Source organism: Tachypleus tridentatus, chromosome 11 (genome assembly GCF_004210375.1).
Source record: "Tachypleus tridentatus isolate NWPU-2018 chromosome 11, ASM421037v1, whole genome shotgun sequence".
Taxonomy (NCBI): domain Eukaryota; kingdom Metazoa; phylum Arthropoda; class Merostomata; order Xiphosura; family Limulidae; genus Tachypleus; species Tachypleus tridentatus.
This window is the reverse complement of record NC_134835.1, coordinates 46,907,171-47,048,687: the sequence shown is the minus strand read 5'-3', so window position 1 is coordinate 47,048,687 and position 141,517 is coordinate 46,907,171. Positions and strand designations below refer to the sequence as shown.

General features: G+C 32.2%; 1 protein-coding gene across 3 annotated transcripts; it reads left to right on the top strand.

Annotated features, from left to right (window-relative positions):
- The first annotated feature begins 24,116 nt into the window (after nucleotides 1-24,116).
- On the top strand, nucleotides 24,117-80,402 carry LOC143232095 (neuronal acetylcholine receptor subunit alpha-10-like). 3 transcript variants are annotated; one of them, XM_076467165.1, is made up of 10 exons: nucleotides 24,117-24,359; nucleotides 26,602-26,656; nucleotides 49,714-49,844; nucleotides 54,868-55,013; nucleotides 59,903-59,947; nucleotides 69,698-69,807; nucleotides 70,939-71,122; nucleotides 74,868-75,219; nucleotides 75,898-76,085; nucleotides 77,390-80,402. In XM_076467165.1, exons 3-10 carry the CDS (start codon nucleotides 49,793-49,795, stop codon nucleotides 77,756-77,758), a joined length of 1,446 nt encoding a protein of 481 aa, XP_076323280.1. In that variant the 5' UTR covers nucleotides 24,117-24,359; nucleotides 26,602-26,656; nucleotides 49,714-49,792; the 3' UTR covers nucleotides 77,759-80,402. The 3 variants fall into 3 exon arrangements, with proteins under 3 accessions (XP_076323280.1, XP_076323279.1, XP_076323281.1); XM_076467164.1 differs by lacking the exon at nucleotides 26,602-26,656 and having other exon boundaries at nucleotides 77,390-80,401; XM_076467166.1 differs by lacking the exons at nucleotides 24,117-24,359; nucleotides 26,602-26,656 and adding an exon at nucleotides 45,029-45,139.
- Nucleotides 80,403-141,517: the final 61,115 nt, after the last annotated feature.

The following is a 141,517-nucleotide window of genomic DNA, read 5'->3' as shown; positions in this document are numbered from 1 at the left end:
TATTAGGTTATGTGCTGTATACATCACGGGGAATCTAACGCAGAATTTTAGGGTGGTAAGCTTGTGAACTTAGAGATTTCCCACCTGGGATAACTAATCACGGTAATGAGCACAATCCTCCCATTTTATCCAGTTGCGTCGACTACAGTTATGGTGAAGCTACGACCGCTTATAACATGATATAAGCCATCTGTCAAATTGTTATAATTCTGACATGGATTTTGATTACCCTTGACACGCTGGCAAGGTGTGTTGTCAGTGAGTATATTCAATGACGGGATTCGTACCTACAACCTGCAGATTACGAGTCGATTTCCATAACTACCATGGCGTAACAATTAAAGTATAATTCACATTATGTAGCTTTAAAACCCAGACTGTACCGATCACCTAATCAGACGTTAATATAAATTTACATGTTATTGACATCTGTATTTTCAACTAGACAATACGTTATAATATTGCCAAACATTTCATAAACAGCACAGCCAATAAGTACTCAAGCAATTTAGAAACAGTGTTAGCAACATGCTTATTAGTAGCTGCAGACGACGCTTTTGTACGACACTTGGACTACTGATAACTTCGTAAAGATTCATTAAAAACTGAGCAACATCTCTTCCTATCTATACTAAAACTGACTATTGCTTTCTTATGAAAGCTGAAAAAAATTAACATCGGTTCTTTAAACGAAATCCTTGCCATCTTTATATATGTTTCATTAAAACTTGAACATAAATTACAGAAAACTAGTCCTTTAAAAGGGCTATACCTTTAATGGGTGATAGTTCAGCAGAATTAACCTGAAAAGATGATGCTCTTCCACGTTTATTAATACTTTATCATGGTAATATCGGCACTATCATGCTTGTCTTTATGTCTTAACATTTCTTCTTATGAGTTGCGAAAAGAAATCGAATTATGTAAAATTCATGATTTATAAATTTATGTAGTAGCTAAGCCTGAACCTGAACATTTGTTTTTATTTTGTTCCATGAAAGTCTCGAAAAATACCTTAATTTATTTAGAGTATTGCAAAATTACTTCACGGGGTAATGTAAAACTCTTAAGAGAAAAAAAAACACATGAAAAAAACATTAGTTTTGGTAAAGGTTAGATAGCTAACAGTTTGTAAATCACGGATTTATTTCTGCATCGTTGGTGATGTTTAAGATCGCTTTTAATAATTAAGTTTAAATTTAAATAACAATACAATATTTTTATTGCTTTTGTAATTTTAATTAAGGAGTTAGATAATTTTTAAGGCACAGTAATTACTTACAACATTTCTTTATTTTTAACCACTAACATACACATATGTGCTCATACTGTTAGCGTTTTTTTGTGCTAAATATCACCAAAAAGAAGAACCTGTTGGCGTACATAAGGTAACACCTTGAACAGGGACACCATGTTAAAATACACAGGTTCGTTCACTCACTCCGTATTTTGAGCATCTTTGGGAGTCAACTGATGAATTCTGCCAGTATTCAAGAAATGAACGACAAGTGTTCCTGTCAAGGTATATCTATTGGTTTACAAGAGTTCAAGTCCATTTTTCTGACTTAACTAATGCTGGAGTAGAAACATACTGCAATTAATGTAACCATGTAGTGGTGTTATAATCATCAGGGTACTTACAGGTAAACAACTGTGGTCAATGTCCAACTTAACCCTGTTTCTTTCATAAACACCAACTTACATTACCAATTTTATCAACATGAAATTCTAGTTATTTCCTGAACTAGATGAAGTAGTTATTTAAGACAATCACCGAATTTATCAACATTTAATATGTGCACATAACCACATCTGCATCACCTAAATGGCATCGTACACTACAGAGTGTGTGCCATCACATGTATAGCACACACACAATCACGATGCGTGCAAAAAGGGAATGGATACCACGTAGACATACACATGTTCACATTCATAATTATTTGCACATATCGTAATATTACGGTACATACCTACACTGATCGTATAGATACAGGATATCAACATATGTGGACATCCCTTCTAATTTGTGGGTTCAGCTATTTCAGCCACGCCCATTGCTAACAGTTGCATAAATTCAAGCATACAGCCATGCAATCTCCATAGACAAATATTGGTAGTAGAATGGGTCATAATAAAGAGATAAGTGACTTTCAACATGGCACTGCCATAGGATGCCATCTTTCCAACAAGTCGTAAAATTTCTGCCCTGCCAGAGCTGTCATGTTCAACTGTAAGTGCTGCTATTGTGAAGTGGATACGTCTAGGAGCAACAGCTCAACCACGAAACAGTAGGCTGCACAAGCTCACAGAATGGGACCGCCGAGTGCTGAATCGCGTAGCGCGTAAAATTCGTCTGTTCACAGTTGCAACACTCACTACCAAGTTCCAAACTGCCTCTGGAAGCAACGTTAGCACAAGAACTGTTCGTCGGGAGCTTCATGAAATGGGTTTCCATGACCCATCAGCCACACACAAGCCTAAGATCACCATACACAATATCAGGTGTCGGCTGGAGTGGTGTAAAGCAAACCGACATTGGACTCTGTAGCAATGAAACACGTTATCTGGAGAGATGACTCACGCTTCACTATCTGGCAGTCTGACGGACGAATCAGGGCTTGGCAGATGTCAGGAGAACGTTACCTGCTTGAATGTGTAGTGCCAACTGTAAAGTTTTGTGGAAGAAGAAAAATAGTCTATGGCTGTTTTTCGTGGCTTGGGCTAGGCTCTTTAGTTCCAGTGAAGGAAAATCTTAATGCTACAGCATACAATGACATTATATAGAATTCTGTGCTTCCAACTTTGTGGCAACAGTTTAGGGAAGGTCCTTTTTGTTTCAGCATGACAATGTCCTCGTGCACAAAGCGAGGTCCATAAAGACATGGTTTGCCGAGGTTTGTGTGGATGAACTTTACTGGCTTGCAAAGAATCCTGACCTCAACTCCATCGAATACCTTTGGGATGAATTGGAACGCCGACTGCGAGCCAGATCTTCTCACCTGACATCGGTGTTCAACCTCGGTTATGCTCTTGTGGCTAAACAGGAGCGAATCCTCCCAGCCATGTTTCACAATATAGTGAAAAACCTTCCCAGAAGAGTGGAGGTTGTTATAACTGCAAAGAGAGAGCCAACTTCTTATTAATGCCCATGGTTTTGGAATGAGATGTTCAACAAGCACATATGAGTGTGGTGGTTATACCAATTCCTACCTTGTTTTCTCACTTTTTTAGGTGCACCAATTCCTAAACCTTAATTTTTTAAAAATATTTTTCCACTTGTTAATGTCATAAAAATTGCTCTGGTGGGATATGTTTAATCTTCTATCTATGATATCATACATACAAAAGTGTGTTTATAATTGTTTTCCTTTTGTTCAGGTAGTTAATTAATCCATGACTTCGATACACAAAAGCCTTTTAGGATTTTTTCTTTTTGTATTTTAATTCACCTATATAGCTAATGAACTAAATCCTGTTGCCTTCTCATGCAATTGTAAAATGAGGGACCAGTTGTGTAAAGAAAAAAAGCATACACGTTATGGGTCCATATGCATATCTGATTCCTCTGGTGTCATATAAGCAGACTTTACAATACCTATATTCCCTACAATAATTCAATTCACAAAAGTCTCTAGTTATTTACGATAAGCATAACTAAGTTCGATAAATTTGCTCTACCTGGCTTGTTGTATAAACTACAGAAAGAATAAACCAACTACACATGAATCGATGTTGGACACGCCCGTTGTTAAATTGTACAGAGGAAGTTTTATTGGAGCATCCTCATTTCTACCTTGTTTCCTCACTTTTTGGTGCACCCATTTCTACACTTTAAATGTTTAAGATATCTTTTCTTTTTTTCGATTCACATGAATCGATGTTGGACACGCCCGTTGTTAAATTGTGCAGAGGAAGTTTTATTGAGCATGCTCATTTCTACCTTGTTTCCTCACTACTACACTTTAAATGTTTAAGATATCTTTTCTTTTTTTCGATTCACATGAATCGATGTTGGACACGCCCGTTGTTAAATTGTGCAGAGGAAGTTTTATTGGAGCATGCTCATTTCTACCTTGTTTCCTCACTTTTTGGTGCACCCATTTCTACACTTTAAATGTTTAAGATATCTTTTCTACTTGTATACGATAGAGGTTTTAAGAATAATGTGAATATTAGTATCTCGCTTTTTTTTTACGTCAATATTATGAAAGTATCATGTTGACAGTAATACATGTTTATTTATTCAAGGTCAAAGTTATAAAATTGTCTAATCAGCTCTGTGCCCGTTGTTTGATAAACCTTCAAAATTACGATTGAGCCACAGGGTGACATAAAAACGTAAATGTTCATGTATGTAACAGACATAAACTTCGTTTAACAGATTAAAATCTGATATTATCACTGGACAAAGTTCTGCTTTTAATCAAGCAGTGAAATAATTACATATGAAAATGGGAATCTTTCAATTACAGGATTTTTCATAATAACTAATTTTGCTGATATTTACACTGAAGTATGTGTAAACCTAAAGGTATGGATAAAGATGTTTTTAAAATTATTATTAATGCACGTGATGACATAATAATAGTTTACATTTACTACCGTCATTTGGAAAGCTATGTTATTATCAACTCTTTGCCACGTTATTAATTTTATCATCCGATAATTGTTGGAAGAAGAACTTAGGTCATTAGCAAGTATTTTGAAACATAATGAGCAATATAAACTGTGGCCTGGATCTGTAATCAACCTACTAAAGAATGTTACACACTTTTAATGAGGCTACATGTTTGGGGAAGAAGCTATTAACAAGCAAATATTGCTTTTGTTGTATAATAATCAGGTCAATGTGATAAGAGGATTTTATTTTAGAAACTATGAGCAACTTGGATAAAAGTAAAACATTTTGTATATCCCAGAGAAACATTAGTTCTAGACTTATAGAATGCATCTACTGGGTTCTATTTAGCGCTTGGAGGCTCAGAATTTATAGCTTCGTAATTTTCATACGTAATTTTATGCTATATGCTATTCTACGAATGCTGAAGCATGGTGTTAATAATATAAATAGAAACGACTGTTGCAGCGAATTGTGATTAATAGTTTTATATTAGCTTCAAAAGTAAATGTATTGAATTTGTTTGACTAAAGTATAGAGACTTTACCATTCAGCTAATAATAAAAAGTAGCACTAATCTTGAATGTGTGTATGTGTTTTTTTTATAGCAAAGCCACATCGGGCTATCTGCTGAGCCCACCAAGGGGAATCCAACACATGATTTTATAGTTGTAAATCCATAGACTTAACGTTGTACTAGCGGGGAGCTAATCTTGAATTACATATTTTGTTATTTTAACAAGTGATGTGGTGCTTTGTAATAAAAAATGAGATACAAAGAGACCTGAAGTTTCCACATTAAAGGTGTGGAAAAAAACACCTTTTGTTAAATAATTCATTGTTTAGAATACAAATGACAATTATAACAAAACAATATCAAAATAGATATAGAATACTGTAATAATGAATGAAGCAAACTGTGGTAGGTTATTGCACCCAAGATAAGGATCACACTAATAGAACAGGTAATAAAGAACGATGCATGAAAATCTTTGGTGGGTTATTATCCATAAGAAAATCGTTTGATTATCGATATGAATGAATTATTCAAGTGAATGATGCAAACTGTGAAGAATATTCTTCCCCACAAGAGATTGACACTAGCAGAATAAAAAAAACATTTAGACCATCGAGTGAAGCAAGCTGCGGTGGAATATTAACCACAAGAATCTGATCGTGAGAAGTAATAATGTGATTACGAAATGAAGCAAACTGTGTTGAGACATTACCCGCAAAGCAAGAGTCTGACATTAACAAGATACTAACAGGATAAAACATTTAAACCATCGAGTGAAGCAAGCTGTGGTGGAATATTAATCACAAGAATCTGATCGTGAGAAGTAATAATGTGATTACGAAATGAAGCAAACTGTGTTGAGACATTACCCCAAAGCAAGAGTCTGACATTAACAAGATAAAAAATTTAGACCATCGAGTGAAGCAAGCTGCGGTGGAATATTAACCACAAGAATCTGATCGTGAGAAGTAATAATGTGATTACGAAATGAAGCAAACTGTGTTAAGACATTACCCGCAAGGCAAGAGTCTGACACCAACAGAATCAATATAAATTGAATAAATGGGGAGGTTTTGTCGATCGCGTTCATTCAGCATGTTTCTTAACAACTGTCAGAACGTCGAGCAACAAATATACACACATTGATTAACACACATAAGAAGCAGAGTCATTCTTCCAAATTATTAGGGCCTTTGGGAGGTTGATGTCAAATAAGTTCCCAGAACAGAAGTCATTTCTACAGATGTTGTGTTCAGAACAAGATGACGTCTCCTAGGGTTTCTACTACATTCACTTGATTACCAAGTGTATAAAGACTTCTTCACAACCCGTGGGATTTGGAATTAATTCGTTCCGTAAGTTAGTACCTGAGACTCAATTTACCAAAAAGAGAAGAAATCGAAGGTAAAGGAAAAGAAAATAAAAGAATTAAAAGTATTCTTGCATCAGCCACTGATGAAAAAAACACAACAGTAACGAATTTTGATTTACTTTGATTGGAGCTAATTACATTACAAACGTGTGTAGTGCCTCATAGAATACTCTCATCATCGGAAGCTCAAATTTACACTAAATTTATTTGAATATGGCAGTCAAAGATTTTACCTTAAAGTGCATTTTAACAAGATAATGCCAGGTATGACACTACCATAGAACGTTTCTGTGCAACTGACAGAATTATATTATTAAATTCAACCTCTATCTGATGTTAGAGTTTTTTTCAAACAAAAAAATCTACTCTTAATCTCAAACGTTAAATAGTAAATTCAGCTATTTTAACTCTAGCCTCAGTCGATATATGTATACATATACGTATGATTATTTGTATAAGCTGTAAAGAAAAATTGTTTGCCTAATCTTGGCAAAAGGAAGTTTTGTATGTTTTTTTTTTTATTATTTTTGCACAGCTAATATGAATGAAAGCATGTGGTATCTTTTCAGGGCTTGATCAATAAAGTTTAAGCTAATCTCAGATTTGTCATTGTCTACCAATCTAACTGCGTGAAAGACTGGTGTTAGGGTGGGAATAAGGAGAATGTTTTCTGTGCTGTAGTTAGACAGATTCATTATTCAACGTATCTCATTTTAACCCATGCCTTGGTAGCTACTCAACGAAGGAAAGTTCCAGATCAATGGGAAATGTCCACGCTTGCATCGTTCATCTTTTCTACTTAACCATATAATAATGGATGTTGCTTACACGCTCTAGCACAGAGTTTTCTTCAGTCTCCTGCCGCAACAGATTTTAACTTGAAGTGAACTCACAAAGAACGAGTTTTCTGTGCCTTGTAAAGTGCTTGTTAATGTTTATACTGTCCTCATTAAAACGGATGAATTATCGATATTTCTATTTTTCTCTATTACTGTAAGATTGAAAAGAAATATTTGGTAATCGTGGTAGGGGAGGGGTAACAAAGTTGATTATCTGTAACTATTCAATATTTCTTCAGGAATATAATTCAGTGTATTAAGTATGACATCAGACTTTAGAAGGAACATTTCACTGAACGTAGTGTTTTATCTAGGCACTGAGGCTTATTTTACCATGAAGAGATACATATCGTGTAATATTTTGTATGATCAACGAGTTTTATTGGATGCTTTGTCACTGACATCAACAAAAGACCATCATGGGCTAGAAATGTGTAAAATCTCTCTAAAAATCAGCAAAATAAAAAAACATAGAACTTTTAAAATGCAAAATGCCTGAAGAAACCGTTAAAATTTGTATGTGTGTGTGTGTATGCAAAATTTACGTCTTTATTTGTAAACACATTTCACTCTGTATAATTTCTGAAATATGTTTTAGTTTTGATAACTATACTAGTGTTTTGAATTTTAGAAATGACCAGTAGGATTTGAATACGAGCGATGTTACAAAATATTTCCCGCACTTTAAGCTGTGTGTGCGTTATAAGTGTGAGAGTCAATTTTCTAGCATGAATAGTAGAAGGTAGGATGCTGCTGACTGGCTACTTCCGTTCCGATCAGTATTTCAAAATTAGGAATAGTTCCAGATAGCTTTAATAACAACAGTCATAAAAACAAAAATACATAATACATTACACAGAAATATTAAATAAGTGTATTTATGCCCGTATGAATTCTACATTAGTGTTTTATTTTTATAAATTATGTTTCCTAAAATTCACAATTTGTATTTTGCATTGATCCGTATGAAGTCTCAGTGCTTTTCATTGTAACGCATCTTCATTCTGAACTTTAGCAAGGACAACCATTATTTTTTGGTTCATTTAAGCCTTTTTTAACACACGTCATGTTCTCTGTTATCATTAACAGTTTTGTACAAGGTAAGAAACAGGAATGGAACACTAATATAAGTACTGTTTCAAGTAAAGAACTGTTTTTGATCTTTATACTAAGTCTTTTCCATATTTTGCTATTGGTGTTCTCTCTCTCTCTCTCGGGATTTGAGTAATGTTATATACCCTGGAGGATCAGGTATACTTTGATCTCTTCCTCCTTCCTTCATGTTCATGATCATGCAATATGAGTAATTATAGTTACCACTTTAGTTAAAATACCACCAAGACTTTTTTATGTACAGTATCGCCATAGGCTACATAGCGCGTGAGATGAGACGCTTACAACACTACACAGAGATATAAACGATACCTGGAAAGTCCGATGACCTCTATGACGTTACTAAACTAAATCTTTATATATCACTCGTTCAATTATACTGGGCATTGCCCAGCTTGACCCTGAAGAAAAAAAGTCCACTTTTCGAAAGTGCCTGGATTATAAGGGTTTATATTTCAGTTTTATCAAGACTTTTTGGACCTACGTATTTTTAGCACATCATGAATTCTACTTTAGGGTCTGAGTTCACTCCAACCCTTTTCAGGGCAATGTCATGTACTATTTTCGTACATATATCAATATGAATTTGCCCTATCATTAGGAAGTCTAGTTTCATGATGGCCTTTTTCTCTCCCTTTTTAGTATTATTTTATTTAGTTTTTAAATTTATTTTTGTGTTTAAAATATATATTGATCGGGGAGAGGTGTTTAGGACTATCTTCATCATGTATGCGGTACCTATCTAGTTCGCATAATAAATCCTTTTTCATCCAATTTTTATCGAAATACGTTATTGTACTATGTAGAAGTGTATTTACTATCGTTGGTATGTTTGAATATTTGTCTATAAAGTTAGATGATGTGGTTCTGGGAACTCTGTATGCTGTTGTGAGTAATATGCTTTGTATTGTTTGTAGCTTGGTTTTGATTATTTTGTCACTTACATTAATCCAAGCTGGAGCTTCATAGCCAATTACTGGTCTAATGTATGTTCTGTAAATTTTTAGTATGTTGTCTGTTGATACTCCACTGTTTTTGCCAGTTAGCATAGTTGGTTCTTTGCGAAACTTTACTTTTACTTTCATTTACATGGTTAACACATGTTAATTTTGAGTCATAGGTTAGACCGAGAACTGTTCCCAAAGTGGCAGTCTGAAGTAATGTTCTATTCATATATATTTCCGTCTGTACTTTTGTGTGCTTTGTCAGTTTGGTAAATACAGCTAGTTGTGTTTTTGCTGTATTCATTTTAATTCTATAGTTTTGGCAGTATTAACTTATTCTATTTAACTGTGACTGTATGTTTGTGGCTACTACTGCTGGTATTGGGACACTTTTCCAGACTGCCATATCATCAGCGAACCGTAAAGAAAATTCATGATTAGGAGTCTTCAGTGGCATATCGTTTACATATATGATGAAGAGTATAGGGCTAACCACCCCTCCCTGAGGGACGCCAGCTTCTGAAGTAAAGTACTCAGAAAAGGTTCCCTCTACATCTACTCTACATTTTCTGTTTTCCAAAAAGTTAGATAACCAGCGAATAATTCCACTCCGTAGTCCCATTTCATGTATATGGAACAGTGCCATACATTGTCAAATGGTTTCTCAATGTCAAGAAAGCAGGCGACACTACACTGTTTTTTGTTGAAGGTATCTATTATTTCTTCAGTTAGTCTGATTAAGTGGTCAGTTGTTTCTCTAAACTTTCTGAAGCCATTTTGTTCTTTAGGCAATTTAGAGGTTATTTCCAAGTGTGTGGAGAGTCTACTACTAATTATTGGCTGGCTTTCCTTCCTTATGTAATATTAATATATTAGCATACTTCCAAGAAACTGGCATGTATGCAGAGGATAATGATAAGTTGAGAAGTGCTTTTAAGCGGTCAAATAATTTCGGAGTGCACTTTTTGAGGAGGATGGCGTGTATCTCATCTTCACCCGGGTATTTGTTTTTGTGTTTGTTATTGCTTCATGAAGTTCATGTATCCATATTTATTTTGTTAGCATCGTGTCTTCGTAGTTGGCTATGGGTCTTGTATTTGTTTCAGATATACTTGTTTGGAAAATTCGTTCAAATTGTTCTTCATTATTTATTATATAAGTTGTGGCTATGTTGTAAAAATAAGTATTCATATCTAAATCAGTATTGTTTTAAATGTATTCTGTAGTTGGTATTTGAAAGTTTCGGCTTTTTCTTTATTTTTATAAGCTATTGTATTATTATAATCAAGTGTACGATATTTTCTGTGGCTGAATTGTCATTGGTAAGTCGTGTAAGGTATGTCCAGAATTTTCTAAAGTCAGTTTTATCGTTTAATTTTGAAAAAGTTGTTTCATTTATCGTGTTTTACTAGTTTTATTTGTGCTTTTATGTGATTTCTTATATTGTTTGTGTTTTGGTTTCTCTGTCTCTTGTTATCATGAACTCTCTTCGATTTTTGATTAGGGTTATTATTTGGGTGTTTGGTTTTCGTGTGTTATTTGTTTTTTTATGGTTTTGTTTCGTTACTGTTTTATTTGCCGGTTTTTGAAGGCACTGCGTTATTGTTTGACAGTAGTTATCCAATTCCACATGGTATTTTACTCCTTCTAAAACGTTATTAGGTAACTGATTGTCTAATTCCTTTTGATAGTCTTGCCAATTTGTTTTATTGTAATCAATTTTTTCTTTTCTACAGGTTGCATTTTTATGGGGGGCGAGATTGAAGTCGCAACATATTGGTAGATGGTCGTTATCAATATCTTTTCCCACCTGAAATTTTATTAGTTTCTGGATCATATTGTATATGCTAAGACATAAATCTAGTATGCCACTAGTGTTAATGGCATACACTGTATGTGTGGGGGTATTATCATTCAGTAGGGCTATATTATTATTGTACATAAACCGTAATAGATTTCTTCTATCGTTGTTTGTATATTTACAGCCAAAATTAACATTTTTGCTGTTTAGGTCTCCAATGACTACAGAGTTTTGGTTGTGGGAAAAGGTGTTGTTGAGTAAAGTTAAGCTTAGTTGTTTATTTGGTGAGCAGTATATTTCTGCTATTGTCACTTTTGTTTTATTTATTAGCAGAATATCCACAGTAACATGTTCGTTGTTACTGCTCATACTGATTTCTGTGACTGAGAGGTCTGTTTTGTTTCGCATCATTATGACTCTATTTTCATCATTTTCATTTATTCTGTCTTTCCTTATTGTTGTGTAATTTGGTATGTTAAATCTTTTGTTGTTGTATATTAATGTTTCACTTGATAACATAACGTGGAGGTTAATTTCTTGTATAACGTCTTTGATCTCGTGTTTCTTGGAAGCTATTGCATCTTGGATGTTAATATATACCACTGTGAATTTTATATTGGCAGTAGGTATCCTGGAAGTCCTGTTATTGTGTGGTATTTGAGGTATAATATTTTTTTCAAGATGGTGATTAATATATCATTGCAGTTGTTTGGTTTGGTTTGGTTTTGTGTAATCTGTTATAAATTCTGTGATGATGTTTTATTTATTATAGTAGTAAATTGGCTTGTTTTGTCACGTGTGTTAGTGCTTATTTCTGGAAGTGTGGTATTGTTTAATTGTGATTTTTGTGTATGTATTGAGGTGTTATATTCCTGTCTAATATTACTTTGTTCTTGCTATTTTTGTGTCTTGTTTCCTTTCAGCATTTGTACATAACTTGTTTTAGACGTTTTACTAACTTCTGTTGTTGTGTCTTTTGTTTGTTGCGAGTTTGTGTTGGATTGTTCCTTTTCAGTCGTGTTGTTTTTATATCATATATGCGTTGCTTTATTTGCTTGTATTTGTTGCATCCTTTGTAGCTGCTTGTGTGTGTTTGTCCACAATTACAGCATTTAGGTGTTTCTTGTTCCTCTTTACATTGTGAAGTATAGTGTTCCCCGCCACAACCGCAGCACATCAGTGTTGCTAGGCGTGCCGTGAAAACGTGCCCATATCTTTGGCAACTGCAGCATTAAGTTACAAAACCTGCGCAAATTTTTTAATTGTTCAACTTGGTATCTTTGGCACCAGAGCATTATTACATTATTTATAAGATTTTTGTATGTTGTAGTTGTCATCTAAGTCAACTCGTATTACATTTGTTGGTGCTTGTAGTTTGTTTGTTTTTTGGAAATTATTCGTTGTATTTTTCTGTTTGGTGTATTTTGTTCATCTATTGCTATGGTGGTGTTATCGGAGTTTGCACCTCTCTTACGACTATAGATTTAGGCTACAAATTGCTTCCTGGTAGGTGAATTTCAATTTTACCAAGTTTAAACAAGTCTTCCAGCCTTCCTTCAATAGCTTGTTAAGGTCAGCTGGCTCTTGCCCTCAAAGAAGGACGTTACCCTGGGCAGACGTTTTGTACAAACAATAGATGCTAGCGGTTTTGGTGTGTAGTTTGTATTGTTTATTTTGAATATCGCACAAAGCTACGCGAGGGGTATCTACGTTATCCGTTCCTAATTCAGCAGTGTAACACTAGAGGGTTTGTTTGGTTTTTCATTATAACAAAACCACATTGGGCTATCTGCTGTGTTCACCGAGAGGAATCAAACCCATGATTTTAGCGTTATAAATGCGTATACTTATTTCTGTCCCAGCGGGATACAAGACTAAAGGGAATGCAAATAATCATCACCACCCGCCGCCAATTCGTGGGCTACTCTTTTACCGCCGACTAGTAGGATTGACGATTACATTATAACGGGTGAAAAGGGTAAGCTTGTTTGGTGTGACATGGATTCGAGTCCACGACCCTCATATTACGATTCGAGCGCTTTAACCACCTAGGTATGCCAGGTCACGCAAGTAATTATTAATTGAAAATATTTTTTTTTTTACAAATGAATATATTTCCAAAATTATTTCACTAAAGAAAAATAATCCATTTTTCGACCAGATTGAGTTTCTAGATTCATATGTAAGTTTTTTCCCAAAGTTTTAGTTACTTTCAGGTTAAATAAAAAATAATAATTTACACGAAATATTGTTTTTCATTGCTTAAAAATGATACAACACTTTTCCTTTTAAGTAGTTGTAAATTTTAAAAATAAGAAAACTATCTAAAATGAACATAGGAATAAATACTTCTTTCAAACACAAATATGTTTTACAACTCGCGTTTCGTTGGGTTAACAACAGTGAAACGTGGACCACATTTTTAGGCGTGGTAAAGCGGTTAATAGTGCAGCTCTCAGTTTTTCTTTTCGAGTTAAAAACATTTAGCTCATGGCATCGTTATCTCATGACCGATTTGAGATCTAATTACAGCTTTGTACTCAGGAAATATAACTTGTTTGATTTATGTATTTTAACACGCCCAAGGTCTCATAAATTAGTTTATTTTAATTCTGGCTGAAATAATTCCAATTTTAAGATGGGCTGGCAGAAGTCATCATAGAGTAATAAAATCAAATAGCATATACTTGTGTCACCCACTTGGTATTGCTGGTGCACTAAAGTGTAGCTAATAAAGAGGGAAATAAAGATATTATAGATTAATTTACTCTAATTCTGTGTGAAGGAATTTCAAGTGCCGCGGATATTGAGGCTTCTTTCCTGTTTTTTATCTGTGCGCGTTTAACAATGTGTCATTTGTACTTATTTTTCATGTTATGTTTGTTAGCGTATGATTTATTTACATACACAACCTTTTTGTCAAATGAAAAACGAGATTGTAGTTACATACCTTTTAAGTTTGATTTATTACTACGATTCCTGAATACTGGTTCTGACGTAGGTCAAAATCTACAATTTAAAACTACTTGCTAACACAGATTACTAAAGCTGGCTGGTATTTTTATCAGTCGAAAACCGCAATGTACACAAGTGATATAGAGCCCTGATCGACCTATCAGACATATAGATCTAAAGTGCTTTTTTCAGCTAATAATAATATAATGTGACTTTTCTTTTTAATATGAATAAATATAATTACTATTTCACTCTTACTAGGTTATTCTAATAGTTAAAGAAAAAAACACTGTAAACGTGTAGATGTAAATATATATTCACGGTTCGGTATAGCCAGGTCGTTAGAACTCTCGACTCGTAATCTGATGGTTGCAGGTTCGAATCCCCGTCATACCAACCACTATCGTCTTTTCAGCAGTTATAATGTGACCGTCAATCCCGTTTTTCGGGATAGTTATGACCTGCCTTTCATAACTCTTACACTGCTAAGTTAAGGATGACTATCACAGATAACCCTCGTGTAACTTTGAGCGAAAATTAAAACAAACAAACAATTGCGTGCGCGTCTGATCTTGTCACCAAATGACTACATATTTTGTAGCGCATTACACATTATCAGGTATTTAAGTATAGTCTGTGGTTTTATCAACCATTATCTATTATCCACATCTATATCTGTCGCAATAAACTTTTACAAAGGAAATGTCATTCTCTAAGCCACACGTAAAAGATGAGTGGTCATACACTGAATTCTAGCGCATAGTTGCTGAGTGGATAGCTCTATCGATGAGCGACAGGCCTTTATTAACGGACGGTTCCGGATTTTAAGCTAGACCCTTGAGAAGAGTGGTTATATAGGTTCCGAGGTGATCAGTCAAACGGGTCTGTATCCACTAGTTAGGACTACCTGATGAAAGAACATTTTTTTGTTTTTTTATGTTCACTCTTGCGCACAATTGAACGTCCGCACACAGAACGCAACGGAAATAGACCCTGTGGAGTAACGGTTTCCAATATGAACTTCTTTCTTGAAAGGTTTTCATGATGAATGGGTTTTGAACATAGACCTAGATATGGTGTTTGGTTTACTTCCGCCTAAATCATCCCACAGTTGGTAAATGTTTCGAAAAGAAACAAATAATTCTGCTATTTAGAAACAGACATACTGAAAGAGAGGCATAAGGCGATTTAGATCATAACCGATTCTAGAATTTCATTTTGTGCATGTAAAAAGAAAGTGTAGTTGCATTCTTACTAGTGTAACATTATGAAACTTTGTAAAAGAGCCACCAAATTAAATGTAAAGTAGACAGTCTTCTCAAGTGATAATATTGTGAAATAATATTCGTGTGTGCTTTCTTATAGCAAAGCCACATCGGGATATCCGCTAAGCCCACCAAGGGGAATCGAACCCCTGATTTTAGCGTTGTAAATCCGTAGACTTACCCCCGTACTAGTGAAGGGGGGCAATAATATTAGTAGAAAAAGAAAATATTTGTAACTGTGATAATCTTTTCTACAAAAAATTATTGAAAGGTGTATTAAATATATATAAATTATTGTACATATAAAAGCAAAATGACCATCACACCACGTTTCATTGGGGTGATATAGAAAATATCCTGCTCATCATTTGCATTACGAAACATTATTGGAACATGTTTCTATTCTTTCTGTTCTCCGTTTTCGTTTTAATTTTATTTCTGTGCTAAATAACCATAATTTTCAGATAAATTATTCCTTTTTTGGAAGTAGAAGAAACAGATTTCTTTTCATATAAAAGCGGATTGTAAATAGTACAAGTAATTCGTTCCAGTCCTAGGAATAGAAATGTTTCATTGTAAACGCATATTCTTAATTAAGCTTCTTAAAGACTTACAACTTGTTAACACATGGATCTAGTTTATCTGTAGTCATGTACAGGAATAACATTTAAAATCTGTCGTTTTCCTCTTGAGAGAAAAAAAAAAAAGGAGTGTATTACAATTACGCAATAACTTAATTACAATATTGAGACACGTTCTTAATAAGGTTAACTTCAGTAAAATGTTTTCATTTAATAATCTTATGTTTTTCTCAGTATGATGCCATTTATTACATAATTTTCGTTATTTTTAATTCTTTTGAAGTTACGATGAAATTAAACCTTTTAGTTAAACATTTTCAACAACAACAAAAACCATATTGCCTTACACTTAAGCGTAGTTATTACAGAGTACAAAAGTTTTGCCCACTTATCCCTAAGCTCTTTCCGTAACAATTCTAACACTGTAATATAACTAGCTTATTCCACATGTTTCAAGACACGTGGCAAACACTTGACAGTGTGATTGCTTTACGCAAGAGGAACAGAACGAAGTCTTCCTTGAAGTAAACTCATTTGGAGAAGCAAAATATAAAAGCTTAGGATATGAAAGCAAAGTACAAGATATTTGGAAATCAGACAAGCACACTTTCGATACTATTAATCTATCTTTTTAGAATATGTGAATATGAACCTTCATAATCTACATAAGTCAAGCAAATAACAAAATTACAAGATCTGAACAACATTGTTATAAAGTTGCTATTGGATCTTCCATCTTCGGTATGTATATATATATATATATATATATATTCATATATTGCACTGTTAAGTTGATAGAATTTAGGGATCTTTATTCTCGTAAACTGCATTCAGGTTGGACATTTCTCAGCTACTATATGTAAACTGCATTCAGGTTGGACATTTCTCAGCTACTATATGCAAACTGTAACACAAATGCAGAAAAAATTATTCATAAGTATTTTCTTTAAATGTTGAAAACGTCGTGGAAAAAAAAAGTGATCCAAATAGCAATCACTACTTGTCTACTACGCAATGTAATTTGAAGCAGGTGACTTGGAACTTCATTTCACTCCGTTGTAATATTGAATACGTAACAGGTGACTTGGATCTTCATTTTTCTTCGTTGTAAAATGAAACACGTTACAAGGCTTTCTGAACTTCATTTCTCACCGCTGTAATATCAAGAAGGGCCCTACGTTAAGCTTTAGCCCCTTGTCTTTTAAAAATCTCCTTGTGTTATCACGTTATGAAGATGTAATACGAAACTCTTCTACATAAATTATTTTTCCAACAGCGTTTTTTATTGAGGTTTCTTTCTACATTTTTCAGATAACCTAAGAGTTCCAGTAGTTTAGTTTCGAATCGTACAAATCGTTAGTACATTTAGGCATATTTTGTTCTTGTTTTTGTTTCGTTTTTCTCAGCTAACTAACAAGGAAGCTAGTGTACAAATAATGTAATTTCGTTTCCCATTAACAGTAAGTGAACGAGCAATCGTATGTGCCATTTGTATTTGATCGATAACATATCATCATAGAACCTCTCATAAAGGGTCTCATTCTCTGTTTATCTTGCTCATTTCGACTTTCGTTGTAAATGACATGTTCAACAACGTAACATTTGGTTTTCTTTAACTACTGGTAGTTTGAATTTTAAATGTGCCCATACAGATACGATTTTACTTTTATGTTCTTCATTTTGTATTAACTCGTTATCGTCTTTTTACTTTATTTCCAAGTTTTTTATGCTGTTTATTTCCAAGTTTCCTATGCTGTTGTAAGTGTATATATTTTAAACAACAGTTTCATTTTATTTCCTATTTCTCATCAACTGTTTGTTTCAAGTTGGGCCCGGCATGATCAGGTTTTTAAGGTGCTTGATCTGTAATTTGAGGGTCGTGGGTTCGAATCCCCATCACACCAAACATGCTCATTTTTTCAGCTGTGGAGGCGTTATAATGTGACAATCAATCCAACTATTCGTTGGTAAAATAGTAGCCTAAGAGTTGGCAGTGGGTGGTGATGACTAGCTGCCTTCTCTCTAGTCTTACACTGCTAAATTAGGGACGGCTAGCGCATATAACTCTCACGTAACTTTGCTCGAAATTCAAACCAAATATTTTTAGCAGACTTATCGCGGGGTCGTGCGAAGTGGTCCCCCGTCAGTACAGCTGTAAGTCTACGGATTTACAACGCTAAAATCAGGGGTTCAATTTCCCTCGGTGGGCTCAGCAGGTAGCCCAATGTGGCTTTGCTATAAGAAAAACACGAACACACACACTCGAGCAAAGTGAGATTTGTGAAATTTCGTACTGTTATGCAAGTAGGTGTTTTACATTGTATATATTTGTGTGTGTTATAGCAACTTGTGTATATCTTAAACTCACAAACTATTTTATAATGTTTTTACTTAAATTCTATACCGCATACAACTAAATTGTTTTATAATTATTTTACTTTCATTTTACTCCATATTCGACAGAACTAAATTGTTGCTCTATTATAGTTTTACTTAAATTTCTCACTGTATACAACAGAATTAAATTGTTGTTCTATTATGATTTTACTTAATTTTCTCAATGTATACAAAAGAACTAAATTGTTTTTCTATTATGGTTTTACTTAACTTTCTCACTGTATACGAAAGAACTAAATTGTTTTCTATTATGGTTTTACTTAATTTTCTCACTGTATACAAAAGAACTAAATTGTTTTTCTATTATGGTTTTACTTAACTTTCTCACTGTATACAAAAAAATTAAATTGAACAATATATTCCAATATTTCACCTTTCCACCAACCTCATTTATTCAGTACACTATCTCCTCTTAATGAAACTCTAACAGTTAAATTCGCAACAAAAACAACATTCAGTTATCAAATAAATGTTATGATGATTACGTCGCTATGGTAAACGTGGACATGTCAATGGGTGATGAGCCTTCTAAGTTATATTAAGATTTCAAATTTTAGAATTAAGTCTTGAATGTATTATCAGCATAACGTAGAAACGGGGAAAGTTTGCTACGCTACATTCATACTCACCGTTTCAGACTGACATGACTGCATTTCCGTATTCCTGTTTAGCTCTATGGTTCAGAGAAGACGGAATAATAATATCACGTTTTGCATGAACAGCTAGTTAATTATAATATCCATTAAGCCATAATGACGTAGTGGGTCTTCCTCTGTTACCCCCTGTATATAATAAAGGTTTTGCTGTTACTAATGTAGCAACAGTTGACGACGTCTAGCAACTTCCTAACGATAAGTGAATATTAAAGGATCCCAACAAGCTCTAACAATTACAAGTAACATATAGAGATATCCAAATCATGTATGCCTCTAAAATCGCCGTTGCCGACAACAAAGAAACATTATATGTGCATCGATCTTTTAGTATTGGTAACAACACCCTGTTTGCAGGTTACTCAGTAGAAATGGACGAAACGATATCTTCGCACTTTGGAAGTAGAGAACAAAGAATTACATTAAATACTGCTTAAGTTCAAGTAGGAGCTGATATTAAACGGTGCTTTACATGCACAGGGGCTAAATAGGCAGGTCATTACATCTATTGTTCTTATTTAAGATACTGTCCAGACGGAATGAAGTGATGATCAGTGATCAGGATCGATGGAACTGTTAATATTAACTCCTGGTTAAAACAAGCTACTTATGTGTATCGTAGTTAATGTTCAACACTGTAATACGTATAATTAATTTAGAATATTGCTCTAATGCTTGCTTATAAATATTAGAATTCATTGATTAAGGTTTGGTTATCCTCGCTGATAGTGATCTTTTCGGACGTAATCCAAATAATATATCACGAAATTCGGCCAGTTTAGGACATTTAAGTCAGTTTTAAATCCATCTACTGAGCTAGCATTGCAAAATATTTGTTATAATAAAATAATAAAATAGTACAAAAAGGCGTATTAAAGACTTTAACTAATACTGTTAATTTAATTAACATTAAAATAAGAATGGAGTTTATTATACTTACAGAATACATAAACACGACGACATTTCTAATCCTGTATGATCAGTATAGGACGTTAATATTTGAAATACAGAACATTTATTTATTTCTTCGTTAGGTAACTTTGACAAGAAGGGTACAGCAATTGATTTTACCGTTATTTATTTGCAACTATATTCTCAAAATTCCATGTGTTCGTGCATGATGAATTATGTTATTTTTCATATCGAGCTTTAACCCCTAGAAATTATTTTCAAACATAATATTTATTTGTTTCACATTAGACTATTTGCTGCGTCTGTCGCGGAGAATTGAACCTTTAATTTTAGGGTTGTAAGTCCGTAATAATACTGTAAGTGGATAGTTGTGTTGGCATTCCTTTCAGTTACATTTGTTAGCGTAAAATAATTACCTTAAAACTTAAAATAACATTCACAGAATGAAAGTTAATATATTTATTGTTCATGTATTTTAGAATTATTAAGCAAAACCCAATTAAAATAATCATTAAATCATAAGTCACTTGATATCCTAGCATACCAATTTCTGGAAAAATATAAAGTGAATACAGGCATTGTTTATTTATTTTATTTAATAAACATCATCATTTTTATTGTGTTTTGCATATTTAAGCACACTTGATGAGAAACGGATATCCTACTTGTCTTATTGATACATATTTTTCTTACGTTATCAAATCTACTGGTACTCACTGAAGCATTTCCCAAGTTGCTAGATCCACGTCTTCTCTCTAGACGTTCAAACTGTTCTCAATAAATAATCGAGTTTCTATAGTGTATGTTCTTTAGGTACGAGAGTTATAGAAGTGATGGGAAACAGGTGACCCCCAGAGAGTTCGCATGCCATTGAAGGCAGGTCAAGAAAATCCTTTCAAAATGTCATCTACTACAGAAAGCTGCTAGTTTCTGTCACTTATAAATGCTAAAATCTTTCTTTAGCCATAAAAATAACTGTATCGTTTCTCACAAAATGGGTTTATCCGTAAACCAATCACGATGGTTACAAGTATTCTTTTAACTCCCACGACACCTGAATAAGGTGTAGTTTTTCTAACATAAAGTTCCAAGATTTAAAATTATATTTTATGCAAAAGCATAGGAGGAGTTCTGTACGTTACAAAATGGCCATAAATTCAATTTAAATAGAGGAAAAGTAATTAGTGCAATAACTCCAAGGTTCTTTTATACACAGGGTATCAGTATTGCACAATTTCTATAGTACTAGTAGTTATATAAAAAGCAATAGAACACAGATAGATATTACTGTTTATGTATTTTAGAATTATTAAGTAAAACCCAATTAAAATAATCATTAAATCATAAGTCACTTGATTTTCTAGCATTCACAAGATAACAGTGGCAATTTATTGGACACCAGAACCAAAGAAAATGAAACACAAACAATGAGAGAAATATAAACCTGTTGCTATTTAGGAGAGAAGGGTTTCTGATGATAATATAGTGCTAGTTTTGGGTTTCGGATCTCCTGATGAATCAAGCTGGTAAAGTGGTTAACTGTTCATTTGTGTTTAAGTACAATGAGCTACCCACACCAATGTCGAACACCAAACGAGTCAACGAGAGGCAGGTAATGTGAGATAAAAGTGTTGAATATAAACAGAAAATAGTACCAACTAGAAACCGACATCAGAAGAGAAAGTAAGTCAACATTATTATTGGTTTGCACTATAAGCAGGTGTCAAACAGTATAATGTTCAGGAAGTAAGATAACACCATCGTTGATGGTAATAGGAACACGTTTCTTGAGGAGTACAGAAAGTAAGTCAACATTATTATTGGTTTGCACTATAAGCAGGTGTCAAACAGTATAATGTTCAGGAAGTAAGATAACACCATCGTTGATGGTAATAGGAACACGTTTCTTGAGGAGTACAGAAAGTAAGTCAACATTATTATTGGTTTGCACTATAAGCAGGTGTCTAACAGTATAATGTTCAGGAAGTAAGATAACACCATCGTTGATGGTAATAGGAACACGTTTCTTGAGGAGTACAGAAAGTAAGTCAACATTATTATTGGTTTGCACTATAAGCAGGTGTCTAACAGTATAATGTTCAGGAAGTAAGATAACACCATTGTTGATGGTAATAGGAACACGTTTCTTGAGGAGTACAGAAAGTAAGTCAACATTATTATTGGTTTGCACTATAAGCAGGTGTCTAACAGTATAATGTTCAGGAAGTAAGATAACACCATCGTTGATGGTAATAGGAACACGTTTCTTGAGGAGTACAGAAAGTAAGTCAACATTATTATTGGTTTGCACTATAAGCAGGTGTCGAACAATATAATGTTCAGGAAGTAAGATAACACAATTGTTGATGGTAATAGGAACACGTTTTTGGAGTAAGTCAGCACTGTTTTTGGTTGTCACCAGGAACAGCTGTCAGGCGGTATAGTTTAGTGAAATTATTTCGACATTTTGACTATTTCACTTCATTTAAGTTAATATAGCAAATAGATTACAAATATTAAAACTGTTTTTAAACAACACAACACCCTCAGCTATTCTATGCAACACAGAGAGTTATTCAAGATTTCATGTTGTTGGATTATAAAGGTCCGGAGTACTTTTTTCCAGATGACATTTGGCGCAAACACAAGTGACGCTCTCAGAATGGCATCTCGTTGTGTGTCATGAGATTTAGAGCATTTGCTGGCTTGACAGGCAAAAGAGAAGCCCGATTTTTGTAACCTTTGAATTTAACTTACATAAATTTCATGATGCGACAATGATTCAAAACATGTCATTATATATATATAACACTTTTAAGAACGTTCCTTGTTCGATAGAAGAGGAGAAATGTTATAAAGCAACGAAAGAGTTATGTAAAGCAACGGGTCTTTAAAGCTACAATAAAACACACGTTAAGTAACTGAAGCAACATTTGTTTGGTTGTTTAAAGCACAAAGCTATGCAGTAGATTATCTGTGCTGTACTCATCACGGGTATCGAAACCTGGGTTTTAGCAGCATGTTCAATTAGAGAACACTTTAACTGTATACTGGTATCAATGCTTTTGTACCCTTCTTGATGACGAGAAACCCCCTTGAAATAAAATGTATCTCAGAACAGCTGGTACGAATACTAACACTTTTACTTTTGTACCCTATATCATAATAATCGTGAAATTCTGAAGTCAGAATATAGACCGACAATATAGTAAGTGTACCGTAAAATAATGTCATGGATTGTTCTCTATTTTATGACACTTAATAAAATGATTTGCGTTAAAAGTAATTTCGATTTATTGTGAATGTTTACCAACATTTTGGCAGTAATACGGTAAAAAGTTGGTAAAAGCCGTGTAGGCGTATTGAGTTTCTTGTTATTGTTGTTTACGGCTTCCATTGACTTTCTGGTATTTACAGCTCACGTAAGATTGTTTTTAGAAATAAGATAGACATAACATTATTTTCTGTATATATATATATTATCTAATTGTGAGGAAAATGCAAAACTCAAATTTATCGCTGGTTAAAATTTCTGTGGATAAAAAGACCCCTAGAACTATTTTTTTGTCTCAGTCACTTGTCATTAAAGATGAGGTTAATATGTTGAAATACTTTTTATATGATAAAAGTATTGTTTCTTGAGGATATGAAATTTAAATTTTAGATTTACTAATTTTTTTTTTTTTTTAGTTTATTTCGTTCCCAATGTGTTATAATTCAATATATTTCAAATTACTTTAGAAAAACGAAACCTATATAATAATTATAAAAGGCTGTGATAGAGAGAACATTTATTAAACATACGTTTCATTTCTCGGTTTATAAATAATTTTTGAAAGCTAACGTGTGTACAAAGAATAAACAAATGATGATACAGAAGTACTTTGAATAAGCCTTGAACGAAAATCTGTAAACATTTGAAACTCGTGTAGATGGGTAAAACAATAATAAAACGAGAAATTAGAAACAAGGAGGCGAACAAGACCTCTTTATTTGTATACCAGCATATAAGAGAATAGGTCTTTCTAGCTGTGAGAGCCACAGGTTCGATTGGTGAAGAACGCATCTTATCAACAATGCATTATGGGTAGCTCAGCGCTCTTGCGCTATGACACTGCACGTGCAAGGTACTAGCTGTGAGCTAAAGTAGATACCTGGGCTGCTGTGTGCATACTTGAGCTCTGCTCTACAAAACTAACACTTGCCATGCGCATCTTCTTTGTACACAGCTTAGTTCAACGCCAACCAAGGTGAGGCAAGACTTAATGAAGTGTTTCCACGTAGCTCGTAGCTGGGCTTTAAGATGTAAACATAAATTTATCAACCCTGCAACTTCCTCAGTCGTATTCCAAACTAGCCAACGTTCATAGGCAGTCTCTCTATCACCTGGTAAGTTTACTACGCACATTTACTTTTTTATACATTTTACCATTGTATTTCTGTAATCTATTCAAAATTATTTTTTATGTTGAAACTTTAATAACGTGAACTTCCAAGCGTTTTATTTTACTTTAAAGTAGCAATCTAAATGTTGTTAAGTGTTGAAGAAAGATCTTTTACATATCCACCATCAACTCAGAGAAACAACATAAACATGCCATCTGGTGCCTGATGGGTAAAGTTACTGTTTGCATTAAGTTATGCTAGACGTTTCTCACTTAAGGAAAATGAAAAAGGTAAAAAAGAAAAGATAATTAAGATGAAAACTGTAATAATCCGTCTTATGTTAAACTTTACAGTCTACCAACAAAAACATTTGTACACGAATTTATTCTATTTACATATTTTTCAAAGGTTTGCATTTTTTAATAAATAATAAATTATTGTTAAACTTCAACTGAACTTTAAGATGCAAGTAAACAAAAACAGAATATTTATGCGTATAAATGTACTAATTATCTCGTTGAAGATTTTTAACAAAATCACAAAAATCTCATATGATACAGAAATGATAACTTTACTTGTTAACTAATTATATTAATAGCAGCATAATATGCTCCAAATAAATCTTAGATTGCAAAGCATCACTTCCTCCATGTCTGAAGCAACGTTTATAAATTATTCATTAATTTTCACTAGCCTTCAGTCACTCTGACTTTTCTTATTACACTACTTTCTTAACTCTATACTGCCTTTCTTTGGCACACAACCAAACCTAAAAACAACCCAATTTATTTTATTATATTTTGTAATTTTCTTAAATTTTTCTTGACAAGGAGTTCTACGATTAATTATCTCAGGTTTATATGTTGTCTTGCATTCTATAGTGTTAACATAATGTAGTTAAATAGTTCACAAAGTTATTACCAGCACACTAATTATTTAAAAGGAAAAGCATATTAGAATAACATTCCTGCATTCATAATTAACAGAGAGATTTCTGAACCTTCTTTATGCAGTATCACATTCGAGTGTTTACACTTGAAAAATGGGTAACCATCGTTCAGAAACATCTACACGTTTTACTATTGTTTTACCTGTTGGTTTGGAACAATTTCACCCTCTGTTGTACTGAATGTAATAAAACGTTCTTATAACAAAACTGACATCATCTTCTCATACTACATGTCATAAAAGTCACTACATAATTTTTAAAACATAAAATATAAAACGTAAAATGCAAGTTGGAGCTATTCATGATAATTAGGGTTAACAATTAGAGTAAACAGATCGAAATTCCCAGGTTCTGTTTCATGAAAACATGACGGGGTCGATTTAAAGCTATGTATTCTGTAATATATTTGTTTTAACATACAGATAATTATAATTTTTGTACTAGTTTAATTATAGCATTATTTGCTTTCTCATTGCTTGGGATGAGGGTATAAAAACTGAGAAAACGAAAAAAAACAGGATGTAGTAAAACACCGAAAACTCATGGAAATTTTCTAAAACGTAGTATTTAGAAATAAAGTGTGTGAAACTCTTTAAACAATATGTCTGGTTAGATATGGAAAACATTTTCCACCAGTTCATGGAATCAAAGTCTTACTTCAATTTTAACTTGTTTCGCGAAGATAACCTTTTATTAAAACATATAAGGTTAATATGTTCTTAGCGTTTTAATTCCTTTTTACCTCTAAGATTAATATGAAGTGACTTTATCCATTTGTCAACATTTAATTGATTAATTAAGTTATACACAGCTTAGTTGAATGTACGCAAGACTTAATATTTAATTATAAAAGTAATTGCAATCGAGAACAAAAATAAAACTTAGCCTTATTATAAACGCCAAAATTACTTTTTTTTTGCATTTTATCATTATCTGTAGATAAAATAGAGGTCGCAACAAGAAAAGAAAATTTCACGGAGTGATTAAACTTTATAGCATCTTATGAAATATAAAACACGGAAGAAAATATAAAAATATAATCCTATTGAGTTATAAGCATGATTTGCATTTATTCTTTCTCTTAAAATCAATGCATTTATATAACATTTCAAATACTTTAGCTGATTAATCTAAGAGCATGTTTACTTTCTGATGTAGCAGTTTTGTAAAGACGTAAAACTGCAATCTAAACATTTCCAGAAGCTTTATCAAATAGTCAGAATCTAATTCAAACGAACTTTTCTTCATTATAAGTTCAAAAATGTTGATCTGAAAGAAATAATCATTTATTCTTAGTTAACAAAAACAGAAGAAAAGCAGAAGAGCTTACTCTAGTTTTAAAACACTCCAGGTTAGTTATCTCTTATTTCTTTATCAGAGGTATACAGAATTTTAACTCAGAGTTTTAACACATAAAGTCATCACGTTCTCACAAAAAGCTGTAATAGGGTTTCATAAAAATATATTGTTTTTTTCTAAATTTTTAAGATAACTGGATTTATCACTGGTTACACGTACGTAAAGCTCAACAAACGTTACAATAAACTGAATCGAACTGTTTAGTTACAAACCAGAGTATTCTTTTATCATTGGCAGGTGATGATAAATAACTTTGTGTTTAATGCGTTCGATTTTCAACTCAGTCATCTGACTCATTTGATGTGAAAAAGTAAACTATTTATAAAGAAACTGCAATGAAAATTTAAAAGAAGGTTGTCATGGTTACTTGATGTTACTTCGTAGTTTCTTTGTTGTTTTTTATACAGTGTAGTCATAAATTTCTTTATGGTAGCTGGATAACCTTTCAAGGTTTTATATATACAAAGTGTAGACATAACCTTTTATATGGTAGCTTGATGTCGTTTCAGAATTTTTATACAGCATAACTTTTTAAATGGTAACTGGACAACTTTTCAAGGTTTTAGTGTAGACATAACATTCTCTATGGCAGCTTGATGTTTCAGGGTTTTTTTAATACAGTATAATGTTTTAAATGGTAGCTGGATAACCTTTCAAGGTTTTATATATAAAGTGTAGACGTAACCTTCTCTATGGTGGCTCAACGTTGTTTCAAGGTTTTTTTTTATACAATTTAAGCATAACTTTGAAAATACTGGCTTGCTATCCTTATATAATTTACACATAGCTTTCTCTGTTGAAGTTTCATTTTGTTTCAGGGTTTTGTTTTTTTTTAATACAGTAGATATACCTCCTCAATAAAGGCGAGATATTATTCCAAGGTGTTTTTTAAGCAGTGTTGACATAACTCTTCTATGATGTTTTGATATTGCTTCAAAGGTTGTCATTACAATGCATACAGAACTCTTCAATGATGGCTGGATACGATATGTAATCTTCTTTCTTAAGAAATTATTGGATTAAAGCTCAGCATTTAGACAATAAGGAACTGTATTGTTTAAAAAGAGATAGATGGTATACATATATGTCTGAGCAACGCCCTTTCCAAGGTTAACAATAATGAACTGTATTTTTGAAAAATTAATAGACGGTATACATATACATATATAATATGCAATACCATTTCGAAGATTAACAACAATGAGCTGTATTGTTTAAAAAGAGGTAAATGATATATGTGTGTGTGTGTGTAACACCACTTCATTGTAGCTTACAATAATTAAAAAACAACTTTTCAGACTTAGTAATTTATATTTAAATCGATTTCCTCTTGTTTATACTTAGTGAAACTACTAAATGTGTAAGTTAGTATATAAAGGTACGAATGGATTCAGGAATTTAAACTTTATAGTTACATCTCAAATTGTCTTTAACTAAATACTGACAGTTGTATTGCTTAAAATAGTTTTCGTTTGCTGTGGCAAACAACGAATATGGTTATTTGAGACTGTTGTTGAAAACGAAAATGATATTTTTACTTTAAGACTCATGTCTAGCAATTTCTAACGCATCGCAATTCCACGGACATACCAAAAAAGATGTCATCATTCGTTACGCCGTCTCTCAATTGATATCAATGAATTACAGATATACAATATGCAATTCAAATATATATTCTTATAAGTAAAACTGTTTATTGAAAACCGAAAACTATCATGAACCTGCCTTAAAATTATCTTCTCCTACAACACTGTACTACACTGTAAATATTTACAAAATTAATGTAATTCATTTAGATTAAATATACTGTCAAAACACTTGTATTTGTACTTTTACTGACAAGAGTGTGCGTTGTTATGTGCTATAATTTATCTCGGACGAGTCTCCGATTTAATATGTTACGATTTCAAATATCCGGAAATTTGAATTAAAAAGTTATTGAACAAGCAAATTATTGATACCTTTCGCTTAAGCTAGCAAGCTGTAATATTCTTGGCTGGCCTCACGCCTCTTATAAACTGCCTTTCTGCCGACGAAGATATTTAATATCCTCGAAAAAAACCCACTAACGTCCGAAGTTAATTCACAAAGTTAAACGGTTTGTAATGCTCGAAATTTACAAACATTTGTTTTCAAATATCTGTTGTTTTCCGATTAATAAGTGTTTACCACAATTATAGCTCACTAGGCTTATAATATACTGACTGAAACAACCTAACAATAATAGTAAACTGTCTACTGGCACGTCGAATTATAAATATTTAGGACAACCCTCTCGAAAGTTCGGTTGACAACAATATTCAAAGATAGGCTAGTGCTTTTGTTTCCGTTTTACCTAGGCTAAACAGAATTAATGTCTAAAATATGCTTATGAGTTATTTTTTAATTTCGAACAAAGCTACACGACTGCTATCTGCTCTAGCCGTCCCTAATTTAGCAGTGTAAGACTAGAGGGAAGGCAGGTAGTCATCACCGCCCACCGCCAACTCTTGCGCTACTCTTTTACCAACGAATAGCGGGATTGACCGTCACATTATAACGCCCCCACAGCTGAAAGGACAAGCATGTTTGGTGCTACGGGGATTCGAATCCGCGACCTTCAGGTTACGAGTCGAACGCCTTAACCCACCTGACCATGCTGGACTATGCTTGGTAAGTAATTCGGTATAGTATTTCGATTTTACATGTTCCAGTGAGGATTAGGATCTAGGTTATGCTTAGGATTATTAGATTGGTATACGTTTTTTACCTAAACTAGACAGGATTAAAGGCTAGGTTATGTTTATAATACACAGTTCAAAATAATGCTTCCGTTTTACTTGGTCGAGATAGGATTATTCTAGGTCATATTCTGTATTGTGTTTCCATTTTACATGGTCTAAACAGGATTAAGGGCTAGGTTGTATTTAGTTTGAGTAGATAAGTATATTATTTCAGTTCTACTTGGTCTAGACAGAATTAAATGTTAGGTTATGTTTAGGATGTGTAGATGGCTAGCTTGTTTTTAGGCTACGTAAATCGGTATATATGTCAGTGTTACTTGGTCCAGATAGAATTAAAGGCTAAGTTGTGTTTAGTGTAGGTATATCGGTATATCGTTTCCGTTTTAATTGGTCTAGATTATGCTTTTTGTGTGAGTAAGGCTGTAAAACGTTTACGGTTTTGTACATTTAAATAAGATTTACAGCAATCTTAAATTAGTTTTAAAAGGGGTGAAGGAATATGTTTGGGAAAGATATGGCTGGTGACGAAAAGTCCAAGGTTGAAAGGCCTGACTGAAATAACCCTGGTTCAAATATCTCATACATCACGTGAATGTTGTACAATATTTTCTTAAGAAAAGTGTAGTTAGAAAATGATATCACATATAATCATTAAATATGTAAGCAAAGTACAACGTTCAATACTACAGACACGACTTGCCCCATAACTCAATGGTTTGATATTCTGTTTCACTTAAGATTCGTGTCACCATTTCCTTTCTACAAAATACTGCGTCTCACGCATATTAAATAAGATCTAATCTCTCAAACTAATCTGATTACTTTAGACGCAATTTGTAGTATTTATTCCTTCAAGAACTCGAACTATCAGAATATTTATGAAATCACAATTTTAACGTATTAGTTAATCAATGTCCGTAGTGTTTTACTTTTTATCTTACTTTACTTTCATATACTGTTTTCTTTAAAAATATAATGCATCGACTAACTTCTTCATTATGACCTTAGAATAGGTTTGTGATTAAGGTACACCACATCTTTCCACAAACAAAATAAACATAGGATTGGGTGTGTTAAAATAATTGTGAATACGCAAGTCACCTTTCTGTCATTCATGTGTGTGTGTGTGTGTGTTTATATTCTCGTCTGGCTCAGCGATAAATTTGGAGACTTGTAACGTTAGAATCTAGGGTCTGCACTCTGGGAAAATAAGCAACGAAGTCGCTTACTTTTGCTTTACGCAAAACAAAAACATTTTTTCTGCGTTAACGAAGCAGGTAAAATAGGAGAAACCCTAAGTGCCATTTAATCTGTCCTGTGTTCTTCGCTGAAGGTGTTGTGAGTAACGTTGGGGGGTGGAAGCCGGATCTCTTGTTTTCCAAATGCTTCCAATGTACTTCTGAACGTTATTGTCGATCATACCCATCTCAAAGTCAGGGATTTCCATCCTCATAGACAAGGAGTCTTTCAAGACAATGACTCAACAATAGTCGTGTTTTTAATGTTCAAAATTTATTAGTAAAATATAACAGCAATGAATTATTTTATCTTTTCTTTGCATATCATAATCAGTCACCAATCTGGGTAAGCATTTTGTGGATGAGCTTAATATCACATTCGCTATTTCAATCCTCAGCTGTCGTCTGTAGACCACTTTCACACAATATGACTCAAAGCTACGATCAAACGAAACGCCTTTTGCCATTTTATGGAATCTATGCAGCAAAGATTAGGCTATAATCGCAAGGAGTGACGATTGAACTGACTACTAAGTTGGTGTTCTAATAAAGTGGTCAGTTAGTGTATTACCTTCTAATGGAGAATGAGGAAATTCAGAAATTTCTTAATAGAAAAAAAATGCCCTGACCTTAAACATACAGAATAGAGCTATTGATAAAAACCGTACAAACCCGGACGCTTTTGAAAGCTATATTTTTCTTCTTCAGGAGAAAACCCGGTTCCCTCTTTGTTCGAGTTATAGGGTTTTTATTAATTTCTATCAAGATTTCTTGCACCTACGTGTTTTTTATAACATCATAAAAATAAAGTGATTAACATTGTCTTCGAGGTCAAGCTCTAGTATAGTGTTTCAAATTGAATTGAAACTTTCAACTTTAATATTCATCTGCATTTTACATAAACACATTGTAGATTAGCATGTAGAAAATATATTGCTTATTCTATAAAAAAAAAAAAAACGGATTTTGTTATATAAGTTTGAAATAGTTGCAAATAATAAACATTCGAACTGGTAATTCAATATACAAATCAAAATCGTACTATGTAATGTAAACCCAACGTGGAAATGTCTCACATAAAACCCGACCTGGTAGTGTATAAAACATCTTTCTCCAGCTTTATGTGAATGTTTATATTCACGAACAGCTCACCAGTTTATAACGTGTGGGCTTATGTTGTTGTAATTTAGGATTTGATCCCTGTATGAGGGAAAAGAAATTAATGTAACGAAACTTTACGCTGAGAAAAATTATCTTTATTTATTTTTTACTAAAGGTAAAGTTAAAGTATGGAGAAACTATAAATAGCATGTGACCTTATCTGTGTTATTTGTTGGAGACCCTGCATGGCCAAGTGGTTAAGACACTCGACTCGTAATCTGAGGGTCGCAGATTCGAATCACACCAAACATGCTCGCCCTTTCAACCGTGGGGTCGTCATAATGTTTCGGTTAATCTCACTATTCATTGGTAATAGAGCAGCCCAAGAGTTTGGTGATGGTTAGTGATAAGTAACTGCTTTCCCTCTAACCTTACACTGCTAAATTAGAGATGGCTAGTGCAGATAGCCCTCGTGTCGCTTTGTGCGAAATTCCAAATAAACAATCTTTGTTAGGGGTGCGATACATATCGCTAGAGGAGCTGACAGAACTTCCTGGTAACTACTTGTTTATCACAATTTACATCTTCTTTTCAAATTTTACAACGCTTGTGTCTTGTCTCAAACACTGAATTTAGAATACACTTCGTTACTTCGTGCACATAAGACAAATTGTATTTTAACTGTGATCTTATACTTTAGGTATAAATTATAGTTTTCAGGTAGATTGCTTGCTCTAATTATGTATGATAAAAATTCTGACTAATAACTCATTACGAAAACCAAAATCGTAGTTTAAAGCAAAAGCGTCAATTTTCTAATAAAACTAATTTGATAACCTATAATCAATTTGGTAACATGTTTCTCTTTTTAATGAACCGTTGATATATTCTTTTGAAATAATAAATTATACGCTTTCATTTCTATGATACTGTAAATGATCTAAAATATTCTATTACTGTTCATTGCGACAACACACCTTGAATTAGAAAAAATCCCAAATCTGCCAGAATAAAATTCAATTGTTTTGTGTTCTAATTGCAAAAACATTCGTCTCAAATACTCTGAATATCGAAGACAAGAGAGATTCTAAAGTACGGTTATTAATTCGTACACATGAGACAGCTTGTAGCTTAACTGTGATCTCATACCCTAGGGAGAAATGATTATTTCTTTCCTCATCATGCTACGTTACTTTCTTTTTTTTAATATTCTTTTAACGCCCGGGAAGGAAACTTATAATCAATTTTGCAGAAGTCTGTATATATGACATGAAGGTGTGATGCATGTCGCTAGAGGAACTGACAAAAACTTCTGGTAACTGGTTGTTTATCACTATCTATAGTTTCTTCTCAAATACTTAAGTCTTTACTTCACTTGTAGATCACTAACTTAAGAAAACAACAACAAAAGCTTAATTCTGGTCTCCTAAAATATTCTATTATAGAAATAATATGTGATTTTGTCTCGGTGTTAAAAATGTGACTGTTTTAGTAGAGTTCATTTTTCTCTTAACATTTGGATAAAATATATGTTAATCGGTCTGTTTTGAATTTCGCGCAAAGCTACACGAGGGCTATTTATGCTAGCCGTCCCTAATTTACCAGTGTAAGACTAGATAGAAGGCAACTAGTCATCATCGCCAACCGCCAACTCTTGAGCTACTCTTTTGCCAACGAATAGTAGGATTGACTGTACATCATTACGCCCCCCCGGCTGATAGGGCGAGCCGAAATTGAAAACACTCCAAACGAAACTAACTAAAATCCCTCATGCTCCTCAAGACTTTTTTGAAAAAAGTTATATTTGATTATTTTCTTTACAATTTAAAAACCTACCTGTAAAATGTCAAGTCAATTTTTCAAGAAACCTAGAAGTAGTTCAACAAAATCGGAATACATATACATGCATATATATCTATATATACTATATATACATACATACCTTATAAACATGAGAATTTCTTTTTTCCCACTATTAAGATGAGCAATACATCTGTGTTTTTATCTACATTCCAGTACCATTTTGATTGACGCGTTTGTTCAACAAGATAATCATAGCTGAGACGTCAGTCAGAACCATATAAATGGAGACTAATGCCATTTCTAAACGCATTATTTACCTGCTGCGTTTATTTCCCGTAATCCAGTAGTATTTCGAATGTCAACCTTAAATAAAATCCAACTGAATATTTCGTTACATTTAGATCAAATGAAATGTTTTATTCTTTAAGCATTTTTTTTTCAGTTTTCTCAAAACTATCTGCATTTGCTTCAGGCAACTAAAATCCGATGAAATCCATCGAGTAGATGTCATCACGGAATTGGTTTACATCATTTCTGATTACATATACAATACACCTAACCTTACCTATATGTGTATTCAGGCTCGGCTGTGATGACCTTGTAAAAATGACTAAATGTTTATAATTTTCTTTAAATGCACCAAAAGCGTAAAACAGGTTTATGTAAGACAAAATGGATATTGGTTTTGTATATAAACGTTATTGGAAATAACTATGTCAGCACTAAATAAGATCGATATAAATTGTAAATAATGTATAAAAACGAATTGGATCTGAATATCATCGTACGTTGAAATTTACACTGGTATTGTCTGTCATCCAACCAATTAGATAATGCTATGTTAATCATTTTTACTAATTACTATTCTCAACTGTAGTTTGGTGAATGCATCCGTGATTTTCAGGGCGAACATCACACATCACAAAGGTGTAGAAGTCTACGTTCTCCCTGATAAAAGCTACTTACCACATGCTACAAATTTTAGCGAAATTTAATGTTCACTAAAACTTTACACAATGTGATGAGAAAAGGAAGAAAGAATGCTCTATACAGATGAAGTAATTCTGTTAATAATCAGTATGGTTGATGACAGAGAGAGGAACAGTATCACAAATATCCAAGTACATTGAAGCATGCTGATACACCAATACAACTGTGGATTGAATATCAACCACTGTTAACACTTTGATTGCCCACAAGCAAATTATCATTAATGATATTACTCCTTTTGGAACAAGTTCAACTAAGCAGAGGATTCGTATTCCAGTAAGACACTGAAGTAGAAGGAACACACTCACAATCATGACTCGAATTTCATTAATTCATTAATTATGGGGAGTAAAACAGAAATTTTGGAACAATATTTCGCAGTCATGCTTTGATAAACTCATGGAAGCATAAAACATGGTGTACTGATCTGTTTAAGACAAACTACAAAATACTAGTATGTTGTACAACACTTAGCCCTTCTTTTGTTTTTTATTGTAACAATCTATTGCACTAGTCATAAATTGTTTATGACTTCTATGTTTATATCAACTGTGCATATGCATAATTATTTCTAATATTATATATATATATATGTGTATAACACATGCAGTATTTAAAAAATTTAAAAAAATATTGAAATATAATGTGTAATTATGTCTTCTGAGACAATTTTAAGACCATGAAGCTGCGGTAATCGAAATAACACACAATGAATGATATATCTTTCTGAATCATGTCTTAAAAGATAAAAATTGCGAGTATATCACGTAAGCCACAACAACATAAATCTAATCCAAACTTTAAAGATGAACAACAGTGAGAAAACGAAAGACATAACTTTCAACAATATACATCTTAGACCTGCTTATAAGGCTTAAAATTAAAACAAAACCAATCATTACAAACCTGTGCCTTGTTGTTTTAAAAACTAAGACATGACGAAAACCTTTGTAACTCACATAATAATACTGAGAACAGTTCGAATATTATAAATCAAACATACTTACTTCTTTATTTATTTATGAGTACACCGAATAATCACGTAATCGTAATGGATACAAAAAGTGTATTTGGAGATACTGATTACAGGGTTGCTGCAACTTAAATAAAATGAATGGGAAATTTTAAGACTAAGCAACTATTGCGGATAACGTGTCATATGTCAGAGTTTTCGACAATGTTATAAAAATGGCGGTAGGCAGACACGCATTCTAATAGAGTTTACTAATGAAATTAGAAAGTTTACTGCATTGCTGTTCTGAGGTCTCCTAGAATAGTTTTGTACTTATAATATTTTAGTCTTATTTTAATGCATATTATACAGAAATATATCATTCAAAGATAATTATGTATATATATTCATGCGTATATCTATATATACATACACGCACATATATATATATATGTACACATACATAGAGAAGTACTGTCTGAGCATTCATTCTAAATCTGTAAAGATTCGTGATAGTTGAATCTAAATTTTAGGGTAGTTTAATGTTACCTTTACGTAGATGAAGCAATTAAAAGAGCAACTTGGAAATTAATTTTTATGCACATAGTAAACTTTACTGTATTTCCAAAAAATATTTGATTTGCAAGTCTATACGTATAAGCATAATGGCGAAATTAAGAACGCAATTATATCTACATAAAACTCATGCTAGAAATCCTCTAACTACTCCATTGTCTCAGTCATCATTAACAAAAAAAAGATGTTGAAGATAGATTTGTAGTTTAGTGGAATTTTTTTTAAAGTATATCGATTTTCTTCTTATAATAATACATTTTCAAGATCCCCCAAGAAAGGTTCTTAAAATAAAATTTTACACATCTAAAGATTGGTTTGGTTTGTTTTGAATTTCGCGCAAAGCTACACGAGAGCTATCTGTGCTAGCCGTCCCTAATTTAGCAGTGTAAGACTAGAGGGAAGGCAGCTAGTCATCACGACCTACTGCCAACTCTTGAGCTACTCTTTTACCAAAGAATAATGGGATTGACCGTCACATTATTACATCCCCACGGCTGAAAAGGTGAACATGTTTGGTGCGATAGGGATTCGAACTCGCGACCCTCAGACTACGAGTTGAACTCCCTAACTACCTGGCCCTGCTGGACCAAAAAGAAGCCTTGCGATTGCTAAGTGGTCAGGATTGACGACTTAAAGTACAGTTTATACGTTGTTTTCCTTTCCAGTTTTAAATTCATCTTTCTTGTTTGTATTTATATTAAATTATATATTATATATTTTTTTAGGATTTACTTTTTATTAATTTCTAAGACAAATATTAAGAAAGCATCTACATTCTTTTGCAATTTAGGCCCCGAGTACCATGGGACCAAAAGTTAATCCGCTAGCTTAACTTTCAGTTGTGCTAAAACTCTTTCTTCTTGGAGAATATTGACTTAATCTCTTCTCTAATTACTGCTCTATTGAAATGTACTAAAATGGTTTCTTCTGTGAGTGTTGGTAACCAGTCAAAAACAAAATGTAAAAGCCATCACTTATCATGAGAGTAACTATCGTTTCTTATAATACTTCAAACGTAATTGACGAAATCAGTCAACCACTAATTAGTCTTGTGATACTTTTATATCCGTTTCAAGTTATTCTTATAAAATGCAAATAGCTGTTGCTGGTTCGATCTTTAAAGAAAAATCATCCTTATTGTGGACGATGTAAAATTTCATAAGTTGACAAGTTGGGATCTCCTACTGGAAGTCAATTTAATTGATGTTGGTAGGAAATATAACGTTCAGGGGCAACAGGGGACCTATTGATCCACTTCGGCTGTTACATCAGCTAAACTAAACTAAAACTATTAAACAAGTTATTTTTTAATCTTAAAACCAGTCCTTATCATTGATACAGTTATCAAATTTTATTATAAACTCACTTAAACTTTCTTCCTCCATATCTCGTCGTTAAGTATAAAAAGACAAAATGAATCAGCATTATCAATTCCTCTACAATGTTCAATAGAAAAAAATATGAGATCGCAATATCTCCTTATACACTGCTGGCCAAAATCTTAAGGCCAATGAACATAAAGGCTAATTTCATAGTCTTCACGTTTTCCATATTAAATGCTAAAAACGTTTTTTATTTTTATTTTCCCTTTTCTTATTTTCATCTTTCGAAGCTCTACCAAATTAAGTGGTTGAGTCTAACAACGCAAAATGCATATTTTTTTCTTTAAACCTCTCCATTCCAGGCACCATTCTATTAGCCCTCCTCTAAACTCTTTCTAACGATTCATTGTCTTTCCTAAGGTAAGGAGCTCAAGTCTGAACACAATACTGCAGATAACCAGCGGCTTATGTAATGAAATTATAACCTCTTCAGACTCATATTTAATACGCCTGTAGGTACAACTTCAGATCTTATTTGTCCTACCAACAGAAACAGTACACTGCTTGAATAGCTCAAGAAATTGATCATTCATTACACAAAGATTCCATTTTTTCATAATACTGTTCACATCTAAATTGTACTTATAATTCAAATTATGAAAACCCACATGCATTATTTTGCATTTATTATAATTAAAACCCATTTTCCATTTATTAACCTAGCTCACTAAATTATATAAATCATTTTGTAAATCAGTAGCATCCTCCTTACAGCCAGCAACAACCAAGACCTTAATATTATCAACAAATTTATGTAATTTATTTACCATTTATTCTTCTTGCAAAGGTCCTAAAACTGAGCCCTGAGGTGTACTGCTTATGACATTAATTCAGTTTGACTGAACTATATTTACAACAATCCACTGCTTTAATACACTCAGCCACTCTTCTGTCCAATTAGCTATCTTATCCTCCACATCTAGAGATATTTTTACATGGTCTTTATGTGAAACCTTCTCAAATGTTTTCTAAAAATCAAGATACACCAAATCAAAATCCTTTTCCTCATCTACATGAGCAGTAGCCCTTTTAAAGAAGGGCACGATATTTGTAAGGCAAGAGGTTTCCTTAGTGAAACCATGTTAACTATACAGTAAAATTTTAAACTTTGTTGAATGACTTTTCAAAGGATCTTTTATCAGAATTTCCAAAACTTTTCCTACACTGATATATGACTAACAGGCTTATATAATAGTTACTGGGACAATTTTTATTACTTCTCATGAAGAGAGAAGTGACATTAGTTAACTTCCAATCCTTTGGCACCTGCCCACTATTCATGGATTTACAAAAACAGTAGGAAGTGGCACACATATCTAATTCTCAACCTTCTTCGAAACTCTTTGCGAAATATTATCTGTCTTATTGTTTTTTAAACTTCTCGTTTTTTAGTCAGCTTATAATTAATGCAATAATCTTGATTGTCCTTGTTTTCATGTGTCAAGTTTTTAATTTTATAAAGTGACAAATAATTAGTGTTTATTTGATATTTAATAAAACTATGTATTTAGCCTAATTTATCATCTTCCTATAAGATGAATTTAAACTAATGAGTATAAAGCCAAATAAACAAGATAATCCTTAAAACACAAAGAAATTATCTAATCTTTAGGTTATTTTTGTTTAATACAATACTTTAACCTGAAATTGAAGTACATCTAAGCTTAATGTACAGTTATACCTCTTAAGCCTAATTTAGCGTTGTAGTATAAGTTACATCAATAAGCTCAAATATAAAACTTTATTATATTTATCAATTTTATTAAATATAATTAGTATATTTAACCCAAATTACTATAGATATTATTTAATAATATTCAAAATCTATAACAGTACCTTCCAACGTCTTCTCTCTTACGTAGCGTCCTATACATAAAAAAATTGTAAATTTTGAGAGTGAAATGTGACATCTACCTTCTCCTAAATCATTTTATGAACAACTTTGTGCTATATTTGTTGAATCAACCGATATTAATGTAATTAACCTAAAAAAATAACTTAATAACTTTGACTACATTTTTTTTATCCAGCAGAAAAGCTCACAAGAAGAAAGAACGGTAGTAAAGTCGACAAGTGGAGTGCTCTTATAATATTTGTTAAGACTGTTTTACCTTCCCATGTTATATCTTAAGTTGAGCACTTTCCTGTAAGGTCTTACATTAGTAGTTCCAGTCAGTGTTATCAGTGATTTTATTTTGACCGTATACCTAGCTACCATTGAACAGATATCTGTTGTTTCAAATGTGGGAAGCCTCATAACATATTGTGTGTGTCAACTGTGGCTTTCTGCATCTTTTTATAAAAACAGTAACTTGAAAGATATCTCACATTACAACTTAGGTTAAAATGGTACAAAGAGCACTTCTTTTTGACTCTAGCGAATACGTGTAGTTAATTAAAAACAGCATTACGACCCCTTTACAAGGTTTCAGTTGCTCTTCAAACTGCTACAGTCGATGTTTTTGTTGAAACTAAATCTGACAATTCGTTTTATAGTTGAAGTAAGAAATTGTTTTAGTCATGGTCGTATACTTTTTTACACGAATTAAAAACTATTACTAAGGTTGTTGAGAAAGGCCTAACTACTATGTGTATTTGAATTCTTCAACTACATACCATCTAATATGATGATGTCTAACCACCGTAAACTTTTCCAATAGAATGCTTTGAGTTTTCATGCTTATAATGTGGCACTAAAGTGGTGGCCCGGAATGGCCAGGTGGGTTAAGGCACTCGACTCGTAATCTGAAGGTCGCGGGTTCGAATCCCCGTCGCAACAAACATACTCGCCCTTCCAGCCGTTGGGAGCGTTATAATGTGACGGTCAATTCCACTATTCGTTGGTAAAAGAGTAACCCAAGAGTCGGCAGTGGGTGGTGATTATAAACTGCCTTCCCTCTAGTCTTTCACTGCTAAATTAGGGACGGCTAGCGCAGATAGCCCTCATGTAGCCTTGCGCGAAATTCAAAAACAAACTAAAGTGGTAGGTAGATTCTTAAACTTCTTCCTTAACAATTACATTTTGTGTAACTTACATAAAACCTTATAGTATATATGGTTATACTTTTTATGATTTTTATCTTACTTCTAGTGAACGAGGTGAACTAATTTCATCTTCATAGGGATATTTGTTTGTTTTGCTTGTTAGTGTTATAAATATCATTGAGAGTTGACAGATTAATACTGCTGTTGAATCGTTAGACGTTCATCCTCGTTGTATGGCTCAATAATGATGTGCCTGCATGGGGACTTCAGTGCTCATCACTCACTGTGGAAATCTTTATCTGTAGACATGTGGCAGAATCTTACTTTTATGACTGTCACCTTGTTCTTCTAAATTGTTATTTTCCATGTTGGATATATTTTAGATATGAAAAATATAATTATTTAGGTTTGATAATTATCTCTAGTGATCAACCATTTCTGAACCAGCGTGGTTTCATCGCTATCTCTTGATCTTTCCTTCTCATTGTGGAAATAGTGAAGTAAATTGCAAAAAACATAGAACTAGCTTACTAAACAGTATCTAGTTTCGACTTTAACAAAATAATATAATTTGATTTATATTTCTGTTATATGTGAAACTTCACAAACTTATATGTGAAAATTGTTAGGTTTTTGCTAACAATATTGCTCACCACACCACAATAGCTTAGTGGTAGGCCTTTAGGCTTACGGTGCTAAAAATCGAGTTTCTATATCCGTGGTGTGTTGCTTTGTACTTAAGAACAAACCATCAAAGCTAACAATATTTTAGTCGACATTAATCGATATTTAAAATAAATGGTTTAGTATCAAAATATAATAAGCTCTTTTATTTCGTGAACATTGTTTGAATACAATAAATTTAATCATAATGTTCAAGAAATTTTTCTTATCTTTATGTTTTGTAAAAGTTATGGAGCACATGACCAGCTGTCAGCTCTGATGGTCTTTGAACATTATGAATGCTTACCTTCACAGAAAGCTGGTTTGTGCAAACGAAAACTACCATTCATAGTTTGGGTTCATCATCATTAGTCAGTTTTACTAGCCTTAGTCCCTCGTGATTATGTCGTAGCTGTGTTCTTAAACTTAAAAGGCTTAAAAGCGGCCTTTCATACTGTATGAATAGGAATGAGGATCTTTTCAGAAGGATTTATTGCTTTGAATATCTTAGATATATTTTGAGACGACTCCATAACCTTATATATCATTGTATATTTTCTGATAAAACTTACGACATACGCTTTTCTAAGATGACTCTAGAAGTCCTTGAAGATTCAAAATAAGTCCCTCTTTTATAAATATCATGCTACGTAATCAATAGAATATCTCTAACGCGATAATCTACGTGACATTTATATCAAGTTTCTATTTGTAAAGAAATTCAGAATCTTCAGTCCTTTTTATGCCATTTTATACAAAATATGTTTGATCTTATTTCCAGTCCTAAAAGACCAATACATATATATATATATATGGCATTTTGATGGATAGAAATGAATTCGGTTCTTCCTTTAGAGATTAGTCAAACTGATCGCTCCTAGATATCACAATACTGGAATTTAGGTTTGATATTGGTAGTATTTTATATAATGCTTCTCGACTACACAATACTCAGCTTGACGAAGTTATGTAGGTGCAATGCATTGAACCCTACACAGATATTTAGCTCATTGCCCCTGAGGTTCCTTTGGCCCTTTATCTATGGTATTTGATGGTTCAACATGATCTTAAAGCTTTAGAATGGACTAGTGTGAATGTATTAAAATGTTTATTAAGAAATCATACGACTTAGAACACTACAAGTGAAACTCTGGTTTCTAGTCCAATGGTTACTGTGCTTTACTATTGATCTTTGATTGCCCTTCAAATCCCATTACAGCTAAAAAAACTATTTCTATTTTGTAGCTAAGTATTCATTACATGTATTCATTACATGTGTGACAAACACGTTACATTATTCATTTAAGAAATAACCCAAGAGTTTTCGGTGGGTGCTATTGATTAGCGTCTCCCTCTAGTCTAAATGTTCCAAGTTAAGAATGATTATTGCAGATGATTTCTGAGTATATTTGTATAAAATTCTAAAAACGAACAAATTCCCTAGTTTCTAACTTTTATTTTTAGTGACTCTTCTTTATCAGCTTGAACTTCATGTCGTGTGTCCTACTTTTCGGCTCATTCAAGATATTTTTATGTCTTCCCACTTTCTGAAATTCCTCATAGCATGTTCTGTCTGCCCCATTGTTCGAGCTGCATAGATAACTTTAAAGATTCTTATAATAATGGGTCTTATAAATCCAAGTGTTAACAGAATGGATTGTGTTTTACGTGTGTTTTTTGATGATCTCTTGATTTGAAAACATTCTTATTACCTTGTTCAGTACTGTTAGTTTCGCTAATTGTTTAAGCGACGTTTTAGTTAAAAAAAACACACACACACAACACTTACTCTGGCATGCCATGGAAATATCGCTTGCAAAATAGTTTGAGGCTTTTGCCCTTTCTTTTTATTTATTGTTCTTTCTTTTCTCTCCATTTGGATCTTAGATCTCATATTTCTTTTCTAACTATAACAGAGCCCTTAGACGATCCTGTTACACCGGTATTTTTGTTCTCAGTCTAAATTACAACCTGCCAATAGGACACTTTTCGTAGTAAGTATTTAATGTTTTAGTTTATATTTGTATAATGACAAGTGTTTAATTAACAGTTGTTACCCAAGGCAAACATATGTTGGCATTGATTTCTGTTGTTAAACCTTGTAAAATAGCTTATCAGTTCCTGTCAAATCATCCTATTTCTATTGGTAAAAAAAATGTCTCAATGGTTAGTGTGCAACTGTGAATCTGTATGCGAGCTATTAACAGCAAAAAAACAAAACAATCAAGTTATGTTTTTTGGGGCTGTAAGTGCCTTGTCAGGGTGAAATTAAAATTTCATTATCCAATCAGAGATAAGTACCTTAAAAGTTGGTTGTGGGTGTTGTTAACTGTCTGCTTTCCTCTGGTCTATTAGTTCAAAATTAAGAATGGCCAGTGCAAACAGTTCTTGGATACCTTGGTACACATATCTTAAAATAAACAACTTAATAAACTTATTTTTATCACCTTGAATTATTAATGCTAAGGAACAAATAACTATAATTTATCTTTTATTTTTTCAATTTCATGTCCATATTTTTTCAAAACAAGCTTTATTTCATAATTTTAAAATTAAAATTAACTGTCTAAAACAGCCTAAAGAATCTTAAATAGGCTTTTCTTGCTCAACATGAAGCTAACTGTTTTTACAAACATTGGCGCCGCCTTTAACAATGTTTATATCGATGAACTACTTCATAAAAATTACCTTCTTGGTTCCTGAAAAATGGTGTTTTACTGCTTCAAACAAGGATCCATGGACATTCTTTCTTTTATCAATATTCACGTTCTTGCAAAAGTTCTCTATCTCAAGGATTTTACAGATATCTAAATTTACCTATACCTTTTTTTTAATTTTATAATAATACGATCTGAGAAACACTTGAAGAGAGGAGACACTTATTGTATTTTTGCTAATGATGTATCCTTTTGGCACTACGGTAAAAATTTTGGATTTTAATGTCACATATTTATGTGACTTTGAAAATTTTCAGTATTTGAATGCTTTTAGCGTGGTTGTCTCTTTTGTAGAAGATTTTCGTTAATTCTTTGGTTACTGAGATGAATGCTAGATTTCTTTTAAGGTAATTTCTAAAATTCTTCATGGGTAGATCATCACACCCTTGCATAATTTCTTTTCAACCCACTCATGATTCTCAGAACTTTGTTTATTCAGATTGCTCAAGTTGTTTAAGAAGTTTTCTGAATCCAGATTGAAATAGACAAATTACTCATCTAGTTTTTTCCTCGGATGTGGATTGATTCGTTACCACTTTGTTTGTAACATTCGACAATTAGTTTGTATTAGGATTCCTGAAACTATAAGAATCTCAGGTAATGAATTGGCTGACAGAACTGCCAAAATAACTTTACATTTCTCTTCTTACACTGTAATAAGCACTTTAGGTACTGTTCTTTGTTTTAATGTATTGATCAAAATCTTGGAGTTACGTAGGTGAAGTTGGTGAGTTAGTCGTTTTACCAGTTACCTTTTCCCTCTTTATTTATCCAGCCCGTATGGTACTTGAAGACTTGACGACATGATGATGATGCTATCAACTATCGATTACATATTGTTAATGTGTTAATTTTATCCTACACAAAAACTGGACATGCTCACTCCCTTGAAGAATTTTGAAAGGCCTTGCTAGAAATATTTGAACATATTTTTGTTTGTTGTTCAAATCAAAGTTACCTTTGATTATTTATTCTCTACCACATGAGGTCCAGAAAACTTCTTAGTTTATATTTAGGGCTACTTAGATGTGGTGTAGTTCCCATTCTCCTTCAACGCCTGTGATTGTTTTTTATAATAAGTACTTTCAGCTGTTTTTGCAACTGTCTCTCGGTATTCATAAATCCATTAGAATTTGGTATACATCATTATCCTCGAAAGAAAATTAGATTTGTTTTTTACTTATGTTGTTCTTATGTTTCATAGATTTGCTCTAAAGATTATTCGAAGGTTCAAAGCTGCTAAGAAATATTTACGTTTCAAGATGAGCTTTATTTACTGCTAATCTCCAAGAAATTCAAAAATATTACCAGGTAGTGACAAAGCAACGAAACCTCCCAGCTCAAAGTACGTACTACAAAATGTTTTCAGAGAAATTTATATTGCCGTTACACTCTGTTGAATAACTATTAAAAGTCTATCTCTTTGCTCATATTAACTCGCATAGCTATATAAGTTCTCACTGGTATTCATATAAATAAAATGTGTCTTCATTTCAAAGTTTTATTTTGTTTTTTTTTTGTAATTTACCTCCTCACTGACGGTTTATCTTGTTTCAATTAGTACTTCTCTAGATAATTAAGCTAAAGTTTCTATTACAATAACGAACACTAGTAAATTTCCTTAGAGTTAAAATAGAGACATTAGCTTTATCAGGTATAACTGAAATTAGCTAAAAAACCTGTTTCTTCTCTATATAAAAGCTTATATAATTTGTTACAAACAAAAACAAGCACAAATATAAACAAAAACACTGTACTAATCGAAAGGTTTCCCAGGGTACAGACTATGATGTGGGATACAAAATGTACCCTGGGGATTCAGTTTTTTTTCATTTCTATTTGGCCTTGTTTTTTTACAAATTATTGTTAGTCAGAGGTTTGCAGCTGCTGTTTTTAATGTAGTCCTTCCTTTTGCTCTTATTTTATTTTACTTAACTGTTCAGCATTAATATTCTCTCTCTATATATATATACATAAATAGAGTAGTTCATTGATTGTTTGGAATTAAGCACAAAGTTACAGAATGGACTAAATATGCTCTGCTCACCACGGATATCGAAATCCAGTTTCCAGCGGTGTAAATCCTCAGACATACAGCTGTACCACTTGTATGTAATGAGAGAGAGATGTTGTGTACTTATATTAAACATATTTAATATTAAATCAGCAAGTCTTATGACATTCGCAGCCGGTATAAAGTCGCCATGGAACGGCATGTATCACAGCTAATCTCGTCATGTGTTTAAGTCAGAAATTTAAAACTTCCAAGAAGGGGATATTACGTGTACTTTATGGCATTGCAAAAGAAGGGAATATGGATTCACTTGTAGCACATGGACCATCAAGAAGGAGACCTGCAACAAGTCGTATACAAATCGTGGAAAGAAAAATGGCATCTTACAACAGGTAAAAATCCACGAACATAAAAATCAGGGACAAAAGCGTCCAGTGCTCCAAGCAACAGTGAGCTACGTAATCAAGAAAGAAGTATATACGTCAACTGACAAGGTTTACAGTCATATCAAACGTCTCATACCTCAAGTAAATGGAGACTGAAATATGTAATGTGCTATTCCACACAAAGATATACAGGTTAAACCGTAGTGCCTACAAATTTCTATACAATCAAACTTTTAAAACGTGCATCTAAAAACCATAGAGAGGAATAATTTGCTTTTATCTTAACAGCCTAATGAGGAATCTTTCACAAATGACACTGGGATGCAGGATTCTTATCAAGATGCACCTTCGCATGATACGATATGACCGGACGTGACGCCATAAGCTGTAATAACGTGGCGAAGCTCTAAAATTATTTTAATGTAAAGCTCTCAATCTCTACACATACTTGCATGTATGCACAATTTGTTGTTTTATAAGCTGAGAAGACAGATGAAGCAAGTACATTTCTTGATATTTTCTGTGTTTAAGTAAATCTTATATTATACCTATGTTTGTTGTATATTACCATACTTTTCTCTTGACATTACAATAAGAACATTTTTTATTCTTTGTTTATGTCTCCAAAGCTATCAAACTCATATAATACTAATACGATTGTTTGAAATCTTTCAACATATCACTCTAAAAATTAATATTACGACTGCTTGATAAATAAGGATGGTAAGTAAAAGCTGAAACGTCAATACAAAAGCCCCTGTTTTAAATAAATAACTTTCAAGTATTAACTGAAACTTCATCAAAAGAACAGGAAACACAGAAAATTCTATTTGCCGTATTTCTTGAAAACTCAAAGAATTTTCAGCAGCTAAGAAATAATAATAAGTAAATTGTCTTTAAAATCTTCGGATATCAGACCTCGCGGAAGTTATTATTAATTATCAGAAACTACAACTTATATCAGTTCTTGGATATATATTTTACTATACACAACTCCGTTATAAGAGTTAGCATTTTAAAGACCCGCGAGTTGATTATGCGTGTTGTTAATCACAGGAAACAAAACAAAATTAAAAGACTGGTTTTACTCGTGCTTTGTCTATACAATTCACAATTTACCTTCATAAAATGTACCAAAACTTCCACTCTTAGTATTGTAAGTCGATAGTTTCACAGGAAGTTTCTAAATCCTAGTTTTCCACTGGAGCGAAGTTCATAAACACGAAATAAACTTCTTTTGAAGATGTACGAGTATGTGTCATGCAAGAATGTTAAAATTATATTTATAAGATTATCTACATAATTTAATATCTGTTCCAAGTATATTAATATGTAATTTCAATAGTTTTGATAGGCGAGCAATTGACGCAAATAAGTTTTTACATTATAGCAACAATTTTGGACGAATGCAAAACCTTGGAACAGCGCGTGACTAACTTTCCTGTGAACAACACATTAGAAATTCTGAAGTATACTGAATATGCGCATACTCCTGATTCTAGTCGCCTACACACACACACACAACATACTTTTTTATAAGCTTTTTTTTTCGCTTTAGACAACCTGTAGCCGCTTTACATAATATAACTAAACAGCCGACATTGCTGAAAATTACATGGAAAGCAAAATAAAGTGTTTAGTTCAACAAAAACTGTTCTGCGTTAGAGAAAGAAATAAAGATAAAAATATATAAAAGTAAACATCTTAAAAGTCTGGTTTACCCCCTTACTCACCTTGGATTGTTTGGAATTATGCGCAAACTTACACAATGGGCTGGCTACCTGTGCTATCCTCACCCCGGGTATGGAAAGCCGGTTCTAAATCCTGTGAGTCCGCAGACATGCCGCTGTGCCATTGGGTGGCTTACTCAGCTTGTAAAGGAACATATATGACCATCATTTCTTTTTCGTAGAGTTCTGGTTTAAACCATTATTAATCATTGCATCACTAAGGTGTCCAGAATACGATCTTTTTTTAAACGTGCTCTTGTAATTCTTATAATTCGCATACACGCGATGAAAAAATCATCCTAAACAACTTTTGTAACTAATAATTAATCGAAGTTTTCTGAATTGAATTATTTGTTAAATACAAAATGCTACGTGTTTCACCGGTAAGTACGATATATCTTCAGCACGAGTTATTTTCATCTGTGGTTCTTTAATCAACCCAACTCATCTGTTTATAAAGTAAATGTATCTCTAAGTGTATCAAGGCTCTCTGCAGCTAGATTATTAATGATAAACGCATGGGGTTTCTTCAGCACGAAAAGATAATATAAGTATGGCTGTAATGCGTTGCATTCGTTTAATCAAAATATGCTCAGTAAAGATTATTATGTTTGTGTTTTTCTCTAAAAAATGTGCAAATTCATTTTCATTATCCTTCATATTTTCAAGCTGTGTTTCAAGTAGTCTCTGGGTATGCAAGTATATGAGATTTAAAAAAAATCAAGATTATATTTAATAATAATGGTATAATATCTTCATATCTGGATTAAGTTTCATCTATAACTTTCCTCCTTTACTGATGTTTTCTTTGAGGGGAGATCCTAGTTAGCGTTTTAATAGAACTACACTCCATTATACCTGTTATTGTCTATGTTAGCGGAAACTACCGTGATATACACTAAATAGTATTCAGGTATTTTAGCATCTTTTACAGACTACTGTTAATATTATCCTATTGTAACTTTAACATGAAGATATAAGTTAATTATGATATACAATTTTAAACGTTACACTTCGATGGTTCCCTTCCACCGTTATAGCTAGCAGCAGACGCCTAAGGTTGGCTAATCGTTTTCTACTATCTTTTTTAATTAAATATATTGCTTCACTTAACTAATACATCGCTACAATACACAGCGATACAGAAATTAAAGATATGTAAAGAAAGTAACGCAGAAACCTTGTAACATTAATTAATTTCAGTAAAATTAGATGGTATTTCTGAAATCGCAAGTTGCTTCCTAGCTTGTAAAATCTTTTCAAACCTGTAAAGCAGAAATTACAACAAAAGTAATAGCAAATTGTTTTTACTTGTCAGCAGTAAAAGTCAAAACTGTTTATAAGTGTATTTACATAAATTATAAATTACTGGAAAATCAGAAATAATTCTCTGGTATTAAATTTGAATATAATTTTCAATTTGTTGCACTTAGTTGTCCTAGCGATGTTTCGGTATTTCAGAAGGAATATTTGTTTTCCTATCAAGTAATTTCATATAACATGTCAATATTACTTTTTTTACCTTATTTTATTCTAATACAAATATATGATCTTATATTATTTTAAAGCTGCCTGTAAACGGTCCTTGCGAGGCTGAAATATATGCACTACATCCTAGCTTCATTGAGACTATTTCCACTTTTACGTGTACTTAGATATTTGACTGATCTCCACGTCCTAGCGTCGTTCATAACTACTTTTAAGTGTAGTTATAGTTCCTATTTATTTATTCTAATTTCTGAGAATTGAATAATGTTGGAACATCTTTGTTTTGATGTCTTATTTGCAGATGAGGGAAATCGTTTAAGAAGAAATAATTTTCCCGTACATATCAGCGTTAGTAACCAACAAATAGATGCCCACTAGACATGTCAACATCAGTTTTACACGTGATAGCTGTCGCTCTTCTTTTTGAATACGGTAAGATATTATTTATAACTTCAAAGAAGTTTGTGTACTAATATTAATGGTGTAAAAACACAAAATTTTACTCCACTAAAATAATGAGCTATTAATACTATTAGAAATATTAACATACTTTGGAAGTTGTTGAAACTTTATTACAAACATTTTAGGTTAATATTACAATAGTTAAATATCTAAATGTTGATGCTCTAACTTCATCATACCTTCATTCTTAATTGAACTTGAACATTACAACAACTTTTAACAATGAAAAATAATTCACTTGGTTTTTTTGTCATATGTACCCTGTAACTGTTACGTGGCTTGTATATACACTGATAATCATATCGATAAATGTTAAATTCTGAAATGTGTAAGTGATATTAAACTATTCGATTAAACTGATGAGTTTATCTTAATGTGTCTTCTTTCTATGCCAATATTCCGAATTAAAGATTTGATTTAATTTGAAGCAGAATTCTGGAAAAAAAAAATAATCATGTCTTCTATTTATGTCTAATAACAACCAAGTTATTCTAATAATTTACTTGTCGGAGTAAATTACACTTTGAGTCGCGTTGAGTTTGACTGTTTGTTTGCTAATACGTGATGACTAATTCAATGGGAACCAATTAGAGCTGGTAGAGACTAAAATTACCAAATAACCTTGAAAAAATTGTTTGATTTCTTAAATTTAATGATAGTTTTTATGTACCTATGAATTAAAAATATATAAGCAAATAATTTTAGCAAGGACAAACATTTAAATACTTCTGTGTATTATGAACAATTTGTATATTAAAGGATGTGTCAAGGTAAGAATAATAACAGACAAATAAAGTGAAGTACTATAATATTATTTTTTTTGTTGAGTAAAAACTGTATTGCGCAAAGTTTAGTTTTTGCTAACTAATAAATCACACACAATGTTCGTGTATACCGTGTTCTTTTAAGAGTACTGCTTAAAACATAATTTATGATGTTCTAACAAAGCACATATGTGTCACTAAATATTTCTATCAACGTCCTGAATTTTCCAAAGTTGAAAGGAAGAAGGAATTAGAATTGTCAGATTAGATAAGTGTCTTTGAAAGATTTGGCATTATTGTAGCTCATGTCAAAAATTCTATAAGCTACTACTAACAGGAGCATGGCAAATTGATTCGCCTAACGTGTTCTGTCAAACATAACTTCAATATTTATAAATTTTATATTGTGTTATTTCTAATATAAAATATGACGAAAGCATATTTTATTTTCAGTATTCCCGATAGGTCATTAAAATTTCTCGCGGTTTCGGATCCTCTTCACACCAAACATGCTCGTCCTTTCAGCCGTTGGGGCGTTATATGTGATGGTCAATCCCACTGTTCATTGATAAAAGAGTAGCCCAAGAGTTGGCGATGGGTGGTAATGATTAGCTGCCTTCCTTCTAGTATTACCCTGCTAAATTAGGGACAGATAGTGCAGATAGTCCTTTGCGCGAAATTCGAAACAAACCAATCCAAACCGTTAAAATTTCCATCTGTCTTACTCATCATTTTTTTTTCTACATAATTTCACTGGACTTATGATGAGATTATACCAATGTTCCAGATATTCATTAACATCTTTTACAACAAGGAAGATATTGTAATGTCATCGTTCTTGAACCGAAAAAGTTTCGTTCGTTTACTTTAAGACCTACTAAACTCATATAAAAATAAACCAAAACCAAAAAGTATAAGGTGATCACTTTTATAAGTGATGAGGAAAAAAGTTCGTATTTTGGAGAATTTATTTATAAAAAGAATAAAACAGTTTTTCTCCACATGTATTTAGTTTTAGTTATGTCTTGTTTCGTTGCTGTAAGCCTAAATTTAAATATAATTTACTTAATTTATTCATGGTGTCAAGTTATGAGTGACGTTAAATTAATTTCTTCGTCGGGGTGGTAGTTTTGTCGTTGAACCCGAGCTCTGAATACTATGGATTAATATTAAAAACTGAAATCTAATTTCTAGAAATTACAGAACATTAAGTCAACTACAGATTCTTATGTAGGTATAAGAATATATTGTGCAAATGCATATATACATATATATATGCTATCATAGACTCGTAAAACACTTGCAGTCAACTTAGTACTTTTATTGTAATAGCACTTATCTTAAATACAGAATTACTAGTTGTTGTTGTTGTTTTGAATTAAGCACAAAGCTACTCAATGGGCTATATTTGTTATGCCCACCACGGGTATCGAAACCCGGTTTTTAGCGTTGTAAGTCCGCAGATATAACGCTGAGCCACTGGGGGGCCAGAATTTCTAGTATAATACAAAATAATTGTTATGGCAGACATCGAAATCTGGCCCGACATAGCCAGGTGGTTAAGGCACTCGACTCGTAATCGGAGGATCACGGGCTCGAATCCCCACCACACCAAATATTTGCCCTTTCAGCCGTGTGGACGTTATAATGTTTCAGTCAATCTCACTATTCGTTGGTCAAATAGTAGCCGAAGAAAGGCGGTGGTTGGTTATGACTAGCTGCCTTCCCTCCAGTCTTACACTGCAAAATTAGGGATGGATAGCGCAAATAGCCCTCGTGTAACTATGCGCGAAATTCAAAACAAACCAAACACCGAAATCTATTCAACTTGTCTTAAGCCTTTATCAAGTACGATCTATACTCGATAAATAGATAAATTAAAACTGTAACTTGTGTACGTTTTTGCTTTAGTTTAGTTAAGGCTAAATTTACCGTACTTAATACTATCAATAAATAAACTTGTAATATTATTCTACAACATAACGCTAGACATCTTTGAAATATTTTATGAGTCTTTAATATATTGTTGTACAAAGTGTCTCCTAAAGTGTATTTACAAACACCTGTCGTTTACATGCTTATTTCCATAGTAAGGTGGAAGTGCATTTTTAGTACAAACAAAAACTGCGTATTATTGTTATAAGAGATAAACTGTTGTACGAAGTATTATCATGTTTAAAATATAATACAAAGTGCTACTGAGTATAAACTATAAAACAAAATATCACTCACTCCATACAAATTGTTGTACAAACTACTGTCATGCGCATTTACATAGTAAGATGCACGCCGATTTTCAGGACAGAGAAAACTGTTAACTGAAAACTATTAAAATACCTATAATTTTTACAGCATAACCGTTTTCATACTTTGGAACGTATACATAGGCTGTCTTTAATGATCCTACGCTTTAAGAAACCGCCTTTAGGTTTCACATATTAATTCAGTAATCGATTGAAGAAAATATGCATTTCTATATATTATACACACAAACACGCACAATATTTTAATCATGTAAGTTTTAAAAAGTTTAACATGTGTCCTTATATATGCTTCGCAAATATTAGATTTGCACTGTGTATTTTGGCGTGCATGTTTGTAGTAGTTCTTGTGTAGTTTTTACGTACTTTAAAAGTGGTCCCGGTAAAGAAACCTTTTATGTATTCATAATTTGAAGATGAGAAGGACTTGATTTTATTATAACAACAGGAAAGGTGTTGAATACCAAACAGCAGTGATGTTAGTGAGAAAGGTACATTTTTATAAGATAACGTTTTTACATGCAGCTTAGCCTCCTCGTTGTAATGAAACATTTCGTAAAAATCACATAAGCAGTTCATGTTGACATTTGGGACATATTAATCTGCAAACAAGTACAGCGCGGCTTTAGTAACCATGTTTTTTTTTTCTTGCCAGTCTTTTGAATTGGAATTAAAAGTAAGGTGATAATTCAAAATAAAAGATAAAGTAATTTCTGTCGGTCCCTTATAATGGAAAACTTATTGCTGTATAATGGAAAACATACATAAATAACATTAAAACTCATTTTCCTACCTTTGTTCATGCCACAGAAATTTTTCAAGAATTTTGGTCAGTCTATTTAGATATGAATGGAAACATAAGATATAAGTAATCTTTTGATTACTTTTGTCGGAAGAACATTTAAAGAACTATCTTTAAAAAAAAAAAAAAAGGTACTTCATGCTTGTAGAGTAGAGTCACGCAACTTTGGTAAAACTGATTTGAAAATACATAAAACGCACTTTATGGCTACCGCTCTTTAAACAAAAACACTTTACTACATACCAAAGCTCCGGTTTATGTTGGTCCAGCAATAAATTAATACGTGGTTATTAGACACTAGCGTGAAGAAATATTGCAAACAAATAATTTAGTAAGTTTAAATCAAAATGTTTTCATTTTCCACTAACTCTTTTCGTTCTTCATTAATAATATTTTCATTTTTGTAACTCAAAAGTTGCCCACTGCTACAGTGATAAATCTACGGATTTACAACGTTAAAATCAGGGGTTCGATTCCCCTCGGTAGTCTCAGCAGATAGCCCAATGTGGCTTTGCAATAAGAAAACAGACAGTAACTCAAATAATACTTAAACCCATGTTACCTTCGTCCAGATCACTTGTTTCCTTTTTCAACTTCTGAGAAACTTATAAGTTCGTTTTTCAGACAGTTAATTTATGTGTACGCTTTTCTGTTGGATGTATTTATAATTTTTAATAAATCTGAAAATATGCTGTTATTTTATACAAATATATGACTTATCGAATATTACGTATAGATATATTTTTTAAAAAATCAAGTAAGTCATGTTTAACCTGAGAACAAAAAAATTGAATAACTTATGTTTTCTGAGAAGCCACCTCAAATGTTACCTAGTTAACTCTATTTCTTTCGAGAAGCCTCCTGAAATGTTACCTAATTAACTCTATTTGTTCTGAGAAGACACCTCAGATGTCACCTAATTGACTCTATTTGTTTGAAGAAGCCACTTCAAATATTATCTAATTAACTCTATTTGTTCTGAGAAAACACCTCAAATATTACTTAATTAACTCTATTTGTTCGGAGAAGCCACATCATATGTTACCTAATTAACTCTATTTGTTCTGAGAAGCCACATCAAATGTTACCTAATTTACTCTATTTCTTCTGAGAAGCCACCTCAAATATTACATAATTAACTCGATTTGTTTTGGCCTTTATAACAGTTAATCAGACCGTTGCAGATGAACAAGAATATCGACTCACGCGGTATCTGATGTCCAACTATGACTTGGCTGTCCGTCCTTCCCATAATTCCTCACTTCCACTTCGTTTGACCTTTGATCTTTCTTTGCATCAAGTAATTGATTTGGTAAGTTCGCTCTGTTGCGTTCAGCATTTCTTTATATTTTGGCTTTTACCTTTGCAGTGGTGCTTATCTTGAATGAAGAGAAATACTTTCATGCCTGATTTATATTTGAGTTCTCACTTACAGATGTAGATTTTGAAAGTCATATGAAAATATTTTAAATTTACGGTAATATTTTCGATTTTTCCTAGCTTATTCAATTTTCTCAGCAGCCGCAAATGTTTGCAAATAATGCTTGTTTATTACAACGCTTAGCTGGGCCTCTCTTAGCCTAATCTATAACAGATTTGAAATGAAGCTGTCCATTTCTGTGGCTCATACTCTGTATTCTAATAAATTTGTGTCTAGACTAGAATGTCTTTTGATTTAGTTTAACATTAATTAGTTGCATATGCAATGCTTCAGGATTTTGCTTTGAATACAGTTCATCTACACAAAATATATATCTACAAAGTAATTACTTACGCAATTTCTTAATTAATCAAGTTGCCCATTTTTATTATTACTTTTTTATGGGGGGGGGTGATGATCCTTAGAATAAGGCTAGGTGGTTTCGATCGTTATAGAAAAAGAATTTTAATTATACATAATATATTTTGGATTAAAAATATTATTTATGGTAGTTTTAATTATTTCGTAGAGAACTTTTTACTCAAAGAATTCTCAGTGGCTCTATCTTATTTGTAACCCTGCTTCTTTGTTTCATGTTTTTTTTCTAACACCTATGGTGTATTTAAGCCTATTTCCTCTTCTCGGTATTTTGGGCTCATACGTAAATTAAGATAACACATTACAAAAGCTGAAAGATCGTACATTTTTCAACATCATTAATTAGTTATGTATACGTACACCTGTTTCTAAATCTACATAGTTGAAAAGTGTCTCAAAATAATTATTTTTAACAACTGGAAAAATATTCAACTCTACGAAAGGCGACATTAACAACTAAAATAATTTTTAATTTACCTACATTAAGCTGTATTATGGAGGTTTTGATAAATTATGGATATTCCTAAATTGCATAAGAACGTGTACAATAATTTCAAAATATGTTTTTTCCTGTTAAAATAACAACTTGATAAAAACTGAAAGCCATAAGTTATTTTAAAAAGATATCTCTGAAAGTAACTGTGTAGAAGTTTTAATACATAAACTACCAGGGTCACGTATTTCCTGTTGAAGGTAACTCTGTCATTCTTCTACTAGTTTGAAAATAAAGATTTTTCTTTTTCTCGTTCCTACGGTTTTCAGTTGTTCTTTTTTTAGAATTTATTTAATCGTGAATTACCTTCAAACATCTTCTAGAAGAACACACATGCGAAACTTCTCTAGAAAGCAAACTTAGAAAATATAAGATAATCAAATAAGATGATATAGATACTGAATAAATAAAAAACGCTTTCTTGAAAATTGTAGTAGAAACCAGTAGTATAAAATTAGAAGTCCTAGCCTGACACTCTGTGTTTTTGTATAATTGCTAATAAAACGTGTCGAATTTCGACAAAATATATAATGTTGTGGTATTTCAAGCCACGGTTTAAACTAAGGACTATAGAATTCATATAGAAAATACTGCTTATAAAATTTCTTGTAAACAACATTTTCGATATTTACGCCTTCATAAAGGTAAATTTGTAATCGACCACACTCTAAGTAGAGAAAGCTACGTGAAAATAAATTGGCTCGGATAGGTGCAATTCCGACGGTCAAACATCCATTTTCCCAAATTATATTAGTGTAAGGCTTAATCTGAATTTACGAAAGAAAAACTTTGTTTTCATTATCATCACACTGTTGTTGTTTTTTTCCTTTTAATTTTTGCTGATCCCAAAACTTTAAGTTAAAGTATGATGGAAAACGTTTTTCTTAATATTCGCGATGACTGAAGAAATTAATGAACATAGCTTTCATGCTTTTTGTTCTTTTTTTTCCAATTAAGGTATAATGATGAAAATTAAGATTTGTTGTATTTTTATAATAATGAACATTAAGATTTGTTGTATTTTTATAATAATGAATATTAAGATTTGTTGCATTTTTATAATAATGAATATCAAAATTTGTTGTATTTTTATAATAATGAATATTAAGATTTGTTGTATTTTTATAATAATGAATATTAAGATTTGTTGTATTTTATAATAATGAATATTAAGATTTGTTGTATTTTTATAATAATGAATATCAAAATTTGTTGTATTTTTATAATAATGAATATTAAGATTTGTTGTATTTTTATAATAATGAATATTAAGATTTGTTGTATTTTTATAATAATGAATATTAAGATTTGTTGTATTTTTATAATAATGAATATCAAAATTTGTTGTATTTTTATAATAATGAATATTAAGATTTGTTGTATTTTTACCCGTGATCACAGAAAATAAGCTTATACTAAAGTATGCAGAAACGGAAGTTTGAATTATATCGATAAATAATTCTGGAAATATATCATAGTTTAATTAAAACATACACGACATTCTTTGCATTACACTTGAACTTATATCTGATGTACAAAAGAGTAACTCTCACACACTAAGTATAGTTCATTCCGTAGTTACTTGGCCAGGCATGGCGCGGTAGATAAGGCACTCGACTCGTAATTCGCGGGTTCGAATCCCCGTCACACTAAACGTGCTCGCCCTTTCAGCCGTGGGAGCGTTATAATGTAACGGTCAATTTCGCTATTCTTTGGTAAAAGAGTAGTCCAAGAGTATGCGGTGGGTGATGATGATTAGCTGCCTTTTTACACAGCTAAATTAGGGACAGCTCGTGCAGACAGTCCTCGTGTAGCTTTGTGTGAAATTCAAAACAAACCAAACCAAACCATAGTTACTAATACCATATAAAACATTTCTTCACCTACATGAGATGTTAGGAATCAACCTTCTATATCAATATTTACTTTGGTTGTTGTTGTTTTTTTATAATTAAAATTATGCCTGAAAATTTGACTTTTAAATCTATATACATTAGTTAATGGTATAGATGTATAAATAATCGGCAATTGCATATAGTCAAATAACTATCTTATATCTTTTATTTTCCTTTCTTCGTATTTTAAATCTAACCTTAGTCGAATCAGTTCTAGTTTTACAATTACAGACTTACTAGTTTAATCTCCCTAAATAAACAATAATATCTAATCTTGTATGTTTCTGGATCATACATTGAAAATACCAGTTACAATTGCTAAAATTGTAATACATATGTCATTAATGTTCTCGTGATTATTAAATGCCGTTATCACAAAATGAAACTCGTAATGCATATATCACTAATGTTTTCGTGATTATTAAATAATGTTGTCACGAAATCAAATTATGGTAATTGTTTTTCTTTTAGTGTTATACAAGTGAACTTAATATCTTAGTTAATTCTTGATCCGTGGTTTGTAGTCCGCAAACAGATTATTTCTTTACTTGATTATTCTTCCCTCTTCTTTACTGCAGTTTTATAGACTATGTTACTACTGTAAAGGATATTTTATTATTTATATTGTTACTTACCGCTAATGATTGTTCATCTCTTATTCCTAATACTTACTATCCACTTGAAAAATTACAAAGATACATGTAATAGAAATCAAATTCCAGAACACACCGATCGGTTTCAGCGTTTCCTATTTCTTCACCAGGGTCTGCCAGTAAACCCAAAATTCAAATATTCCGAGAACAAGTACTATTCTTTATCTTACCCGAATGAACAAACAACTGTGAAGAAGTAACAACCGTGAAATGACAACACAATTTTTATTTAGAATATATCTTCTGCATTTTACCGACAAATATTGAAAATATGTGATCATCTCTATCGTGAGCGAATAATAACCAGTTTGTTAGCATACGATTTTAAAATGTTTGAAAATTAGATTAAATACACAAATAACACCTTCTTCTACAGCACAATAACTGTATTTTATCCAACACGCTTTATTTATTTTGATGATCCACGCTTTCAGATATATATATAACACAATGAATGCACGTTATCCAACACGCTTTATTGATTTTAATGATTCACAGTTTTATATATATTCTATATAATAAACACACGATGAATGTTGTGTATCCAAAAGATAAAATCGATGCAAGGAAAAACCTGAACTAAATTTCTAATTTAAAAGTAATTGAAAATAATCGTACAAGTTATCTAAGATAAACTGAATTCAAACCAACTCCTGGAAACCATACAAAGTGGTAAAAACAATTATTCATTGTTTAAAAAAATATGGGTTGTATAAAAAGTATATATTTACCCTTAAATATGTTGTACGATATTAATGGAAATATGTTAAAACTTTCCATATTCATACTTGTAACTTTGTTTAATTTATTTTATTTTACTTTTTTAAAATTTTGGTACTTTCTGTATATTCTTATCGATACAAAATATTTCTTTGGAAGATTCTACAAACTTGTTTTACATATTTCCTTCATTTTTAGTACAGTGTTAAACCGTTACAAAACGTTCCGTTCTTAAAATAAATCTTTAAGATGTTCCATTTGGGTGGTTCCATAACAGTCTCTCAAAGTTGATGACAAATGTCTGTTCAAAACTTCAAGTAGTTATTAATTAAGACTAAATGCAAATATGTTACAAGATGATCTGTCTTAAACTGAAAATGAACATGTTTTCAAAGTTTTGCAAAAAGTAATTAATTACCTTAAACTACAACCACGAATAATTCTACGATACAAGGGAATTAGATGTAAGCTTTATTAATTTTTAATAATGGTTATTAGTAAGAAAATAATAGAAGTACAACGTTTCAGGTATTAAGTATGAGATTAGATGTTTGTATTGTACTGTAATTCAGGAACTGAGAATCAAGATAAAGTGTAGATATAACAATTAGAAGAAAAACAACCAATTTCGTCTTTTTTCAGGACGAGAAGAATCACGTATTGACTACAAGCTGTTGGATAACACAGGTATGTGTTAATAAATAATAGTATGATATATTGTATATTGTGGCACAGAAACTCAACTTTATCTTTGTTAGTGCTTACTTCATAAACTACGTATTAGCACTTACGTCATAAACTATGTGTTAGTACTTACTTTATAAACTACTTATCAGTACTTATTTTATAAACTATATGTTAGTACTTACTTTGTAAAATACGTATTAGCATTTATTGTATAAACTACTTACTTTATAAATATGTGTTAGTACTTATTGTATAAACCACGTATTTGTATTTACTTTACAAATTATGTGTTAGTACTTACTTCATAAACTGTTAGTACTTACTTTATTAACTATGTGTTAAATACTTACTTCATAAACTACGTATTAGTACTTTATTAACTATGTGCTAGTACTTATTTTATAAACTATGTGTCAACATACAACTTCTCCAATCTTGTAAAACATTATACTACACTAAAAATAGAAGGCTGAACAAGCAAAAATTTAGATACTGTTCATTATTAAATGATTAACAAATATGTTTATATAGCAAAATCCTAAAATGAAACCACAAACAGAAAAACAGCATAGTGACTTTTAGAATGGTTTTTAGTTTTTCACGTACAAAGTTTTAGGTCACAGCTCCGTCGTCCGTTAACCAATTTGAGATCTAATTACAGTTTTGGACTCAAAAGGTCAAATCTTTTCAGCTGATGAATTTGGCCGCGACAAAGGTTTCATACATTAATTTACTTTAATCCTGCCTCAAAGAATTTCAAGTTCTGCGGCTGTTGAGAATTCCGTCTTGTTATTCCACGATAATTGTAAGTAAAATATTAAAATGAAATATACATTTAAATGAACATCAGTTCGAACCTTGCATGAAACGTGAAATTCATGTGAAAGAAACTCTAATAGGTATTTCAGTAGAGATGTTGCTAATTATATGTAATGAAAAACATCATAAGTGTGAAAAAGTGCTGCTAAACTGATAACCACACTTATAACACTGATACAAAATTTACAGCCAATAATCTTCAGTTTTTGTTCAACTAACTAATGAATGAATATTTGCCTTAAACGTCTTCTCAATGTTCTTTGAGTCACACGCTCTGTCCTATTTTTAGCTGCAACTTCCTTCAAACCTAAGATATTTTTTATTATATATCATAATTTTTTGTTAATAGACACTAACAAACCATAGCAAGTAAGAAAGTAACACCAGATAGTAACTAACATTAGTTTTGGGACCTTAACCATATTATTCGAAACAGAACTATACTTTACAGAACCAACCAGATTTGTTTAAAATATACGATGGTAGTTTTCCCTGAAAATTAGAAAACCAGAAACGCTTCATCTTTACTCACTCTGTGAAGCTGTAGTAATAATTTTAGATGGATAACTCACGTAACTTTTGGGTAGGCATGCACAAAATGTTTAGTCAAATGTCAGTGGTATTTGTTAAATAACTTTGCACATGTAGTTTATATTTAGACCGTAATTTAACCTAATTGCAGATCTTAAAGACCTATCAGTATACAAAGCTTGAAAAATCTCTATAAAAATTAAATACGTTTTTCTATCAAATAAAATTTTCGTAATTTTGGGACGAAGAAAAAAAGGAGAAAAATTCAGTCAAAGTTTAAGATTTTATATCTCAAGTATTTCTTAATAGATCGCCTTGAACTTTGGCGTGTGAAGTAAGAGTCCAGTGGAGCACATCTACTGAAAATATATGATAGTTTGGATTAACATAGTCCGAGCTACAGAAAAGGGAAAATTAATAAATTATTACTCCTGTTAATAATACACAGAGCGTAAAAGCAGCCATCAGGAACTAGAAACGCTACTGATTAATTCAATACGTATTAACCAACATATTAAAACGCACTCCATTTGTTTCGAATTGAGCTTCTGAGCATATTACAAAAGTATAAAAAAAACCTTTCAGATACCTCTAGAAATTCTTAGAAAAAGTGCATACTTTACATGATATTTTGTGCTTCAAATAAAACATAATGACATTAATGAACATTTTAACACTTACGCCAGCCAATAATAGTTTATTTAAAAAAATCCTATAAAAGTCCTAAATGTAAAAATGTAATAATTAATATAACACTGTGGATGTTACTTAATATCTTAGTTGTTATTTAATATACATTTTAACACCTATTGCAAATACAATAGACTTACTTAATTTTTAGTTAAGATCAAATTTTATTTTCTCACTATTTTTATGTTATCCATAAATATAAAGTCTTATTTTCAACCCTTGACTCAAAAGAAGGTACTTAATTTTGTACGTTTGTTAGTAGCGTTAATTTATAATTGTTATATGCATCAAAACTACTCATTTTTTGTTTGTATTTAATATCTACGTTAGGCGTTCATAATTTAGTAGTAAACTTTTGAACTCATTTTTTATTACCTTTTAAGACCCCCACGACTGAAAGGGCGAGTATGTCTGGTGGGAAACAATTCGAACCTTTGACCTTCAGATTGTGAGTCAAGCATCCTAATCAATTGGTTGTCTTTATATACCTTATACTATAAGCCACTTCTTATGCCTTGGTCTACTTGCCCTGATTATCTGAAAAACATGAATCTTTGATATGTATATGCACCTGAAAGTGTTTAGCTACAACCGTATTTTTTAAAAGTATGATTTCTTAAATTACGATTTTTTTAATGTTTATTACTTTGTTTATGATACTTAACCTAAAACATTTCTTTCTTATACATTCTCAACCTTTGGTTAGATTCTTATAAGATTTGCCATATTGTTTTTCTCAAATCTCACCAAAACCATCTTCACAAAAACAATCATTTATTTTACTTCATTTTCCCTAACTCCTCATATTAAAATCAATTATTTCTCTACGTAGCACTGCTTTAAACACTTATTACCCGTAACACCAAATATGCTAGTTCTCTCAGCCGTGGGGGCATTATAATGTGACGGTCAATCCCACTATTCGTTGGTAAAAAGAGTAGCCCAACAATTGGCGGTGGGTGATGATGACTATCTGCCTTCCCTCTAGTCTTACACTGCTAAATTAAGGACGGCCAGTGCAGATAGCCTTCAAGTAGCCTTGCGCGAAATTCAAAAACAAAACAAATACACACTTATAGTTACCACAATTTGATAATTATTGCTTTATTCACTTACATTCCCTAAAGTTTAATAATTGTCGCTTTATCCATTTATATTCATCACAGTTTGATAATTACTTCTTTACACACTTATATTTACTACTATTTAATAATTATTGCTTTACCCACTTATAATTATTACAATTTAATAATTATTACTCTTTCCAATTATACTTACTGCAGTTTAGTAATTACTTCTTTACCCACTTATATTCACAGCAATTCAATAATTTATAAACTACTCAACTAAACTAAGATTTTTGTTGTTTCTAAGCTTAATTTTAAGATGCTCGCCCTTTCAGTCGAGAAGCCCTTACAATGTGACGTTCAATCCCACTGTTCATTGGTAAAAGAGTAGCCCAAGAGTTGGCGGTGAGTGGTGATGACTAGCTGCCTTCCATGTAGTCTTGCACTGCTAAATTAAGGACGGCTAGCGCAGATAGATTTCGTGTTGCTTTGAGTGAAATTCAAAACAAACCAAACCAAACCTTCTCTCACAGCAATATTTAAAAAGAAAGTGCACTGACCTAAAGTATAAATTTTAAAATTCACTTTTGATCCACTCAAATTGTTTTTGTTAAATATACGTAATACCCATATGTGGAAACTTTAGTATTAATAAAGATATTTCTATAAGCAAACATTCAATACAAGCAATACTTCTTATCTTTATATATATACTTATTATAACCATAAATCTTTAAACCATAAACAAAATACATTAAAATACGCTGCATATTTTAAAAAATTATGGTAATAATATAATTAATCAGAGGTTGGGATTTGCTGTTTTTAACGTAGTCCTTCCTCATGATTTTGGCCCGGCATGGCCAGGGGAGTAAGGCACTCGACCATAAACCATAAACAAAATACATTAAAATACGCTGCATATTTTAAAAAAATTATGGTAATAATATAATTAATCAGAGGTTAGGATTTGCTGTTTTTAACGCAGTCCTTCCTCATGATTTTGGCCCGGCATGGCCAGGGGAGTAAGGCACTCGACTCGTAATTGGAGAGTCGCGGGTTCAAATCTCTGTTACACAAAACATGCTCACCCTTTCAGCCATGAGGATGTTATAATGGGACGGTTAATCCCACTATTCATTGGTAAAAATGTAGCCCAAGAGTTGGCGGGGGATGGTGATGCAGATAGTCCTCGTATAGCTTTGCGCGAAACTCACAAAAACAAAACAAATCCTCAGGATTTTGTTTACTTGTTTGGCTACGTATGTAATTATTTAACTTTACTAATATATATATATATTACAATATGCGATGCTCAATAGTCTTTTCAATATAATTTAGAACAGTTAAGAAATTCTTCACATTTACTTAGTTTTTATCTACTCTTCCTTTAATCAGACACTTATATCCATTTTCTACTTGTTTTTCGTCAAGCAAGTCCCTTAGATTTTTAAAGCTTAATTGAATTTCCTCTACAATAACTTGTGTTTTTGATTAACTCATCTGATTTGTATTTCTTTTTCTCTAGTAAATATTTTATTTTAATCAACTTTACTTTCATAGCAAGCACAAACTAGAGGGAATCCTGAATAGCCGCGGTACTTGAAATTATTCTAGGCAAAATTAAAGTAAATTAATCTATGAAACCTTTATTCTGCTTTTATTAGCTATATTTCATGCACCAGCAGTACCAAGTGTGGGGTACACATATACCAAATTCAATTTTATTTCTCATCAGTATCTCTATCAGCTAATCCTCAAATGGAAATTATTTTAGATAGGATTAGAATAAATTAATGTATGAGATCTCAGGCGTAGTAAAAATGTCAATCCAAACGGTTTAACATCACGAGTCCAAAACTATAATTAGATCTTAAAACGGTCAAGAGATGACGGAGCTATGAGCTAAAAGTTTGTACTTGAAAAACTTAGAGCCATTCTGTGATCGACTATGCTGCGGTTAAATATGTTCTATTTGAATCAACTTATTTAACTTTCATCTCAAATAATTCACGATATAAAACTCTGAGAAACAAGATAAGGAATCGAATAAATGAGCTAAAACAAAACTTGGGACAGTTTCATTTCAAAACTAAACGATTACACAGAACGAAGATATTTTGGACACAAAAAACGAATAAGAAATGCTCAAAACACTATTAAACCATATCAAACCTTAAATCACAAAAACAAAACATCGTACACAAACGAACGAAGAGCCAACACTTTAAAGAACAATTGAGAAAAACATTTAAAACACGTAATAAACCGGGCATGGATATACCCTATTTTAATACAGTAAATGGGTATATTGGACAACATGACACTTATTCACAATCAAGTTCCCAGTAATAACAAAAAAAATCAACGTAATTCAAATAACAATGATTTTGTAAGTAAAATAACACAGACTATAACAACAAAAACTAATCACATTTGTAAGACAAACCAAAAACAAAGCTCCAGGTGAACATGGAATACAAACCATTCTCCAATAAAATGGAATTCAGAGAATGTTTCACCATTTACTAGTTTTGTTTAATCTACCATTTAACTATGGTTACATCCCAACCTCTTGGAAGTTAGCGTATGTTCTTATGTTTCTAAAGGAAAGAAAACCAACGAATAGACCATGAAACTATCAACCAATTAATCTAACTAACTGTGTAGGCAATTTTTTCAGGAAGAAGTATTAGTAATACGATCTCAACATGTTTTGATATCTCATCAAAATTGCCCGACGTTCAAGATGGCTTCTGAATATTTTATCAAACGACAGATCATTTGGTTAGGTTAACTGAAACCGTAACAAATAGTTTTCATCACCAGAAATGTATGTCGCTTGCTTTCTCGTTATAGAGAAAGAATTTGACACTGTATAATATAATGGTTTAAGATATAAATTAAAACAAATTAAAATTATCTGCAGGTGTTATTCACTGGTTGTCTGACTTCTTAGAAAATAAAAAATGAAAATTAAATTTAGAAAACACCTACTCGATATAGTTAACCCTATCTTTTTTATCATAGATGTAAGCGGCCCCCGCTAGTACGGGGTAAATCTACGGATTTACAACGCTAAAATCAAGGGTTCGATTCCCCTCGGTGGGCTCCACAGAAAGCCTGATGTGGCTTTGCTATAAGAAAAACACACGCATGTAAGCGCTATGCCATTAAGTAACCCTAATTTTAGTTTAACATTATAGTTTGCAGACGACTTGAAAGAGTACACCATCTCCTTCGATAACAGCCACAAATTTACAAGCCCAGCATGGCCAGGTGGTTAAGACCTCGTAATCTGAGGGTCACAGGCTCGAATCCTTGCCACACCAAACATGCTCACCCTTTCAACCGTGAGGGTATTATAATGTGACGGTCAATCCCACTATTCGTGTGGTGTTGATGACTAGTTGCCTTCCCTCTGGTCTTAAACTGCTAAATTAGGGACAACCAGCGCAGATACGCTTTGTGGGAAATTCAAAACAAACCAAATCACAAATTTACAGCCGTTTTAAATCAAATTGTTGAGCACTGTCTAAAACACAGAATAAAAACACGTTCTCAAAACAAATCTTGTTATATTTTCAGAATCGACTAAAATGTTAAGAAGTCCTTTTGAATTATATCCAAATGAAACTCTATTTAATGTTGTTACATAGAGTGAACTTTTAAGTATAACTTATGATTCAAAATTAACGTTGAATAGGCATATCAGGAATTAGACAAACAACAAACTACGCCATGTCCCACCAGAAAACATCACCAAATTTTACAAAAAATACATTAGACCAGTTATGGAATATACCTGGCCTGCTTGGACTAATACAGATAAATAAACTACAGACAATACAGAACGGCATAATACAGAGTACTGAGATCAACAAATAATACTTTCATCCATAAATACTCAAACACCAAACCAAACAAAGACAGGCTCGTAGATTGTCCTTGACAACAAGTTTGTTCACAAACAACTCATTAACTGCGGTGAATCGCTGTACCACAAATTATGATAACAGTCCTAAATGTTTTTGCCACTTAATATTTAGTATAAGAAAAATACCACGTGTATTTGATATCGATATAAATGGTTGCATTTGTGAAATACGACATTGATATTTATTTTGAGAAAAAAAAAGTGACTTTTTCCGAAAATAAAATTTAGTGGTTTTTTTCTGTTATATACGTGTACTGATCTTCTATGAACTTATTAATTTGTTGATATTTGATTGTTTGAATGTGTTATAGAATGTGTTTCATATCTCAATCACTATTATTGTTCGAACTAAACCTTACTACGTTTTTGTATTTCTTCATTTTCATCTTAACCGTAACTCTCACTTTCATTATCAGTTTCTCGTACCTGAAAGTTGTATCTTATATTTCATCCTTAGGCTTGTATGAAACACGTTTATATAATACACTTGTATGATAAGGTAGCAGATATTTTAATTTATAATCAACTCTCTATATATTATACAGTCGTTAACCTGTTTCTTTCTTCCTTCGTTTTTGTTCTTTCATCATTAGTTTCCTATGTAATATTAAAAGTTTTCTATAATATCACGTTTCCTTTCGTTTTCTTTCTCCATCTCATTACTGATACATATTAAACTTGAAAATATTAAATATGATGCTGTATTTGTTCTTCTGAACCATCTACTGTATTTTCCAGTCCTTCATCAGCTCAACTAGATCTTCTGCAGTTCTGTTTTTAATTTTCGTCAATTAGTAATAATATCTTCTTTTTCAGCCTTTCTGTCTAATATTTCCCCTGCTTTACGAAATCTTTGGATCAACCCCCGTCCAGCTTTCAACCTAATATGTTATTCTTTACTTTATGTGAAATTTCCATTTATACTTTTTCTGTTACACAAATCCCTTTTAGCGCTTCACTAGCTTTTTCTATTAACTATTATCTCATCTGGGATTTCTTTCATTTTTTTCTTCTACAAACAACAAGAACCATAATTTTACCGCATTTTTTCTTCTATAAACAACAAAAACCATAATTTTACCGCTACTTAATTATTTTACTGACTGCTCACATTTTTACACGACATTGAAATAGCCAAATAAGAAACTACATACTTCTCTCTACACATTCATCTCTCACAATATTAATAATACTGCTTTACCCGTATGATCATGAAGTATTATTACTTCAAACCTAATAACTTTAAATCAATTTTAAATCTACAAAATAGCAAATTAATTTTAATATTTTAGTGATTCTCAAGTTAAAGTTATTTAGTACAGATTTAGATTTCTTTATAAACCAAAAAGCTTTACTAAATAACCCATGCCTGCAATGTTTTTTTGTCTTGAAATTTCTGTACGTTGAATCCGAAAATGATATCCGTTTTTCTCTATCGTGTACAGGTTTCTCAAAAAATTAATACGTACTTTTTACATAAGTGAATCATTTTCATTGAAATCGAGTTACATCCTGTTTTGCGTAAAATGTTGACAACCATTGGTTATTGATTTCTCTACACCAATTGCGACGTGATTTTGAAGGTTTTGTTAAATTTTCGAATGTATAGATCATTGAAATGAATGTTTGTTTTAATAAAAGGAGCCGTAAATATGTCAAGTTATATTCTGTTCTTATTGAAACAGAAACAAAAGTTCTAAAATATTTTATCTTCGAACGTTACTGAATCTAGAAAGTTCATCATCAGCTCTGTGTGATTTATAGTGAATAATATTTACAAGTATGTGTGAACGGATGTTGATAGAAATAAAAGTATAAATGAATTTAAAAGATTTTTTAGAAAAATAAAAGGGAGTAAACTGAACAACACACCATTGTTCATCTCAATAAAACTAGTTAAAGGAAAGCTTGTTACTGTGTTTACATTTTAGCATTTATTTCCAAATGACTGAAATGTCTTTAATCAGTAGTTTATCGTATCAACCTGAACTTAAAACTAGAAGAAAATATCGTGTGGGCTTTTATCAATAGAACAGGCACCATGACTTAAAAGCTTATGGTTGGTTATAATCAAAACTTTCATTAAGCTTTAAACAAATATTTTAAATGGTGTATTATTTACCCACTGCAGATGACTGCACAGAAGCAGAAGATATGGACGATAAATTGTTGCATAGCATATAAGTTGAAACAACATTCGTAGCTATGGATCTATTTAGCTTAATTTTTGTAACTGTGTTAGAAGCAGCAGTTACGGTACAAAAATTCAATAAACCATATAACCGATACAAAATACTTTTTCGTCAAATACCAGTAACACTTCATGTTATTCACAACGTACATTTTGCTAAGCTAGTTGTACTTAGAAATGTCTGTCTTAAACGTTTTGTAACTGAAACGATTACAAGGGTGGCGTAAAATATAATAAATAATCGTTTTGCTTTTGAATGGCACTTTCTTTCTAAATTTTTTCATGATGGCGAGAAACCCACTTGAAGTAAAAATGTATTCTAAAGCCGGCTAGTATGAGTATTAAAACTTTAATTAAAATAAAGTACAGAACAACGTTTCGACCTTCTTAGGTCATATTCAGTTTAACCATTTTTAATACCCATAGCAGCCGTCTTTAGAATACATTATTTCTAAAGTGTTTTTCTTTAGATTTTTATTCAATTTATTGTTACCATGATTCTATCGCACTTCCAGAGATGGACGGATTACCACTTAAGATGGAACATTACTGACTTCAACGGTATTCCAGTGATACGGGTGCCAGCAAGTCAAGTGTGGAGACCGGACATCTTACTGTTTAACAAGTAAAGCGAAAAATTTGTTAGCAGTTCGTATGTTCATTAATAATCCCAAATACTATGCTCCCAATTCAGACGTATCACGGCTTCTTATAAAAATAGTGTATTGAACCCCAGCCGTGTAGCTAAAGATTTTATTGTTGTTAATGATGTTATGGTTCTAAGGTGGGTTGGTCAACCAGATTTGTTACGTTTAAAGTTAAAGACACTTGTTAAATTCTACACTAATCACTCTCACACGAGTACTAGTCAGTTATTTTAGTTTTAAATCTGTAGACACGTTGGATCAACCATGCAAAAGAGAGGATGTATCAGTTCAGCACAACGACGTAATAAATGATAATATTTATGTAATTAAAACTGAATATTCAAATATAGAATTAAATTTGTTATCGAAACAAGTACACAGATGTTCTTTTAATTTCCAAAATGCATATTCAATCAGTTATGTGGAATGGACGATGAAAATGTGTTCCACAATCTTTCATACATAAACAAATATTTTTACATTACTGGGAGTTACAGGGCAACATGGTCTGTGTTTTTATTTCAATTACACTTTGTGGGTATTGGTTTACTTTTAATAAGACTTTATGCCTAGGACAAGAGATTAGTCTAAGTTCCCAGAGTAATTATATTATTAGTTGAACTCCTGTTAAAACTCTTATGTTACGCATGTTGGAGTAGCCCAGCATACCCAGGTGGTTAAGGCGCTTGACTCGTAATCCGAGGATCGCGGGTTCTAATCTCCGTCCCACCAAACATGCTCGCCCTTTCAGCTGTGGTGGCGTTATAATATTACGATGAATCCTACTACTCGTTGGTAAAATGGTAGCTCAAGAGTTGGCGGTGGGTGGTGATGACTAGCTGCCTTTCCTCTAGTTTTACACTGCTAAATTAGGGACGGCTGGCGCAGATAGTTCTCGTGTAGCTTTGCGCGAAATTTAAAACAAACCAAACTTATGTTAGTAAATAAGTTTACTTAACTGCAAATAACCTTACCGTAACCTTTCATCACATTTTCCTTATTATCATAAGTTAGGTTTTGTGCTCTTTTTGTTACTCTTTATTTAAGGATTTTACCTTTAATTTCTATATTGTAAATGTAGTATTTAATCTGTTTATGCTTATATGCAGCGCTGACACAGAGAAGCCGCCTGACAATCTTAACACCAACGTTATAGTTAAATACACGGGGGAAGTGATTTGGTTCTCAAGAGCTCTGCTAAGAAGTTCTTGTCCAATTGATATCAAATACTTTCCGTTTGACGTCCAGTTCTGTACAATGAGATTTGCCTCTGGAACTTACGATGGCTTACAAGTAAGTTAATGCTTTCCTAGAAAACAAACATTTCCTTCATTAAGGGTATTCAAAAATAATGTTTAGCTCCAACTATTAATGGTACATGACTAAAGCATTTTGAGTTTGAATAACCATTAACTAATGCGTTAAAAGTATTTTTGTATAAGTTTCACACCCATTGTTTAATAATAAGCTAGAAAGCTTATTATGGGAAAGCACTCAATCTACAAATGATATTTCAGTGGTTCAGTCAGTAAACAGTGATATAATTTATTTTCGTAACTGTCAGTGGGATGAAATGAATAAAACGGTTTATCGATTGAATGTTTTAAGTATATATCGGTTACTAACGTACATGGGCGGCTCATTGCAATACTGTCGCCTAGTTTGTCATAATAGACAACAGGCAATAATAAACACACATTAAACAAGAATCGTTTTCGGTTGACTTACCCTATGTACCTATTTATACCATTCTGTTATATAAGCTCACTATGTGGTATCAAGAATGGAGATGCTGGCGATCATTGTAAAATTGTCTACAAGTACGAGAATCTGACTATCAGTCATTTAATACAATAAACGTGTAGAATCAAACTGTGATAATGAATAACACTCGTAGACAATGTATTCTGGTGTTCCATATTGTAAATGCATTCAAGTCATTAACATATTCAGACAGACAAATCATTGTAACAGTCCATATTGTAAGTGTATTCAAGTCACTAACATTTTCAGTCAAATTATCATAATAGTCCATATTGTAAGTGTATTCAAGTAACTAACATATTCAGTCAAATTATCATAACAGTCCATATTGTAAGTGTATTCAAATCACCAACATATTCAGACAGCCAGATTACCATAATAGTCTATAATGTAAGTGTATTCAAGTCATTAATATGTTCAGACAAAGTATTCTGACAGTTGATATTGCTTATTTGTTTTATAAATGTATTCAGTTCACCAGTGACCTGATAACTAAAATATAAGCGCAACCCAACATTCATCTTCATATTTATCTACTTTTAAATTAGTTTTCACCAAAAACAAGCTTTAAAGTGTAAAATCAAGAAAAGTTATTGAATTTAATAAATCTACGTCTCTCTACCTTCGTACTAAAGACACCAGATTTTAGCAGTACGTGTTGGTGCACTGCAATGTTCTCGCTTCAGTTCTCATGAAAGTAACGGCCTAACTTATGTGCATCTAATTACAAGGCCGTAGTATGAATTCATCGTCGAGTTATGGTGGAATATCACGTTACTCTGACTAAAGATAAACATGCTAATCATTACATGTTTTTCTAGACAGAAGTTATTCAATCATGTACCTCATTATCATCTGTCCTCCTCCCAGTGGAACAGATGTATGTCTTCAGACTCACACTGCTAGAAACCGGGTGTCAATACCAGTGATAGGCAGAGCATAGTCCATTGGGTAACTTTGTGCTTTATTTCAGATAATTGATAGTCAACCATAATTACTTTCATCATTATTCAGCGAAGCAAAGTGGCAAGTTACACCTTAAGGTTACTTCAATGTAGTGAAACTTTACCACTAGTCCAGAACGCTTAAAATAAGTAATATTATACTTTTATTACATAAAATCTCCATTCTTAGTATTTAACTGCGCATGAATAATATTTAACTATATAGTTAAAAATAGCAAATTATATAAATAATGAGAGAATTATTATTAAGTTGTCGTGAAATTATGATGTTTAAACGTCAATGTCAGACTATCAAGCGACCAGTCGTCATTAGCAATGTTTTGATGCTGTAACATCAGAACCAGTCATTTAAGTGACCGGTTTTTATTTAAAATACATCTGTTATGAATGCTGTAACATTAGAACCAGGCAATTAAACAACCAATCAACATTAGAAATACACTGTATTTGGATGCTGTAATATTAGAAACAGACTCTGAAGCAACCAATCAACATTAGAAATACACTGTATATATACCAATATATAGCAACGAATCCTTAGTCATATTGTACAATAAGTTCCATACTTTATAGTGACTAAATGTCACGGGGAATGACGGGTTACAACCTGACTTTTCAATTATCGATATTTGTTGAAAATATAATAATAAACACGGCATTATAATTTTATTGTCAAACGGCCACTCGCCATACTATAGCATTAAATGTTTATTGTCAAAGGGTAAGAAATTCATTTGCATAATGAGAATACTAATGTTAAATTATGACTGAAGGCTCCTTAGTCTTTAGGAGAATGATAGGTGTTATAATATCAGAGTCCAATTAAAATTCATGTTAGTGCTAACAATCCACCTGAGGTTTTACTGTGAAACAAACTCACCTGGTGCGTAGCAACAGTTTGAACTTGAATATCACGTTGCTCACATTTTATCAAAGTGTAAGAATAAAAGTAAACAAGTCGCTCCTTTTACTCACATAATATTTGTATTGCAAATGTTCACAAGGCTTATGAATTAACATAAACAGCTCTTGCTTTGTTCAGTAATTTCTGCACTGTACAACTAAAACAGAAATAGAATTCAGTTATTACCACTTGTCAAGTTAATTCGTTGATGAACAATAACTGACAAAAGATAATAAAGTGATTGTCTAATACACGTTAGTGGATTCTGAAATATATAAATACCGTTAGTTTAATCAATTACACAAAATAACTGTTTCCAAATTTGTTGCATCACATTGTGTAGATAAGTAAAGCTGTTGCCTTTAGCAAATGTTAAATGTTAGCAAATATATTTGGATAAAAAATATTAATAAGAAATATTTTCATTCATTCATTCGTATTGCGATAAAGAAACGTTCGCGGTGACCGAAAATTAAGTCAACGAATTTACCCAAACAAGCAACTAGTAGTTTTGAAGTAATTTTCGGATGTCCCTGACATGTAGTCAAATACAGAGATTTAAATTTGTATAGGAAACAGATATCCATTCACTCAATGAAAACAAATGTAAAAATGCTACCTTCAAATATTATTGCCTTTGATTAACAAATAGTTTACTAATTTTTTGTACTATTCGAGTGTTTGTTTCTTCTATTTGAAATACAATGACATAAAATAAATTACTATATAAAAAGTACATTAAATATAATTTCTCGAAAACATTTAACTTGATAAAGCTTTAAAGCTCATTCTTCCCTTGCGTTTCTCAGCAAATAATTTTTAGCAAGGCATTAGATAAAGTGGCTAATGAATATATCATTGCTTATTCCAGATTAAATAGCTTCGTTTTTTCTCTTATTCCAAACGTTTTATTGATTCACTAAAACCGACCAAGCCAGTAACTTTACTGTAGAAATTTTTAATTGTAAAAAAAAAAAAAAAGTTAAGATTTATGTTAGAGTTCTATTGTAAAGTTGTATTTTACCTAATAATAATAATAAGAAAATATTTTCAACACGTTTCCTACGATGCGCTTACTTTGGTGGGATGAACTGGAACTAAGTTTGAGTAGCGTCGAGTCTTTGTTGTTTTAACATCCTGTACAAATATTCTCTGTTGAAGTCAGCATCCAACTGCTAGCGACAGCTGTTTTGTTTTTTACTTTGAATATCAATGTCCTAGCTTGTTAAACTCGTGAAGACTCGAACAAACAATAGACTTTTTGTTCAGAGATTTAAAGAAGACGAACTGTACTTGTTTGAAGACGTGAATAATTTTATACACTGCTGATTTCACAATGTTTTATACAGCTGATTTTATTTTCAGAACTATAGATACCAATGGCGTATATTTCTATTGTTTGTAGGTAGAACTAATGAAAGAAAAAGACCACATAGAACTAAGAGACTATCAAGAAAACGGGGAATTTGATTTGAACGGGTTTTCAGCCACTTCAACTGCTCTTCAGCATTCTTGTTGTGAGGAGCCTTACCCTCAACTTGTGTACACTTTAGAGCTTCGCCGTAGACCATTGTACTATGTGTTTAACCTCATCTTGCCATGCCTCCTCATGAACTGCGTGGCACTACTTACCTTCTGTATGCCTTGCGAGTCAGGAGAAAAAGTTACCTTGAGTATATGCACACTTTTAACAATTGTTATATTTTTCGTCTTTGTGAAAGATACCTTACCGCCCTCTCAGGAAACGCCTTTAATTAGTAAGTACATTCTAACATTATCCTTGAAAATAACAATATAAACCTCAACTCATTCCATTTTAAACATGTTTTCAACGAGTATTTGAACTTTCTGGTGAAATATGTTGTACCTGCAGCTTAATAAAAATGTTCAAAAACATAATTCTTGTGCTTTAAGGAAACTTTATTAAATGTAAAACATGCGTTACATAAAAATATTTATAAATATATTATAAAAAAAATGTGAGTGTTAAGTGGTTATCAATAGTTTACCTTAACAATAAAAAGTGACTAACTTAAGAATAAGATATTTAATTCCTGTTACACAACACTCCAACAGTAAACACGACGTAGGATTTTTTTTATATTAGTGCTTGTTTTGATTAAAGCTTACATGACAACAATTACTCAATTACTTCTTATATAAGATGTGAACGTAAAAATGTTTATTTCGAAAGAACTAAAAATTTCTCTAAAATAAAATAAAAACAGTTGTAGTCCTTAATGTTTTCTAATGTTAAAATATCCATGTTATCCAATGCAAAAATAAGATAAACCTGATCAGTGAAACTTGATTTCACCACAAGAAACCTCTCTTTTGTTAGGCCTCTACTACGTTGTAACTATCTGCTTGAAACCTCTATTTTGTTAGGCCTCTACTACGTTGTAACTATCTGCTTGAAACCTCTCTTTTGTTAGGCCTCTACTACGTTGTAACTATCTGCTTAGTTGCCCTAGTGACCATTTTTTCTGTGTTTACATTACACGTGCATCATCGAGGGAATTTTGAAAACGAAATTCCACGATGCATTCGTAAGGTAATGTTGGGATTTCTTGCTAAGATAATGTTCTCCAAGTGTTCCTCTCACACTGAACAAGAGCCAGAGGTAGGCTGTTTGCTTTTCTTGTCTTTTATATTTCACTAGGAAAATTTAAAACCGATCACGACTTTTGTTCATATTTATCGTATCTTATTTTATTAGTAACTAATTTGTACGAAAATAAAGTACTGAAAACAACATACTTTAACGGTATAAACAACACAAAGATTAAGACACAATATATATGTATGTGTGAGTGTGTTAACTGATGGATAGTTAATTGCGTTGAATGTTTTGCATTATACATGCATATGGTATCAGGCATTTCATGACGTAAATTAAGTCAAACATAATAAAACAATATTTGAAAAATTACCTCAGAAAAAGAACAATTATATTCACTAAGTATAGTCTGTCATGGCCTAATGGTTAATGTTCTCAATTCTCATGGATGATACTAAAATGTGAAAGACAATCACAATATTGTGAAACATAGCTACCTTAAAGTTGGTAGTAAATAAAGCCAAGGTACTTGAAGGCTATCTGCGCTAGCCGTCCCTAATTTAGCAGTGTAAGACTAGAGGGAAGGCAGCTAAGTCATCACCACCCACCGCCAACTTTTAGGCTACTCTTTCATTACAAACGAATAGTGGGATTGACCGTAACTTTATAACTCCCCCACGGCTGAAAAGGCGAACATGTTTAGTGAGATGGGGATGCGACCCTCAGATTACGAGTCGCACGCCTTAACCCACCTGGTCATGCCGCTTAACCCACCTGCCCATGCCGCTTAACCCACCTGGTCATGCCGAACCTGGTACTCGTCATATAAAACATGACTTCGCAACAATATATATTTAAATACATATAATTTTGAGCTAAAAGCTGCACATCGTTAGCAACCATAAGTCGTGTGTTTAAATCATTACAATAATAGTGTTATAACTCATATGTGTTGGGGTTAGATAATCTATATCGTTTTGATAAATACAATATTTGTACCAATTACCATCTAACATTTTTGCACTGTATCTAAACTGTGTTTTACCTGTTGACTTGTCTAAAAGAAATATAAAGCATATTAAACTCATTTTAATTTTGTTCTGCTTATCTACTTATCTTTTCTAACTAAGATGTCTAGGCCAAAATTATATCACATAACAGATTCCATTACTTTAACTAATTTATTAAAAACAAAAAAATTGCAAAATATCATAAATCATTTGTTACATGAAATCATTCTTAAACTTAAGATTTATATCCATTCTAATGCAATATCATTATAGTCTTAACAACTGAAATTCAAATAAATACTGTTAGTGGAAATAAAGGAGATTTTAGAGTTAAAAAAAATCAATTTCTTTTTTAAGTTAAAACTCGAGGACGATGAGAAAAAGTCAAACCTCGAACGACAGTCATCAAATGAGGATAAATTTGATTTTGGACATATCGAACAATACAATTTCTCACCTCGTCTTCGGAAGCGCAAAGAAATGGGTGAAGCCAGTGATTATTCCAATGACGAATACAAAAGGCAGGTGTTGAGAATCCTTGGTAAAATTTACGAAACAGTTGAGAGAAATGAAATGAGAGTTGCTGAAAAGGCACGAAAAGAAAACATCAAGACAGAATGGCACCAGACGTCGCTAGTGTGTGATAGATTATGGTTGGCATTATTCCTTATCGTCTCTACTGTTATGACGTTACTTGTGTTATTGTCCTCTCCACACGGACCCTAGCGGTAATATAGTAAATATGATAGTATTGTTTCACTCCTTTTGCAATTTTCCTTTGAGCTTTTGGCAGTTCAGTACTATATCGTAGAGTTCAAACGTGAATTTTTTCCAAGCTATTTAGTGTAAACAAAAACACGTTACTATTTTTGCATGAATTTTTATTAACAAAGAAATAAAGAATAACACATTGATATGTTTTGTTCTTAACTTGAATTTTTGTAGTTTAAATTTGTATGTTTTGTCCCATAACTCGTATGGATTGTTTGATTCAAATCATGGACGTCTTAGAGCTGGCATTAATGTCAACTAGTAATGAAGTAATACCATGAAAAAATTTTATTCGTGAAGTTTATGCAGCCGATTTAGAGTCTATATAAATTTTTGAAATTATAATATCTTTCAGTGAAATTTACTTTTTACAGATTATAGAAAGTTTGTTTAAGACATACCTTATTACACACTTCGAATTTGTAAAATGAACAATAACTTATATGATTGAAAAATTCTACCTTTTTTTCTGTAAAAACTTTAGGCAAATCTTGTTTTACGTGTATTTCGTTTCACAGATGTCTCTAACAATGAAATCCGTTTTTTTTTGTTAATGCATGTTAGTTTCACAGATTTAACTAATTTATGAACTTTAGATATTTGGCAAATAATTTGCGGAACAGAGGAAAAGGTTTTATGTTTTGTTAAAGTCCCTGCTGGCTCAGCTGCAAGTCCAAGAACTTATACCACCAAAAAGCGGATTTTGATACCCAAGTTGGACAGAGCACAAATAACCCCTTGTATAGCTTTGTAATTAAGAACAAACAAGTTCACCTGAAATTTCTGTCACATAAATATGAAAAACTGTTTATTGTTTTGTTTTTGTGACAGATGTTTCATTTCGTAAATAGAAGGTAAACTTAACTCTGTAACTGAGCGAATCTTCACTTAACACACACTTTAATAAAACTGTTATTAAACTTTAAAAAAACGTTGTGTTCACAATGAAGTCATGAAACGCCCATTTACACCTTGAAGAGAATGTAAACATGTAAAGAAATACAACAAAATACGTTATTAAAGGTACGATTAGAACACTAGAAGCTGGCGAAGAATAGGCTTAACATTTACAAAACAACTCTCGCATTGTTGTAGTTGCTGTTTATTTCACATTACTCTTAAATCTCCATTACGGATTATTTCCAGTAAAAAACTGCATTCCATAACGGACAATGTAAAATAATGTGAAAAAAATCTACAGCCGCATATATAATCTATTGGTTTCTAATTCTTCGATAGCTTTCAGCGTTCAAACTGCAACTATTAATGTATTTATTGCACACACACACACACACACATATATATATATATATATTCATTTAAAGCTTCAAATAGACTTTTGCTTCTCGTCCAACCCAGCTGACGGTTTCTGATATTGAACAAAAGGCTTACTGGTCAATGACATTTTAGAAACAAAAAATAGGTCTAAAATTATACTTTTATTGAACTCAAATTTGAAATTTATAGTAGATAAATTGATAACAGTTTGAAAACATAAATCTGTACCCTGACAACAATCATATATACATAATATTACATAGTTAGGGAGTGTGTTTCTAATGGCTAGGTATGAATTTTTAGTGTTTCCATTTGTTTAAATGGAACTCGGAAAATACTTTAGAAAATTACATTTCTGTCTAAATATACGTTGTTATTGTTACATATTTTATCACCACTTCGAAAGGAAAAATAACTCGTCCCAGATGAAATATGTAAACTCTGAGCTTAAGGTCTATATGTTAATTATTTATACTAATCATCTTATCTATATCGTTTTGTAAATTTATAATTATTAATATGAAGTGCACAATGTTCGTTGTCTTCTTTATAAAAAATGTAATAGCTTTCCATTATAATTATCTGTCATTATATGACGGAGCTTTTAAGCACTGTAATTTTTTGCATTAATTATACCTTCGTACACGATAGTAAACGAAATCCTGCTAGTTTGCTGCTGATTGTGGTGATTTTTGTTTTCTTTCGTTCCGCAAGATTTATCGGTACTTATTTGTTCAATATATGTTTTGTACAAATGTGTCTTCATGATGTATTGTTGTGTTGATGATGTATTGTACTAGCAACAGAACAACCTTTCGAAAGATTTTGTTTCCCTTTACCAAGAAGCACAATATAATAACATTCAGCACAGGTAAATGTTGTGTTGTTCTGAGCATATTCAACGTGAAACATGATCTCAAATGATAGATTTATATGATAAACTGAATTGAAGAGGACCATTACATTTACGTTCAATACGAATACGTTTGTATTTTTGAATTGTTTTAAAAATTATCCTAAACTAATTTATTATAAATTTATTCTTTGAGCTAATATTAATAACGTATAAGCAAATTGTTGTTTCCCTTATTAATAAATATCAACCACCTTTCAAGAACATCAGATACTTTGATATGGATTAAAATATTTCAGAATTGATTCTAGATTTCTCATTTCATTATATGATCTTTAATTTGAGTATATGAATTTTTACTTGTTTGTTGTTATATGATAACCGATATTGGTCTTTCAGTTCAGCTTACCTTTGTTTTGTTTTTGATAATTTTCAAAATCGTTTTCACTGTAAATCTAAAAGATGGATCACTTGAGATCTGAATAAAATCTTTTTACCTTCTTGATTACGTACGTTATTTATTTCAAATAATATGATTTTCTCGACAAGGATAATTTAAGTAAAATTCCCCAGAAGATGAACTTGCAAGTATCTGAATTAAATCAAGCACTTTTACATTGTGTTGATGACATGTGTACGTCAATGATTTAGTTGTGGTCATATAATGTAATTATACTGTTCCATTGATTAGTAAAATATTTTCAAGTGGTCAATAATGCTTGATTGTACACGTTTAAGATGTGCCAACTTAGGAATGATATTGTCCATTACGTTTTTTCTTTAGAAGTAAAATATGTTTAACTAATAAACTGTACAGAAGTTAACTAAATCTTTAGTGTACCAGTTAGATGAAAAATAAGAAATGAATCACTTATTTAGAAAGAAATATGTATATTTTCCTGCACTCAGCTAAGGAAATTTAGAACAAAAACTTTTTACGAGTGCAAACGTCTGTTCCTTTGAACACCTTAAACATAATGTATCTGTACGATGCGCCGAGTCGATAGTTTTATTACTTCAATACACGCGCTATGTTCGATGTGAACAGATTACAAACGTCCACGTGAAATTGACAGAAACTGAAAACAATGGTATGTATTGAATCAAAAACATTCGTTAAAAATGTGGACTTTAAATAGAGTTTAACGGGTTTTTTTCACGTGTGATTTGTTCCACTTTTTATGCATATATATATAAATATTTTGTATAATCGATATTTTCAAACAGTGTACTTTGCTTTAAACAGTGAACAATATATTGTTATGTTTACTGTAGACTCATACTTCAGATATCACTGGTACTTATCACATTTATTACATGCATTCAAATATTTTGTTCTTGTTTCTTAACATTTGAATTTCAAAATATTTCTATTATTCCAAACAGATTGTCCACATTTTTGCTGTTAATTCTGAAAGGTATGAAGTAGTCTTTGCTGAATCAAGTCGCATTTGAAACGTACAGATCATAACAAACCTTGTTTCATGTGATATCTATAACTAAACAGCAAAGTAGATGCACGGCTTAATTATCTTGAGAAATATATTGTTTTTCATATTTTATGAACACTTTATATTACAATTTGTATTGCATTTCGCAGATGTTTGAGGAAAGGACATTCTTCTCTCATACATCTATCATTTTACGGATAATGAAAATGAACTTCTGTTGGATTGAGTCAATTGGAAGTTTTCTCAACTTCTGTGAACTCTACTCTTATTTCTTAAGTCACTATGTAAATTGTTTTCGCTTAATCTATAAAAAAAGTAAAAAGTCTTATCATTCACACATACCTCTGTACAAGATTTATCTCGACTCTCTCTGGATGATTCATTAGAGAAAGTAGTGTGTGTGTGCGTTTTCTTATAGAAAAACCACATTAGGCCGTCTGATGCGTCCGCCGAGGGTACTCTAACCCCTGAGTTTAGCGTTGTAAGTCCCAAGACTTACCGCTGTCCCCCCAGGAGACCAGAGGGAGCAGAGTACACACTCTACCTCTTGAATTAGTTACTAGGGTTGCCGAAAAAAGTACAAACTATAAACAGAATTTCAAATAATGAGCGTAGATATGTTTTTATTCTTGTGAAAATAAGAATCATTTCCTGGAAAACGCTTCTCAGAAGGAATGCGGTAAAACTGATTATCCAATTATAAACAGGAATTTATAAGGACACGAAAACAACTAAACCTCTAACATAAAACTCCCCACTCCATTACTCCACGTCTAGCAGCTTGTACTATCTAACAAACATAATCAGTAGCTAGAACTTCATTTAATTTCTTCTGTAAACTTTCTCTATTGTATATAGGAAAGACTAAAACGCAGCTCGTTAAAGTACTTTAGACACTGTCTGCACCAATGAAGACACGTTTTCATTTGAAAAAAAAAAGTTTTAGGCTGAATTTTAGCTATTATTTGTCAGTTTTAGTGTCCTTGGAAATCTAAAATCTTGCCTGCTGTTAAAGGTATGTTGCAGCTTACAACTCTATCCAATCTTCTTTTCCTCCTTTTTACTACCAGCAGAAATTAACCACAGTTTATCTCAATCACAAAGATAATTGTTTTCTATTGATGCAACTGTCAGACTATAATTAAAGACGGTTTTTGGAAAGCAATTTAAAGAAGCGTTCTAGTAAATGGGCATCCATTGCCACAAAGCCATGAGCTTTTGATAGATCCCTGATTTTACTCAGTCTTGTGGATTAACCATGGTAAGACAATAATTCTCTCTTTATATGGCTCAAACAATTATTAATACGAGATAATCAGACTATCTTGCATTGACAGGTGCATAAAGTGTTCTACAAATAGCCTTTTTATTGGGCCACGTGGCGAATGTTTTGAAATAACACACAGAAATACATCTTTGAAATTTCTCAGAAATGTAATATTTTCAGTACCTGGAAGCAAAATCATCTGTGTATGCCCGTTTCTGTATTTGTTAGTTAAACATACGATGGATCAAAATGATGTTATTACATTTAAAATTTTCAACTTTCCATGAAATTATATGTTGTTGTATTATAACACTTGCAAATTTACATAACGGTGATTTTATTATGTTTAAAAATTCTAAAAGTGGAAGTGTTTTTATAATGTGAACTGCCAATTTAAACTATCCTTTAATCACGTTGTTTTTGTTACGACGTTTTGTAATTTAAAACATGATACGAGCTGAGAAATTTTTTATCATGGGGTTTATTCATTTAATAATTAAATAACATATGAAATCATATATTACTAAACAAACTTGGCTATTTAATTTTTTTGAAATACTAACGAATACCTTAAATTTTCCATACCTGGAGTGGAATTACCAGAAATTGGTGACGAAGTAGAAGAACCTCTTGGTCGGAGTTAATACTCTAAATTATAGATTATTCCAACAGACAAACACATCTAAAAAGAAAAACTTATTAGGATGATGAGCATGTTTTTAAAACCTTCTGTGTTTATATGAAACTTAAACGTTTTAGGAGTAATAAAACTGGTATCAATATAACAGTCTAATAAAACTAGCATATACAGTCATGTGAAAAAGTTAGGACACCCTATAAAAGCCTGTGTATTTTTGTAACATTTTTGGACATATAGATATTTAATCTCAATTGTAACAATACTGAGAGATTATAGGAATATGACTAAACAATCAAAATTGAAGAAAAGACTTTTCAAGATCTTCTATAAATGTAATTCTAAAAAAATGCATATTCTAACTGAGGAAAAAGTCAGAACACCCCCACATTTATTCCCACTTAAAATGGCTCAACTTACACACAGGTGTATCACACCAGGTGCACATGATTAGAAAATCGTTACTCAGCATTTTGAATGAGGCTTGCCCTATTTAAACCTCAGACATTTAGTTTGGTGTGCTCCTGACTGTTGAAGTGAGAGTGAGCACCATGGTGAGAGCAAAAGAGCTGTCTGAGGCCTTCAGAAAGAAAATTGTAGCAGTTTATGAGTCTGGTGAGGGATATAAGAAAATCCCAAAAGATTTTGAAATCAGCCATTCCACTGTCCGGAAAATAGTCAACAAGTGGAGGGCTTTTGAAACAACTGCCAACATGCCAAATTCACCCCGAGAGCAGACCGCAAGATGTTAAAAGAGGTCTCCAAAAACCCTAGAATGTCATTACAGGACCTACAGCAGGCTCTGGCTACTGCTAATGTTAAAGTGCATGCCTCTACAATCAGAAAGAGACTGCACAAGTTTAACTTGCATGGGAGCTGTACAAGGAGGAAACCTTTGCTCTCTAAGAGAAACATCAAGACCAGCCTGAAGTTTGCCAGAGAGAATGTAGACAAAGACCAGGATTTCTGGAATAATGTTCTTTGGACAGAAGAGTCTAAAATTGAATTATTTGGACACCAGAACAGAGGACATGTTTGGCGTAAATCAAATACAGCATTCCATGAAAAGAACCTCATACCAACTGTGAAGCATGGAGGTGGAAGTGTCATGATTTGGGGCTGCTTTGCTGCAGCAGGACCTGGACAGCTCACAATCATAGAATCCAACATGAATCCTACTGTGTGTCAGAGGGTGCTTGAGGATCATGTGAGACCTTCTGTACGAAAATTAAAGCTGAAGCGGAACTGGACCCTGCAACACGACAATGACCCAAAACATACCAGTAAATCCACCCAGGACTGGCTGAAAACTAAGAAATGGAGAGTCCTGGAATGGCCGAGTCAAAGCCCAGGTCTTAATCCTATTGACATGGTGTGAAGTGACTTGAAACAAGCTGTACATGCAAGAAACCCCTCAAACATCTCACAGCTGAAAGAATTCTGCATTTATGAGCGTGGCAAACTTTCTTCAGACCGATGTAAGAGACTTGTAGATGTCTACAAGAAGCGTCTCACTGCAGTTATTTCAACCAAAGGGGGTAACACTAGCTATTAGGGGGTTGGGTGTCCTAACTTTTTCCTCAGTTAGAATATGCATTTTCATAGAATTACATTTACAGAAGATTTTGAAAAGTCTTTTCTTCAGTTTTAATTGTTTAGTTATATTCCAAGGCCTGGCATGGCCTAGCGAGTTAAGACGTGCGCTTCGTAATCTGAGGGTCGCGGGTTCGCGCCTGAATCGCGCCAAACATGCTCGCCCTCCCAGCCGTGGGGGCGTTATAATGTGACGGTCAATCCCACTATTCGTTGGTAAAAGAATAGCCCAAGAGTTGGCGGTGGGTGGTGATGACTAGCTGCCTTCCCTCTAGTCTTACACTGGTAAATTAGGGACGGCTAGCACAGATAGCCCTCGAGTAGCTTTGTGCGAAATTCCAAAACAAACAAACAAACAAAACAAAGTTATATTCCTATAATCTCTCAGTATTGTTGAAATTGAGATTAAATACCTATATATCCAAAAATGTTAAAAAATACACAGGCTTTTATAGGGTGTCCTAACTTTTTCACATGATTCTATATAACACAAGCATATGAGCACGAGAATGAGTTTTAAATATAATTTCATAAGGTGGTTGTACAAATCTGTTTATCTCGCATATCACTGTAATTTTTATCTAATTTTCTTTCGTATTTAAATACGTAATGCAATATTTCTTAATTTGTTTTTAACAATTTTATCTTTCACATAATATTTAATTATAAAACCAGCCTGATATTCCAGAATTTTAATATGAAAAATACCGTTTTAAAACAAAAAATATTAACGTGTTTATCGAACATCTGAAGTTTTTGATGTCTGTTTTTTAACTATTGTTTTTTTTTTTTTTGAAGCTGACTTTGGTGTTGCTGTTTGTTCTTTATTTGGTTTAAAGTTTTTCTAGAAAACATGTTACACAGAACTGAACTTACAAAGTCTAAAAATTTCAAGTTTTCTTTTCCATTTTAGTAGAATTCCGATTTTCTTTGCATTCTGAATGAAAAAAAACAGAATTTGTATCAGTCATGCTCACTAACTGTTTTGGTCTGGTCAAAGTAAAATTGTTTAAACAGCAAAAGCTACTGAACAAGAAATCAAATAAATTGTTTGTTTTGTAAGATCTTAAGGTTTTCAAGAAATTTTGTAAGATGCTAGATATTTTAAATTGTCAATATTTTATCACGCCTATAAACTGCTATATATCATTAGTAGAGAGAGTAAATCACACTTTAAAAGAAAGGTTTGTATATTTTCATGTATTGGTGTGTCGACGCCGTGGCGGCTCTGACGATCTTATTTAACAGTTACATGTTAAGTTAGAACTCCTAATTATTCTATAATGCAATGTTGCCACAAGTAAACTTCTCAGAAGCATATTACAGTGGTGTTTGTAGTGCTAGGAAACGGTGTGTTGTAATATTCATCAGAATATACATAATATTTGACAGAGGAAGATTCTGCAAAGACAGTGAGGGTCTAAAGCGTTGTACTCACGAAATGTGATTAATAATTTGTAATATTCAGAGTTTCACATACACAGCCTACAAATGTTCCAGAACGAATGTTTCATGAACTAAGCATACACAAGCCTAAGGATAGAATATTACCATTAGTACTTAGTTGATCTGTTCTATGTAATATTCAAAGCAGAAATACTGTTACACATCGTATTTACAAAGTTTTAAACTTGGTTCTCAAGGACTGAACCTCATTTATGGCAAAACACTTGGAGATATGTTCACGAGTTATTTGTTTGCGATATGGAACGACTACGGATTGACCATATTTGACGAGTAGTCTCGTCATGCACTGAATTTCAAACAATCATTTTATGTGTTGTTCTGAACGAAATGGAGCTCCATCTTCTATGAAAACGCTGTCTTATCTGATAAGCTGGTAATTGATGTAGACAGGTAGAACAATTTACTTAAAATTATGTATCAAGAAGAGGAGGTCATCTCTTTGCATACCACTTGTTGTGATCTTCCAGGTGCTACTTGTTGTGATCTTCTAGTTGATGCTAGTTGTGATCTTCCGATGCTAGTTGTGATCTTCCAGCTGCTACTGGTTGTGATCTTCCAGTTGTCGCTAGTTGTGATCTTCCAGTTGTCGCTAGTTGTGATCTTCCAGTTGTCGCTAGTTGTGATCTTCCAGTTGTCGCTAGTTGTGATCTTCCAGTTGTCGCTAGTTGTGATCTTCCAGTTGTCGCTAGTTGTGATCTTCCAGTTGTCACTAGTTGTGATCTTCCAGTTGTTCAAATGACACCCACATCATAAGGAAATACTGCGTATTTTAATGTGGCTTGCAAACAATTCTGGAATGATATCTGCCCAAACAAGATGTGTTCACGGTCCAAAAACTGCACTATGCAAACCTGGTCTCGTCGGCAAAATATTATGATATTTTAATAAACATCTCTGATTCCCATTAACGTTGGCATTTGTTATTGTCTGGAATGAAGAGTGTCTTCCGTCTAATAGCTTTGCCTTTGTAGCCCATGCTATGAAAACAACTTCTGATAGTACTGAGACACACTTAAGCCTTATTTGTAGTAGAAGCGTATTTTGACGAGAGTCATTCCCTTCACAATACGAACAGTACTTTGTTAGTTTCAGTTGCTCAGATCTCACTGCAACTGTTGTGTACTAACTTCACTGGAACCACATTATCACTCTGTTCTCTGTCAGCGAGGTAGTGTAAATGATCTAACGATTTCTCGCTGACTCTGGTTATCCTCCAATAACACAACTATATGATCTCATGTAAATACAATTAGTTAGAGATTCTTTTCATTATTGCTTTCACTTTTTGTATAACGTGGTTTTTACTAAACTATAGCCTGTAAATATATATATATATATATATACACACACACATACCTCGCGATTATTTGCATAGAATTCATGTAGATGATATATTTGCATTCTTGGAGGCTTTTTATTTAGTTATTGGTAGGTTTGTGTATATAGATAAGTTTCATGGTCTAAACCATTTCCAAAATACTAGTGTGTTTTTTTTTAGAGTTTCTTGATGTTCGAAAAAAAATTAATTAAATCTCGGTGTTTTACTAGAGAAAAATCATACTCAACGTGACAAATGAATCAAACAAGTCATACCTGGACGACATATATCTATCCTTCTTTCCTATGAAAATTTTGATAATTCCTGTCAAAAAATAGTGATTGGTAGTATGTGTTAGATGTCGCACTTAGCGATTACAATATATTACAAACTTTCACATTTTATTAATTTTACTTCTTTGTAAAAAGCATAGTGTAGTAGCAAGAACGAGACAAAAATTTTGGAATGCTCTGCAAAGATATCAGTTATGGAATATTTACAAAATTATAAAAAAGTCTTTAGATTTAGATAAGTTAAAACACTTAAACAAGTTTCTTAATGCTTCACATACTCTGCTAGAAAAATCATTTCATCATTCAATGTTTTATCACACTTGGTTTTTATGATTGATCAATATTTTGATTAATTTTTAACAAAGTGCAAAGAAAATATTTGTAATTGAATACTATTACCGTACACCTCTAAATGGAAAATACCAAGGGTTACACATCTTGTTTCAGATCACCCTAAAAAATGGTAAAGGTAAACACCACAACCAATCTCGACAAGCAAACACTTAGTCGTAAGCTCCAAGTTTGGTTAATTTATTTAAAATAGGTATTTGCAACTTGTGTGTTTGGACATTCGTGTCGAGCTACTTAAGGACTGTCTGTGTTAACTGTTCATAATTCTCAATTGGAAGACCAAAAGTAATGGGGCTAACCAACACCAGCGCAACGGTATTGTTTGTTGTTGTTGCCTTGGCGGTAACGTGTGTGTGTGTTTTTCGTATAGCAAAGCCACAAAGGGCTATCTGCTCAGCCCACCGAGGGGAATCGAATCCCTAATTTTAGCGTTGTAAATCCGGAGACATACCGCTGTACTAGCGGGGGGCCTTGGCGGTAACAAAACACGCGAAAGATGTACCCGCAGATTTATAGTCTGGTATAATAATTACTGTACCACAACTGGATCACCTGGAACTCGCCTTATATTTGGGATTTATAAACATATAATATTACCAGCAAACAGCATATGAGAAGATATTTTCAGAAATGCTATGCATTAAAGACTACAATCATGCACCAATTTTCATTTCATTAATAACAGTTGTTCCACAGTGTCTCAGACATTATATATTTACACATTTTGCAACACAATGTATCCCAGTAAACAAAAGCAGCTCTTTTATTATTTGAAAACAAATAAGAATTGCTCTCGTTGGAAAACTTTGAGGTAGTTACTGTAGGCCAATGGCACATAATTAAGCATTCAAAATAATGAATATTCAGGTACAATCATCAAGAAGTGTTGGTTCTGAAAGGTACAGTTAAACCCCGATACACAGACTTTTTATATCCGTACGCTATACTCGGGGTTTCCAGTAGATGTAATGCAAGAATTCTGATCTGTGAGAAATAGCTTGTTTGTTTGTTTTGTTTTTGAATTTTTCGCAAACCTACACGAGAGCTATCTATGCTAGCCGTTCCCATCACCACCCACCACAAACTCATGAGCTATCTATGCTAGCCGTCCCCATCACCACCCACCACAAACTCATGAGCTATCTATGCTAGCCGTCTCCATCACCACCCACCACAAACTCATGAGCTATCTATGCTAGCCGTCCCCATCACCACCCACCACAAACTCATGAGCTATCTATGCTAGCCGTCCCCATCACCACCCACCACAAACTCATGAGCTATCTATGCTAGCCGTCCCCATCACCACCCACCACAAACTCATGAGCTATCTATGCTAGCCGTCCCCATCACCACCCACCACAAACTCATGAGCTACTCTTTTACCGACTAATAACGGGATTGATCGTTACATTAAAATGCCCTATGACCGAAAGGACAAGCATGTTTGGTTTGATGGGAATTCCAACCCACAACCCTCAGATTACGAGTTGATCGCCCTAACTACCTGGCCATGTCAGACCTTGAGAAATATCTTTATCTTTACGTCTTCGTAGCTAATTCAATAGACAAGATGCAAAAGGTTTGATCACAAACAAATCTCTATATATTTTGGTCCTCATAGCTAATTCAATAGACAAGATGCAAAAGGTTTGATCACAAACAAATCTCTATATATTTTGGTCCTCATAGCTAATTCAATAGACAAGATGCAAAAAGTTTGATCTCAAACAAATCTCTATATATTTTGGTCCCCATAGCTAATTCGGTCGAAGTAGAAATAACAATAAAGAATTTAATAATTATAATATTTTGCAGAAATTCAAATAAAATTGTTGTAACTATTGTATTGTGTTTAATTTCTTTAATACTTCTGATGAATATGAGTTTGTTTATTTTATAAATAAATCCCAAGATTAACTCCTACGATAGAGTAAACGCTTGTATAAGTTTTTATATGAAGTCTCTTTTTTACATGTTTTACTTTACCATTTTATGGAAAAAAGGAAGACAAACATTAATTGGATTGAGTTTCAGTTTTATTTATAGAGCAGATATGTTTTTCTCTGCAAGCATTTTCGTAAAGACTCCATTGCTGTGTATTTAACATAATGTTCATGTATAAACATCGAATGTGTTTAGTTTGTCCAACCACAGAACGTCGTCTGACGTTTTCAATTTAGTAAATTTTAGCAGAAGATGTATTGTAATAGACCCTGTTTTCTTCTTATACGTTTTCGCGTACGGCTAGCTACATGAAGGGCTATCTGCATTATGTCTATTGCAGGAAATCGAATCGCACTGACTTCAACTAAACTTACCGCTGATCCAATGAGAGACAGTAGTAAAAATGTGATTTTTCTTTTTGTGTTTATTTTTCCTGTGTTTTATACTCTGCCTTCCTAAGTTGTTTTACAAGATACACAACTGTTATAGAATCTCATTTTCAAGCAAAACTGTTGATAGTTTTCTTTATTTCTTTTCTCACTCATCCCGATGATTTAACGGTCTGCCTATGGTTTTATAACACTAAACTTCGGCGTTTAATCCATGCAATGGATACAGAGCAGGTAACCAACTGTGAACCTGTGTGCTTAAACAAAAACATTTTAACTCTTAATGCCAATTGAGCTACAAATATTGTTGTATTCCCAAGCAAGTATCAAATAATTGCAATATGTACTTAAAACTATTTTGATGAATACGTCACAATTGTTTTTTTTGTCATTTTACTTCATTGTTTGATATTTTGAGAAGTGTTTTGAAAAGTACGAAAATAAGCTTTTCAATAATTCATAATTTTAGTTCTGCCGTTGTGATGTATAGACTCCTGCGACAATATTTTAGAATGTTACATATGTATCATGATATTAACATTAAATTCAACAATAAGTATAATATTTTTCCTTTTTGGAATTTAGCAACAGATCTATTCCTTGAACTTCATGAAATAAAATCAGCTACACAACCTTATTAGAATAACAGTTTACAGTACATTAAGTACACATCTTTATTAGTATGTCAACCATACTTTCTCATTACTATTACAACCAACAGTATGGGAACCACACCTCCCTATCAACATTACAACTGACAGTATCTCAACTACACCTTCGTATTAGTATTACAATTAACAGTATGTCAAGTACACCTTCTTGTTAATATTACAACAAACAATATGTCAGTTACATCTTCTTATTAGTACTACAACTGACAGTATGAACAGATAACTTTGTATAACCTTTCTCTTGCTGTTTTTCAGTGAAATAGGATAATTTGCACTGTGTCCACAGAGAGAACTCAGAATTTTAGTGTAAAAGTCATAAAGTTTGCCGCTTAGCGTACGGACATCACAATTTTTTTGTATACGACATGAAACCGAACAGTATTTTTAGTTATCAAAGATATGTACAGAAGCTTATATTCCAAAGTGGGTACCTATCAACTAAATTAGGAAATCACAAATGTCTGAACTTCACATACCTAATTGTTAGATGGTTAGGGCAGTTGACTTGCAATCTACGGGTTGTAGACTCGAAACATTGTTTTTCGAACATGCTCACCATTTTAGCCGTCAGTGGGAATGTGTAGTGAAACAGTCAATCCCACTATTTGATGGTGAATAGTATCTCTCTCGATATTCTTTGTTGGGTTTTATTTTACTGTTTCTTCTCAAATTGAGTAGAAAGCTAACAGGCGAAAAACTCGATAAAACCTTTCTCTTCGCGTTACTGATCCCAATTTAACGGTTTAAAATCTTTAGTATTTTATCTGAAGGAAACAAATAAATTTATTTAACTTGCAGTTTTATATTATTGTTATTGTGTTTAGTTGGTACTTTTAAACGAAACAAGGATATCAAGATAAAAACTATCTGTTTAACTCCGCGGAGGTAGTTCGATACCTGAATCTTCGAGTTTCTACATATTACCCGATATCGTTTCCATGTTTTCATGTTGTATCATTGTGATAAATACGTCACCTCAAGATGTAATTTTGATTTCATTCAATAATCAATCCTTTCGTTGCTGAGAAGATGGTGTAAATGTAGGAAAAGTTTACTTTTTAAAATTTTCATCTTAGAAATGGAGTTAAGGGACATGAACAATTATTATTCTAAAATTAGTTTTTGTAGTTTGAAACAGCATTTAGGCCTACTTGAAAAATCAAAATATACTCTGTAACAACAAAAAAACAAAGAACAAACTATAAAACTTTAAGTTTTATTTAATTTATGACTAACAGTTTTAAAAGTGCGTGTCTCATAAGTGCCTTGTTATGATAGGTAAAACAGATGATTTGTCGGTGTCGTTTTCCACAACTAGAATAATGTAATAAATTCATCAAGAATATTACACTCAATGCTAGGGATCATAGGTAAATATTGTTACGTTCCTAATGATCAGAGCGCTGAGTACCACAACAATCTCATGTTTTCTACTTCAAATGACAATCTACTTTCGGTACTAAGTGTGTCGTATACGTCTCATTAAATAACTTCTGTGTTTAATGAAACAAACCTGTGTCATAAGTTCTCTTTACATTTAAAGATCTTTCACTGATTTATTGGCAGACTTTGGAACAACTTTCGAGCAATTGTCTTAAGTATCATTGACATAAATTCTTTGTTTGTTTGAAATTAAGCACAAAGCTGCATAATGAGCTGTCTCTACTCTATATACCCAGATGGCTAAATCTAATTGATATTTAATAAACCATTCATTGAAGAAATATACAATACATAATAGTTAGTTTAAAAACACACAGCAAGACAATTTTATTTTAAAAAATCAAAACACTTATTCATTACAAGAATGTTACTGTGTCACTCTAATTAAGCCTTGCCAAAAGTTACGTTCGCATTTGAAACTGGAACTGCGCATTATAAAAGTGTTTTTGACGCTCTGTATCATAAAATAAACTAAAACTTAGAGTAAAAGAGCAGTGGCAAAAAATGGAAATCTTGCATAAAACATTCGCAAGATTGTGAAGTTTGTTTAAGTCTTTTTTTAAAAATTCCATAGCCTTGTTTAATTCAAAAATAGATTGTATAGTTGAAAATAAACAAAAAATACACAGTTTGGAGATGTGTGTGAATATTTGAAAATGGAGGTTGCCAGATTGGTTTGAATTCTTCAAAACTACAGAAAACTTATACTTAATCTATCAAAAGATATGTGAAAATTCTACTTCTGCTATTCCGATAATACTTAAACGAGAGATAAGACAGTTAAATAAAACTTCTTAAACATTTCCAGCTTGCTATATAAGTGGAACGAGAAATAAAATTTTTTGCTGCGCGAGGTGTGAGTGTTAAAGGTTAATACAGAGTGGCTGTAAAGCTAATTCATGCTTTCCATTACTTATAGCTCCGACGACACTGTACATACATGTTAGCAAAATTAAACTTGCATGCCACGTAGACGTCGTGAATTCATTCACAGTTTTAAGGTAGGCCATTTACGCTATATGACCTCATATCAGAAAGCACTAGAGCAGTTTGTAGTCAGTGTCCCCAGACGACCAAATCTAATTCATATTTAATAAATGTTTGTTTTCTCAATTTCGCGCAAAGCTACACGTGAGTTATCTGCACTAACCGTCCCTAATTTAGCAGTGTAAGACTAGAGGGAAGGCAGCTAGCCATTACCACCCACCGCCAACTCTTGGGCTACTCTTTTACCAACAAATAGTGTAATTGACTGTCACATTATAACAACCCCACGGCTGAAAGGGTGAGCATGGTTCGTGCGATGGTGAATTCAAACCCGCGACTCTCATATTACGAATCGAGCGCCCTTACCACTTGACCATGTCGAGTTCATACTTAATAATCCACTTTATTAGAAAATATATAATACACAGTAATTAGTTCAGAAACTGGCACTAGGAAAACATCTTTCATAGCTTAAAACACTTTTTTACTATAAAATTAAGGTTATAAGAATGTTACAAGCCAAATCAAATCTAAAGCAGTATCATTTTCCATACCTTTAAGACAATTTTCAACTCACATCTTTTATTTTATCTTGATCTCTTATCTGTCTTAAAACTTTAAAACATAAATTCATTTGGTAAGACTCGTAGATTCTCTCAACAATATTATTCTTGGTAATGAAACATTTCGAAAATCGTGATGGTCACAGCAAAAGTAACTCAACAGACTGCTTATAACTCTTTCTTTTTAATAGCAATTAATAATTCTCCAATTTTAATGTTGTTATAACTTTACTTCTTAGAAGCATTGTTTCGAAAGAAAGATTTAGCCATCAGTAAAATAATAACTTTTTGTTGTTATTTATATAATTATTTTGAATGCACTGCAAACACATAACCTCTAATCCGTTTTATTATAAGGACAATTGTTTTAATAGTTAATTATCTTTCAGAACAATTAAACATCCAAATACGTTTTGTACCACAGAGTTACAATTCCGTTGGAATAACAGATATCAGGTGAACATCACATAATCATATCTAGAGAATTCCTTGATGTTTTTTCTATACCAATGAAATCTCACTCTACGATTCTAAACTCTCCAATTGGTTCTACAATTTTAGTATTATTACTAAAATGTTTAATAAGTAGCATTTACAGAATTAATGGTTTCAAAGTCCAACCAAACTCTAGTCTCCAATCATGATATATGTCACTCTGAATAATAACGCTGAACGAAAGTACTTCTATGTCTTTAGTTTATCGTAAGAATAGATTTTATCGATTTTAAAGAAATTGCTTGCTTTGCCATGTATTCTTAATAACTGGTGAAAGTACAAAAGGACTTTTCTTCTTTCTATGTAATCTCGTACAAAAAGAACAAAGAATACTCATTATTTATTCGTATGAAGTAAAGTTTGAAAAGTGATTTTCATTTACGGCCATACAGGTTGTTGTGATTCAGACGTCAAGAGAGCTTTTCAAATGTTCCAGTTTCAAACTCAGGTAAAATTGTATCTTTTTCAAAGGTCGAAACGTACATTAAGAACGTTTTTAATCCATTACATCTTACTATTTGAGAGATCAGAGAAATATTCTTAATCATAAAATACCCCACCTCAATTTTCTACATGTATTTAACTTTTCCAATGGCATTGGAAATATAAATAATATAATCAAACAAAAGAGATCTGTATAGTTTTTTAAAGTGAACTAGAAAATACTACAAGAATGCTAGGTACGTGTTGTACATTTTAAAACATATATTCAACATTTCTACCCTTAATGTTTGACGTGTGAATGTTTATTTGTTTTAGCATTCAGCTCTTCTGCTCTCAATCACCTCACAAAGCCGTTCTAGATTCCGAATAGAGGTCTATTAAGAACAGAAATAGAACATTCTGTGGTAATATTTTTTTGTCTACCGATTCCACTTGTGAAACACTCAGCGATGGTTGCGCAAGCTAATCTTCATCATTACCACTGTCTGTAACAATAGTATCTAAAAAAAACTGAGCCACATCTGTGAACAACAGCTCGTTAACGTTAATACTTGTGAATTCTCATCACGCAGTTTATTGTATTACACAATAGCTCAGGAATATCTTCAGCATGTTTGGTGCATATGTTTAATGTGATAAAAAAATACTACATATATCTAACACGTAAAAATGACAATAAGGAAGAAGCTTATTTGCTGGAATTTTGTATGTTGCATATTCCAACCATTTTCTAACATTTATGCATATGTTAATAGATCTTACTTACCTGGGTTTATTTTTCTTCTATTATGCAAAACACTTTTGTGACGTATTAAAATGTTCATGCATGTTGGCTCCTCTTTACATTCTGTGAGACATGAATTCCTTTGTACACAATATGACGGCTGTTATCTAGCACATTACTATGAAACGGTCAATCCAAGGTCAAAAGTTAGCCAGTTAAAGTCCAAAAGCTATGGTTCATCCTGAAGAAAAAAAAGTTGGTAACTTATGCATTTCACATTGTACTTCTTGACCGTGTTACCTAAACTGTGTTTGCCAAGGTTTGTTTGTGAAGGCCTGTGATTCTTGGTTGTGTCACCCAAAATGTGTTTGTCATGGTTTATTTGTGAAGATTTAGGACAAAGATAATATGGATTATCTACTTGTGTTTGTATCTTCCATAGATGTTAAGCACTATAATTTGTGATTTGTGTTATACAGTGCTCTTAACACATAAGAGCATAATTGGTCGATTTGTGTTATACGGTGCTCTTAACACATAGGAACATAATTGGTCGAATCGAGCGAAGAGTACTCTTTTGAAAGATTAACTTAAAATATATTTATTTTAATAATTAATATTTCAAAATATAACTACATATAAAAAACACATTTTTATGTCAGTTTTGTAGTTCTATAAAGTAAGACAAGTTCTCACCAGACATCCACATACTTGTGCAACAATTAAGTTGGTTTACGTCTAGTAACATAATGGATTATTTTCATAACTATGCACTAACTTAAACTGATTGAGAGTAAGTAGTGGCTCAGACTAAAATTATTATGTCCAGTAAAGTGTACGCCGATGGAAATCTAAATAAAACACTTCTTCAAAATCACAACATTTTGAACTAAACTAACATTAATTCCATTTATAAAACTCTAAACTGGGTAATCGATTCCTTTAAAGAAAAATAAAGAGTGAAGGTGTAGCTATAAATACGAATGAAATTGTTCCTACAACGAAACTTAAACTACCAGTTGGCAATATAATGGGATATCACTAACGGCCAAAAATTCATCTTGAAACTCTGTTCTTATGTACAGTTTGCTATTCATATCCACTTTTTATTCTTGTAGCTGGGAATCGAGAGAACTATTTTGTTTGTTTTTAGGATTTCGCGCAAAGCTACACGAGGGCTATCTGCGCTAAGCATCTTTAATTTAGTTGTGTAAGACTAGAGAGAAGGCAGTTAGTAATCATCATCCACCGACAACTCTTGGGCTGCTCTTTTACCAACGAATAATGGGATTGACCATCACATTATAACGTACCCACAGCTGAAAGGATGAGCATGTTGGTGTGGCGGAGAATCGAAACTGTGATCCTCAGATAAGGAGTCGATCAACTTAACCACCTGGCCATTCTGGGCCCCGAGAGAACGAAGCAAGATAAAAGTTAGGAAACACGACTATTACAATATGAAGATAAACTGAAGAAAATATATTAACAAATCCTGCCATCTGGCGTTATTCAAACGTTTCATGACAAATTTGGCAAGTTCAACGTATATGGCTCTACTCTGGGCTACTCTTTTTACAAACGAATAGTGGGATTGACCCGTCACATTATAACACTCCCGCGGCTGAAACGGCGAGCATGTTTGGTGTGACGGGGATTCGAACCCGCGACCCTCACAATGCGAGTCGAACGCTCCAACAACATGACCACTTTTATTGGATAGGGTTGTAATTACTGAGCTTTATTTCACGAGATTAAAGAGATGAACCAACCCACTTGAAGTTAAATGTATAAGATGTGAAAACAATTGGGAATGTTTTTGTAACCACAACGAAAAGACGAAACAAATCCATTGTAGTGTATGAAGTTTAAGTAGTTTATTTATTATGCATAAAATAGGAATGCTTGTCACTCTTATTCAAAGTTTAAAATTGCACATTGTGAACTCTTAGAACAAAACTGCAAAACTTCCTTCACTAGATTTGTCTAATTTTAAATCTAAAGTCATGTAAAAATCTCAAGAAAATTTCAAAATTTTCAGCTTATTCAGGAATGTGAAAAATTGGTGTAATTATTGTTTTTCTTAGTTATGTGAAGGTAAAAGAAAAAAGATAAGAAAGTATAATGTACAAATTTTCCCAGCGTAAAATTTGCTGTAAAATGGCTTAGTAACTGATAATCAATATTTCGCCACTGTTTTCTTAAAGAAAACAGCTCAAAAATACGCACATCAAGTGTAGTAACAACGCTGAATTAAGAGCTTAAACTGGCAGCTCCTAGCAACCACGACTAGCGGCTCCATTTCATGATGACGAGAAATCCCCCTTGAAGTAAAAATGTGGTATGGATATTAAAATAAAGTAGAAAACAACTTTTTTTTAACCTGAAGATGACCTAAATAGGTCGAAACATTGTTCTCTATTTTAATAAGAGTTTTAATACCCATATCTTGAGATGCATTTTTAGCGGCTTCATTATTTCATCTCTCGCAACTTTTACGATTTACACTAACCCTAGTGCTAATAACATAAAAAATATACTTATTCTGTGTCTTTTTTATTTAGACAGATATCCACTTCTTTTGTTGTAAATGAATGTTCATTCTTAGAAATATAACACATGAATGGGAACTGAGAAAGAACGTCATTAATAAAAATGAAAAATATCCGTCACTCAATCCGCTCCCAAAGTTAAATTACCCTCTCTCAGCTCAGTGGCATCCGTTGTCATTGCTACTTTAGGCTTTTTCTCATTCACTTTTATCCTTAAAAGTAATCCACTTTCCAAATCCACATAATATACTTCATAACGTATGTTAGCTCAGCATCATTGCGATCTACATATTACCTACATGTACAACTTGTTTCCCATTAGAAGTCTAGTTAAACAATGATTATTGCAGTATAGGAGTTTTGAGTTGACATAAGACATATAATTTACATGAAATCCATCCAAATACGCTTGAGCGAAAAACCCAAATTCTACTTAAACTCAAACAATAGATGATATCTCATAAAGACAGTTAAATAAAACAACTTAGCATATTTCAATACAATTGCTCACACAAACTTTGAATAGCTATGATTACAAGGCAGGAAAATATTTTATTCTAAAGAAATGAATTTGGTTGAGACTTTCTTTCGCTAGTCTCCACATGAAAGATATGGTTGTCTAGAACAACAACTAACTCTAAGTTGCTTTATTTCACTATATTAGTTTGATATCACCTACTGTCTGACCTAAAGCTGAATTTAATTTTTCGATCAAGCATTTTTGATATATATTAACTGTCTTTGGCACAGTCTGATAAACGAATCGGTGTATTTATTTTCTGAAACGATGATGGAAGTCTAACAAAAAGTTCATGTTATTAGCGATGTACCCAAAGCAATTGTAGTGATTAATCAACAGGATTGGCTGTTTGAAGACTGAAATAAATATATCTGGATATTCTTCAAAACTCTTAGTTTATTGAAGTGAATACTGCGGTATTTTGGACCTATTTAATATGAGTAAATGATTGTTAACTCTAGAAAAACTCATATTGCTCATAGTTTCATGGCAACAGCTTCTTCAGATGTGACCTTCAATCTATTTTTTTTTCGGGTTTACAATGCTAAAATCAGGGGTTCGATTCCCCTCGGTGGGCTGAGCACAATAGCCCGATGTGGCTTTGCTATAAGAAAAACACAATCTATTTTTTATCTAACTCGAACTTCACTTAGCTCTTCTTTCAAGGGTATTTTAGACAGTACAGACATAGAAAATGGGATTAATACGCAAGTAAACAGTTCTAAACACGAAGCGTTAAGGAAGTTAGAGTCATTATTTTTTAAATTTAGTAACAATTTAATTCATTCTCCTATCCTATGAAATTGTGTACATTTATTTTCATTTCTCAGAACTGAGAGTAATCACATAACGTATCGTAAGTTTTAATATTTATTTTCATTTGTTAAGAATTATATTTTATTTCAGATACCCTATGCAAAAAAATATATAAACAGAAAAATTATACTACGTCCAACTGCTGTCTGGAAGTATATTTTTTCGGGAATGATTTCTTTCTGTCCAAAATTGAAAATGTTGTATTTTAGAGCAGTGTTAAATTTTTTGTTTATTTTAAAAAATGATTTATTCGTAAACAGCACACTGCGTTTGAATTTTCTGAAAACGTCTGATATACCGCTGTTATTTTCTCTCTCTTTTTTTGTGCTATAGTTTGTAAAGTGAGTAGAACCCCAAGTTTTACCTTAAAAAGTCTGTAAATTTACCTCTATCTTATCGAAGACTATTTGGAATAGAAAAGTCTGTTTTCTTGTGGTTCACGGGTTGACACTCCTGTGGTAGAGTTCTGGAGTTCAGAGCTGGCGAGCAACGTTTTAATTTGTACGTTACCACAAGATGTTTCCATTTTTTAAACTATAAGTTAGTTATAGGAGTAACAGTTAATCCCTTAACATGGATGGCTAGTCTAGGGTGCTGCTGACTGGCTGGCTTTTCTCCAATCAGTATTTCAGATTTAAAGTCGGCTTTATTAATTTTGCCCTAAGTAGAAATACTTTTTTGTAGCCTCGATGAAAATGTACACTTCATCGTTTTAGTCCGAGATTTTATATAAATACAGAGAACACTTTTACAAAATTTATTCGTCAATAATGACTCGTAAAACCAGAAAATTATTCAAGGTAAGAAAATTTAAACCGCTCAGCGTGTTTTTGAAGTTATATTATTGTACAACAACAAAACGTGACCTTTAATATCAACTATCTTCGAAAACACCACTGTTGTATATTACATTTATTTAATAGCCAACTGCAAATGTCACTTAAATCTATTTGAATCAAAAAGAGAACAGATATTTATTAAGATCGGATATTTTTGTAGACAACAATGTTTCATTTCGATTCTATTTAAGTTAAAGCAACTCTACTGTAAAAACATAACCTTTGACATCTCAAATAGGTTTTTATTTATATAACAATATTTTATTGTAATTAAAGCCTCATGTGAATTGTATAAATAGTTGCATTTAAACAACAAATGCTTCAAATTAATTTCATTTCACTTACAATTTAATTAACGATTATTTTTTCAGAGAACCAAAGTTTATACACGTGCCATTATTTCCTACCCAACCAATCGATATCCCTCTTATCTAACGACCAACAGATCTATGAGGAATTTAAACCTACACAAGAACAGATTTATTTCATAAGCGATTCCAAGAAGAACTAGACTACTAGTAAGATGAAAAATGTACAGCAATTTTTTCCTACATTAAAACGTAAGATTAATTTATAAAATAATTTTTATTTTATCCAAACTACTTATAGTTATAAGTAATAAAACCTTAGCACTGTTCGGTGATGAGACTCCAGGTATTCTGTTATCAAGTAAAACGTTGAAATATGTTTCGAAAAATTCCTATTTCTCCTGCGTAACAACTATAGTGCATCACTACTCTACAGAGACCAAGTAGAATCAAGGTCGATATAGTCTTTACTTGGGGGTTGTGTGCGAGATGTCTAACCTAGCACACACTGTATTTTCTCACATATATATTTTTTTTATGTTTACTGCTTTCAGACAGTAGATACAGAGTTTTATTCTAGAGTGAAATCACAGGCAGTCTACCAGCTACGAATGTTCATCTTGCAGCTCATATTCTCTAGAACAAACGTCTGCCTTAAGTAGCTCTTAAATTTAAATATCAAAGTACATAATTTATTCAGCTAGCGCTTTTTAATGAACTTATTTATTTAATAACTATGCAGTTAATTACCTAAGTTATAAATATATACATTGTGCACGAAAACCGTATTTAATTATATCTTATTAACAAATTAATAAATGTCTAGGTAAATTTTCTGAGCTGGATTAGAATGAACTTACTAAGAACAAACAAATAGTAGAAGACAACACTTATAGATAACGTAACTGTAGCTTCATTACACGCTAAATCTGTTTAATTTATAAGTATGTCTTGAACAGAAAAAAGTGTATTAAAATAAAACTGTAAGAAATTATTTAATCGAAAATGTTTTGATTGCATTGACAAAATTGTCGCTTGCAGTGTTGACACTCGACAGATGAAACAATGCATTCTAGTCATGATGGTTATAACTAATATATTAACTATTCTCATTGATGGATCTATTTTTAATTCAGATAGACGTAATAGTTTGCTCTGTTGTTAACACTAACATTACTCTACCGTAATACTTAAGTTAAATAAAACTTCGTAGTGTTCAGTATTTAAGTAGTAAACCATTCATCACTCTTTTTTTTAATAATTGCAAGCGAATATTATCACTAGATATTATTCTGTTTAATAATTTTATTTCGTTACTCAGTTTGATACCACAGAGTATATTTATTTCATAATAATTTTCTATTTGTGCCGCCATCTATTATTCAGCATAAGAACTACTAATGTTTCCAAATGTGGGGAAACGAAGATACGGATATTTTAAGACATTTGACTTAAACGCCGCTCATTTCTCTAAGTTTTTCTTTACACTAAGCCTTTTTACCCCACGTGTACGTTTTTATTTTGTCAATTTTGTACATGTAATTACATCTTGTCTAATCACAGGTAATATTTAAGAAATATGTCAAATTATTTATACGCAGTATTAATCAACCCAAACTTGTAATAGTTTAGTAGAAGATAAATTGTATAACTATAATTTTAACTGTTGCGCCACCCCGTTTCTCTTTTGTTTCTTTCTTTCTTTGTGTTATTTTTATTATGAAATAATTTAAGATTTTTTGCATAAGCGTACTTAGTTTCCAATTATAGACGTTAGATTACTGATTTATAGGCTGATAGTTACAGCTCTCGACTCCCAGCCTAAAGGTTACGGATTCGAATCCTATCACCTCTATGATCGATGTCTCAGACATTTTCGTTGGTAAAAGACTAACTACCCTCCAGCTGGACTGTTACTACTAAATAAAGGATGAGGTAACGCGAAATTCAAAGCAAATCGATTTTGTGGTAAGAATTTAGAACGATTATTGAAAGAAAAAAATGAAATATTTCTCTGTTCTAAAGGTCCTAATTCTCTGACACGTTTTGGCGACTGTCTGGGTTTTTGTTATATATATGGTTTAGTTTGTTTAAAATATTATTGCTCTTCGAGAATAACTGTTTGAAAGTACACTACTGGCCAAAATCTTAAGGCCAATGAACATAAAGAAAAAACATGCATTTTGCATTGTTAGACTCAACCACTTATTTGAGTAGAGCTTTGAAAGATGAAAATAAGAAAAGGAAAAATAAAAATACAAAACGTATTTAGCATTTAATAGGGAAAATGTGAACACTATGAAATTTGCTTAAATACTAGCTGGTCAAAAGTTTAAGATCATACTGAAACGAAACGTTGATCAGTAAACACATAACGAAATTTAGTCATTTGTGTTCAAGCATTAGCGTTGTCAACATCTCCCACCGACATCTCATGTGTTACTTAAGGTAAAAACATGGCAAAGGCTAAATAAGTTAACAGAGTTTGAACGAGGCAGAATTGTCGAGCTGCAAAAGCAAGGTCTCTCTCATTGTGCCATTGTTGGTGAGATTGGGCGTAGTAAAACTGATGCTGCAAAATTTCTCAAAAGACCCTGAGGGATACGGAACGAGAATTTCAAGTGGTCGACCCAAGAAAATTTCGCCGGCATTGAGCAGGAGGATTCGACGGGTTGTCCGGCAAGACACCAGCCATTCGTCGAACAAGATTAAGGCCCTTACGAACGCAGAATGCAGCTCAAGAACACTAAGACGGCATTTACGAAAGAAAGGATTTAAAAACCGTAAACGTTTTCAAAGGCCACGCCTTCTTCCATACCACGAAACAGCTCGGTTAAACTTTGCTAAGAAGCATCAAACATGAGACGTAGAAAAGTGGAAGAAGATTTTGTTCTCTGATGAGAAAAAATTAACCTCTATGGTCCAGATGGCTTCCAACGTTACTGGCACGATAAAGATATCCCACCGGAGACATTTTCTACACGACACAGTGGAGGAGGTCCCATCATGGTCTTGGGTGCTTTCTCCTTCCAAAGAACAATGAAGCTTCGGGTTATACAGGGACGTCAAACAGCAGCTGGCTACATTGGCATGTTGGAGAGAGCATCCTTATTGACTGAAGGCTCTCGCTTGTGTGGAAATGACTGGATCTTTCAGCAGAACAACGCTGCAATCCACAATGCCCGCAGGACAAAAGAGGACTTTTTCATGGCGTATAACGTGATTCTTTTGGACCATTCAGCGTGTTCGTCCGAACTGAACCCATTGAAAATGTTTGGGGATGGATGGCAAGGTAAGTCTATAGAATTGGACATCAATTCTAAACAGTGCATTATCTTCGTGAAGCCATCTTCACCACTTGGAATAACATTCCAGCCAGCCTTCTGCAAACGCTTATATCAACCATGCCCAAACGAATGTTTGAAGTTATTCACAATGACGGCCTGCAACTCACTACTGAGACCTCATGTTGGGCATTTCCTACCCTGTTTAGGACTTCTTTTTGGTATGGTCTTAAACTTTTGACTAGCTAGTATTTAAACTAATTTAATAGTGTTCACATTTTTCCCTATTAAATGCTAAAAACGTTTTTTATATTTTCCCTTTTCTTATTTTCATCTTTCGAAGCTTTACTCAAATAAGTAGTTGAGTCTAACAATGCAAAATGCATATTTTTTCTTTATGTTCATTGGCCTTAAGATTTTGGCCAGCAATGTATATTGATGCATAGTGTTCAACATACATGGTTGTAAATTGTTTAATTCTCACTATTGGTCATAGAGATCTGTATTGCACAGACTAAGTAATTAGGTGGGGCTCTCCATAATGTAATCTGCTGTCAAGGAAACAATAGAATATTATAGAAAGGTGCCATGAAAGGCATATTATACAGCAGAAAAGAACGTTCACTTGCCGCAGTTTAAAAGGATCAGCTTTAACAACAAGTAATCTTCTATAACACATTTTAGACAGAATTGGAGTATCGTGACAGATATAAGTTTCTAAATCAAAGTTTAGGATCAAAAAGGAAGGAAGAATTAGATGATTGCTCAGCTTGCTGAAGGTATGGAAGGGGTTGTCAAATTATCTTATCCAAATGTTTCTTGTGAAATGAAGGATTAATTGGCCTACAACAAATTCATGGATGTCGTAATAAATAAGGATGTGAGAAGCACATTTTTAAAGGAGGTAGTCAATGTAGTGACGGAACTTGAATCAAGTAAATTACAAATACACAATTAATAACATCATTCAAAATTATGAGATCATGAGTTCAAATAGTGTAGAAAAATGATTTTGTTTTTCTAACGAAAGTTTAAAAAACTCAGAGACTTGATTAGACAGATCACTGACAACTCAAAAGTACAACACAGGTCAAGAGGAGTTTTAATTAACACTTAAAAAGCATTTTGCCAGGAACTACTGACTGAAGTTCAAAGGGAAAGAAACTGTTCTCAAAAAGATTATAAGAAAAGAAAATTGCTGTAAGTACGGAAAACATGGACATTACTTCGGATACTTTGATGAATCAAACGTTTCTAATAAACAAAAGGAAATGATGTCCTAATGATGAGGGTATTCCAACTAAGATAAATAATGAATTATTTAAAGTAACCAAACCATGAGTCAACGAAGTAATTAATTGCAAACCTTATAACATGTTTCTTGACTCAGATTCTACAGTTACATAACTTGACACAATCTGGTAATGAAAGGCGCGAATGTGCCTCCAAAGATAAACCAAAATAATTAATTAATCTAAACAGCAAGTGGTCATAAATTTCCAGCAAAAGAAAAGTTGAAAGCCACCCTCATTCTGGAGAACATTTCTACATAATATTTCTGTGGAGGATAGTAATAAAAAGGGGGTGCATTTTTAATACATTTCATAATAAAATGCAGAAGGAAATCAAACTTTGTTTCAAATAGTTTTAAAACTTATGAACAGTTATGTAACACACGTCATTTATAACACCATAAATTAGACATCTTTTGCCAACAATGATGGAAACACAAGATAATGAAGACATACAATATAAATTCAGAAAGGCAGGTTGTCCAAGCCACAGATCATCCATCAAGATTATTTTTAGAATAACGTCGACAAGAAAACAGCTAAGTAGTTAACTTCAGAAATGACTTCACCAGAAATAAGTCCACTTTGTAAAGACCCCAAAGTTTCTGTCAAGACCACTTCCAGATAATTATCATGAATACAGTCACTAAATAAGATACCTTCCACATTCAAGTGAAAAGAAAAAAATTATGATAATGGGGGAAACATTAGACTATCTTCAATCCTTACGCATCAAAAACAAAAACATCAAAACTATTTGGTAACTGGCGAGTTTAGGGACAGTAAATGAAAAAGGAAGCATTTTTGATAATCAAAAGGTTAATTGTGCTTCTTTATTTCACGTAACTAATTAACGTAATGTATATATTTATTAATATTAATGTTGTTAATTATGGAATTTTAAGTTACTGTGCCTTGTTTTCGTTGTTTAATAGAATTATTCAAGAAACTTCACAAATTACCAAGAGAGTTGTGTTTTTATCTGACTCTTTAAAATTTGGTGTTTGTTTTCTTAAAAAAAACACTATTTTAATGTCATGTGATAAATGAGAAATAAAAATCCTTTGAATTATCTTAAAAGGGTGATAAACAATTTGAACGATATAAACGCGTGAATTATACCAAACGTTACTATTTTTTGTTTATTCTTAACTTCTAATATAGAAATAGTTGAGAAGGTTTAAACTGTAGAACATCTAGGTGCAAGGGATCATTACTATTAGATTTGATGTTTTGCTACATATTTAGATCAGGTATAAAGATATTTTGATTACAAATTTCCAAAAAGCAAATGTTAAAGGGATGAGACAATAATTATCTGTTGTGGATTTGGCAGGTGGATTGTCCAGAATCATCTATCAAATGTGGAATTTTTTTAAAGATAATGTTTTAAATATTCAAGGTAAACAAGATAAGAGTGGCTGCAAGTAAAAATCCTGGTTCTCACAAGGGTATAAGAGAAAATTCAAGAAAAGCATCACACATTTTAGAAATTTAAATTATCTGGTGTGACAGAAGGTTAAAAATCAAGAAAGTTGGCCAAAAAGGAAAATACAACATCAAAAATAATGCATGGAAAAGGTTGGAGGAAAATGTAAAAATTAACAGTAAAGATTTATTTAAAACACATTGTGAGTAAATTAACAGTAAATATTTATTTAAAACACATTGTGAGTAAATTAACAGTAAGGATTTATTTAAAACACATTGTGAGTAAATTAACAGTAAATATTTATTTAAAACACATTGTGAGTAAATTAACAGTAAGGATTTATTTAAAACACATTGTGAGTAAATTAACAGTAAGGATTTATTTAAAACACATTGTGAGTAAATTAACAGTAAGGATTTATTTAAACACATTGTGAGTAAATTAACAGTAAGGATTTATTTAAACACATTGTGAGTAAATTAACAGTAAGAATTTGTTTAAATACATTGTGAGTAAATTAACAGTAATGATTTATTTAAAACACATTGTGAGTAAATTAACAGTAAGGATTTATTTAAACACATTGTGAGTAAATTAACAGTAAGAATTTATTTAAATACATTGTGAGTAAATTAACAGTAATGATTTATTTAAAACACATTGTGAGTAAATTAACAGTAATGATTTATTTAAACACATTGTGAGTAAATTAACAGTAAGGATTTATTTAAACACATTGTGAGTAAATTAACAGTAAGGATTTATTTAAACACATTGTGAGTAAATTAACAGTAAGGATTTATTTAAAACACATTGTGAGTAAATTAACAGTAAGGATTTATTTAAAACACATTGTGAGTAAATTAACAGTAAGGATTTATTTAAAACACATTGTGAGTAAATTAACAGTAAGGATTTATTTAAACACATTGTGAGTAAATTAACAGTAAGGATTTATTTAAAACACATTGTGAGTAAATTAACAGTAAGGATTTATTTAAAACACATTGTGAGTAAATTAACAGTAAGGATTTATTTAAAACACATTGTGAGTAAATTAACAGTAAGGATTTATTTAAAACACATTGTGAGTAAATTAACAGTAAGGATTTATTTAAAACACATTGTGAGTAAATTAACAGTAAGGATTTATTTAAACACATTGTGAGTAAATTAACAGTAAGGATTTATTTAAACACATTGTGAGTAAATTAACAGTAAGGATTTATTTAAACACATTGTGAGTAAATTAACAGTAAGGATTTATTTAAACACATTGTGAGTAAATTAACAGTAAGGATTTATTTAAACACATTGTGAGTAAATTAACAGTAAGAATTTATTTAAATACATTGTGAGTAAATTAACAGTAAGGATTTATTTAAACACATTGTGAGTAAATTAACAGTAATGATTTATTTAAACACATTGTGGGTAAATGAAATGTCAGGATGAGGGTAAAACTCTCAAGGAATGGTAAATGAAAGCTTGTATATGATGAATATGGGATGGCCGAGTTATTACGTTCTGCTTTTTCTTCAATTTTTACAAGTGAAGATTTAAACAGTACTGCACGTCTTGAACTGTTGATGGATGGGCACGAAGTCGAACATCTTGTCATCTTGACTTCATTAATTCTGTGCTTCTTAACCAAACATTCGAAAGTTTAAAGAATGATAAGGCTCTTAAGAATAATATTTCACCAAGTTTTGAAAGAGGAATACTGTGAAATTTTAGTACTTATCTAATGCCGTTTCTCTTTTCAAGGGAAGTAATAAAAATCTTTTCAGTAATTATAGACCTATTAGTCTTACATCAGCTGTAGAAATGTTTTGGAAAGTCTGGTAAAAGATGCATTGTAAAGTCATTGAACAAAGTTTAGAATTTTATTGAATAGTAAACATGGTTTTACTGAGGGTAATCCGTATGTTACAAGCCTTTTCATTCTTTGAAAGTATTACTGCTTGTGTAGATGACAATAAAGGTATGGATTTCATGCATCTGAAATTTTCAGAAATCATTTCAGAAGGTGCCAAATAATAGCTTGTAAATGTTTATATATCTTCAAGTGTGAGGATTAATTAACTAGTTGTATAGAAGAGTGACTGAAAAACAAAGCAGAGAATTTTTATAAATGAAGTTCAGTCGAACTGGATTAGTGTCAGTAATGGGAGGCCTCAGGGGTTAGTGTTAGGACATTTGTTCTTTTTGACGTACATTAATGACATGAAGGAATGGTCAATAAACCACTTAAATTTGCATGTAACATTAAGGTCTTTGGTGTTACTAGCTGTGAAGAAAATGCTGTTGCTTTACAAAAGGATTTAAATAATTTATTGAGTTGGACAAATAAATGGCAAATGAATTTTAATTATGGTAAATGCAAGATAATGCATGTGGATTATCATAATTTAAAATATATGTATAATTTGAATGGGAATCGCTGTACATTTTGAGTTTGTGTTTCCCACGAAGTACTATTATTATATGTATGACAATATTATTGGGGACTGTACCGAAGCATTATTTACTTAAGAATATAAGCCTATTTTAAATTATCTGGAACTGAAAGAAGTTGTGTTTGTAGTTAAAGAAATAAAACACATTCATTATTATAAAGTAAATTACACTTTACATTCTTTTATTTTACTAAGATATGAAAAAGAACCCACCCGACAATAAAAACTGTTACAATAGTATGACATCTACCATCAAAACCAGTCATACTCGCGTCAGGAATGTCAGACATTGAGTTTCTATTAGTAATCTGAATACAACGGAACCCGCAAACACATTTTTAACATCATAATATTTATATCATCGTATTATTCAATAACATAACTTATTAATATGCTTACGTTTTAATTTCCTCTCTAAAAATGTTAACAACAGATAAAAATGCTCTGATAATTAAAACGATCAAAAATACATCAAAATAAACATTTTTCACATACAGAATGATGCTGTTTTTTTTTTTATAAGAAAATGGCTAAATGACCAATTTATAAGACGAATAATATAACTTATTAGTGAGAATTCGAATAATACTAATAAGTTTATGGACTTTAAATTTCTAAAACCCGAAGTCCAACACTACGGTAGACATAACTCAAGTTACCCATTGTGTAGCTTTGCCCTAAATCATTAATAATAACGAGCCTTCACTAAAAATCCTGTTATTCATTATTAATAAAATTTGAATTAAACTAAAAAAAAAAACAAATGTAGGATTATTTACTCAACGTCACTTCATAAAAGATTGAGCGTCGTGAAATGGCACAAAAATAAGAAAGTGGTTTCTCGTAAAAATAACACGTTAAGTTAAGTCATTTACCAATAATGAGATTATTATTGCTTTTATAAAATATAATGCTTCAAGAAAAGTATGTGTGTTTGTGTTTTTTCTTATAGTAAAGCCACATCGGGCTATCTGCTGAGCCCACCGCGGGTAATCGAACCCCTGATTCTAGCGTTGTAAATTTGTAGACTTACCGCTGTACTAGTGGGGGGTATTAAGAAAAGTAACATGTCCTCAAGGAAACCCAAGGACTTGTTTGTAAAATATTTTGTTTCTTTAGATCTTTTTTTACCAACGAATATCTTTTTTTTTCTGTTTTAAAAGTCCTTTGGTGAGAAAATATCATTTCTATTTTTTTCTAATAACTTAACTTTAACTTGGGAGAACAGGCTGTTACCAAAACATAAAATATCAACTTTTGGCATGTTTCAATCGATATTCTTCTGTTGGCTCTCACGTGGGGGTGAAAATCAACTAGTTCTGAAATATTTTGAGCATTATTTCAAGTATGAAATTTGAAAGTTATCAAAACTCTGTTTCTAAGCTACTTGTAAACAAGACAACTGGAAACTTCTACAGCAACCGAATGTAAAACAGAATGTTTGGATTTATGAGTTGTTTTACAAACTTTCGAGCATGTTATTTCTCACACTTTCTTTTTTTTCCTTTTGAGGCACATGATTGATGATATGATGTTTTCTTGAATCGATACAACTTTTAAGGCGTTAATCAGTGAATGCAGGATGAGAAAAACGAGAAACTGAAAAATTTTTTAAAAATAAATTAACCTTATGAAAAATTATCAAATACGAACAATATTTGACCCTGTTGTAACTTGCAGCAGTTTGAAAGTTAAGAGTGTGGTAACAAACAAAACTGGTTATGAACATTCTTTACTAACTGAGATGATGACCTGAAATTCCTGAAAGGTTTGTCATCCTTAGCTATAAGGAAAGAATAGGGATATTCAAAGTTGTAATGTGTAAGAAAGGACGAATAAATATGTTTTAAATAATTACCTAAGCAATAGATTTTATCAAATCAAATCATCAGCAAACAGATATCTCACTATTTTCTCTTTTTGTTGTTCGCTCTATCTCTATAATACAACGTTCTTGTCATCCTCGATGTTGTTTAGATTTCCGAAACTTTGGTACGTGATAAACCCTCTCACTCTACTATCATTTATTTTTGTTGTTAATTATTGTGATCAAGTTTAATAACATCTTATTCATACACATAATTATCTGAATTTCTCATTTTGCCTTTTGATCAATCGTCAGTTGAGAGCATTGTAAATCAGTATAGCGTTGGGCAAAAAAATTTGTTGTTGTTTTTTTTTACACAAAATGGAAAACAATTAGCACCCAGTGCAACTTACAAAAACTGTTTGTTTAAATAATAGGTCTACGTAAATGGGCACGATAAAAATTCAAATGGTTACAAGTAAGTCAGGTATAAACAAATAAAAAGTAAGTTATGAATGTAGTAAATATCTATAACCATGAATATTTTAATAGAATGAAAGAGACTAAAATATGGGTAAAGAACAAAATTTATTGTAAGAAACCATCAATGCAACACTAACAAAATAAATAGTTTCTTGGTGAAACAAAAACATCACCTCATCAACTTCTCGTTGAAAAGTGCTGATTAAGTTGTTGAAATTTAAAAAGAGATAGTCTGTAAAAATGTAATTATATGTTTTCATTTTTAATCATTCATACTCACTAAGAAATTTTGACAGCGACAAAATAAAAACAAATATTAGTCGCTCATTATTTCAAACGGTGTAAAGATATAAAAATATTTCATTGTTTTTACTTATTAGTGTCCTTTCTGCAATGTATCTCGCATGAAAAACTGTTGGTCGTACGTCAAACATAGTTTGGTAACATTTCCTTATGAAGTAACCAAATAACACGAAAAAACTTGTAGCAACATAAAAGCAAATAAATTACGAAATGCAACGGTGAAAGGAAATAAAATCAGGAAGAATTATAACATCACGTGCTTCGCAGTTCTGTAATTTTACTGTCAACATTACTGATATAACATGCACCGTTATAAAGGCTGCTTCGAATATCCTGGCACCATAATACCATCACTGGTATACAGAAGAGCAATATCTACATAATATCTGTTACATGTAGTGCTTCACCAGTTAAAATGTTCTAAACTTATGTTATACACTACTTCTCGATTAATGCCACTATTTGACCTCAGCATTGTTATTTAATTTTGTAAACCCTGGTGAATTAGTTGGATTGGAGATGAGAATCAATTAACTTTTGAAAATTATTTCCCACTCAATATGGGCGAAGAAAAAACGAATGGTAATCACACTGGTATCAATGTTAAGTCAATCTGATAGGTCCAAAATGTGTATAAAGTGAACCCGATAGATCCAAAATGTGTATAAACTGAATCTGACAGGTCCAAAGTGTGTATGACTGAATCTGATGGGTTCAAAATGTGTAAAAACTGAATCTGATAGGTCCAGAAAGTGGATAAACTGAATCTGATAGGTCAAAAAAGTGTGCAAACTAAATTTCGACAAGTTACTGCTCGTTCAACATTAGTTTAGAAAAAAGAACTTTTAATGCAATTTTAATTGATTAATCAACAAAAAGTAACCATTCAATGCTTATTTCAGATGGTAGAATTATATTATATAATTTTGAAATATACTTTTAATTATGATGCGGTAGAAGTAATGTATGATTGTAATACAAATATTAGGCATGATTAAGTAAATCAGTAATGTGTATCAAATTGAATGCCGTAAGAGGTGGGAATTGTTTTTATATAATGTTGTTTAACGTACAATAGTACGTAGACCAAAAGTATATTTATACATTACAGTGTAAAATTAAATATTTTGTTTCTTTATTTTAGAAACAAATAAATAAATTCTTTATTTATAAAGCTATATTGGGCTGTCTGCTGTCTCCATCGTGAGGAATCAAACCTATATTTTAGCGTGTTACTTCCATGAACTCTCCGCTGTTCCACCTTGGAACAAATAAATCCTTTTTTAATTGAAAAACACTTACTTAAAAAAACTATATTGCATGTAACTCTTTATTGTAGTTTGACCTATAAACGTTTGTGACTAGCACTGAAATAACAACTCCTTTGATCCGTGCTCTGAAAGTTACAAATATACAGTTGGATGGCAACTCAACGCTGTCGATACCTCGAAAAATACTGTATGTAAATATCTTCAAAATGGTTATTATTGAAATAAGACAAATAATTTCCCCTTTGAAACCCTTTGTTTAATGTATGAACTGGCGGTATGTGAGAGTTTTTTAATGTTCTTTTTTATGGAAAAAAAGACAAAGTTATTATTCTAAAAAAAAAAACCTCAATGATATTGATACAAGTGAAAAATATACAAAAGTATAACGTAACAATATTGTAAGAAAATACTTCCAAATTTCCTTTCCATTATTTCGTTAGAAATTACTGACGTAAAATAAACAGAAACGTCTTCGTAACTTATGAATTATTGCAACCACATCGTATCACGCGATACTGTAGTTAATACAGTATTTCTTGATAACTTACTTTCAATTAAGAAACTTCGGCTATTCTGAAAAAAAAGAGGAATTAAATATTCTATATGGCATAATAAATATACTGTTTGTTGAGTTTTCATTCTTAATTAAATATGAAGTACGACAACTTACATTTGCTGTGTACAGTTCAACAATACTGTCTCTTTTTTTCCATGTTCGCTCTGAGTGTGTGTGTGCACGTGCATGTGATTCATTTTCAGATTTCGAAACAAATAAAACAGTCATTCCCACAGGAAAAAAATGATAAAAGAGTAAAGGTTTCCACTTGACATCTCGAAAAATGATGGAACGTTTGTCATTTAGAAGAACAAACAGGCGAAACAGCGGAGAAAAGGAAATGTCTTTTTAAAATGATTAAAAGAAATATTAGAATTCATCTAGTTCTCACATTTATATCTAAAATTTGACATATTTTCAAATGGAAAATACCTATTAGTGGGGTAGTTTTAGAGCAAAGATACAAGAGACTATTTGCAATGTCCTCCCCTTGAAATCGTCCTCTCGATTTTAGCACAGTAAATCAGTAAACTTCCCGCTGTACCACAGGGGGAAGAGGTATTTTATTTGACTTTGGTTAATAAAATAATGTTTCTTTATGTATGAAATTACTAAACAACTGTAATTAAACATAGTGAGTATATAAATTAGGCATAAGAAATCTTATTTTATTGAGCCAGTTCTTCATGGCGATGGAACTGATTTTTTAACTTCCCTCAAAATATTAAATTATTTTTGAAAATATGGTTGATTCTCTTAAGTGTAAGCAAGCGTCTCTCTGTCGCAATGCTGTGTGAGATATTTTACTATGGTAGTGGTAGCATTTACTTTTACTAACAAAAACTTTTGTAAAAAGTGGAAAACTGGATAAGACTATTGGATGTTTCACTTTATTGGTTTATATTACTCTAAGTTTAGACAAGCTGAGCGTTACGTATTACCATAGCGGCTTAATAGCAATAAATATGAGTGAGTTCTAAACTGATATCACACTAGTATGATAACATTGAAGACAAATACATGTCAGATTTTAATAAAGTATTTCAAGCATTTAACTTTTGGCTCTTGTATTTTGTGTAAATAAAAGGTAAACGTTTACTAAATCTAAGACAAATCTGCAACGTTCGAACTTACATTTTGTATTTAAGTATATTAGAATTCTGTTATTATTTTATCAACATGAAAATGTTTAAGTTTTTTTTTCTATGTTTTGTTGTGTTACATTTACATATAATTATAGGGGTAGTAGTTTTAAATGATTAGACCAGAATTTTGTCTTAACGTCAAACCAGTTACTACATTTCCCTACTAATTTGATAACTGTGCATAAACTCTCATGATAAAGTTTCAGGTACAAGACAGTCTTACTAATCTTAAAAGTTATGACGTCATTTAGGTCACAAATCAGCTTTACTGACCTTTAACATTTAACTTCCAAGTAAGCTTTAGTAAATATAAACTAATATAAAAGGTATAATTATGTTTAGTAAATAAGCCACGTTTATTTGACATATATACGAGGGCTGTTCAAAAAATACGCGGACTGCTTGAATTGCGCGGCTCCAGTTGGTTTCAGGGGAATCCGCTTAGTGTCGCTAGGTTCGCACAAATCAACTGATGACGACGCCATTTCCCGATTGCAGATATCTTCATTTGTGTATTAGCTACGCGGTTTTAAGTGAAGTGCGATTTTCTCGTTTGGCGGATTTCAGAATGAATGACCTGAAGGAGCAACGACTTGCTGTGAAATTTTGTGTTAAACTTGGAAAATCTGCGACTGAAACTTTTGCTATGCTTAACACGGTTTACGGTGATGTTGCTATGAAGCGTACGGCATGTTTCAAGTGGCATGAACGTTTTAAGGATGGTCGAAAGTCCATTGAAGATGATGAGCGTCCTGGACGTCCTTCCACGTCAACTGACGACCCACACGTCGACAAAATCAACACCTTGGTGCGGGCAAATCGACGTCTAACTGTCAGGGAGTTTGCTGAAGAGTGTGGGATATCAGTTGGATCTTGTTACGAGATTTTGACCGAAAAATTGAAGATGCACCGCGTTGCTGCAAAATTCAGCCCTCAGAGCTCATGAGGTTTTGGCCAAACACTCGATCACTGTTCTTCCCTACCCCCCTACTCACCTGACCTTACTCCTTGCGATTCTTTCATGTTCCCCAAACTCAAAAGACCCTTGAAAGGAAGAAGATTTGAGACGATTCCCGAGATTAAGGCAAATGCGGCGAAGGAGCTGGAGGACATTACAAAAGAAGCGTACCAGGACTGTTTCAACAAGTGGAAACACCATTGGGATAAGTGTGTGCGTTGGAGAGGAGAGTACTTTGAAGGGGTCCCAAACCTGTAACTTCTAAATAAAGTACATTTTGTTTTATGACGTCAGTCCGCGTATTTTTTTAACAGACCTCGTATAGTTAACATATATAGTCAATATAATCATTTTTATAATGGAGATTTTTTTGCATTAATACCTTCGTGTACGAACCTTGGACTAAAGTAAATTTCTTAAGCAAACCGAATATTGTAAAACATTATTGGAATTACGACCAAAAATATCGCTAACAGCAAGTATATTCAACTGATGATTCAATGAATTCTGTTATTATAAGTAAGATCAGGAACATTATGTTAAATTATCTATGTTTATTACTTGAACATGTTTTAATTCTAATCAATAAAGGTAGCAAGGTAGCATAATTTGTTCGAAAGTTAATAAATTGATAATGTTTTAATTGCAGCTCTGACATTTCTACAATATTTCCTTATGTTACCAAGTGCTTTGGTATTTATAATCTCAATATATATCACAGAAACACCGAAAAACCTAAAATATTTATTTAAACCATTTCTTATTCCCTTAAATGTAAGATGAACCCAGTAAAAAGGTTATTTTAATATGTCATTAATTTTTAAAATTGGAAAACGCTGACATCAAGGAAAATGTACGAGTGTACTTGGAATTATTTACACTGATTTATGAATAGTAATTTGTTTTAATGAAATACACTACGATTTCTCATTGTTATAATACCTAAAGAAATACATGTAAATTTATTATTGTTCTAATATTTAAGAAGAACACAAAAAGCTATCATTTTTATAAGGCATAGTGGACTTAGTGTTTCATAAATTTATAATTAATCCTGTAACAGTTAGAGAATTCAAAAATTCGGAACTTATTTTCTAGTTTGCAATTTTGAAAAATTACAAAGATTTGTGTGGTAATTGGTGTCTTGAGTAGGATATATAATAATGACCTATTTAAAAAAACAAGGAGTGTTTGATTAGCTCGAACATTTAGTAGAACGTTTGTTAACAACTCACGGCTTTACAAACTCAGCCAGTAAAAGCTCGCTTGATCAAACCAATTTACATTAGTGGGCAATATTGTAACGTACCCTATAAATCTTACTTTCAGTATACTACAGTAATAATTTCCCTAGATGAGCCACGATAATTAATGTTAGAGGCTCTGAAGCTTTTAGGATGTTAAAATACGATACAAATTTGGCCAAGTGTTTTTAACGTAATTTATTAAGTGAAGCAATATGACTAGCCTCATACGTTTTGATAGCAGATGTAATAAATAAAGTTGGATATTTAACAACGTCAATGATAAAGATGATCCTTTCTCGGTCGGTATTTCTTCATGCGTACTTGTACTATACAGAACGTAATGCTCCAACTTACGTACCTATTTTACAGCCACAGATCTGTAAACATCTCTTAGAAATAACAAAATTAAAGGTGTTTACGCCTTCTTGTGGTAAAACGTTTTATATTAGAGTACCTCAGTTACGGGCCAAGCATGGTCAGGTGGTTAAGGCGCTCGACTCGTAATCCGAGAGTCGCGGGTTCGTATCCCCGTCACACCAAACTTGGTCACCCTTTCAGCCGTGGGGGCATTATAATGGGGCGGTCAATCCCATTGGCGCAGACAGCCCTCGTGTAGCTTTGCGCAAAATTCAAAAAAAGAAACAAATTTTGGTTACGTGTTGTACACATCTTGTTGTTGCACATCAAATAATAATTTTCTAGATCTCATTAACATATTATAAGCATCAAACATGGCATTTGTATAACATTCTCATGATATATACGTAGTTTTGAGCTATACTTTCCTTTGTTTATGTTCAACGATGTAGTTCTTCGTATTCAGAATCACATAATAAATGCATTGTTTGACTGCATGTTTTTCCGTATTTTTCCCTTGCCTTATTTCATAACTAATGTTTCTTCTGGGGTATACTTCTTCTGGCGAGTCAATGATTTCTAATCTGTATTTATGTTTAAATAAAAGTAATGGTCAACGGATACATTCAAGACAAACTATTATAGCCGATTTTATTACGAAACTATTTACTTAACGTAATTAAAAGCATTAAACAGCTGCTTCATCTCATGGATAAATCAAAGGAAAAGACAATATGAAATGTAGCATCTCGTGTATAAGTCATCAAAAATATCCTTCCTTTTGAATCAAAAGCCAGTTAATTTATACGATGTTAAAATTTTATCAAGGATAATCTATACTCCTTCTACATTATGCTTTCGCTCACTAATAAGTAGTTTTATAGTTTGTTTGTAAACTTCTAATTACGTTTCGACTGGCTTACCTGCTTGCAATAGTAATACACTATTTGGGTCTAAAATAAATGTAATGAAAAATCGGTATAAGATTTTTTTCCTCTTTATAATCGCTCTCAATCGTTCTTAGGTATTCTAATATATAGCTATATGAAATAATTTATCAGTACTATTATAATATGCCAAACGAACCACTGCCTAGAATATATCTTGTTCTAACTCACTACCTGGGTGGAAACTAGAAGTCCATCTGCACAGTGTAAATGTAAATGATGTGGTGGTAAACGCCTTCTCTGATAGCGCACGAAAACTCTTTACGTTACGCTTTTATGTTCACTCTTCATTTTACTACCTTACATATTTAACACCAACCTATGTCTATGTCAATGTGTTACATATATATCTAGCATCGCACATAAAACAGCGTAATTCTATTTATTTTCTTGTTGCATAACACATATCCTTTCTCCCCTAACATGTTTACAGTGTTTAACCATGTATGAATAGTGTTCCGTTTCTCAAAAATGTCTGTTGTTTCCCTTATTTAGAAAGAAATACCTGGGCATGGCCTGTTGGTTTGGTCACTTGCCTCGGAATCTAAAATTTCTAGCTTCTTCACTAAACATGCTTGCCCTTTCAGCCATAGGGGCGTTATAATGGAATGATCAACCCTGCTTTTCGTTGGTAAAGAGTATCCCAACAGTTGGTGGTGGGTGATGTTTTCTAGCAAGTTTATCACTGCTAAATTAGGGATAGCTAGCGTAGATAGCACTCGACTAGCTTTGTGCAAAATTCAACAAATAAACAGTTCGGTGGAAACATGGTGGTAAGTGAAGATACTGAAAAGAACACTTCTCTTTAACTGTTGGCCGATCTTAACGTGAGGTACCTCTGAAAAAGAGTACCAGAAATAACCATTATACACATATTTACGTTGGAGAAATTTTCTCAGAGTTACTTGATCATCTCATAAGGGAAACATAGAGAGTACATATGGTCCAGGTATTCCTGGATCTCAACACGACCAATACGACTACAGAACATATTTTTCAAGTATATGTAATTTTCCAATGTCATAGTAGGACAAACCTTAACCGTGTGTAACTAACCTCAAAGTAAGGGCCTTCTCTACTGAAGTCGACCATCAGTATCTTGTGCGCTAAAAACATGCAAATTCGAGAAAAATGAATACATTTATTATATAAATGTTCGTTCACCTTCCTAAAGTAAAAGAAAACATTTGTATCACTTACCTACTGCATATCCATTATAATAAATTTTTATGGTTATGATGAGGATGCCAAACCAAACATAAGGTATATATACTAAACTCTCAAATAAAAGATTTGATTTGAATTTAAAATGTTTTTGAGTACTAGTCAATTTTTTTAAACTTTCCATTAGTTTCCAATTAGAAAAACATCTCATTAAGGTATGCTTAACTCAATGAAACCGTGATTATTAGCATAAATACATGGCCGAGCGCGTAAGGCGTGCGACTCGTAATCCGAGGGTCGCGGGTTAGCGCCCGCGTCGCGCTAAACATGCTCGCCCTCCCAGCCGTGGGGGTGTATAATGTGACGGTCAATCCCACTATTCGTTGGTAAAAGAGTAGCCCAAGAGTTGGCGGTGGATGGTGATGACTAGCTGCCTTCCCTCTAGTCTTACACTGCTAAATTAGGGACGGCTAGCACAGATAGCCCTCGAGTAGCTTTGTGCGAAATTCCAAAACAAACAAACAAACAAGCATAAATATTCTCATGTATGTAAAGTAATTGTATCATATATTGCTTCTAAATACGTTCAGTTGTTCATCCATCTCGTTATTTTGTGAAATAGGGAAAAACGTATTTTTTGTGTTTAATACTTTTAATAACGCTTGGACATTCGCGAACTAATAAAGCGGGTTTATTTTTCTTCGTACAATTTATAGGATACTGCGATGATTTGATTTAAGTCCATAATTTAAAATACTGTGTATTATTTTCAAAGATATGTCTCAAAGAGCTTTAAACGCCAGAATTTCCTCTTAGATTAGAGCAAACTCCTCAATTCTAGTTGGTTTATATATGATTTCTTTCAAATATAATTACGCCAATTATATTAATTAAATAAATGGCGGCGATGTTATGAGATAATGTAATCAAAATATTGCTGTCTGTTTTGATTACCGAACTACACGTTTAAAAATATAAATCAACCAATAACCATCTTCCCATTACCAGACAGTCGTTCGTTCATTTGTATGCTTACGTTATATCATCGATATGACTAATTTTGAAAAGTACTTTCACTCATCAAAACTTGTAAGACAGATTCCCAAATAAAATAAATATTAGGAAAGAATAGGTTTAAACAAGGAACATAAAGTAATCTAATGAAATAAGATAAACCATTACAAATAGACAAAAAAATAAGCATTTTGACTTCAGTTAACGAATTAAAGTAACAGTAAGGAGAACAGGTTTGTTTTCTATCTTTCATCAAATATTCTTCATGTTATGTTATTTAGTGCATCATCTGGACAAAAAGTTAAAATAAAAACGTTTCTGAATTCACTTGTCGGTTAAGCAGAAATATAACCTTTCAAGGTTTATCAGGATAAAAGGAATGCATACTTCCAAGTTTATTCTCAGAACTAAAATAGAAGATTGTTATTTAAAAACTAAAGTATGTAAATTATTTCAAGATATACTATCAAAAATGTAAAGGAAAGTACATTATTTAAGTATCATAAATCAAATTAAGATATTGTTGCGTGCATTATTCCAAAATATAATGTCGAAACTAAAGAAATTGTTTCAAAATTTAACATCACAACATAAAATGAGAGGACTCTTACTCAGAGGGTTATTTTCTAAACTGTTTCTTTCTGTGGAATATATCAACCGTATTTCTTTCTAAGATAAGCAGTTCGTTGTTCCACCTTTATATTGTTCGTTTGTTTGTTTTTTGGAGGGTAAAGTGTGGATATTGTAACATTGGAAGAAATGTTTACGTCCTAGTAAACAAAAGGTGTTTTAGGCTCTAGTAATATATATTTTAACTATATGTTTAAGAAACTTATGATTTAGAATTATATACATTGCCATCACACTTGTCCTTCAGTATAAGTCTGAGGGCTTATAAAGCTAAAAAACCTGATTTTGAGACCCATGATGTACACAACACAGGTAGCCCATTGTGTAACTCTGTGCTTAACGACAAACAAACAAAAGTATTCATATTTCATGTCTAAAATTTTTATAACCATGATTTTTATTTAAAATTTAAAAAAAACATTTAAGCATTTTAAATGTTTGAAATAGTAATCATTTTTCTTCCCATCTCTAAAACAAATGTGCCATTCAGACTGGAAATACGAAGTATCAATATAGAGAGCGAAAAGAATTGAGATTATTGATTGATTATTTGGAACTAAGTACAATGCTACACAAAGGGCTATCTTTGCTCTGCACACCACGGGAATAGATACCCGGTTTCTAGCCTTGTGAGTGAGCAGACTGTGCCACTGGGGGACAATTAAGACTTCATAAACCTGATTTCTTCGCACAACTGTTCTTATTAATACTATACATCCCCAAAACTGTTCTTATTAATACTATACATCCCCACAATTGTTTTTATTGATATTATACGTCCCCACATTTGTTTTTATTCGTGATTCACAAAAAAGAAAGAGGTAACTGACAATGACCGAAGAAGGTCGAAACGTTGTTCGCTCCTCTACATAGAGTTTTTCTCTATCCATACCAGCCGTTTTTACATATAAATTGTTTTTATTGATATTATACATCTCCACAACTGTTCTTATTATTACTATACGTTCCACAATTGTTCTTATTAATACTATACATCCTCACAATTGTTTTGCTAATCCTATACATCCCCACAACTGTATTTATTAATACTGTACATATGGCTGTTTAACTGGTACAACGTATGGTTGATGTGTAGCGATTAGTATATCTTCACAATCCTGTTTAAATAGTACTACATGGTGTATTGTGTGTTTAATATATTCAATAGTTATCTCCTTAAGTCTATATACTTAGTCGTCTGTATATTGAGCATTTCAAAAAGTTACCTTCATAGGTTTATTTAATTATTACAATACCTTATAACAATCTATTGAATATTTCAACGTATGTTTGGTTCACAGATTTTTTTAATTAATTAATAAAAGGTATGATGAATATATACTCACTAGATATCTTAGTATTTTAAGTTAATTATTTACTGAGTATTTTATCTAGCGTATTTTGTATATCACGATATATTATAATTGAATATATGAAGTATTAGAAAATGAAGGTAAATTATGCTTACAAACATTTAAGGGTGATAGAGAAAACAGATAATAACACAAAGCATCAAATTCTATTTGTTTTGTTGTTAAGCACGGAGCTACATAATGAGTTACATTTACTGTTCTTACCGAAAATATCGAAACCAGGTTTGCAACGCTGGGCAAACTGGGGGCAAAGCATCAGATATATTTCTTGTTATTAGAGTAAAAAATAATGTAACAGGCTAATTTTATTCCTCATTTTTCTTACTTTGTTTAGAAACTAATATCGTATAAAAATAGATAAACAGAATATAAACTTAATCCTTGAGCGTGTTTATGACATTTTTATTCTTGAAAATTAAAGCTCCACAAAATACTAGATGTTAAACAAAGCTATCTAAAACTAATACTTGTGTGTAAGTATTAATTATACTTGATTACCGTATTAATGTGTGTAATCACGTTTTTGTAACCTGATAATTGAATATTTGTAACAAATACTTATGTTTTACTGTAATTTTATTAAAAGCTTCAGAAGATGTGAAGGAATTTAAATACATTAACTTAATTTTTAATGAAGTAAAATAAATAACGTGCATGCGAATATACGTTTAAAAAAAGTTTGCAAATGTGTATGTAGAAAGTAAAGAATCCAAAGTTTAATCAAAATGAAGTTCGAAGAGATGAAATACTGATTTACTCTCATATTGTATTCATTAAATATCGAGAAGTATATCACCGCTTTAAAGTAACACATTTAGTATGAAGCTTCAAGAGTATTATGATAGAAGAAGATGCACTATGCACTATCTGAAAACATTGATCTGTAAGTGGTGCCATCTGTTAACTCTTTTGAAAACTACCTAATTCAGGTATCAGTTCAATATACGTACCAATAGCATGACCTACTTTACTTACCAACTATATATATATATATATAATAAATGTAGGAATAATTTTATTGATGTTTATCTCACGAAAATAAACAATTAAATTTAAAATAAATACGGAAGAGTTTTTGATTCGAAATGAAAGTTTTTATCCATTTTAGTAATAATAATTTATATATGTATATTAGTAGAATATTTTTATAGATTTTTCTTCCTCTGAATCTAAAACAACTTAAACGTCAATGTTAAATAGCTAAGTTATTTTATGGCATACCCACATACACACCAGCTTCCACTGACGAGTGCTTTCCTGGAAATCAAATATCTGTCAGTCCTCCAACTTATTTATAGTTCAGTATTTCGGGTTTACGATATACTTTGCAACTATTAGACGTATAAAAATCCTTCTTCATCATCTGAACTAAGTGCTTCCCGAAGATTCACGCCAAGATAATGTACACTGAGCAGTAAAATTATGATTACGGAAAGCTTACATAATTTCTTTCTTCCCTGGAACTGCGTGGTTTGTAATATATATTAGTTTATGTCATGAAATATTAAAGAAATCTAACTAGGTGTTTGCTACTAGACTCTAATGCAACAAATATTAGTAAAATATGAATATGTGACATAAGATATCACAAGAAAAATGTAGTGTTCTGCTAACTATGGCGTTCCGCACCTTAAGACAAGCTAATAAAACCTGTGTAGCATATTAACATACCAATAAAGCCTACAGTGTTCCAGCAATTACGGCATTCTGCACCGTACTAGTAAATAATAAAATATATGTGGCGTGTAACAAAGCAGTAAAACAATGCAGAGTTCTACCAACTATGACGTTCTCTGCCCTAAAACAAGTCATAAAAGCACAGTTTTCAGGATGTTTAAAAATAAAAACATTTTACTTCTTTTTTGTATTTGTTGCAATAAGCGGTATACTCTTTCAAAAACAGTTATCTGTGCTTTATGTAAAAACTTTACCGAAAACAATATTCATCTTTGTTTACTATAAGATAAACTCTACCAAAAACATTTATCTGTGCTTAATATAAGGTAAACTACCAAAAACACTTATTTTTGTTGAACATAAAGTAAACTCTACCAAAAGCACTTATCCGTATTTCTGCAGTGAAATATATAACGTTTGTTTTAGTGTAAAGCTATTCCATCTGCTCTTTCGAATCGCTGTTCCACCAAACATGCTCGCTCTTTCAGCTGTGGGGGCGTTATAACGTAACAGTCAATCTCATTATTCGTTGGTACAATAGTAGCTCAAGAGTTGACGGTGAGTGGTGATGACTAGTTGTCTTCCCTCTAGTCTTACACTGCTAAATTAGGGACTACTAGGGAAGGATTACGTGGGATAAAATTTGTTCAATTCAAACGAAAACTTTGTATATTTTAATGTCTTATCCGATTAATTTCCATTTTTAGCGAATATTCAAAGTTTCGAAAAAGTAAATTAAAATGAAGACAAATTCATCTCTTCTACGTGTCTTACAATTTCAAAGAGAAAATGAATTCAGATAATGAAGGTATTAAATATTATTTATATTTACAATAATATAAGATATTGTGTTTTAACAGACTCACTTCTAATATAAGAGATTGTGTTTTAACTCACTTCTAATATAAGAGATTTTGTTTTAACTCACTTCTAACATAAGAGATTGTGTTTTAACAGACTCACTTCTAATATAAGAGATTGTGTTTTAACTCACTTCTAATATAAGAGATTTTGTTTTAACTCACTTCTAACATAAGAGATTGTGTTTTAACAGACTCACTTCTAATATAAGAGATTGTGTTTTAACTCACTTCTAATATAAGAGATTGTGTTTTAACTCACTTCTAACATAAGAGATTGTGTTTTAACAGACTCACTTCTAATATAAGAGATTGTGTTTTAACTCACTTCTAATATAAGAGATTTTGTTTTAACTCACTTCTAACATAAGAGATTGTGTTTTAACAGACTCACTTCTAATATAAGAGATTGTGTTTTAACTCACTTCTAATATAAGAGATTGTGTTTTAACTCACTTCTAATACAAGAGATTGTGTTTAAACTCACTTCTAATATAACAGATTGTGTTTTAACTGAAAGGAACAGATTGTGTTTTAACTTCTAATTCCCAAGTTCTACTCCTTCTTCATGACTTCTTGATATTTCACAACAATAATCATATTCAAAACCTCTTTATGGGATTGTATATTAAAATTTCTTTTTATTTTTCAATCAAAAAATTTGTAGATGTATGAGTGAAACAAGTCCGTAGATACTCAACCCCAGAACTACTGATGGATTCATTCAAATCTTACTTGTTTATGAAACCCATTTTATAAACTGTTTATTTATCAAATTACTTGTGAACTGTATATACTCGACCCCAGAACTACTGACAGATCCATTCAGATCTCACCTGTTTATGAAACTATTTTATAATTTTTTTTATGTATCAAATTACTTTTGAGTCGATATGTTGGTTCCAGGATCCCTAATAACATATGATTCACAAAAAGCTCAAATATAAATACCATCAGTATTGCACTTACGCCCATTAACTGCCGCATGTATTTCATATATATTTTACATAGAAAATGAGTTATTTGTACTTTTTTGTATGAACAGTGTGATAACAGGCAAAACCTGTATTACTCAATACGATGTAATATGTGGATCCCACCTTTAAAGAACGGTTGAAAAACCCCGTAAAGTCATGATAACTGTTATTACTTAAAGTATTGTACACTTACAACTGGTTAAGGAGTGATTCTAAGTTTGCAAAACCGGTTTTGTTTCGCATATATTTTTTCACCGTACTTGGAATATTTATTTATATATAATTACTTTTCTAATGTAACATGTGGAAAGCGAAAACAGGTCAAAGTATTCAACAACTTTTTATTTACGTTTCATATTTACTATTACTCTACTTACCTCCTTTACCATTAGATATCCTCTATAGAGCTGATGTAGACACTTAGAAATGCTGACTTTTTGCGCATTAAAAATAATCGCGTTCGTTAATTTGAAATAATCCTTTTATACGAGATTTTTCCTCCTTACTTTAAGTTCACTACTAAAAAAATCATTTATTCTTCATATAAAAAATACTTTGACCTAATCTTGAGTATTGTCGTAATTATACTTACGATTTTAGTGGAATTCAAGTTTGTTCTTGCTTAAGCTTAATTATCAAATATATCTAGCACTTTATTGTTATATATACTTGCAACAGTTAAGTTAAACAAAGCTCGAAACTTAATTTCAGTTTGGTTGTTTGTTCCTTCCCCAACTTTAGAAACTATAATCACATGTAAGATAATCGAAGTTTTCTTCACAAGCGAATAAAAGTAGTACAGAACAAATAATTTTGTATGTGCTGACACAAACATATTCTCATTCTTGCAACATGTTTTCGAAATGACGCCAGTGGTTGTTTTTTACTTAAATTAACCACTGCTTTTATATATATATATATATTATCACTAAAAAACACGGAATTCATCAATACTTTTAACATAACAGGTTTAATCTAGTCTAATTAATAACTGTCAAGATCTACAATAATCATCAGGAACTTCTACGAACTTAAAAATAAGAGTATCACAAAAATAAATTATTGTCTTTAATGTTTAATTAATTTTATAAGTAAAGACTTGGTTAATACGTTCACACGTCATTCACAGTATTTACTAGTCAGTTTAATATAAGCGTTTTAAACCAGGTTGACTGTTGACTACTGAGAACAACTAAAACATATAATTAGAATTAATAGAGAGAAACATCAGAAGTTATTTCCTTTATATCTTAATGCTTAATTGATTTTTGTATTTATAATCATAGAAGTAAATAATTAAATTCAATATTTTGGATGGTTTGAAACAGACCAAGTATCTATATTAAACATAATTTGCTATAGGTTATAATAAAATAATTATTTGTAAAGCAAACAGTATTATGTAAACAATTAAAATGTGTTTTAAATACGCCTGTTAGCGCTTAGGTAGAGGTAACATGGATTAATTTAAAATATAATAGATATTGGATATCTCTTTTGTTTCATATCTCGTATTTAAAAAAAAAAGGCTGGGCGTGACCTGGTAGCTATCGTGGTCTGATAAGAAATTTGGGCATTTATGGCTCGCGATCAGTTGCAATCAAAATGCTTTGTGTACTTTGGGGCCGTTAGTTTGTAAAATGATTGAAAGTCAAATTCCATGCACTGTTCGATTACGTGAGAGTAGCCCAAGAGTTGGCGATGGGTATTAGTTGTCATTTACCTTCTTTTGAGTTCAGAATTACGGACACTTACACAGGCCTAACGAGTTAAATTATAAAATAAGCATACAACATTCAAACTTGGCAAGTAAAAATCCAAAAATATTAGAATATAATCATTGTTATTCATGAATAAAGTTTCTTAATTGAACTGTAATGACCAGAAATTAATGTTACAAACCAGTAATATATTGTATTATATATATGTATAGTGTTATTACCATATAGTTAAGAAAAGAAAAACTTATTCACAAACAGGAAAATTTAAGAAATTAATACTTTTCTTCTATTTTTATCTTTTATTCATATCAAATAATGTTTACAAATATTTAATTTACGTAATTTGAAAAGGTTTGTCGCAATTTGAGTAAATAACCTGTGGTTGTTTGTAGCTGTTTGCGTTAAAGTTTTTGTAAATTCTGTTTGATCAAAAAATAATACAAAATGAGCGACATTTGAAATACAAGTTCGTACATCACAATGAAACATTTTCTCAGCTTTAATTCATATTTTTAGTGGCTCTTATCAGTAACAAGTCGGTCCGTTTTAATCCTTTTAACACAACATTGACTAGTTCGTTCAACATAATTCTTTAAATTATTTTAATATATCATTATTTATCATTGTTTTAGTTGTTTCAACACGGCATTCCCGTAGTCATTTTAACATAACTCCAATCCTAGATTTTAACACTGTATTCAATATTTCGTTTAATATCATTATTCCAAAAAGCAGCATTTCCTGAGTTTAATATCATTTTTATTTCATTTAACAAACTATTCTATTGAGAGATTACTTATATTTTTTTACCACAACATTTCACGAAACATCTTAGCCCTTTTAATAAAACATTTGATAGTACGTTTAACAGAATAACTTCAGTTTAGCAGATAGTTTTAATCTTTTAAACACGGGATTTCTTGTTTTTGGATGGCAAGGCAAGGAACAAAAATATTCTTGAAACTGTCTCTTGAAAGTGTTACATAAACCATTGGAAAGCTTGAAACGTGCAGTATCCAAATACGTAATCCATATTATGGTAGCGTATTTCAGTTGAAAGTTATGAATTGTCAAAGAGACACAGGGTTTTAAAATGACCATACCACCTTAACAAAAACGGTCTCTTACACCAATTATTTATTAACCACCACCACCCTCATTGGCTCAGCAAAAGTCTGGAGACTTACAACGCCAAACTCCTAGTCTTGATATTCATGGTAGGCACAGCACAGATGGCCCAGTATGTAACTTTGTGCTTGATGACAACAAACAAACCAATTAATTACTATTTTTAAATCTTCAAATCAAATTATACGACTTTTCTGCATTGTTTGTTTGAGGCTGGACATCTTGTCCTTGGTATTCTAATTGGTATTCTAATCTAGCGAAAAACTACTACTGTTATTACAACTGTCCTCGTCAGCATCAAGCCTATTTTTGGCTTTCTCCACAGAATTTTTGGGCTTTATATATGGATCTGCCTTAACAAGGGTTGTCGAAAAGCCCATCGGTTACATTTACAGTAACTCTTCAGGCTGTAAGTTGAACATCCCAGAACGTTGCACATACATGTAAGCGAGGGAATTATATTGATTGATGATAAAATGCCGGATACTAGAAAGATTCAAGTCCCGATAGATGGATCTTAGAGCTATCTGCTGAGATACCACTCTTATAAACATGCAAACAAGGGCGAAGAAGAATAAGGCTCATGTTGTGGAACTGTCGGTTATACAAGAAGTCCTGTCATTAACTACGGGGTTTCTGCTAATAAACGAATCAGCCATAGTTCTATCAGTTTTTAACATATTTGATAACTATAATTTGTAATCATCGTATTTCATCGTATGCTATATCATATACAAGTGTCATCAAAATTGGATAAATCCTGGATATTTTACGTCTGATCCTCACCATCAAGGGGCTTCTGACTAAAAAAGAAAGTACTCCTACTTACACGTTTTCCGTCATAACGTTTAGCAAAATAGTTTTATTCCTATTAACACACTGTTCGCTGTATATTGTGAGTAGGACATAAGACATTTAGCATAAGATTGTTAAACCTTTCAACACAGTATCGATTACTGCGTGTATGTGTGTGTTTTCTTATAGCAAAGCCACATCGGGCTATCTGCTGAGTCCAGCGAGAGAAATCGAACCCCTGATTTACTGCGTGTGTGTGTGTTTTCTTATAGCAAAGCCACATCGGTCTTTCTGCTGAGTCCACCGAGAGGAATCGAACCCCTGATTTTAGCGTTGTAAGTCTGTAGGCTTGCCGCTGTACCAGCAGGGGACCTATTAGTGCTTATATCAAAACAGTTTAATCTTTTTAACACACAATAGTTGGTAGATCGTTTAGCAGATAGATTTAAATCCTTTTTTAAAACAATATTCACTAATGTGATTAACAACGGTTTAGTTATTTAAACATAGCATTCACAAGAACTGTTAGAATCATCTTACATAACACTCGCTAGAATGACTAATAGAATAAACAGTCTTGTTTTTAGTTTACTTAACCGATTATAAACAATAACTTGTTATTAAAAATGTTTAATAGAATTGTTTAAATCAATTTAAATCAGAGAGCATTTTATAAATTGTTTAACGATAGTGTAGAATTGTATCGTCGATTTTAAGTAAGCCTAACAAATATTGCTCCTTTATTGTAACTAAGTTATTTCGATATGATCTTACTGTTTGAAAATAGCTGCTTATCATTTTCTCACATTTTTACATACCAGGCGTGCAATTGTGCAACAGTTTACAAAAAAATGCTTTACGAAGGCGAAAATTGTGCTTTTACACATGAACCTGCAATTCTCATATTTCATAGAATTCAACATAAACAATAAAATTCTGTAACAATTTGATTAATACTGTAAGTTGCTACACTTATATGAGACAGAATAAAAGTATACTAGAATGGAATTTCAAATATGTATTTCTTGTAATTTAAACTTCGTAGAGATCGTAAAGAAAAGTCACATAAACATAAACACGATGTTTATAAGGTGTTTTGTCACTTAAATTGATTTAACGGTAGACGTAACGACGACGTATTTGTACGATATCAGTTGAAATACATTATAAAATAAGATGCTTTTACTATGACTTAATAAGTCAAAGTAAGATTTTGTACTCATTAGTCTTAGTTGTATTAATTCATTATAGATGGCGCTACACGAAGGAAAGTATATAACCATATATAGTTTGTTTGTTTGTTTGTTTTTTGCTAGAAAAGACCACTGCTATACATTGCTTTGATTTCATTTTGTGGAAAGAATTCTAAAGGTTATAAAAGAAGTATGCATTCAATATTGCGTCTAAATTGTATCAAGTCTTTGGTATAATGTTTACACCGAACGAATCTACGCAAATTTCACTAAAATATAACTAATTATATAATAATGTTTTTTAAATACACTCACACAAAAATTAAGTAAACATGGTAAGCTTCGAGCCCTCCAATGGCATAGCGACATGTCAAGAGACTTACACCGCTAAATACTGGTTTTTACATTGTGTAGCTTTGTGCTTTATTCTAAACAAACAATTGTAGTTAGGTATGTTTTTAAGTGTTTAGAAAGTATTTTCATGTTAATTTTCTGTTTGTTTCAATGGAACATTTTTGTTCATTCTTGAAACAATATAAATATAAGTATTATATATTCTTTATATAATCATTTTTAAAATTGTATTTACATATTTATACATAAACTAGTTCTGCCTTGATGAATATAGAAGTTTTATTAAGTTCAATTATTGTAATATGCAACAATCCTACACGATTGTTTCAAATTATTAAATGTCAATATACATACAACTTACGTTAACATTAACTGAAATTCTTATGTTATATTTTTACACAAGTTTGAAAACGTTTTACTTTTATAACATAATCAACTACGATAAGCTACACAATGGGCTACCTGTGCTCTGCCCAACACATGTATCTAAACCCGGTTTCTAGCGTTGTAAGTTCGCAGACAAACCGCTGTGCAACTGGTGGATGAACTATTTATGAAAATAAATGTTTTTCCTTTTACAAACCTAAAACGATTTTTAATTTTCTTCTTTATTTAATAAAATCAGAAAATTGGAAATTATGTTACATGTTATAAACCAATAAAGTAAATTACTACAAGAAAAAAACATACATTAGTAAGCCTACACCAAGTAATCCGAAGCATATATTTTCGCATAAAAAATTAATTCAAACTGTTAAAATATTCAGATTTTTTATGCATAACATTACATAATCGTTTGGTTAAACTGTGTAACAATTTTATATTTATATTTATCCGTAACAGTTGCTGTTTTTGTAAAGCACAAAGCTACAGAATGAGCTCTCTGTGCTCTGTCCGCGCGAGTAAAAAAAACTGAATTTTTAACGTTATAAGCTCAGAGACTTTCTGTTGAACTACCGGGTTGCATATTTTTAACAGATTAATTTGTATTAAAACAAAACAAAACGAAAAGCCTTATTTATTCTGTCACTAGATGGCAGCATAAAGTAAATACTGGTCCTTTGGTGGTGCTTGAAATTTTCGCAAGTTACTTGCTGATAAAAATAATTAAAGGCCCCAAAGATATTTTTTGTACGTTCAACATAATCCCTACACACTCTTAAAAAACAAAAAACAAAACAAGAACAGTATCTTTTCCATCCATATATATTGTTTTTGTCTGTTCCTTTATAAATAACCCTGCCCACCACTAGCGAAACGGTGTGTCTACGGATTTACAACGCTAAAATCAGGGGTTCGCTTCCCCTCGGTAGGCTCAGCAGATAACCCCATGTGGCTTTGCTGTAAGAAAACACACACAAACACGCAAATATCCTATACCAGGCGACAATAAATAGTTTTATTTTTACAAATACAATGCTGATGAGCCGTAAACATTATATAAAAGAGAGGAAGTTTGGCCTAAGTTATACTAGTAATGCATTCACATTTTACGTTATATGAAACAGTTTAACAGTGGCGTATATGTTACATCTGACAACGGAGTAAACGTTACTCCCACAATACATGAATCTCTACTGTGTGTATGCCACAGGTAACAGAACAAGGACAGTGTATATACCACATTTACCAGCCGATTGTATGGTATACGAGTATGCTTAAAGAGTATTTAATTACACGTGGTATTTCGTTCTCTGACACTAAGTCAGCTGTGGTAAGCCATCACAATGTTTAGATAAAGCACTTGAACTTTACCATGACAACAAATATCTTTTAATTAAAAATAAATTAAAATGTTTGGAACAATGTTTTTATTTGCTGTTAATCACAAACTTACGCAATGAACTACCTATTCTATGACCATCACAAGTATCGAAACCTGGTTTTCGGTCTTATAAGCCGTCTGGCTTATCGGTGTGCAACTGGAGCGCTTCGAACAATGTAAAAATCTCATATTTTGTATTACACGATTGGTAAAGATGAAAAGTCAGTATTCAAAAACAAACAAAGAACATTGTAATAATAATATTATTATTATCATATAAACATTTAAACTATATATATTTAAAAAATTCCAGCCAAACAAAATGACAAAATATGGGAGAAGGGCGATATATTTGACTATACATATTCTAATGCTAAATATATGATAAAATTCTTGTTTTTAAAATTTTCAGATATGCTTAACATTGTGATGAATTATAATTTAAGTTGATATTCAATGGAATAACATGAGTTACCCATTAGAACTGCCTGGGGTGAAAATACCGCCAAGTGATCTATGTGAGTGCGTGTGTTTTTCTTATAGTAAAGCCACATTGGGCTATCTGCTGTGTCCACTGAAGGGAATCGCACCCCTGATTTTAGCATTGTAAATCCGATGACATACCGCTGTCCCAGCGGGTAACCCAAACAAACTATTGTTGATAATTATGTTGTTAATATACCATAATTAATGTCTCATTTTTTATTCGTTATATTTCACTCCATCAGTGAACTTCATCTTTTACTTTATTTCATTTATTTGACAGTTCTTAATGAGAAACGTCGCACGTATTTCAATATATATTTCCTTGAGTTTTCAGACTTCCGCGGAGCATCTCAGCCTTTCTATGCTCAGCTGTAGTAGTTTAAAGTATCAAGAGATAATGGCTTCTAGTACCTGAAATTATGATAAAGCTTTGGATAATAATCCAAGTTCGCACAAATTGGCCTGTTTCGAAAAATAGATAATGGTTTCTACAGAGTTGTTTAAATGCTTTCTGTGTCAAAGAGAGAAATACAAAGGAAACATAAATGTAGCTGAAAACAAAGGCAGTATTTATGATATTATCACCAAATCTTTCAAATGATGTTTTCAAACATCTTAACAATGAACCTACTTAACTTTACTGCAAAGACGGCTGAGTATTAAAAATTTAACTAGAATAATTTATTTAAAATGTTTGATATCCATACCAGCCATCTTTGTAATACATTGTTACTTCAAGTGGGTTTCTCGTCATCATGTGTCCTACACCAGGAAAATAATTTTGCCGTATCACAAAAAGCAGAATTTCACGGTTCATAAGCAAACGTTTCGAAAACGCGTTTACTGTGTTTTCGTAGTTGTCGTTGCAATGAAAGAAAGTTGCACAAGCTGCAGACCAAAGATTTAAAAGCAAGTCTGGAAGAAACAGCTCGTTAGAGAAATGTGGACATGTTAACACGTACTGAAACGGAGGACCTTAGAGCAGTAAAGGCAACCTATCATCATATGTGGATATCAAGAATGTTAAAGTAGTTTCAAAGAGTGCGAGACAGTTTGTATTTTAGAGTATATGTTCTGTGGTATTTTAGCAACTGATTTCTGAGATACACACTGACCTTATGGTGAGCCTAAAATCTAATTAAAATGTTATATCTCCTGAAAGGATTCAAACAGTTCTTACCCCAACATGTCAAAGCAGGACGTGTTTTTCATTGCGGACATTACAGGGGATAAGATAGCACAACACTATCAATCTTAAATTGGTTTTATCCTTAGCAACACTATTTCAATCAGTGAAGCTTTGAATGCTGCAGTGGTTTAAAGTACCAACTAAAGTAATTTCAGTTTGAATTGTCTGAAGTAAAAAAAAAAAAAAAAGACGCTTCCATTGAGAAAGATAGAAATGACATCTTTAGGAGGACAAATGATGATGTGTAAATCCTCAACGACACAATCTATCCAAAATATGCTGAGACATCAACCAAACTTAACCACTAATAATAATAAAACTGATGATGCTTGGCTTAATGACGAAAGAAGACATCTTGTAGGTGGTAACTAATACATTGCACCGGATGTAACATTCTGTAGAAGTCTGACACTAGCCAAGTTTTTCATATTGTATGCAAATAAAATAACAATCCCATTCTTTGTTGATCTTGCATTACCACGAATATGAGGTGCTATTTATTAACACACTACACAGTCTTGTATACACAATTATCTATGATAAACTCAGTAGGTTCATCATATCTCTAGGTCCTAATTAATCAGAAATATATAATTAGTGACACGTTGTTTCTCATGTTGCTAGTATCATCATGGTTCAAGAAGCTGTTTACAGCTTAAACATTTAGTTCGCCAGTTGTTCTGAATGATGAGTAAAGATAATTGTTACTAGTAATAAATCATTGGTGTTAAACCTAAATAAATAATATTTGTTGTTAATCATTAAGCTGATATTCTGATTAATTAATAAAAATCTAGTTGTCACCATAGCAGTTGTTACTCGTACTTTTTGATAACATAAACAACTTTTAATCACTATTGCTTCTGTCGTATTCAAGCTGGCTTAATGATTCCTGGCACTGGGAAAAAAACAAACCTAGTCGGAACTGGACATATCAGATATGATGTGATTGACATATTGTTATATATTTTTATTTGCTTTTATTTTAAAGTTATTAGAATAATAAAAAGTGTTACAATATAAATACATTTTATTTTTATGGATATCTAAGTAAATAACGATGAATTGAATATTCCTGATATAATTTTGAGTGTTTGCTCGTTTTGTGTTTTGACACTTTTGTCATTTTTACTCTTCTAACACCTGTTGAATTCCTAAATTATACGGAGTGAAAATATAGCTATTAGAGACCCGCAGAACCTTTTCAGTCGAACAGTGTCTTTATTGCAAAAGTGCCTCTTTAAATTCAGAGCTTCTGGAGTAATAGAAAAGAAATTCTATTCTCAGATACCGAAATATATAAGTCCATATGCCTTTTTTAAACCGTTATTAAGTATGGCCTATATTCGATAGAGAGATAAATGAATAATGTAACATGTGTACGTTTTTTTCTTACGTTTATTAAGGACTAAGTTTTACCTACCTCATGCTATCAGTAAATGAGCTTATGATATTATTCTACAACCCAACGCTAAAACTTTTTAAAAACTGCGATAAGCTTTCATTACATTGTTGTACAAAAGTGACTCTTGAAGTATATTTACATCCGCTTTTAGTTCGCATCATTTGAAATTAAGAGAGTACGCATGCGCATTTTCAGGACAGATAAAAACTGAGTATTAGTATAATAGACGGGAAGCACCGTGAACATGAAACAACATATATTTTATAATGTACTATGAGCAGTTGGCGGTGCTCCACCCAGTTTTTTTTTATTTTAGTCTGTTTATCGCAATGCAACAATGATACACAAACGCACTATTTATTTTTACCTTTACTGGTAACGATAATTCATTTATAAATGCAACACCGTCAACTCGATATCTTAACCAGTATTTTCTATGGTGAAGCCAAATACGTCCCCCTATTTTCCTCAAATTTCAAATAATTAATTTTCAAAATGTTAGTCCTTAAAAAGTTAAAAATGTAAAATAATGTTTTAATGCAAATATCTCCTTTATAATAGATATAATAATGTGTATACATTAATTTAGCTATGTATACAACACATTGTAATTCAACCAAAATCTTCCTCTCAGTCACGGATGTCATACAGTTTAACAGGGTTTAAAATACTACTCTGAAATGAAACATACTGTGTTTTTAAATAGAGAGCATCGATGGGGTCATTTCTGAGGACCATCGTGACCTTTCAGATGAAGCAAGAATTATCGAGTACGATTTGTCATTTACTGCACGAGAAATAAATCATAAACTGAAAACAGAAATTTTTCTCTTGTTTAATTAGTCAAATTCGTTATTACGTGTATTGTTTATACGCAAGTCACGTGTAGTTTTATAATACAAGTACTTCTAAATAAATATTCTACGTTATCCGTATGCTGGCATTATATATTGATGCCAAGTTCAGAATATATTAAAATACTTACCTTGCATCCTTCGATTAAAATTAGTTGTATATTAGCTTCACTCACAATAATACAAGTATAGTTACATGTGTATATATATAGCACCCTAAAGGATCCGTTATTATTCCTATGAAATACAATAACTAGACAAAGCTTTTTTACCGCCCTTAAATACAAAAAAATTAATAAACGAAAATGGATTTTGTATAAGGTATGGTCAGCCAAATTCAGTGATCATCAAACAATATGTATTTAATAATGCTTAAAGAGCTTTCTGGACAACAAAACTGCGATATTTCTACATATACTGTACGTGTTATAAACCATGGTTTCCTTGTTTGATATTGCTTTAAGAACATTTTTGAATATTGGTACTCAGCTGGTTGAAGAACATTTCGTGTCTTTTGAATTTCGAGCAAAGCTACGCGAGAGCTATCTGCGCTATCCGTCCCTAATTTAGCAGTGTAAGGCTAGACGGAAGGCAGCTGGTCATCATCATCCACCGACAACTCTTTGGCTACTATTTTACCAACGAATAATTGAATTGGTCGTAACTTTATAACGTCCCATGGCTGAAAGGGCGAGCATGTTTGGTGTGATGGAGATTTGAACCCACGACCTTCAAATTACGAATCGATCGCCCTAACTACCTGGCTATGTCGGGGTTATTGTTTTAAAAACTTTCTGGATAACAGTAATGCATTATTTCTCTTGAGACCATGCGTGTTAAAGTAATTGATTTCATCGACCACTACCTGATCATAAAATTTCATAATTAAAGCCATTCTGCCACGTGGAGTTTGTTTTCCTACATTTAATTAATACAATACTTTGTTGCGCTAAACTCAAATTTATTAATGTAAAAAATTCATAACTTCCTGAAAGTAAAAGAATTAAAGTTGGAAACAGCGAAACGTTTAAATCTATCTACTGAGGCTGTATACAGCAATACATTAAAAATGTAGCTTCCCAGGGGGTCAGCAATAAGTTGATGGACTTAACAGCACTAATATCTAGGTCTAGATTCCCTGTGTTGGACAGAGTGCAGATAGCCCATTGTGTAACGCTGCACTGAAAAGGAAAAACAAAGACTAAAATACACACATTTAAATTCAACAAATACGTAAAGGAAGTTTTTAAGTGAGAAACCTTGTATATATCAAGGGAGGTATTTTATTGTATTATCGAACTACCAATATTTTCTTCTATTCTAAAATATATCTCTGATTTATTTTATCTCAGTTATCATTTTGTTTCAGTTTTTTTATAATATTTTAAAAGAGTGTTATTACTTAGATTGCAAGTAAAAGAATATTCAATTATAAATACTGATTATTATTTGTTTCATAATTTCGCGCAAATTTACACAGTTCCTCATTAATTTTGAATTTATAGACAACAACAACCATAATCAAATCATGTGCCACAATTATCCGATCGGATTACCATAATCAAATCATGTGCTACAATTATCCGATCGGATTTGATTGCCACTCTTTAAACTCACCAATGGACCTAAGTTGTTGGTAGAGTTTTTGAGACAACGAGTCGCGAACCTGAATCTGTTTGTTTTATGAATTTCGCGCAAAGCTACACGAGGGCTATCTGCGCTTTCCCTCCCTAATTTTGCAGTTTAAGAGTAGAAGGAAGAGAAGTAGTCATCATCACCCACCGCCAACTCTTGAGCTACTCTTTTACCAACGAATAGTGAAATTGACCGTTACATAATAACGCCCCACGGCTGAAAAGGCGAGCATATTTGGTGTGACAGGGATTCGAAACCGCGACCCTCGGATTACGAGTCGAATGCCTTAACCGCCTGGCCATGCTGGGCCCAGTCTTGAGTTAACAAATCATGATTATGTTTTGCAAAACATATTGCTATATTTTTTTTTCAAAAGCAAATTATTCAATACTGCAAATCTATATGTACCTATTTTTCAACAAATATTGTTTGTGGAGTTAGTATCATAACTGGCGCTTTATAAAAAGTTAGTTTAGTTATTGCTATAGTTTCATTTCAAGAAAATGTATTGTAATAATTGCTACGACTATGAAAACCTTAAAAACTGAAATTCAGTTTTTCATAAGCATAGAGTGTGTGTATATATATATATTTCAAATGAAAACAGTTCTTTTGTCAAATTCACTGTCATACGAGAGGATAATATGATCTTGTTTTGGAAATATATTTCCAACACTTACATATATAATTGTTCGTGTATGTTTTAAATATTACCTTAAATCTACATAATTACTTATAGCTATCAGTTTAAATATATTTATCAAAACTACAAAAAGTGAATGTCAAAATAAGAAAAGTTGATATAAAAAAGTAAGAACGTTAAATACATTGAAGAGTTTTCTAGAGGATAAACGTGATGCACTTAAACACTTCAGTGCATTTTATATTCATAATTAATCCATATATATGTACCCCGGGGTTACAAGTTAATATTAAAGATTGCATCTAGCATTATAAGAAGAGCAGATTGATGAAGATTTGGTTCGTTTTTTGAATTTAGCGCAAAGCTACACTAGGGCTATGTGCTCTAGCCGTCCCTAATTTAACAGTGTAAGACTAGAGGGAAGACAGCTAGCTAGTCGCCACCACCCACCGCCAACTCTTGGGCTACTCTCTTATCAACGAATAGTGGGATTGATCGAAACGTTATAACGCCACCACAGCTGAAAGAGCGAGGATATTTGGTGTGACGGAAATTCGAACCTGCGACCTTAAGATTACAGGACCAGCGCCCTAATCGCCTGACTATGTCAGATCGTAGAATCAAGAACTGTGTTAAATCTGTGAAAGCGCTTCCAATCTACCGAAATTATAAGAAAAATACGACGGTTTGAACCTGGTAGTGATTTGAATATATATAATCAAGTTTAACTTTTCGACTCCTTTATTTTCACAAATCTATCATCCAATTGTTAAAATGCAAAACCTGCAAATTTCAAATTATAGAACAACGTGGATGCATTGATAATATTGTTTTTTTTTAAGATAAATATGTCCATAGGTTAGCAAGCCGAACTGTGATATTGAAGGACAGTGTTATATTATCTTCAACTTCAGTGGCGTTTTACAGTGACGGTCAGTCCCACTATTCGTTGGTAAAAGAGTAACCCTAGAGTTGGCGATGGGTGTTGATGACTAGCAGCCTTCCCTCTAGTCTTACACTGCTAAATTAGGAACGGCTAGCGCAGATAGATCTCGTGTAGCTTTGCGCGAAATTAAAATAAAACAACAAAAAACAAATACATCTACCAGATAAAGGCATAATGCACATAGTGAAATATGTAGGACAACTAAGGGCTCAGATACAATACACTAAACCAATAACAAACAACAATAAATTTTTGCTACTAAAGAGAAATCTTTGTTCGCCACTAAAAAAAAAAAAATTCGATGAAGCTCGGCATATCTCGTGGTATCATTAACAAGACAATACACAAAATTATAAAATGCTGGTGAAAGCTCACTTCTCAAAAGTTCACAGGGTTTCAGCCACACTTTGAAACTAAGAAATTTTTAGTGTAAAACTGGCCGAAACCTCTCTAATCACAAGAATCCAGTTCAACTACACGTCAGTAAAATCTCCCCAAACGACTTCAGTGGACACTTGTGGTTTCGGTTTGTTTTAACTAATCTTGAAAACCAAAGTTCGTGTATAGTAGAAAGTCTGTGGAAGGTTTGTCAAGATATGTGTAGAAAGTCTGTGGATAGTTTATCAAGCTATGTGTAGGACATCTGTGAAACGTTTGTCAAGATATGTGGTCTAAATCTGGTCTCGTCGTCCTTTACTAAAACTGGTTGCTAACAGAATTTTGATGTTGCACGAAGCGATAGATGAAGTAATTCGAAGGGCGGCGAAGATATAGAACATCGCTATTAAAAGCTACGATTGACTCTCTGTAAATGCAAGGCTGCAATGTCTCCTAGAATAAGGAAGTGTACTGTCTCATCAAATCTGCTGTTAATGAATCATTAGGTTAAAAAAGCTTTTTTAATAATAATATAACTTTGGAATGCTCAAGTTAGCGCTTTTCTCTGTAACATTTGCAGGTTGATTTCGATAAAGGATCTTTGTAAAAACAGCTTACCGAAATATAAACTTGAATATTTGACTTGATAACTTGATAATGAATAAGAATTGAAACAGTTAATCAATCTCAGAAAGGGTGTGTACTCTTATAGCAAAGTCACATCGGGCTATCTGCTGTGTCTACCGAGGGGAATCGAATCCCCGATGTTAATGTTGTAAA

What these genes read in the sequence shown, in the direction of transcription:
- LOC143232095 (XM_076467165.1), top strand. Translation starts at nt 49,793, where the DNA reads ATGTCAACATCAGTTTTACACGTGATAGCTGTCGCTCTTCTTTTTGAA. An exon ending in CGCTCTTCTTTTTGAATACG is followed by an intron (nt 49,845 to 54,867) that starts GTAAGATATTAT and finishes CCTTTATAACAG; the next exon opens with TTAATCAGACCGTTGCAGAT. An exon ending in ACACTGAACAAGAGCCAGAG is followed by an intron (nt 76,086 to 77,389) that starts GTAGGCTGTTTG and finishes TTCTTTTTTAAG; the next exon opens with TTAAAACTCGAGGACGATGA.